The 120,772-nt window shown below is 41.6% G+C and overlaps 2 long non-coding RNA genes across 3 annotated transcripts; one reads left to right on the top strand and one right to left on the bottom strand.

Annotated features, from left to right (window-relative positions):
• Nucleotides 1–54,047: 54,047 nt before the first annotated feature.
• LOC116738236 lies at nucleotides 54,048–63,399 on the top strand. The gene is made up of 3 exons (XR_004343936.1): nucleotides 54,048–54,251; nucleotides 60,785–60,841; nucleotides 63,194–63,399. It is a non-coding gene; the product is annotated as an uncharacterized LOC116738236 (long non-coding RNA).
• A 13,878-nt stretch (nucleotides 63,400–77,277) lies between these two features.
• LOC115520011 lies at nucleotides 77,278–114,655 on the bottom strand. Of its 2 annotated transcripts, XR_004344033.1 has the most exons (5): nucleotides 114,501–114,655; nucleotides 93,620–93,728; nucleotides 81,866–82,296; nucleotides 78,534–78,759; nucleotides 77,747–77,761 (listed from the first exon to the last, which is right to left on the bottom strand). It is a non-coding gene; the product is annotated as an uncharacterized LOC115520011 (long non-coding RNA). The 2 variants fall into 2 exon arrangements; XR_003970664.1 differs by lacking the exons at nucleotides 78,534–78,759; nucleotides 114,501–114,655 and having other exon boundaries at nucleotides 77,278–77,761; nucleotides 93,620–93,808.
• Between the last annotated feature and the right edge of the window lie 6,117 nt (nucleotides 114,656–120,772).

Below are 120,772 nucleotides of genomic sequence, written 5' to 3'. Positions count from 1 at the left end.
CCAGTATGGCTGCCAAAGCTCAATTATCACAACCAATTCCACCCAACAGGAAGGGAGAGGGGGAGGAAAAATAGAACCCACTCTATTTAAGGATATTTTCTGGAAGTTACACATCCATCTTCCTCTTATATCCTATTTGCCTGCACTTAGTCACATAGCCATACTTATCAACACAGGAGATTGGGAAATGTACTGGTGGCCATGTGACTGGCCAAAAATCCGGAGTTCTATTACTACAAAATAAGGATAGGGTAGATACTGATGGGTGATCAGCAGTCTCTACCACATGCTTGACCTAAAGGCATGTAATGTGGCCTGGTATGAGATATATGCCCAACAGAGATGTATGATTTATTAACTCATTCCTTCTGCAAACATAGTATACATTGTGTCCTTTCTACAAGCCAAGCACTGTTCTAGCTACTAAAAATAGGGTAGTAAACAAAGCAAAGTCCCTGCCTTCCTTCAGTTAATAAACTCTAGTTGGGAAAGATAGGCAATAAACAGTATATTGTAAAATACTGATTTTGTGCTATGAATAATTGGTGTAGGCAAGGGGATATATAGTTAAGGCATGTGGGTAGGAAGGGATATTTATTTTAGGTAGGTGACATGTGAGCAAGGACACGAATGAGGTGAGGAACAGCCACAAAGTTCTAGGGGAAAAGGCACAGGCCAAGAGAACCGTGACTTCAAAGGCCTTAAAGCAGGAGCATGTTTGGAATGTTTGAAGTAAGGAATCTGGCGTAACTAGAAAAGGAGCTGGGGGAGTGATAGGAGATGGGGATGTGGAGATAGCCGGAGATTAGACTATAATAAGGACTGGGTAGTGGAGTGTAAGATATGCTTTCTTTAGGAGTCTGAAAGCAAAGTTGTGTCAGGGATTCACAAGGTCACCCCCAGGTTCAATAATTTGCTAGGAGGATTCACAGGGCTCAGCGTACAGTCAGACTTAATGGCCAAAAAAGTAACAGGATGCAGAGCAAAATGAGCAAAGGGAAAAAGTGCATAAGGCAAAGTGTGGAGGAAATCAAGTACAAGTTTCCAAGAATCTTCAGTGGAGTCACACAAGAGGAACTTATTTCCTCCAGTGACAAACTGTGACAACAGGTATGAAATGCTCTCTACCAGGGAAGCTTATTACAGACTCAGCACCCAAGGTTTTTTTGAGGATTGGTTACATGGGTGTCCTTTTCCTGGTCCATGCCAAATTCCTGACTGCCAGAAGGAAAGTATGTATTTAGTATAAGCCATTACTGTTTGCACAAACAGTTGAGGCAGCTTGAGCTACTCTTACCATTTAGCAAATGGTCAGAACCCTCCTGAAACCTAAGTTCTCAGATGCTAGTCAAGAGCCAGCCTTGCAAGCAGGTCTTTCTAAGAACAGCAGTCCCGGGGCCTTTTATTAACTGTTTTCTGCACAAAAGCACACAGAGAGATGCTCCAAGCAAAGTGAAATAGGAACCAGAAAACTAAGCAGAGACTAAGCCAACTCCATGAGCTAATAGAGGCAATGAGTAAATAAAATTCATGAGATAAATAAACTAGCCAGAGGGCAGTAATAACAACAGGAGGAAGAAACAGAGAAGAAGCTGAATCAAGTGAATGGAAGGGTATCTTGTGCAAGAGGAATTCCCATCTGTATGACAACAACCCCAGTATTGCTTTTGGGACATTAGAATTGCTCTGTGATCCTAGGGACTGATGAACAATGCTCTGCTTCTTCCTGAGGCCTGATTGTTCCATTAAAATGGCTCCATTTTCTTGCCTCCTAATTTCTTTTTGTACCTTTGTAATAAATTCCAATCATCCAGGATCAGAAACATGCCTTGTGCTGTGCTCCTTGAAACCTGAAAGCACCTCACTAATACACCTGGGTTTTCAGCCATTCAAAACATAGGCTTAAAGAGGAAAACTAATATGGTGGCCAAGGGGTCACTGGCCAACTGAGTGAAGGACCAAGATTCATAGCATAGAGTGAAACTCCCCACCTACCGCCGTGAAGCCATGTTACAGTCATATCAAACTACGCACAACTATATTCACATGCAAAGTGGACTTTTATTCCTTTTTGATTTTGGTCATGTTTTTCATTCTGTTTAGAATTTCAGGGGTTTTCATCCTTACGCAAAGCTAGCTCAAATGCTGTTTGCATTATCTATGAAGCCTCTATGACCACCTCTCTCCCCACACTCTTCTCTGGCCTCTCTGGAGTGATTCTTTCCCTCTGCACTGCTATCTCAGCTATTGGTACATATTTCTGTAGTAACAATTACAAAGCATATTGTAATCAACTATTAAGGCATTTTCTCTGAAACAAATTATGTTCCTAGCACAATGCTTCATAAATGGTAATTTTTAAAAAATTTTTTTAACATTTATTTATTTTTGAGAGAGAGAGAGAGAGAGAGAGACAGATCACAAGTGGGCAAGGGGCAGAGAGAGAGGGAGACAGAGTATATGAAGCAGGCTCCAGGCTCTGAGCTGTCAGCACAGTCTGATGAGGGGCTCAAACTCATGAACCACAAGATCATGACCTGAGCCGAAGTAAGATGCTTAACTGGCCAAGCCACCCAGGCATCCTGGTAATTTTTTAATAAGCGTATATTTGGTGAATGAATGAATGAACAAATGAACAAACGAACCAAGAAACAAATGCAACGAGTCACATATTGAACAGTTCTGACCCCAGGATTTAAGGCCAGATCTCCTTGACCATTACAGCCCATTCTTAATTCCCATGTTTAAAACAATAATCTCTCTCATCTATTGGGGAACCTTTTCTTTTCTAAAATTGCATTGCTGGGGCGCCTGGGTGGCTCAGTCGGTTGAGCGTCCGACTTCAGCTCAGGTCACGATTTCGCGGTCCGTGAGTTCGAGCCCCGCATCGGGCTCTGGGCTGATGGCTCGGAGCTTGGAGCCTGCTTCCGATTCTGTGTCTCCCTCTCTCTCTGCCCCTCCCCTGTTCATGCTCTGTCTCTCTCTGTCTCAAAAATAAATAAACGTAAAAAAAAAAAAAAATTTGCATTGCTTTTATGTTATTTTCTTGAAGATATTATTACTTTACAGATGTTCAATAGCCATATTAGCATTGGTTCTAATGATTTGCCTAGTGAAAGTAAACTTTTTTTATTTTCTAAATATGGGAGGACTTAAATATGCCCCATCCAAAAAAGTATATGCTAAGTACACTCAATTTTGTAGTCTCCAAGTATGTTTATACAAATAAGTAAACACAGAATTGCTCTCCTGCTATGAAAGTACTTCCTATCACTAGTGCCTCATGTATCTATGCATATTTTTAATTAATTTTCCAAAAGGGAATAATTTCAAGTAGTATTGTTTTCACAATCCACTACTTCTGATACTAAAAGTGAATTAATTGCCTAAGAGATTTTACATACAACCAATTCTAAAAAGCATAGTCATGATCGCAGCAAACATTAAATAGAGTCTAAGTTTGTTACTCTTTCTGCAAGATCTATTTGATTAGTGGCCTTTTAAAATCTGATAGATATTCCACAGCTTTCCTTTACTTCCTTGAGAGCTATTAGAATTAAGACTTTTTTTTTAATGCTTTGATGACATACTGTAGTTGGCTGTCATTAACACACAAGAGGTTTCAAGAACTAAATGAAATATATTCCCAGAAATCGAGGACAGGTTTTTTGTTTTTTGGTTTTTTTAAAACAGCATCATCTGAAATTGAAGCTAATTAGAACTAATTTCAAATCTGTAAGATTAGCCATAGAAAAGAGGGTTTACAAATACATGTGGATGAAGTTGGGGTGTTGCCCAATTCTTATATGTGTGGAGGGAAGGATATTGCTGTGGGCTTGGCGAAAAAAAAATTCTATTTTGGGGGCAATTTCTTTGGTTCAGGCACTTAACATATGCTGTCACTTAATCATTGCAACACTTCTCTAAAGTAGGACTCTTATCCACATCCCACAGATGGGAAAATGAAGATAGGAGGGAGGCTTCAGGCTCCACCCCTACTGCAGAGCAGAACTGAAATTTCAACCAAGTTTCTCTGAATCCAAAGTTTGGGTCTCCATCACCCTGTGATGGGTCTCCATCACACCACAGGATACAAACTGCTTTATATAAATAGGACCTATTCTGGATATCATCCCCAAAATGGAGTGATCTGCTTAGAGACTGAATTTTAAAAACAAAATTAGAATTGAAGAAGGGTCAGCAAATTATGGCCCCAAACTTACTGGAAAGGTGCCAACCGCGTGTGTTTGCCGTTGTTGCCGATGACTGCTTCTGGCCACGAGGACAGAGTTGAGTAGTTGTGACAGAAATCACATGGTCCTTAGAGCCCAAAATGTTTACAGTCTGACCTGTTACAGAAAAACTGTGCCAACCTCTGGAATAGAATCAATATCCAATGCTGTCCCGGGGAGACGGGATCACTGTCAGGCAGACACTGGAGAGCTGTACAGAGTTGCTGTGGGATCTGCCCACTCTGCCTTCTCCTAGAGGAAGTATTTTATAAAAGGAGTCCAATTCCTTTTGCCTTAACCTCTTGGCCACCAAGGAATCTCATTACAAATACCATTCTCTAAGTTCCGTGGTAACTGAAAACATGTATGAAGAAAACCACAAATAACATAATTGCTAGGAAAACACAAACTAACTATAAATTCGAACAGAAATAGAAAACCTATACATATGAAGACGTTTTTCGATTAGTACAGGTTGTTCATCCCTGAACCAATTAAACATTAGTAAGGGAGGGGCGCCTGGGTGGCTCAGTCAGTTGAGCGTCAGACTCTCGGTTTTGGCTCAGGTCCTGATCTCACCGTTTTGTGACTTCGAGCCCTGCGTTGGGCTCTGCACTGGCAGCATGGAGCCTGGTTGGGATTCTCTCTCTCCCTCTCTCTCTGCCCCTCTCCCACTTGCACTGTCTCTGTCTCTCTCAAAATAAATAAACTTTAAAAAACAAACAAACAAACATCAGTAAGGGAGATGGGATTCTGTTACTGGCCTAAATTAACCTTGGCCAGTCACTGGCAACTCAACAATATGATGAAAGATGGAGTTGAATGGATGTTGTCAGGTGAGTCACTATATTCACCAAAATGAATGTGATTTTCTGATAAAGGGTCTGCTAAGACACAGTATGAAGAAATACAGTCCTGGTTAAACAATACAACTTGTCATTATTTTCCCATTTGACACTTACAGATTCAACTGATCTTAAGTGGCCAGATATGTTCATCACACAGTAATTGTTTAAAATTTCTAAAAGGTAATTGTGGAAATTTTTGAAATTTCCAAAATTGTGAAAATTAAAAATTTTCTATTTCTTGGCTTTCTTCTCATGCCATTGATGGGTCTATCATTTCCTATGCATAAACTCAACACCCTGCAAATTATTTACCTTTATTTACCTTTTAAATAAATTAATTTTTTCTTTATTTCTTCATTTACCTTTTAAATAAAAAAAAATACAATTTATTTTTGAGAAGAATATGCATTCACATGATTAATAATTCTTTTTTTTTTTAATGTCCATCCATTTCCTTAGAGAGAGAGAGAGAGAGAGAGAGAGACAGAGCGCCAGCAGGGGAGGGACAGAGAGAGAGACACACACACAGAATCGGAAGGAGGTTCCATGCTCTGAGCGGTCAGCACAGAACCCCATGCAGGGCTCGAACCCATGAACCAGAAGATTGTAACCTGAGCTGAAATCAGACACTTAAATGACCGGGCCACCCAGGTGCCCCCAAATAATCCTAAAGGTACTTAAGTGTGTCTCGGGAGTTTTCCCTTTCCTATCTCTGTACTCTGTTCTCCTGTTCCCTCTACCACCAAAGTTACCATTTTCTTGTAGATCATCTCATAGTCAGTCTGTGCCTTTATAAGCAAATATGTAAACATATTCTTTCCCTCTGTCCCTATTTTACAATATCTGTGCCTTGGGTTTTTTTTTTTTTAATCTTTATTAATACATCTTAGTGATCTTTCCATAATGGTATACAACTTGCTCATTTTTTTATAGATCTTCATGATATTCCATTGATGGATATATTATAATTTATTTGATTAATCCAGTGGACATTTGAATGATTTCCAATCTTTTGATATTACAAACAATGCTGTAATATATAAGCTGAGACATAGTTCATTTTGACATATTTGGGGGTATATCTGTAGAATAAATTACTGCCTTTTCATTTTTCACCCAAAATATCATTTTCACTGGAACAACTTTTGCACTGGATGGTAATACTCACTAAAACACTTTAATATTTTGTTGGTTTGGTAAAAAGACTTATTCATGTCACAGACTGAAATTAACTCCAAATTATATAATACACACACTAACTTACACTAAGACTCGGTTGCCTCACTACGAACAATCATTTTCTTAGAGCTTCACCTGTATTATCAGAACTAACGATCAGGAGACATGTGAAAAATGAGACGACTGACCGCCTATGAAACAAGTTGAGAACAACACCAGGAAGACGAGACACACAGGCCAGGCAGCGTTCTGGCCTTGCTCATTCGCACAGCGACTTTCTTACTGGCCTCAGAAGCCCTTCCATCGGAACTGACATCTCAGCAAACTCTGTAAATTCGAAGCCCTTCTGGGGAAGCTTGTACGTGTCCAAAACTTTGTAAACATTTCCTGTTAAGGTTCTCAGAGTTGTAATCCCCTGGATATTTCACAGGCTCCCATTAGCAAAGGTCATGAAAACTAAATGCATTGTTTTCTAGTTACCAGTCCAGAGCAGAAGCCAATATACTCTGAGCAAGTTCCAAACAGTTAATTTAATGTGGATTATACCACCCCTTGGGCCTTATCAATGAATGCTCAGACATTGCCCTTGGGAGCTAAGTGACGGAATCCATACTACTTAGCTTCCATACTGCTCCCTCCTCCAAAGTAAACCCTGACTCCAGACTCTCATTTGTCCTAAGAACTACTAAAATGAATATAACCCTGCAAGAGGGAACACTATAAACTCAACCGGTCTTTACACACCATTTTGACTGATTTTATCATATTGGTTACAGGATGACATTTTAATGGGGAGAGGGAGAAAGCTCCGCACATGTGGTAGGTTGAGACAGAGTCCTGCTGAGAAGGGACACTAAAAGGCAAGACTGAGTAAAAGCTCAGAGTAGTCCCTGAAATATAATCACCACCGTCGCCCCTCTCCCAGTTTTAAATCTCCCTTAAGAATGTTTGGGAAAACAAATGTCAGGATGGATTTTTTTGAGTCTGCAGTGTCAAAACAATTAACTTTATTTAATGGCTCATTAAATATCTGCATGCTCAAGGGCCAGTAACTTCTAATCGATGCATTAGACAGTCTTCACATGTTGCTTATGGGTGCTTATGAAGGGTGTTTAGGATTTTCTTTAATACAATCAGCTCTCAGAACAGTTTCACAGTGATTTGTTTTTCAAAAGAGTATTCTCAAGAGTTGATCCTAGGCCTTTAAGCATAGACTAAAGGTTATCTCTCACAGAGGCATAATTTACCAAGGCCTACAATCACTCAGCCTGAAGAAGACCTCTGACTAATTGCTGTGAGGGGTCAGCAAGTAGAGTGGAATGACTGAAAAAGTGGATCACACAGTTAATTACACACAGTTTAGCCAAGAGCTGAGCAAAAGGCAATCCCACTCTGTTTCTTTGATTTGTATCCAGTTTGAAACTCTGTCACTGGCAACAACTTGGTTTTTGTGTCTTCTGAGCTCTGGCAGGGGAGTGGGCTAGGCTGTAGCATTTATGGTCTTTCCTGGAGGCTAAGTGCAGCTTGCTGAGCGTATGTCTGGGACAGAAGGAGAAGAAAATCCTGTGGGTGTCCCACTGGATATAAGCCTTAACTGGGAGCCTACAACTAGGCTGTAACTACCATGCCCTCTCCATTATTTCCAGAGAATTACCCAGGAACATTACTGGAAATGAGCTGTCTTGTCCAGTCAGCTCCCATTCTCTTGGGGAGATTAGAGCCCTGTGAATTTCACAACCTTTGCAGCTTCTTGGGAAATGCATTATGAGTTCCCAGATCTCTTGCTCAGCTTCCATGAGATTCCCAAGTGATTGCAAAAGTGAAAATAAAACCCAAAGCTATTTTGTGCCTTAGTATTTATGAGTAAGACAGGGAGTGAAAATTGCATGCAAGGAACTTGGACTTCATGATCCTACAGCCTTTGGGGTTTCATGAAAGCCATAGTCCCCTTGTGGAAGAAATAAATGTTGTTAATGTCACGGGCCTACTCTTGTCACATACCTAAGTAATTCATGCACTGTTAGGGTTGTAAGAATTCAAAGATCATCTACTCCACACCACCATATCATAAATTTGAGACCAGAGTGCTTAGGCCCTCAGTTCATATGGTAGAAAGAACATTAAGCTTAGAATGAAAAAATTTGAAATTAGGTCTTAACTTGCCCCTTTCTGGTTGTGGCTTTCAGACACACCAGTGAACCTCAATTTCTTTATTGGCAAATTGGTATAATTTATGTTCCAAACAGGCTGCGAATGTTGCTTTGCTGGGCAGAGGCAGTGAGGTGCCACCAGGAATGTGGAAATACATTGGCTCTTACAGAGTCATGCTAGGAATAAATGATTAAATTGTAAATTTATGCCAAAAGAGTTGTTTTTTAAAATAAGTATTTTTGCATTTCATAGAGTACTGTATATCTATTATAAAAAAAAAAAAAAAAAAAAAAAAAAAAAAGACCATAAAGAAGCAAGTGAGGATTACTCGTAATTCCTGGTCTATATATTTCCAAATAAATTCTGGAAGAATTCCTCATACACATGGGATGATATCATGCTATATATGCTTTTTTGAGACTTAATAAGATGTTATTGGTATTGTCTTTCAATGTATTAAAGAGCACTCAGAATTCTAAGCCTAATGAATTGGGCCTAATGTCTGAGAAACGGGTCTAATCTGAAATGTGATAGTAATTTGAGAATCCTGGGAAAGACTGAGTGAAGAGAATATGAACATTGGCAGAAACAAAGCAAAAGGAAGCCCCAAAATCCCAGAATGTAGACCAGGCATGGTGCTAAAGCTTTATCGGTTTTATTTACTTCATATACTCTACTCAACTATCTTACAGAATAGGTACCATTACTTTTCCCATTTTTCACGTGAAGAATCTGATGTGCAAAGCAATTAAATAACTTACGCAACCAGTAAATAACTTACCCAACATCACGCAATTAGTAAATGCTAGGAATTGGATCTGTACTCAAGCAGTATACTTCCAGAGCCTAATTTTTTTTTAATTTACATTTTTACTGAAGTTACACATAATTTTTTTTTTAATTTTTTTTTCAACGTTTATTTATTTTTGGGACAGAGAGAGACAGAGCATGAACAGGGGAGGGGCAGAGAGAGAGGGAGACACAGAATCAGAAGCAGGCTCCAGGCTCTGAGCATCAGCCCAGAGCCCGACGCGGGGCTCGAACTCACGGACCGCGAGATCGTGACCTGGCTGAAGTCGGACGCTTAACCGACTGCGCCACCCAGGCGCCCCGAAGTTACACATAATTTAAAGAATCAAATAATTCTTCAAGGTTTGCTTTGAAAACAACAGTCCCTAATTCCTCACTACCCTATTTCTTACAACCTAGAAGCAACTACTTTCATTTCCACTCCCTCCAACAGCTGATTCTTAAGGTATTTACTTCTATATTGCTCATGTGCTTGGATTGTTATTTTCATTTTAGGCATTGTCTATTGGCATCTCTACAAGGTGAGGATTTAGCTCTGTCTTCCGTATTTCCCACTCCCACATGAGCTCTTGCCCCCACTGCCCCTTCTCTCAATATAGTCTGCTGAATGATTGTGTCCCCCCCCCCCCAAATATCTTATATGAAACCTAATCCCCAATGTGATGACATTTGAAGGTGGGATCTTCAGGAGATGATTAGATCATAGGGTGGAGCCCTCATGAATGGGATTAACACAGTTATAAAAAGACCCAGAGAGGTCCCTCACCTCTTCTGCCATGTGAGGTTAGTGCCAGAAGGCACTGTCTCTGAATCAGGAAGCTGGCTTTCAACAAACACTGAATCTACCAGTGCCTTGATGTGGGACTTCCCAGCCTCTAGAACTGTGAAAAATATATTTTTATTGTTTATAAACCACCCAGTCTATGGTAGTTTGTTATAGCAGCCCAAATAGACTAAGGCAATCCTCCCGTGATTCTCATTACATCTAGTTTTCAATATTCACATTATTATGAACAGGCAAATATCTACGATATCTGTACACCACCATGACCACTTTTCTTTTACTACACAACCTCCTATATTCTCTGGACTTATTGTCATGAGTGTTTTATTATTGTTTGCTTTGTTTTCTTTATACTTAATACAAATCCAAACTCCCCCACAATTATCTAATTTGCCTTTTAATATATTCAAATGAACTAGAAACTCTAATCATTTTGTCTTCTGGAAGAAATCAGACTTGGTTGCTCCAATCTGGGTCAGATGCTCTATAACATTAGTTCCAGTTAGGAGACTGATGCCCATTTAGCCTCTTTCGGGAGATTCTCTTCACTTCTCTCTAGTCTTAGATCCTACTTCCTGCTCTCTATGTCTTTCACTTTCTTGGTTTGTTCCCTTGTTTAGTGAAGGACACAACTCAGGACCTTCCTGAGAAAAAGCACAAAGAAGTAAAATTTTTGAGATCTTGCATATCCGAAAATATCTTCATTCTACATTTAATACTTTTCCAGAGCTTAGAAATCTATTTTTCCTCTGAATTTTTAAAGCATTTTCTCCATTGTCTTCTAGATTTGGGTGTTGCTATTGAGAAGACAGATGACATTCTGATGCTTGATTTGTTATATTAAAACTCCTCCCCCCGCCCCACCCCGGAAACTGGAGGTTCCATTTCTTTGTCCCTCTTGTTTTGGACATTTTGTTTACTCTTCAGTACAAATTTATTGAGTGCCTACTAGGTGCCAGGCACTTATAGGTGCTGAGAATACATCACTGAAAGTTTTATTATGATATTCTCAGGTGGGCATCCATTTTTAACTCTTATTCTGTTCTGGGTAGTTGGTGGGCCCTTCAATCTGGAAACTGAGATTGTAGGATATATTCATTACTTTTTTTTTCTTTTGATTATTTCCTATCCTCTTATCCCTTCTTTTCATAGCCCTGTTATTAGAGATTAGGCATCCCGGACTGGTCCTCCAATATTCATATCTTTTCTCTCCTATATCTATATACTGTAGTCCTTTTTTTTTTTTTTTTTTTAAGTCTACTTCCTGGGAGATGGCCTCAATTTTATCTTTCAGCACTTATATTGAACTTCTCATTTTTAATGTCATATTTTTAATATCTAAATTCCTTTTGAACTTGCTGAATATTCTTTTTATAGATCACCCTGCTGTTTTGTATCTTCTCTTATCTCTCTGAGGAGAAGGTTGTTTATTTTCTAAGTTTTCTATTGGCAAAGTTTGTTTCCTGCAAGTTGTTTCCCTCTGTTTGTCTTCGTCCCTACCTTTCATTAGTAGGCATTCCTCAATTATCTGGTGATTACTGGCCGTCTATAGTTATTTTCAGAATGGAACATTGAAGAGAGGATAATCTTTATGCAAAAGGAGACTCTCCACTGAGTTTGCTACATAGGTTGACATACTGGGTCCAGGTCTGTCGATTTTCTCTTCAGCAATAGGGCTACCCAGAGAATTCTTCCAGCCCTCTGACAGGAAGGCCGACAGGAGCCACGTGAAGAAAGAAGATTGAGGAAATTTCAACACACAGTTTATAGATCTACATATAATACCCAGTCTTTAATAGCTCTCATCTTTCCCCAACACCCCAATCCAGAGCCCCTCTGTTCTTGTCAGGAGAACAAGACTTCAGTTTCATTCTGAATGAAGAAGAGGCCGTCTTTTACCTTCAGGGAGTAGGGGTGGGAACTGAAGCTTTGTCAGCTTCTTACAAAGACTTTCCACCAACTGTGCCTGGGTGGCTCAGTCCGTTGAGCATCAGAGTCTTGATTTCAGCTCAGGTCATGATCTCAGGGTAATGGGTTCAAGCCCCATGTGGGGGACTCTGCACTGAGTGCTGAGTTAAGCTGAGCATGGAGCCTGCTAAGAGTCTCTCTCTCTGCTCCTCTCCCTCTGTCCCTCTCCCCTCCTCTCCCCTTCCTTCCCCCGCCTTCCCCTCCCCCTCTGCCCTCTGCTTCCCAGCCCTCCCTGCTTGCAGGCAAGAGCTCCTCTCTCTCTTTAAAAAAACAAAAAGACTTTCCACCAAATCATCCCCGTAACCCCACCCTCACTCCCACTTCCTAAGGTACCTAAAAAAGCTTCAGTTTTTTAGGACTGCGTGTTGGGTCCAACCGACTTGGGTTGGTTATCAAGTTTAAGATTCAGCTTTCTTTTTTTGTTTTTGTTTGTTTTTTATTTTAACTCCAGTATAATTAACATACAGTGTCATACTAGTTTCAGGTGTACAATACAGTGATTCAACAATTCAATACATTGCTCAGTGCTCATCAAGATAAGTGTGCCCTTAATGCCCTTTACCTATTTCACCCATCCCCCCACTCACCTCCCTTCTGATAACCACAATTTGTTCTCTATAGTTAAGAGTCTGTTTCTTGGTTTGTCACTTTTTTTCTTTGAGGAACACACTTTATTTGAATCTCTTTTATGTTCCAGACACACAGAACTTTTTTTCATCTTAACAATGCCTCTCTAAAAGAGGATTTATTACTTTCTTGAGTATCCAAATTCAGTTACTACTTGTTTATTAGCTTCCTAGTTTTTAAAGTTTTATTGCTATTGTCTTCCATTTCATTGCTTTTGTCCTTGCACATTTATGCTTGGTTAATGATAATTTTGTTGTTCTCTTAGCTGGGTGAAGGAGGGAAGGTATTCAAATGCTTATGTTCAATCTGATGTCTTTAACTGGACTGCCTCAGATCCTAAGCTATTATCAGTATGTTATAGAAAAGTTTGCCAAGTTTGTTCTAACTGTTTTAGAAAGACAAATACTAAATGTAGCAAAGAAACAGTCACTAAAGAAACATGATAACCAAGTTGAACAAAATGTTCATCAGGACTCTCCATTTTTTTTTTTGTTTTGATTACATGCTCACCAGAAATACTATAATTATGTGAAACTCAACATGTCCAAGGAATTCATATTCTAACACCCACACCAATTTCTCTTATAAAGTTCTACATCTTAGTAAGTGGTACCTCATCCTTTCATTTACTCATGTCAGAAACTTAGGAGTCATTTTAACACCTTGTCATCCCTCAGCCCCCACATCTATCCATTACCAAATTCTGCCTACAAAATTTATGACAGGAGTCTATTTCTTTCCATCTCTTCTGTGAAGACTCCAGTTCAAGTTAGCAACGCATCTCACTATGCTTCTCTAGTTGTGTCCTAACTGACCTCTCTGCAACCATTCCTACCCCTCACCTGTCCACTTCTCACAGTGCTATCAGAGTCACCTTTGCAAAATGCAAGTCAGATCTCGCTCTATGCAATCTGTGTGAAATCTTCAATGATTTCCCACTACTCTTGAACTAAGGAGGCCAATCCTCAGCAGGCCTGGAAGGGTCTGCAGGACTGGCCTGGCTTCTCCTCTGGCCTTATCTAGTGGTGCTCCTCCCCTCACTCTTAGCTCCCAGCCTTGCTGCCTTTTTTCTGATCCTTCTTTTCTGATGCTTGTTCCCCCACAGTCCCTTGAAGCAGAGCAGCTCCCTCCCACAGCTGCTGTCAGCAGCCTAACTGCCCCTTCCCTGGGCCCAGATTATTGCCTACTCATTGCTTAAGTCTCCCCTTCTGGCGTCACTTCCTCAGGCAAACCTGGTGAGGTCAGGCTTTTTCATAATGTACTCACACAGAAGCGTGCTTCACTTCCTTACAGCACTTATCTCACTTGTTACCTAGGCCTCTGCTTTTTACGATATTTTTATTAATATCTGCCTTCCTCACCAGATTGTAAGCAGCACGAGAGCAAAGAGCATGTCTATTACTTTTCACCACTAGATTCTCAGGACCTAGCTAATTTCTGATTGTCTCTTTAATGATTGATTGAAAAAGAAAAAGTAATATGTGTCTTGGCTAACATTTTCCTCAAGTTCAGAAGAATTTCAGTGTATTGTATCATGCAATCTTTCCTTTAAAGATTCAAGGTCATTGTTATAAAAAAAATGGTATGATATAGTAAATTTCTAGTCTTTTGAGTGGATAGGGATATCAACCAGTATGTTAAATAGCCTCAGACTAATTGTTCAGAAAAAAAATGTGAGACAATTTTGAAGTTTTCAAAAATGAATTTGAATTTTTTTAATGCTCAGCAGAAGACTAAGAATTTGGTTCAGTTACCACCTTTCAATAGGAGAAGCATTAAAAATAACAGTTCTAGGGGCACTCAGTTAGTTAAGCATGTGACTCTTGATTTCAGCTCAGGTCATGATCTCATGGTTTGTGGAACTGAGCCCCCAGTCGGGCTCTGTGCTGACAGTGAGCCTGCTTGGGATTCTCTCTCTCTCTTTCTCTCTACCCCTCCCTCACTCACGTTATCTCTCTTTCTCTCTCTCTGTCTCTCTCTCTCTCAAAAATAAATAAACATTAAATATATATTATATATATAATAACAATTTTATTATTATCATTAACATTATTGAATACTTACTATGTACCAACAGTAAGCAAACTTTAAATACGTTATCCCATTTAGTCCTCACAGCTGTCCTCTGAGGTAGCTAACTGGTAGAATCTCCATGTTACCAATGAGGAAACTTAGGCAGGTTAAGAGGTTAAGTAGCTGTGGGTCCAAGTGGTTGAATTGGTGTTCATATCCCAGGCAATCTGGCTCTAGAGCCTGTGTGTTTTAATGCCTTTAATGAGAAAGATGATGAGAAATTCTTTCCAAGAAACTAGAAATTTGGCCAAGGGAAACTGATCTTAAATTTGGAAGAGTCTTGGAATTTGGAAGAATTTAGACACAAGGGAAACCCAGTTAGAAGCAACTAAACACTGGAATAAGCTGGATTTTTTTTTAAAGTTTTATTTAAATTACACTTAGTTTATATACAGTGTCATATTAGTTTCAGCTATACAATGTAGTGACTGGACACTTCCATATGGAATAAGCTGTTTTAAAAAAATAAGTTGCATGTCTTTTCTGATGAACTTTGAAAACCAGAATGGACAGGCTTATAGCCAGAAGGGTCAGTTAATCACGTGTTTAAGAGAAGGGCCTGGAACCAGTGATCTGTTGAGGTCCACTCCATTTCTTCAACTCTGAAAGGCTGTTTAGTGCGGGTTATCTTTGCCTTCAACCTTTCCCCTGGTTGAAAATTTGCCCAATGTAGTCAACTTTGTATTATCCCAGGGTAGCTCATCCAGGGCAAATCTTGCTTTATTGAGTTGAGTAGTCACTTCGGTTAATGACTTGCTGTGTTAACAACTTGGCATGGGCTCATCCGCAGTCAGCACCTCCTCAGTTTAATTACTTGCTTTGTTGACATTATACTGTCTTCAGGGAAACACTTTGAAATCCAAAACTTAACCAACTCCTGTAGTACTGACTACCCACCCCCACCAAAATGGTACTACAGAGGAAGAAAAAGGAGAAGAATTTGAAGGAACTGACATGATGCTCACGAGGATTTTGATGAATTCAAAGAGCATAAAAAATTTTTTAAAAAAGGTGAAAGGAGACTGTGATTCAATAAATCAGAACGGCAGGAGTCCATAAGAATAGTGTTAGGAACACTAAATCATTCTTTAGAATTATCTTGAGGCTTGCTAAAAATATGCTAAGGATGCTTTAAACAGATTGCATTTTCAAACACAAAGAGAGCCCAACTTTATGGGGCAAATGGCATATGTGTTGGCAGCTGCTGTATAGAGGAAAGCGTGCTGGAATTGGGGTCCCCGCATCTCTTTCCTGGACTCTCCATAGAGCTGCCCTGTCCCAGTGAGGCCATTACTCTCCAGTCCCCATGTGAAGGTGAGTCCTATGGCCCTCACCACACGCTGGGCTGTAGGACCCAGACAGATGGCTCACACTTGCTTTTGGAGAATATTTGTCTAAAGGCCTTGAAACTTAAAACCTGGGTGCTCATCTTCACCAAATACATATGTCTACCTATCTTATCTAAAACAGAAAACAAATACACAAACAACTTCTCCCAGTCCCCTACTGAATCAATAAAAGAATAGGGAAATAAAAGCTGAATTGTAGATCTGTTTGAACTCGAGGCAAATTCTCTGCAGGATTATCTTTTGCTTAGATAACTATAAAAAATCCCACAGTAGGAAGTTCAATCTGGCTTGTGGAATTTGAGATCAAAAGGTCAGGGGCATCTCTGTGCAGCAACCTACCCATTTACTTATGTAATGTTTTAATAAAAGGGAGCACTTAACATATATAACCAGTTAGCAGTTTTGATTGTCTTCAGGATAAGACGATGCCAGTAGCCCAAAATGACCAGAGATTCTCCTGAATATGAAGATGATTGACATTATCATTCCCTAAATACACTAAGGCTCCAGTTTTATAAGGTTTATCACACTTGGAATTATTAATTTACAAAACATTTTTTTTAATATTTATTTATTTTTGAGAGAGAGAGAAAGGGAGAGTGCCAGTGGGAGAGGGGCAGAGAGAGAGGGAGACACAGAATCTGAAGCAGGCTCCAGGCCGTGAGCTGTCAGCACAGAGCCCAGAAGCGGGGCTCGAATCCGCGAACCGCAAGATCATGATCTGAGCTGAAGTCGGACATTCAACCAGCTGAGCCACTGGAATCATTAATTTAATATCTGTCTCATCCCCAAGTTCATTGCAGGCTTTGTCTGCCCAACGCTGTTGAATGGTGCCCTAGAATTGTGTGATGCAATACCCTAACCCTTCCCCAGACCATAATCTTTTATGAGACCAGGAGGATTATTACTGTCTTTTCTGTGTTATATTCCCAGTATTTAGCAGAATCCTTAACGCAAAGTAAATGCTCAATAAATAAGTGGGCGGATGATTGAAAAAATTAATGGTTTGGGTATATTTTCTTTCTTTCCTCAGGACTCTGGGAAGATCACTTAATCTCGCTGTTTCCAAATCTGGCTATACTTCAGGATCACCTTCAGAGTTTTTTTGAAAAATAGGGTTTGGTCCTCACTTCCAGGCACTCCAAGTAATACTTTACAAAACTGCCACAAGTGGGTGTGATGCACTGTTAAGTTAGAGAAGCAGAGATTTAACCCATCTGGCCTCACTTTCCTTGTCTGGAAAACAACTGGCCCTGCGGCCTCATAGGATGCCGTTAAGACCAAATAAGATCAAGTGCAAAGTACTCTAGCAAAGAAAGGACTGTATATGACCGTGCAAGGTAGGATAAGACTTAAAGGCGACCAAATGGACCTGCCAGAGAGCACACACAATTTTACAGCCCAGGTGCTTCTCTTTAGCACATATAGCACTCATTCGATTCTAAGATTTGAATAAGATCTGAATATTTTCTGAACAAATTAATTCTTCATTTCTTTGTCTATAAATCTGCTACATCTCCCTTCTGCTAAACTTGGCCACAAAGCACCTATTTTATGTAATTTTATATAAAAGCATAAGAAGGTTATTGGAAAGACAGAGTCATTTGGGGAAAGACCATTCATTCATCCCTGGCTTTATTTCTTCACTTGTTCAACTGGTCATAATTGGTCATTTCAATCTCATGCAAAATGATACCTCTGCCTACTAACCCCCTAACCTGTCATCAACACAATTGTTGCAGATACCATCAGGAGGATTCCACCTAGATTCCCTGGATCCCCTTTATTGTTTCTATATGCCCATCCCCCAACTGCTGCACCCTTAGTCCTAACATAACTCACTTGGAACCTTCTTCAGAGAGTTTCTCTTGGGTTACGGGAGTCCCTCAGGCAGGACGTACTGAGAGTCAGAAATGGCGTGGTGTGGGAGGGTGATGTAGCCAACCCCTGACTGATAGAGGAGTATGAAAGCCCAGCTCACTTGTCTTGAAGCAGAATAAACCATCCAGTCATTTACACTCCAGAATTCCCATGGGACTAGGCTGAGCATGAGACCTTACCTGAAATTATACCTTTCCTGGGTTTCTTCCCCTCCTTCTTCTACTCGTCTCACTTCCTTACTGGCATCTCATATAACAACTTGCTTGGTCATCACTTGCCCACAAATCTTCATCTCAGAGCCTTCTTCCTAATGTCCTCATCTTGCTCAGCTATGTGTTTTAAATTTAAAAACAAATATTCATTTGTTCAATTAAACTTTTCATTTCTTCAGTTAAAAATAACATTTCATTACCAGATGGAATATGCATCTTTGTGTCCATAAAGAGTTAAGTCCATTGATCTCTTCCTTTGTGACCTCAAGTCTTCGGTCCATCTTATTAATTCATATTAGGTCTTTTGGTTTTTGAGGTTAATTTACATACAGGAAAGTAAACAAGTCTTAAATGCATAGCTCAACAGATTTTTACATATGTATGCCCCCTGTAGCCACCACCCAGTCAAGACACAGAACATTTCCAGGACCCAGAGTCTCCCAGTCAACACTCCCAAGCAGCCACTATTCTAACTTCTGGCATAGATAACTTCAACCTGTTTTGTACTTCCTGTGAATGGAAACATGCTGCCGGTACTCTTCTGTGTCAGGCTTCCTTCGTTTCTTCCAAACATTATGTTTGGGAGATTCATCCATGTTGCAAGTGTCGTCCATTCATTTTCATTGTTGTGTTGTTGTCCACTGTATGGAAATACCACAATTTATTTACTCATTCTCTTGTTGATGGAAATTTAGGTTGTTTACAATTTGGAGGTACTATGAATAAGGCTGCTGTGAACATTCTCTACATGCCTTTTGGCAGATATAAGCACTTATTTCTGTGTGGATACCCAGAACTGGAATTGCTGGGTCATAGGTTATATGATAAACTAGCCTTGGTTGGTGCTGTAGCAAACATATTGCCTCTTTGCCATATTTGGGTAAATTTCCCCCTAGTTTTTTGCTTCCCCCTCCTTTTTTTTTTTTTTTTTTTTGTTTTGAGAGAGAGAGCATGCAAACACGCATGTGCAAGCATGGGGGCAGAAGCAGAGGGAGAGAGAATCCCAAGCAGACTTTATACCCAGCATGGAGCCCATGGTGGGGTTCAACCCATGACCCTGGGATCATGATCTGAGCTAAAATCCAGAGTTGGACGCCTGGGACACCTGACTGGCTCAGTTGATTAGTCATCCGACTTCAGCTCATGTCATGATCTTACAGCTTGTGGGTTTGAGCCCCGCGTTGGGGTCTGTGCTGACAGCTTAGAGCCTGGAGCCTGCTTTGGATTCTGTGTCTCCTTCTCTCTCTGCCCCTCCTTGACTTGTGCTCTGTCTCTCTCTGTATCTCAAAAATAAATAAATGTAAATATATATATATATATATATATATATTGAAAAAACAGAGTTGGATGCCTAACCAACTGAGCCACCCAGGCACTCCAGATTGCTTGCCTTTTTAATTATAGTTATCTTTTTTTCCTCCAAGTTTTATTATAATATAATTTTCACACATAATATTCATTTTATGTATGTATGTATGTATGTATGTGTTTATTTATTTATTTTTAATCCATCCCTTTTAAATGTGAAGTTTGAAAAATTTTGGCTAGGATTATAGTCATGTTACCATCACCACAATCAAGATGGAGAACATTTCCATCACTCTTATTATCTTCTATTTTAACATAGAAATGTTTACATTTTTGATGCAATCATATATGACTTATTTCCCATTATTTCTCTATTTTTAAAATACTTCACCAGTTAATTCTTCCAGATGAACTCTAGAATTACTCTACAAAGTATCAGAACGAGTGCCATTGCCTTCTTACACAAACATATAATAAATTTAGAGTCTTAGCTGTTGAGTTGGACACAGTAACATACGAATCCCAGTCAAGGGGTGCCCGGGTGGCTCAGTCGGTTGAGCGTCCCACTTCAGCTCAGGTCATGATCTCATGGTCCATGGGTTCAAGCCCCACATCAGGCCCTGTGCTGACAGCTCAGAGCCTGGAGCTGCTTTGGATTCTGTGTCTCCCTCGTTCTCTGCGCCTTCCCTGCTCTCTCTCTGTCTTTCTCTCAAAAATAAATAAACATTAAAAAAATAGAATCCCAGTCACTTACCTGCTGGATGATGTTAGGCAAGCCTCTAGCCTCTGTGGTATCAATTCCTTCTTCTGGAACATGGTTATAATAATGGTGCCTATGGTGCTGTTTGCCGGGCACTGTTCTTAGCAGTTTATTGCGGTGCCTTATCAAATCCTACAACAGTTCTGTGGGGCACATATTGGTCCCCTCCTAATTTTGTAAACTGAAGCACAGAGAAGTTAAGTAAACTGAGTCCGGCTCGACAGCCACACTCGTGCTTGCTACTGCAGTGCTCTGCTTTGTAGGTAAGGAGGTGACTCAGGGAGAGATGAAGCACAGCGCCTGGCATGAGCGACACAGAAATGCTAACCTTTATTATCATTATTCATCTTCTTTATATACTCGATACAGTTACATAATTGTCTTCATCTAGGTCATGCACATTTCTTGTTAAGGCTACTCATAAATATTTTATGCCTGTTCATACTTTTGTGCAGGAGATGTCTCCTTCTCCCATGTGTTTTCTCACTGGCTATTCTGGATTGTAGTGAAAGCTGTTGAGTCCTTTCTACTGCGTAGCTAACAGAACCCTAGCAGCACATCAGCACCATTTAAAATACACCTCCCCAAAGTAATCTTCATTATGTTTAGTGCTCCTTTAATACCAAATGAAGTTAGTAGATAGGTAATGAAAAAAACTAGGGATTAGACATAAAATATTAGATGCTTTGTCCTTTGGTTAAAGAGAAGAAAGAGGGGAAAACAGAAATAATATACTCCGCTGAGAATAGTACACGAGAAACCATAGCACATTACCGCCCCCCGCTCCAAAAAAAAAAAAAAGCCCACTTCATTCTCAAGCTCATTTTTAATGTAATACTTAGAAACAGTATTTACAGTTTAAATTGACTAAGTGAATTTTTTTCAGTTTTATTGAGATATAATTGGCATACAGCCCTGTGTAAGTTTAAGGTGTACAGCATAATGATAGTAAATTGTTTGTTTGTTTATTTTACCACAGAAGAAGCAAAAAGTGTTTTAAAATAGCAAGACATGGTATCAGCAAAGAAACAACTGCGAACAGCAAAAAAAAAAAACACACAGCTTTCAGCAGATTCTCCCAAAGAACAAGTGTCCTAATTGAATACCACTAGACCAGAAAGAATAATTATTAGCAATGTCACCTGATGCCAGTGCTATTCTAACACCTCCACCTCGCACTTGTAACACCTCATAACCCAGTGTTGGCAACGGCTAACCCTTTTCCGGCTGCAGAAACCCTGCTGGACCCTCCCCCTCTAGAAAAGATCTCTCACATTCCACCTCCTCCACCACAGGAGCAACAGATTAAAACACAGCAGCCTGATAATAAATTGTTTAAGTTCTTCTCACCACTTGGAGGATTCTGAGAAGAGCAGACACTTCCTCCTATCCAGATATTGGTGTTTTAGTGTTCTTGATAACCCAATAAAAAAAGGAGGGGGCTATTTCTTCTGAAAAATTGCTTTCTCTTGAAGATAATAGCCAAGCACTGTACTTGTTGGGGGTGCGGGGGCGGTAAAAATTTCCTCTTGGGCAAAATATTCAAAGGTTTTGACCTTTGTATAGTAAATATATTTAAAAGTGACTATGTGACTATGTCAGCTCTCCTGAGAACATTCTAGTGCCAGCGAAGGTATGCCTGTGTCAATGTAACACGACTGATCTGCTATCGGTCAGGAGGCCAATGGGAAAGGATGCTACAAAGAAGAACAAAAAAAAAAAAAAAATTAACCAAAGGACTTTTTGCAAAAGGTGTGAGCAGGCAGAAGAACTTCACAAAGATGATTTATTTGATCATAATTGGGAAATTCAGGAGTGCCAGTGGCTTCATAGGTAGCTGGATCCAGGGGCGCAAACAATTGCAAATCTCTCAGGATGAGCAAACATAAGAACCCTGGCACCTTCAGTCTCCTCACTTATTTTTCCCAAAGGTAGAAGAAGAGACCTGGGTCTGTGGCTCCAAGGGGATGAGTGGGGATTAAAATCTAGCAGACATTCATGTCACCAAACCATGAGCCATGGCCTGCGGAATTGGGAAAAGGATCTGGCACGTGGGCATGTGGGCATGTGGGTTCGGCTCTTCCGGTGCCCTCCATGCTGTCTGGTCAGATCTTCTGTCTTCCCAGTTTGCTCTCTTACACTGTGCTAAGCAGTCTGCAGTGGAGAGCAAAGTCTAAAAGATTCCAGCCATGCCAGTGACTGGTTGTAAATCAAAGTAACAAAGGAGTAGAGTGTTAGAAAGTTCTTTTGGGCAGCAACCCAAAGACAAGGGCTCAGTCAGTTTCTCAGTAATGAAACTAGTTCATCTCCATTTACCTGACCTCTGCATCTGCATCTATTTCAAAACTTATTCTGAATTGACAAAGAGGGGTATTATATTTTAGACCGCTAAAAATTCCATCAGCCGTGTTATCAGGATGTTCTCTCTTTCCATCTCTCAACAGTGGTTTCCTCTCTCCGTTTCATTCTTAAGCAGATTTTCCTCATTCTGGAGGAAAGATGGCAAAGTTCAAGGTTTACACTGCTCTTTCATGTCACAATTTCTGTAAAAAGAAAGTAACTCTTTCACGATAATTCTAGCAAAGAACACAGGGAAATGTTTCATTGGTTCAGCTTGGGTTATGTGTCTAGACAGGACTGGAGCGCCCTGATTGGCCAGACCTGGGTAACTGGACTACTGCAGTTTCTGGGGCATGGGTAAGTCTCACCTAAACCATACGGGACAAGAATGGGGAAAGAGACTATACTCATGTGCAGACTGAGCAAACAGTAACTGATTTGTTCTCAGTAGATTGCTAAGGAATTTGAAATGCTTTAAAAATTATTTTTCTTATCATTACTGGTTACATTATTATTGGCTATACATTGGAACTACCTGGAGAGCACATAATCCCCGACCAATTAAATTTCTTGGAGTTTCTTGGGGTTAGGACCCTCACATCAGCATTTTTGTAGCACTCGAGGTCCTTGCTGATGTGCAGCCAAGGTTGACAAACATAGCATATGTAGAGCATTAGTTCTTAGTCTGGGGCCAGGCAAGGATGGCATTGATCTTGTTCTGGAGCTAGCTTTAACGTGTTATTCATACGAGGCCTGGGAGTGGAGGGAGATTCTGGGAAGATGGAACTGACAGTGACCTCGCTTTTGAATCTTTCTGTATTTCTACATAGAGACAAAACAACTAAAGAGAAAAACCAAAAGCCCATGAATAACGTATGCAGCCAAACAGGGCACAACATGTTCCCACAGACCACAAAGTAAAAACAGGTGATGGCAAACCACAGACACTGTGAGAAAAGGTACAGAGAAGAAGCACCTGGGGGTCTTAAAGACTGTGACGAAGAGATCCACAAAATAGGGAATTTGAGGACACAGCTCCCTTCCAGGACAGGGTCCCACCCAGGGGAAAAACTCCTGGAAGTAGAATCGAATTGAACCGAATGGGGTCAATAAAAAAGTGAAGGAAAGAGAAATTCCCACAAAAGTGGGGGAGAGGTAGAGTCAAGAACTCTTCCAAACAAAATAGTCAACTCCAAAACATGGAAGGCAAAACACTAAATTAAAAAAAAAAAAAAAAAGCCAATTATCTTTAGTGGTAGAACTTCTGAAATTTTGCACTTCAGCTTCATACTTTTCTTATTATTTAATACTTTTTTTCTGTGAACATGAGTTGCTAGAATAGTAAGCATGTATTTTCTATGCATATATGTTACCAAAGCCATATGTGTATATATGTATATATTATGTATTATGTGTTATGTATCATGTGTATATTATGTATACTAATAGGTATATTAATTTATATATGCGTATATATATACACATATATATATGTATATACACATATACAAATATATATAAAAATTAATATGGAAGAACAGCACTCTAAAATATGAGCACCTGAACTACTTTATACATCCCAAAGGCATGCAGGGGGATCCACCTGGAGATCACCAAAGTGAAACTCAGTGTCTGGTACACCTTGTGAGCCCAAAAAGTCATCAAGAAGGAAAGTAGGAAAGTCCACAATTGACTGCATGAAGACAAGTCTCCAGTGTCATTACTTTCCACTGCACGCATGGTGTTGTTTAGACATTATGGAGGTAATAAATGCTAACTGAATGAATGAGTCTAAAATATGAATGAATATCGAGTGTAAGAAAACTTTAATGAAACATAAAAAAATCAATAAGAATCCTAAACATTTAAGGAAAATGAAAACACTAGAATGAAAAGTATTTACAAATTTGAGTTGTAGAATACTCCACCATTGGGCTCAACTCAGTTTTAATTAGAGTTGCCTGAAAAAATAACTCTAATATCATGTGTTAGTCTTGCCCCTCCTGGGACAACATACGAGACTTCATGAGTGTGCATAATTTCTCACCATTGTCTATATATTAGCCATGATTCCAGCCTCCTCTCTCCTATAAAGCAACAAATTCAAATGCTGGTGAGAGATTCTCAAGTCCCTTTTATTTAAAAAACTAGGGAAAACCTTGGAAAAATTCAACACAACTGTCATCAATAACTATAGTAGTTAGGGCTCTGGCATTGGAACAGACTTATAAATGACTGATAATCCAACCATTGCCTCAATCTATGTCCCCTGGTAAATGACCTTATGTCTCTAAGCCTCATTTTCTCCATCTTTAAAACAGGTTTAATAATTGTGTGCTTGCTGTTGATAACAAAGTGAACGCACAAATATAAAGCATTTAGTGCAATCCCCAAATGTTGACTCATAATAATAATAATAATAATAATAATAATAATAATTTCCAGTGACAATCTCAATATGAACAGCAAAACAGTAGGAGGAAGGGAAAAATGCCTCTGGAAACCAATGACTCTAAATAATCTGTTTCATTCTTTTCTTATTTACTTTTTTAGTAGGCTCCACACCCAACATGGGGCTTGAACTCACAACCCCGAGATCAAGAGTCGTACACTCTACCAACTGAGGCCGCCAGACACCCCTAGTCTGTTTCTCTAGTGAAATTCTCTGATTCTTTATATATTTCCCTCATACAGGTTGTTAAATCACTTATCAATTATCAAAAATTATGAGTACCTACTGTGTATAAGGTACATGCACATTTGATGGTAATTACAAAATGTAGTATTAGGTTTCCTACCACCTAATTTAGCTTTTATTTGCATATTATTTAAATTTCAGGGTACCCCGCAAACGGAGGATAATTTAAAACCCAAGTAACACCCTGATGGGCAGAGGGTTGTGGAGACAGCACATCTTCTTCTGAGCCTTGGCAGGCCACGGGCGGGGAACCAGGCTGAGCTCACAGCTATGCAGCTTGGAGCTGCTCTCCCACTTCCAAGGGGTGGGAAGCCTGTGGGGCCACAGATTCACCAGCTGATTGCAGAAAAGGCCTGGGTTCATCTTAACACTTGTGTTCTGAATTGTCCAGGCCCCGGAAACTTGAGAAAACAAGCCACCCTCAATTTCAGTCCCTGGAGTCAGAGGAGTATGGCAACCAGCTGTCTTCCTGAACATAGTTGCAAATGACTTATTTTGAGTTCTTTCTCACCGAAGCAACTACATCGACTGGTGGGCTTAGCATTTGTGTAGACAAAGGCTTAGAACCTGTTTTGTGTGGTACAATTTTAGTGTCTGTGATCTTTCCAGTCATTTTTGTCTACACGCTGTTGGCCCTGAGAATTATTTACATTTTAATTACAAGTGCTCAACCCCCCGTAGTAGGAGAGTCAAGCAGCTTATTTACTTCCTACTGGCAGGCTTCTGAGGAAACCGCTTAGCCAGGCTTGCTGAGCCACTGAACCAAAATAAAGTAACTTGCAGAAGAGCCGCACCAGGTCCTTATTCACCAGCTTTGCTTCTCCTCTGCCGGGGCTTCTCACGGGGACCAAAACAGAAATGAGCTGCTGTGTGCAGCAATCAAAACACGGCCTCATTTTTCACCCTCCCTTTTCTCTGGATGAAGCAAACTTCTAACAGAGTCCATTTGCATGTATGTATGACACTCATTTACTGAGCAGAGCAAGTGAGTGAGTTGGTTCTCTGTGTGCCTTTTCAGATAAGCTTATCCCTTTAATCATTTAACCTTTTCTTTGTTTACAAAGAAATGTTTAAAAATATTAATCAGCCTCATCCCCCCTTCTAAAGCAGAATACACTAAGCAGAAAGCAAGCTTCCCTTGATGGCACGTGGTCGGCATTTTGGATTAGTCATTGAGATGTACTCTGATACCCACAAGAGCCGGGAGGTGGGTGGACTTGTTCGCCCCAACATTAATCCCACACTGCTACATCCTGGGTTCTGATTTCTACCTTTATGTTTCCTTCCCTGTCTGGCTGCCTGCTTCTAACAGCCCCTTTCTCCACTTCGAACATGCTATTTCTAATCTGCCACGAACTGGGAAATCAGATAAGCCTGTTTCCTAGAACTGGGAAATCAGATAAGCCTGTTTCCTAGAACCAAATGCCTGACATAATGTTCTATGAACAGAGTGCATAAACTTCAGTGCATACTTGGCTATCAGTTAGGATGCTTTGGGCTGCAAATAATTGAAAACCCCGACCCATCACGGCCTAACCAACAAGCCAATACATTGTGTCATAGAACAAAGAGGCTCCAAAAAGGATACAGTCCAGCACAGCACTTCGGGCCCCATTTTACTTCTGGATAATTCTACCAGACCCCTGTCTTCCACACTTGGCTTCATCCTCCAGGTGGCAATGTGGCTGCAGTGGTTCCAGAGGCACATCCCAGACACAGCAATGTTCCAAGGAAGAAGAGAGAAAGAACATTTCCTTCTGTGTCTCCTTTAGGGGAAGGAAACCTTTTCCAGATCTACTCCAGCTCCCTCAGCCAACTTCCCCCTCAGGGCCCAGAATTGCCCTTGCTCAAATCAACCACTGACTTCGGGGCTACAACTTCGGGGATTGACTTGGGCTAACTAGCATCCACCCTGGACCACATTGGAATTCTCTTAGGAACAAGAAGAGGAAAAACTAGACATTGGGAAGAGAACCAACAGTGTATGCTAAAAATTGAAGTTGTTTGTCGGCTTATGGTTTTCAAATAATTTTTGTAGATTTGTAAATGTTTCTATAATTAGTTCAGATTTGGAGCAGATTACTTTTAGAAAAGCGAGGCATTGTTTCAGTTAGAAATAAAATGATATTTAGTGAACAACTAACTTTCAGGCTACATGTACCCATAAATGGAGACAAAGCTTGGTGGTTGCTTCTCTGTGAATATTTTACACTTGAATGACTCCACCTAGAGTAAAAAGACTACACAGTTTATTACAAGGAAATGTTCAGAGGAAGGAGCCATAAAGGTGGCTGGCATGTGATGAAGGCCAGATACCCTTCAAATGACTGCTGGTAAATAAGTGACAGGAAGATCCTGGGAGCCACTGTTATCTTCATGGTGCACCTTAAGAAGGAGGTCTTGAGACCTATGCCACTCCTTAGGGTGTAAGCAGTCATGGATAAATTAGGCAAACTTATTAATATATTTTGTTTCTTTCTTGAAGCTCTGGAAAGCATCTCCCTATGCAAGGAGCTCAGTTGAGCATTTCTTCAATTAACATAATATGTAGAACTGTTCTTATAGATCGACTAAAGGACCCCTCTCATTTTATAGAGTTCAAGCTTCCAGAAGACATCAGCTTTTCCAAGTGGTCCCTGATTCTCCTCCCCACCACTTCCAAGTGGGATTTGATGTTTCTTCCCTTTGCTCCTTGGGCACTGTATGCACACTTCCAACACCATACTTACCACACTGCATTACAACCTTTGATTTTTGTCTTTTTCCAAAGTTCTAAGGATCTTGATAAAGGAACCAAGTTCTACTTATTCTTGTATCCATAGGGTCCTGGCGCTTAATGATTATCTGTCAGAAGAATGGACGAATAGATGGATCGAGAAACTAAGCAGCAAAGCAACCAATTTGTCCCATCCTACTCAGGAAGTTAGGTGCATAGTTAGGCTAGAATCCTAGACTCCAGGACTATTTTCCAATCCACAGACCCGCTAGGTCTACACAGATGGGTTTTTTGTTGCTGTTGTTGGGAATTCTGTTTTTAAATAGCTCTAAAACTATGTAGGGGCAGGTAGAATGTTGTGGCACTAGAAACAAAAGGACCCTGACAGCACAGCATCAGGATGTGCAGGGTTTTAAGGATAGCGACATGGCTCAAAAAGACTTATTATGGAAAACAAAAAGACTTTAAATTACCTTCTCCAAGTTACCTTTGATTACCAGCCATTTAAGAAACTAAACTCTAAGCCTATCCTTACCCCTATTCTCATCCCAATGTATACAAAAGGCAAGAAGCTGTGAACATGGGGATTACATCCACTAGAAGCCTCCATCATTTCAGCTTTGTGACAACTTCCCTGGAAACTGAACATCTTGAAGAATGAAGTCTTTTTACTGCAGAGTTTTAGTGTTACTTCGGATTTTAATGAGATCAAAGCACTCTCTTTTCTTGCACTAGAACCAGATAGAAAGTCTTAGTTACATCCAGAGTGGCCTCAAGGCTCATAATGGACTAAATGGTTACCTAAAGTAATGGAAAAGGGGAATAGCTTAGTCTCGTTTTGGTTTCTATTTGGCCAAACTTCCACCAGGGCCACATTCCTCACTGCAGAATGGAGCTCTTGCTTATCTCTGAAATATTAGAACAAGCCATTCTTTTGAATGGTGGGCATCTTCCGGAAGGTAGACTGCACTGGCTTCAGAACTGATAAAACCACCCTCTTTGCCTCACAGTCCAGCATATCAAGCATATCAAGCCCTGACTGGAAATGCAGTTCACAAACTGCAGCAGATAATTTGACTGAAAACAATCTGGCCAAATGAAATCTCGCCAAACACAATTTGACCAAATATAAAGTGTTTATAGGTATTTAGTTTAAAAGTAATTTGGTCAGTAGGAAAATTGGTAAAATAATATTTTTATGACAATGAGTAACCACAATGACTGCTTCTTTTAGCGCTGGTGATTTTGGAATGTATATTGTGAGCTGACCTTGTAGCTCACTGTGCATCGTAAGCATTTTTGTCTGATTGTTATAACTGGTTCCTTTTTTTTTAAAGGTTTATTTATTTTGAGAGAGAGAATGAGAGAGAGGGCATGAGCAGGGGAGGGGCATAGAGAGAGGGAGAGAGAGAATCCTAAGCAGGCCCCACACTGTCAGCACAGAGCCCGACATAGGGCTCGATCTCATGAGATCATGATCATGAGATTATTACCTGAGCTGAAATCAAGAGTCACTTAAACTAACTGTGCCAACCAAGTGCCCCTTCTTTCTTTCTTTCTTTCTTTCTTTCTTTCTTTCTTTCTTTCTTTCTTTCTTTCTTTCCTTTTTTTTTAAAGCAAATTACTTATGTTCTCTGCTTCTTACAATACCAAAAAGTTGGGAGAAAAGAATTGTTCAACAGCAACAGAATGATCTAAATGGCCAACAAAAGTAGATGAGTTAAAACAACTAAATATCCATTAATAAAGGAATTCATTAAGACAGAATTTTCACATATTTCCTTCCATGCTTTACTGTATTATTTAAGTTCTTTTGTTAATTTTCTCTTGGTATGAAAGCAATGTTACTCACCACACACACAAATTAGAAAATATGGACATGCAAAAAAGGACTCATAAATTAACCTGTTCAGTTGAAACTTTGAAACCTTGAATTATTTCCTTCCAGGACACACACACACACACACACACACACACACAGTGATGAAACCAATCTGAAAATTGGTCCAAGGAGACATGCCGTAGGATTTTTACACAATTACTATAGTTGAGCTGTGCCAAGGTGAAAAAGCAATGTGATTGTTAAAAGAATCACATTATCATCTATAAAAATGTACTAGTTATAAAAAAAAAAGAAGTAAAAAGCTTCCCATACTTAGGTCTAATGGAAATTTTGCTGTGGGCTTTTTCAAAGTGAGGATAAAGTGATGTAGGGGTTAACATTACCAACAACACCCTAACTCTAAATAAAACAATATCCCATAGAAACAGGACTAGGATCTGAGTTGGTAGAGAGGGTAAAGCAGTAAGATTTCCTTAATAGTCATCTGAGATATTGGATATCTAATTTAAAGATTTTTTTTCTTCAAAAGAAAAAAAACCCTAATTGTGGAGATGGGTAAAGAATGCTTCAGGAAATACTAGCATACCTGCCTTGTCAGGAAGCTTTACAAATAAATACAAGGAAAGACGAGCAGACGTGAGATGTACAGGTCAAGATTGCAGAGCTATTAGCCAAGGCAGATGAGTTTTAAGAATAGGGCAGCACAGTGTTCCCTTAACGAACGTGCCATACTCCATGCTGCCGAATGCCCCCTGCACTGCCTTTTTGTTGGCTTCTTAGTTTAGTCTGTTAAAATGTGGAGGAGAGGCCCAGCCCAACCTGAGCAAAATCAGAAAGTAGTGTAAGCTGTGTCTCCTGTTTGCACCCTCCTTGTAACTCTGCCCTCCCCCAACTTAAAAGAATGTTGCAGCTGGACTGAAAGAAAGGCATGGAAGCATTCAGTCCTGCATTCCTGAGGTCCAGCCTTGGTACAGGGAGTCAGGACACAATCCTGAAGACTGAAGGCACCGGAAAATGTGGAGTCCAGGAGCGGAGGTAAACCCTCAGGGTTTACCCAGTGGAGCAGAGGTGAGCTTACATGAGCTCCAACTGGGAAAGAGAAACCTTTCTCTGGTGAGCACACTGTAGAGAGGGGGCCTGTTGGCACTTTAGACTCACTTTAGACTTCTCGTGCCCTTTTGCCCCAGAAGATCTAATCATTGCTGGGTATTTACTTACCCTATAATATAAGGAAGTTTTAAACCAGAATTGGCCCTTAATGAGGCTGTTAGAAGTCTACCCTAGAGTGCATGGATTTGGAGAGGGAGGTTGTATTGTCTAAGGACCTAAGTCTCCTAGTGACGAATGACACTAAGACTTGAGGCCCAGCCAATTCGAGCACAGCTCTCCCAGCCCAGCTAGTTCCCTCCGTCTTCACCCCCTTGTCTTCTCTTTCCCTCTGCCCCAAGATGCTGAGCATGGGCAGGATCCATGCTCACTGTGACTTTTCCTTCCCACGCCCACATCTCCTCACCTCCCGGCCCCTCCCTGCTGCCCACCCCAAGCACGGTATCACAGCCTTCCTATCAGCTGGTCATCACTCAGCCTCCAGAAACTTGATCCTGATTCTTTTGAAAGTGGTTGGGTGCAGCTGCATGGAGGGGAAAAAAGAAGTGAACCAGAGAGCCTCAGCTGTGGGCCTTGCAAGTGAGGAGGGAACAGGAAATCCTACTGTTTGCTGATGACAAATCATGATATCCACTTCCCTTATAATTCAGATTCGCATAGGAGGTTGAGGTCTCAAGTGGCTGTTCCAGATTACCCATTTGTTCACTGCCAAAGCCACGATTAGACTCCAGCTCACACTAATATCACCCAATGGATGTGGCTGCCTCTGTCATGCCATGTAGAGACAGAAGGAAAACCATGATCTTTCCAGAAATGCTCATGCTGATAGGAGTTTGGGGAAAATACTGAGAAAGGTTTACACTGAAACTGTTTACAGACACTATGAAACTAACAAAAGTCCAGATTGATTTTTTAAGCTTGCCTTGTTCATATAAAATATTAATTAGGGGTATGTCCATACGGGGCAAAACATTTCATAAATATCATTCACTAGTGTCAAATATTGACCACATATTTTCATAGTAACAATCTAACAAAGACCTGGAACCTCACCCTAGCTCTGCCTGCCTTCCTTCCTGAAATTAGACTTTTTTTTTTTTGATAATATCCTTTCTGAAAATATTCCTTCTGTACCCGTCAAGGATTTTGGGGGAAAAATATTGCTTTTCTGTTTTAAAATTGAATCACGACACCTATGCATAGACAACAGTTTTTTGAAATGGAGCTATTTTTAAACAGTACATGCGGTCCATAAGCCATTTCATTAGTTGCCTTCCCTGCCTAAAAAAGGAATCTGATACTAATGAAATTATTTCAGTAATCAGTCCATTTAAACAGATGTTGAGTACCTAAGTGGCGGTTTCCGTATGGGACACAAGGGTGCTGCTGGCTCAAAGCTTGCCATGGAGGAGGCAGGATTAGGTAAGGGCAGAGGGCTGTCACAGGAGACCAAGGTAGAGTAGGGTGAGTGGCGAGGAGTGTATAGAGAGCTACGAGGATCCAAAGGAAGGAGGGAACACAAATATTTGTTGGAAAGAACTTGTGCTACAGTGAGTGAGAGATTTGGGAAAAGCAGCTGTGGAGATAGATGCTTGAGCCTTGAAGGATGGGAGACATTGAAAAGACAAAACAAAACAAAACAAAACACAAAAAAACAAGCATTCCTGGGCTTTGCTCCAGAGCACGAACATTCAGAAAATGCAAATATTTAAGAGAGTGATTTTTGCAAGATTGTGCAAAATACTCTAATTTAGCTTCTTCTCAAAACACTAATTTTTTCCCCTTTGTGGTGAACTTCTCTAAGTCCCCAGGTCCCAGCCATTTTTGGCAGCCTTCAAATATGAAACCCCAGGGAAACCCACCAACCCGGAGACCTTTGGCCTTTGTGTCATAGACACTACGCTCCCCCTTCCACCTTCATAGCTCACACTGAATCATCATTTGTGCGTGTACTGAAGAAAGGATTACTTACAACTTAATTCACTGACTCGACAAATATTTATTGAACATCTGCTTGTTCTAGGCATTGCCAGGCACTAGTAATAGAAAGGCAAATACAAGTCATTAGGGAAATGCAAATTAAAACCACACTGAGATATCACCTCACACCTGTTAGGATGGCTAGTATCAAGAAAACAAAAGACAACAACCCAACCGTTGGCAAGGATGTGGAGAAAAGAGAACCCTTGTGCACTGTTGGTGGGAATGCAAAATGATGCAGCCGCTATGGAAAACAGGCTGGAGGTTCCTTAAAAAAAAAAAAAAAAGCTAGAATTCCCATATAATCCAGCAATCCCACTTCTGAGTATTTATCCAAAATCATTGAAATCAGGGTCAGAAAGAGATATCCGCCCTCCCATGTTCATTGCAACATTATTCACAACAACCAAAGACATGGAAAGAACCTAAATGTCCGTGATGCATGAATGAAGAAAAAAAATGTCATATACATATAATGGACTATTGTTCAGTCTTTAAAAACAAGGAAATTCTGCTATATGTGACAGTATGGATAAACTTGGAGGACATAACGCTAAGTGAAATAAGCCAGACACAGATGGACAAATACTGCATGATTCTACTTATATGAGGTGTCTAAAATAGCCACATTTGTAGAAACAGAGAGTAGAATGGTCCTTGCCAGGGTCTGGCGGGAGGGAGGGAGCTACTGTTCAACGGATATAAAGTTTCAGTTATATAAGATGAAAGAATTCAAAAATCTGCTGTACAACAACATGCTTGTAGTTAACAATCCTGAATTGTAAACTTAAAAACTTACCAGAAGGGTGGATCTCATGTTAAGTGTTCCTATAGTAAAAAAAATAAAGTTTATTTTCTCTAAGGGCGAATACACCTTTAAAAAATCAGGTACACACAGAAGAATCAAAGGACATGAAAACCAAAAGGTAGCTGGGGCCACAGGGGCAGAGGAACTAGACCACCAGGGCAAAACTTTCCTTAGGGGTATTGCTTGAAGCAAATTAAGCCACCCAGGCTATACTCTCAGGCTCATTATTTTCTATACTCCAAATTAGAACAGTGTGTACTTTCTCATTTTCTAGTTTGCCACTTTGAGAGGCAAAAAATAGTTTATTTTCTCCACTGGGGGCTGGAACCATATCACAGACTTCTTGCTGAAGCTCCCGTTCTCCCAACGCCTGGCTGGTCCCCTTATGGGATTTGCTACCTTATATTTGGCTGTTCTGGAGAAGGCTCCGGGATATTTCTTCAAAGGCAACATCAAAAGCTCAAGTTAAAACCAGAAGATTCCCTATGGGATTCCTGCTCTGTTAGGGCCTGGAGAGAGGACATTTGATAAGAAAGAGATTAGCGGTCAGAGAAATGATCTCATTCTTTAAGACTAGCGTCAGTTTAACAAGGAGTGTCTTTGTCTCCTGGAATCAAGACAGCAGAAAACTCTACATCCAAAATAGTTCCCCCAGCATGCAGATGACCACAGAGGCACACACTCCTCCACAGAAACATCATTCCCTCCCAGGCCCCACTATGTGAAAGGAAAGGTGGAAACTCTACGAATAAGCTACGTCCTTCCCTGCAGACTATGTAACTAGCATGCCTGCTGCCAAAGAAAACCTGTCAATGCATCTATGGATCTGTCAGGCCTGAGCTAGCCCCTGCCTCCTCCGGCAACATATTTATCCATCCTCCTCATCGGCTAATAAAAAGAAAAGATGTAACTGGGTGACATGTAGCTGCACTGGGATTTGTCATCAGACAGGAAAAACCGAAAGTTACATAGAATTAGCAATGACCTTTACTTGTGTTGTTTACATGTCATAAAATGTGCCCATTTTAGGGGCACCTGGGTTGCTCAGTAGGTTAAGCATGTGACTTCAACTCAGGTCATGTTCTCACGGTTTGTGGGTTCGAGCCCCGCATTGGGCTCTGTGAGGACAGCTCGGAGCCTGGAGCCTGCTTCCGATTCTGTGTCTCCCTCTCTCTCTGCCCCTCCCCCGCTCATGCTCTCTGTCTCCCCAAAATAAATAAAAACATCACATTTTTTTTTACAAATTCACCCATCTTAAGGCACACAATTTAATGATTTTTAGTAAATTTACAGTTGCACAAAAATGTGCAATTTTCTATCACTCTAAAAAGAACCCTTGTGTTTATTTGTAGTCAATCCCTCTTTCTATCTCCTGCCCCCCAAACAACCACTGCTGTGCATTCTGTCTCTCACAGGTTGGCCTTTCCCAGAAATTTCACATAACTGTAGTTTGTCGTGTCTGGCTTCTCTCACTTAGCATAACGTAATCGGGGCTCCTCAACATTGTAGCATATGTGCCCGTTTGCCTTTACTTTTTATTCTGTAGAGTATTTCACTGTATGGGCATACCACAGTTTGTGTTTACTTACAGTCACAGGTTGGCAGGCATTTGGATTTTTTCCAGTTGGGAATGTTAGGAATAAACCTGCTGTGAACATTCTCATACCTACTTTATATGGAAATAACCTTTTCGTTGTTCTTGGGTTGATACCTACGAGCAGGATTGCTAGGCGATATGACAAGTTTAGGCTTAACGTTTTAGAAACTCCCAAACTATTTTCCAAAGGGTCTGTGCGATTACACATTCGCATCTACAGCTCATGAGGCACCCAGTTTCTCTTCATCCTCACTAGTGGTTGTTTTTGTCTGTCTTTTTCACTATCGTCTTCAATGGGTTTATTTGTTTTTAAGACTCAATTTTTTCTCACCCTCTAAGTCCCAGAAACCAGAGTAGCTGAGCACAAGATCTGGGTCATAGCTGGCTAAGGCTTCCGAGACTGTGGCAATTTAGGGAAGAATTTGACTGTGGGAGATGAACACCTACGTGTTGTGATTATAACAAAGAAGGGTAGAGCAAGGCCAGACACCTCCTTCATCCAACCTTTGTTGTCTAAGCAGGGAAACTAGTCCTTCTCAAGACAAGACGTTTCCTCCATATTAGAAATGATCTCGTGTATGCAAGAATTAATGAACGTTTATGAGCACCTGTAGTTGGAAAAAGTGTATTTCTCATATACCGCATAAAATGAGAGTTAAATATTTTTTGACTATCTATTGAGAACAGAACATCTTATTGGGAGATAGAAGAATAGACCAAAACTCCTGATTAAAGAAGTTCAAAATGTATTCCCTCTGGTAAATGGAAGTGGGGGAAAGGAAGTAGGATGGGGGGACACTGCCTCTCACTGAGGAAAACTGCCAAGTCATGGACACATTAGCACATGGCTAAAAAGTATGTGTGTGCAAAGGGGTAGGGAATTGAGCTAATGCTTGAAAAAAATGTTTTGGAGGGTTAATGACTATGACCCCGAAGTCAGCCTGTGCATACACATTACTAATTTTGAGAATTTTGAACTGCCTTCATCTTAGTGACCCTTAAAGCTTCTGAGTGGATCCATTTTATGACTCACTGCCCATGACTTGAAAGCTATTTCAGGGTTTGTCGAGATCTTGTGCAATTAGTTGGGGAGGGCTGAGAGGAGTGAAACCTGGAAAGTGAGATGGTCTGGTGAATAGGCTTGCCTCGTGCAGGTGGAGAAGGGATTCAGTGGGCTTCTCCATTCTTTACAGAAGAGCGTCTCTCACTACTCCTGAGCCGTGAGCCAGACATACACCGGAAACTTCTGAAGTCTGACTGACCGGCAAGAGCCAATTGTGTGCATGGCCCAGCTCCACATTCAGAGATGTGTAGAGCCAGGAAACACTAAGAGTCAGGCTCTCCCCCCTCCCCCCACCATCATCCGCCAGCCCCAGGAGTAGTTGCTCACCATTTGCCAGCACACCACTGCAGTGAGGTGTTCAAGCTCTCTAGGAAAGTATTCTGGGTGATCTTCCTTTGAGCATAATAAATTCTGAGCGTTCGTTACCTTGGAAGGTGTGTGCAGCAAACACTACAGAGAACTCAAATGGTTTAACAGGTAGAAGATAAAGAGTAGGGGCACCCGGGTGGCTCAGTCGGTTAGGCGTCCCACTCTTGATTTCGGCTCAGGTCATGATCTCACCGTTTGTGAGTTCAAGCCCCGCGTCAGGCTCTGTGCTGACAGTGCGGAGCCTGCTTGGGATTCTCTCTCTGTCTCTCCCTCAAAAATAAATAAGTAAACATTAAAAAAAGAAAGAAAGAAAACAAAGACTAGGTACATTTACTGCGGGAGGGATAGTTGCTGGTAATTAAGCTCACAATCCTGCAAGACAGATGAAACACCTTCATCAATAACTATGACAGGAAGCAGAACGTGGCCAGAGACATGAGGTGCGGACTGGAGGAGATGATTCAAAGGGGAGGCGGGGGTGAGCACGGAGCACATTCTGGCACAAGGCCTTCCAGAGCCCACAGGTGCCAGGTGGCACCCACTTTGGGGCCTCCTGGTAGACTACAACATGAAGAAATGCCAAAACAAGGTTATAGAAATTGTAGTACGTCTTTAATGCTTCCACTAAACGTATCACTATGTCTAACACACGTACACGCAAAATCCAGTGCCGTGCAATTGCACTATTCATGAAAGCATTAGAGAAGTCATTAAAATATTAATCCACTGTACATTTCAGGGGGGATGGCTTAAATTAAAGTTGTCTGATGAACATCTTCTTTGAAACCTGCTAGTGAATCTCAGGGACTGTGAAGCCTCGACAGGAGGCTAAGACCCCACCTGAGGACCATTGGGACACGAAAACGCCCAAGCTTTTTTTTTCTCACGTGCTCATATTGAGAATTATAGCCAAATCGTCACGAATTCCAAGCAGGAGCTTGTCTGCCATCTATAGAAAGAAGCACTTATCCGGTAGAACTGAGACGTTTTAATTTTGCCGAGGTGAATCACTCTAACAACTGAAGTCCGCCTCCTTCAGACGCCCAACTTTTACTATATTGAATGGGAACATTTCCACAGGCTTCTACTGTAGGGCTTTGAAAGTCACATTACCTACTCCTGATGAGCAGAAGTTTTGTCTCTTTCTGTTCTCATCGTACCACACGGCAACTGACGATACGGTTTCACCCTTTTTTGGCTCTGCTGCTGCCTTCCCGGTGCGGGAGCCACTTCCTGCTGTGGTTGGCACACCTGCCCCTCTCTGCTACGCTTCCCTCTGGGTGGTGGTTACCCTGCACCCTGGCGCGCCAGAGCTGGGGGGATCAGATAAGCAGCTTGTTTACACCTGTTATGATGAGTCTGTAACGTGAAAGAGGGGCCTGCAACATCTGGCCCTCATGGGGCTCGGTAGGCCGACTTTTGGATGGACGTTGAGGGTTTGGGGTTATGTTTTGTAGTTAAGTGTTGCTGGAAATGTGGCATCTACATGAGGGGTTGATAATATACTGATACGGTGATACGCTGATAATAGGCTGAACTGTATCCCTGCCCCCGAAGGTATATACTGAAATCCTCATTTCCAGTACCTCAGAATTTGACTGTATTTGGAGAAAGGGTCTTTTAAATTAAAATGAGTTATTAGAGGGGCACCTGGGTGGCTCAGTCGGTGAAGCGCCTGACTCTTGGTTTCAGCTCAGGTCATGATCTCACAGTTCGTGTGTCTGAGCCCCACACAGGGCTTTGCACTGACAGCACAGAGCCTGCTTGGGATTCTCTTTCTCTCCCTCTCTCTCTGCCCCTCCCCTGCTCTCTCACTCTCTCTCTCTCTCAAGTAAATAAATAAGCTGTTTTTTTAAAAAATAAGTTATTAGGGGTGCCTGGGTGGCTCAGTCGGTTAAGTGTCCGACTTCGGCTTAGGTCACGATCTTGTGGTTCACGAGTTTGAGCCCCGCATCAGGCTCTGTGCTGACAGCTTGGAGCCTGGAGCCTGCTTCCGATTCTGTGTCTCCCTCTCTCTGACCCTCCCCCCATTCATGCTCTGTCTCTCTCTGTCTCAAAAATAAATAAACGTTAAAAAAAATTTAAAAAAAATGAGTTATTAGAGTAGACCCTAATGCAATGATTGGTGTCTTTATAAAACGTGGCCAGGGCACAGATGCACATGGAGAAGACAATGTGAAGACATAGGGAGAGGAGAGCTATCTATAAGCTAAGGAAAGAGGCCTCAAAAGAAGCCCATCCTGGTGACAGTTTGATCTTGGACTTCCAGCTCCCAGAACTGTTAGCAAATAAGTTTCTTTTGTTTAAGCCACACAGTCAATGGTACCTTGTATGTCCGCCCTAGCCAACTGAGACACCAACCGGGCAGATGTTGCCCCTATGGCGTAGGGCCCTGGTGTTCACACCTGGAGTCGATAGCATTAAAAGCTACCCTGAAGGCCCCCCTTGCCAAGCACGTGTCTCAGGACAACTCTTCCATTTAAGCCTTTGGTAAATTATTAATAATACTGGTTTTCCAAGCAGTGTAGTGTCAATGCATGGAACAGAAAGGAAAAGACAACTGGAAACTGAAAGAAGAAAGAGGAATGAGCTTCCAAGTATGCAGGAATAATTCAGAACTTGAGGGGGAAAAAATGTTTCACCTGCAGGAGATAAATTCTGAGTTATCAGTTAAAATCTAAGAAGAGCACCAGGAGGCATTGTCAGCTCTTTCCATAATAAATGTATCAGACAAAAAAAAAAAGCCAGAACTGGAAAATTTTTTTAAGTTTATTTATTTTGAGAGAGAGAGAGAAAAAAGAATGGGAGAGGAGCAAAGAGAGAGTGGGGGAGAGAGGGAGAGAGAGAATCCCAAGCAGGCTCCTGTCAGTGCAGAGCCCAGTGCGGGGCTTGATCTCATGAACCATGAGATCATGACCTGAGCCGAGATCAAGAGTCAGATGCTTAACCGACTGAGCCACCCAGGCACCCCCAGAACTGGGAATTTTTACACACAAAACATTTTTTTTTAAGTATAAAGGTAAATTGTTAGGGTATCCTCAGATAAAAACCACCATGCATGAAAGAAGAATGTGTGTGTGAAGTTCTAGTTTCAACAATTTAAGAAAGAATGAAAGAAAGGGGACTCAGAAATGAGGACAGATGAGACCAGGCAAAGGAGAGTGAGAAGGAGCAGAATCGTAGTTTTTGAAATTATACACATGAAATCTGGGTGGAAAGGAGCTGCTTCTCCAAACCCCAGAGTTCCAGACCTAACAAAGGCCACTGGAGTTCAGAAAGTGTTTTAGGAGAAACAGAAGGCAATCACTCTTTGCCTAATAAGTAAAAGACACTATTGTCCCTTCTCCTGATTGTTGGTACCAAAAACTTCACATAGATTTGAGGCAGATCGGTGTCACCATACGTGTGGATGGATAATATTAAAGGACTGTGGGTATTTGGGAAATTACTAATCGGCCAAGACTGAATTTAGGTGAGCAAACCCACTCACCCATCCTTGATCCTGGAGTCCCTACCTAAGGCAGAAGTGCTCTGTCCTCAGGGGGCACAGTGGCCCTCTAGAAGTCTGAGTGGGGTAGGAGACATGCAGGACAGGGGAGTTCCAAATCTTCACAGATCTTCAAGGACACTCTATTTTCTATTCCCTTACTAGCCCTAAAATTTCCTGTCTCCTTAGAAGTGGCGGCAGTTCCTAAGAATACATAAATGGTTGGGGTGCCTGGGTGGCTCAGTCAGTTGGGCAGTCGACTACGGCTCAGGTCATGATCTCACGGTCTGTGGGTTCAAGCCCTGCGTCGGACTCTGTGCTGGCAGCTCAAAGCCTAGAGCCTGCTTCCGATTCTGTGTCTCCATCTCTCTCTGCCCCTTCCCTGCTTGCTGTCTCTCTCTCTCAAAAATAATAAACATTAAAATAAATAAATATTAAAAATTTTAAAAAAAGAATACATAAATAGCAAAAATGTGCTTTTAAACTGTTTCTAGATATTAAGGCAGAAAAAAATGTAAACCAGGTCGGAGCCATTTGCAGTCCATTATCTCCTATTGAGAAGTACTATCCTTGTTTGCACGCTGTACCTGGCAGGTGCTAGTTAGAGCCTACCTGGCTCCTGGACTGTTATCCCTGGTTTCAGAGGTGTCCCTTCTAGACTCATTCCAAAAAGAGCAAACGTGTCCAGACTTGGTGCAGTTGAGCCCTGGGGCAATGAGCTGAGGTTATTAACACATTAGCTCCAAACCAGAGCCCCTGCAAGCTGGGAGCAGGGCCTGGCAGAGCTAACAAGTCAGATCCCAAAAAACCTGACAGACTGGAAAAGCAATCACGGATGAGCGTGACCAGGTGTCCATAAATCAACCATTTAACCTCACCTGATTTTACTTCTCTGGTGACCAGAATGGCAGGAACTTGAGACACGTAACTCACCCACCTCTGAGCTCTAATTAAAGTTTGCTAAGAGCTTTATGATCTGCCCAGACAACTAGCCTGGGAATGCAAAAGTGCTCACGGTGCGGCTGTTATTATTTTGTTGTTGTTAGTATTATCCCGATTTTATAGTACTGATTCAGAGCATAATGGATTCTGAGGGTTCTGGTTTTGTTTTGTTCGTTCGAGGGGGGTAGTGCTGAGTCTCTACGTGTAATGTGCTCTCCTTCCCTTCTGACAATGACGCAGGCAATGTATGCAGCTGGAGAGACGGCCATGCGCTAAACCATCCATTTCCTCTCCTCAACCTCCCTCTGCCCGGCAGACCTGGGTATGAGGTGACTAGTTGGGGTGGAGGATGGAGGCGCTATCTCTGAGCCACTCCTACATGTTCACCACATACACACACTGGTTAGTACGGGAATCCAACCCAGGCATTGGTTCAGAAACCTTTTTAGTTTAGATTCAATGACTTGAGATTTGGGTGCTAGCACGAAACAACTGGCCACCGGGGTTGAAGCTGGACATTTAACTGGATTCGTTTAACTCAGAACTTAAAGGAAACATACCCACACCCACACCCAGCCACTCAGTCCAAACATGGCACCATTGTTTGGGTTATCAGACAATTCAATCTATAAACAGCTAGGGGTTGAAGATTACAAAAAGTCAAACTTTGACCTCTTCGGTCCTGGAACTTAAGTAAACACAAAATCTTTGCATTTGGGAGACTCTTAGAGGAATATCAAGTCCAGATTTCAACACAACATCTGAACTTCCTTGATAACACTACCAATTAGTGGTTAGGCACCCTTGAATACCTCAAGGCAGGAGATAGATTTATTTACCCTAAAATTAATGAAGCGTCAATGTCAGGGCCTCTCAATTGCAAGAGCCTCTTCCAAGCCCTGTACTTAACTTTGTATCCCACATTTACATATTTTGTCTTCAAGAGGGCCCCCCAAATGTATTAACTTCAAGCTCCACAAAACCTAAGGTGGGGGTAATTATACTCCAAAGGGCAATCCAAAGTGCCTTTATGGGAAAATAAAATCTGCCTCCCTACAAGTATGCCCGAAATATCAGAAATGTGTTTTGGGTAACATAGTGATATTTCTAAGACTGAGGGTGTTCATTGAGTGAGTAGAGCATTTAAGAGGGTCATCTGAAATTCCTGCAGTTAAATGTAACACCAAGTGCTCTTTTTTTTCCCCATTACCTTTCACAAGGCTGTTCCCTCTTTCTGGAAGCTTTCACCCCTTTTGTCAGATTATCTCCTACTTTGCTTTTGGATCTCAACTCATACCTCCTCAAGACTGTCCTCCCTAACTGCCCTGATCAGTGCTCATCTATAAAGTATTATCGCATCACGTTTCTTCATGGGACATAGCACACTGTAATCTCGGTCGTATTTACACACTTGTTTGATTACACTCCCTTTTCCCCCATCACACTGAAAGATGCATGAGGCTGGGACATCACCTTCCTTTTCTTACCCCTGCAAGCCCAAGCTAAGCAGAGAGCCTAGCACAGTACAGATCTGTAGACTGAATCAGGAGTGCACAATGAAGGCTAGAAGGAATTGGTAAGAAAAGGTCAAACACAAATTCAATAAAAACGAAAAAGTCAATGTTATAAAGAATTACATTTTACCTCGTTATAAAATATGTTGTCTGACAACTATTTGCTGTCCAGCGATGAAATAGGCTGTCTTAAAAAGTGGAAGGTGGGGGCACCTGGGTGGCTCAGTTGGTTGAGCATCCGACTTCGGCTCAGGTCATGATCTCACAGTGTGGGTTCGAGCCCCACATCAGGCTCTGTGCTGACCGCTTGCTCAGAGCCTGGAGCCTGCTTCAGATTCCGTGTCTCCTTCTCTCTCTGCCCCTCCCCCACTCACACTTTGTCTCACTGTTTCTCAAAAATAAATAAATGTAAAAAAATTTTTTTTTTTAAAGTGGAAGGTGTCCTTCAGAAGTACATGTGTAGTACTAAGGATGTTGAAGAGGGAAATTCCATACAGGTCTAGAGCTGGGCTCAGAACAACTAGATCATTTAAGATTTGTCCCACAAGAAATCCTGTTAATCCTGTTAAGCTTCTATTGATGGCATTGATGATGGTCTGCATATGTGTGGATACGGTTTCATGTTTAACAAGAAAGACATTAAACAGAACTAAATGGTTAGAAGTTTATGTTCAATATAGGTAGAAACCAACACATAGGAGTAAGTATAGGTGCCCAAATAAAAACACAAGCACTGATACCAACTTAATTCAAGAATGAATAAAGATTCCTCCCAAGATAGAATAACAGGGGCTGGATTTAACCTCCTACCTGAATCAACTGGAAAGGAAAACTTACGAAACAATGGTTTTCAAAAACTCGAAAAATAAGCACAGACTGTGATCCCTGAGTGGAGGGGGATAAAGGAGATGACTTCTGTGATTGAGCCAGCTTATTTCAAGATGCCCAGGCTGCAGCCAAGGAAGGGCAAACCACACAGAGCCTGCAGTCTTGCTGAGTGGGAAAAAGATGAGAGGTCAGAAAGGCCATGGTGCCAGGGCTGAAGAAAGAACCATGAGAATGAGTAGGGAGGAAAGTTTTTGGAACTCATACAGGGCTGGGAATAATTCATGTTCTTTTCAGCCAGAGTAGAATGCAAAGGCCATTAGATAGGTCAGGGGTTGGCAAACTATACAGCCCACAGGCCAAATCTTGCACACAGGTTGTCTTTGAAAGCTTGCAAACCAAGAATTATTTTTATATATTTAAAAGATTATAAAAACACACAAATAAAAATATGCAACAGGGAATGATCTCTATATTTGGCCTATAAACCCTAGAATATTACCATGTGGCCCCTTACCAAAAGGGTTTACCAATCTCTGAACTAGTGTTGAGAGAGTTACTGGTTTAGTAGTATAAATAAATTAGCCCTAAGCTAAAGGCTGCTCTGGACTTTTAAAAGCAAATTCAAAAGGATTCTACCAACTTATAGTAACTTAGCTAACAATGAACTAAATCTAACACTATTTAATGAAATACAACAAAATCCAGTGTCTTAAGACATAAAATTGACATCGAGCGTCCAGTAAAAATTTGCAAGATTGCCAAAGAAACAAGAGAATATTACCCTGTATCATTTACCTATTGCTGTATAACCCACTACCTCCGAAACGTGGTGGCTTCAGACAATAATCATTTATTATTTCTTATGTTTTTTGTGAATCAGAAATTCTTACAGAGCACAGTGGGGAATGCTTGCTTCTGCTTCACAATTCTGGGGGCCCAACCTGGAAGATTTGAAGCCTAGGGGCTAGAATTTTCTGAAGGCTTATTCAGCTACATATCTGGCAGTTTTACTGAGGAAAGAGTTAACAGAACAGATCTGGTTGCTTATTCGTTGCATATCTCCAAGAGAATCTGGAACCATGAATGACCCTTGGCCAACCACTGGCAATATGGCCCTTAGATGTCAGGTGATGATTTTGTTTGTGTGTACCTGGAGCAACGGGCTGTGCTATACTAGCCTGACAAGTTGTTTTGCTTGAGTAGCAAAATCAACGATGTGCACCTAGTTTCACTGTTGAGACCCTGAGTTTCAGTTGCCATGACTGGTCACGTGGTAAGATCTGCTTATGTGACCATGACCAGCACCTCAAAAAAGCCTGGGACCCTAAGACTCCCACAGGATTCCCTGGGTAGACACATTCCATACATGTTCTTATCAGTTCCTGCTGGGGAGAAAGCAGATTGTGTGTGGCCTCTGATGAAAGGCTCTGAAGCCAGTGCTGAACCAGTACTGAACGCATCTGGGCTCTGCCCAGCGACCATACCTTCCCTGACGCTTTACTCAGTTACCCTTTATGATAAACTTTAACTGTGAATATAACCTTCCCTTGAGTTTTGTGAGTCCTTGTGGCCAATCATCAAACTTGGGGTGGTCTTGGGACCCTCAAAAACACCAAGCAAATACAAATCAAAAGAAAGCCAAGTGTACCAAGTGTATAAGTTATCCATTGCTGCGTAACAAGTTACCCCAGATGTAGCCATCTCAAACAGCAAACTTTTATTATCTCATAGTTTCTGTGTATCAGGAATCCAGAGTGGCTTAGCTGGGTGTTCTTGTTCAGGGTCTGTCCCAGTCTAGGTGTCAGGCTTGGCTGGGTCCGAAGGATCTGCATCCAAGCCCACTTGCCTGGTGGCTGGCCTCACTGCTCAGATTCTCCATAGGGCTGCTCATGACAAGACTTCCCCCAGAGGAGTATTCTGAGAGAGAGAGAGAAAGAAACATGGTCTGTGACAGAAGTCACAGTGTTTTATAATTAATCTTAGAAGGGAAGTAACTTTGCTTTTACCATATTTTATTAGTCACACGGAGCAATTTTGGTACAATGTGAGAGAGGACTACAGAAGGGTGTGTGTACCCCAAGTATACCAGGGCTTGGGGATCATTGGAGACCATCTTGGGAGCTACTAAAATAGCTGTATTAACATCAGACAGGTAGATTCCAGAAGAAGGAATATATCAGGGATAAAGAGGGGCATTTCATTACAGTAAACAGGTCAATTCCCCAAGAAAATGAAAAATCCTATACCGAGCTTCATGCCTAATTCTAAGACCCAAATGGAGGTTTTCTCCATTTGTGTTTGTTATAAACATTTTCTGTAGGGGATATTTGGCACATTTCTAATCCCATCTGTGCTCTAGCATCATCTTCATTGTAAGTTGCCTTTGTTGACATCAAGGGAATCCACAATCCGATATTTTTTCCTTTAGTAAAATAACTATGGTGATGCCATAAAAAAATAAAAGCTCATTTGTAAGCATTTCTGCTTTAAATAAAAAAAGCACAGTGAGAAAAAGTCACCTAGGTGTTAAGAAAGGGTGTGGGGATTTCAAGAAGTCAGAGTTCAGCAGAGCAAGCAGGAAATCATAGCCACAGACCAGAAACAAGGCCAAGGCGTCAGAGGCAGTGGTCATTTTTAATGATTGATAGGCCAGCCAAATTTGACATGGATGTCTTGGGAGTGGGGAGATGGCACTGGGAATCCATTAACCAAGCCTTGAGTATGTGAGGCTGAAGCTGTCTTGTTTGTTACTGACATCTTGGTACCTAGCACATAGTAAATGACTATAAAATGTTTACCTCGTTATGGAAAAAATTCTGTAATGGGAAGGCCTGCCAAAATGGACCAACATGTTTAAAGACATCGTTTGATATGTATTCTAGAATGTAGACATATATTTCAAGACTAGTGCATGTGGTCTCTTCCCAAATTCTAATAGCTTGTGATAAGAAGAAAAGAAGAATCTGGAAGCAAATTTTATACAAGAATCAAAATAGGCAAATTTCAGATTTCCCCTGGCATTCAAGACTCGCCTGATCTGGCTTTTACTTATTTTTCCAGACTTCTCTATCAGTTGTACCTTCTGGAAACCTGCTATTCCAGTCAAATTGAACAAATACTGTATTATCTTGATTTAATTTGTACCTATATCCCCACTTCTTAATATCTCTGAAATCAAGAAGTGTTTCACAATCCATGCATCTGGATTATGGCCCTCTTTTAAATTTGTCCTGTATTTTCTTCTCTCAGAGATTTGGGGAAAGGTATTTTTTCTGCCTTTTCTACATCCGTTGAAATCCAACCAATCTTTTCAGATGCAACTTGAATCCAAAATCTCCCAAAAACCTTTCCTAACCAGCCCTTCCAAAAATTAATTTGCTTTCTTCTCACCTACATGGTACCAACATCTAAGTTTACATATTCTGTACCACTTAATATGTAGTTATATGTGTCCCTGTCTTTCTTCTCCTTCCAGATTATAAACATCCAGAGGACAAAAAATATGGCTCTTACAGCCTTGCATTTCTCATAGCAGGCAGGCAGCACCTATCTTCCTCATTTTGATGACCAGTAAATACTACTTCAGTGAGTGAAGGAATATGTTCATAATTATACACAATTATATTTAAAAGAATACAACTTGTTACAAATAATGGGAACAATTACAATAGGAAAACATGCCCCTGGTTAAACGGGGAAAAAAAGCAAGCTGCGGAACAGAATGTATAGAATGATATTTTTGCTAAAGCAACAGCAAGTCCCTCCCTAGCATGTAGGATATGAATGTTTGTATATACACAGAAAGTTATCTGGAAGAACACAGTCCTAATGGTTAACATCAGTTATCTCTGGAACGTAGGATGACGTTGTTAAAATTATGAAAGTTCACAAGAGATTTTCCCTTTTCAGTTGTTTCCTTCACACACACACACACGCACACACATGTACACGCACACACATCTGCACGCAACAAAGTGTGTGAATTTGTTTTGCAGTGATGATTAAGGGGAAAAAAGACTAAAGGGCTGGCGATCCTTCAGGTACATAGCTTTATGGTGAAGGGGAACGAGAAAGCCCAAAATTCAATACATAGAAAGTTATGAGATATGACAACCAAGAAATAAGATTAATTCAGAAAACCGTAGAAGAAAAATAAATAGTTTTCTGAAGTCAGTTGTAACAGAATTCTGGGGCCTAATACACTGGTTGATTTAAAACTACGATCACACAAAAAAAAGGTCAGGGCAGTGGGTCAGCGTAGGGAAGTCCATTACTTTAACAACAAAAACCCCTGTAGCTTATGTTAAAGTTTAAATGAAGCAAGATTCCTATTCAAGAGACATCCCTCAAATGTGCTTTTCCTCCTAAGAGTAGCCCCCTCAGAGGCAGGAGAAAAGTGTGTATTTATATGGAATCCTGTGACACCACTGATTCGAAACACACTGAATGAGATATTTGTGTCTCTACCATTAGTAACAAGCAGTTAACTTTATTTTTTACTGCTAACCATGCACCCCGCACTGTGCTAAGTGTTTTCCAGGTTTTATTTTACTGGTGACTCCTCACAACCCTATGACATTACTGTTCCCATCTCACAGATGGGGACACTGAGACGTAGGCTAAACAAGTAATAGCATCAAGCTTGAACTCAGGACGTCTGTGAACTGATGCAGAATTCCTCACTCTTTGCCTCTTCACAAACGTGCCTGTCCCACCATCATACCTGTTATTGCTAGATGTCCTGTTCTTCCTTATTTCACTTTCTTACACCACTGCTGTGTGAAGGCGTGTCCTGATTGCCCTTATTTGTGCCAACGTTACACAAGACTCACCATCATGCAGCTCAGGTAAGTTCTTCCAGACAGAGAGGTACGTTCATCGCTGCATAAAGCATATAGGCTACCAATCCCTTATACACCAAGTTTGAAGTCCAAAGAGGTTTGATAAATGAAAGGCTTTTTATAACTCATTTGATATCAAAGCCCGGCCAGACATAAACTCATTTAGCAACAAAACCTGCCCTGAACTGACTTGAAGCTATTTTTAATCTTCATTGATCACAATCAGTGTGAATTTTCATACACTTCACTGCTGAAATATTAATTTGCTTTAGTACAGGGTGCTGCCCAGATGTCACTCAGGGTTTTATGTATGGTACAATATATTTACCTTTTTACCCACCCAAGAGCCACAAGTCCTAAATTACAAAATACTTCTGGACCCCAAGGGTTTCAGATATGTAATTTCAGATGTGTATTTCCTTTCTCCTAACACTCCCCACCCCCTTGTTTTAAATTAAGTGTTTTCCCAAGTCTAACACTTAGATTTGGTGAATACGTAGATTTGTCTATGGCCAACTTATACGCACACTTTGTAATCTCACAAAATTCAGCGACCACAGCGGCACCCTTCTTGAACTGTGTTCTTACACAAAAGGCATTACACAGCCCTACCCCCTTGCTGATTGTTTCATCATTCATTGACTGAGAGCCACTAAAACATTTTCCCCCCAAAGGATTAACTTTGTTTTCCCTTTCAGACCATTTCTAAGTGTGGGAGACTGCTTTGTTAGGCCACTGGTTGGCTGTTTTCCTGACTCTTTTGGAATATGTAAATCAGTTTATAATTCCATGTGGGATCGGATTAACCATAATGGGATTAAAATTAAGGCAATCCAGATGAGCCTTACACTTCTAACTGATCTGGGTTTTTTAAACCTGAATTTTCTGGATACATTTACCCAGACTCGCAGAGTTGGCTTTCTCATTCCTCTGCCATGATTTTCTGGTATTCTGTTGGTGTGCTTTCCCAACCTTTAGCGCCCAACCATAGCATCTGAAGATTCATTAAATCTGGCACTTCAGAAATTTACAAACTGCCAAGAATTATCATTCACTAACTGAAATTTTCCGTGATAGATATCTGGGTCACAAAACTGAATCCTGAAAGTCAAAGAAAGATCCCCAAACCAAGGAGAAGGAAAAGCACTTCTGACTTCAGGCACTTTTCTTGCTTTCCTGTGGTAAATCAGCTGCTATGACAGTAGACTCACTCAAAGAACATGCAACTCACTGCTTAAAATAGCCAAAGAGCGTTTTTCCCTAAGGAAATCAGATTCTGCAAGAAATTACTAAGTCTTACAGTATTTCTATGAGCACTGCTTCAGCCATTAAGAATTAGAGGGTTGAAAACATTCGGCTGTTTCGGGTCCTTAAATTTTAGCGGAGAACAAAGGGGAATTCCGTGGTGTTTAGCATAGATGGATAGATATGCCTGTTGTTTTAAAAGCCTCCCATTTGGTTCAAGTTGAAATCACGTTGATTTGAAGTCCAGACTTTAAAAGCATTAATGAAGCCTTATAACATCAGCGTGGCATACATAAAGGCCAGTACGCCCATTTTACAGGGGACTGATTAGAATGAAGATGTTGTCAGGTATATAAGATCTATTTCTACCTTAAAGTAAGTTTTTGAGTTCAGAAATAAGGTCTTGGGACTCAGCTCCGTGAGCAATTGCTATGCGATATGACTGCTCTTCTCTGCGTGCCCCGTTATTCTTGCTGACGCTGAAGGTCTGCCCTGTCACTTCCCAGAATATTGGTGGCACAAGCAGGGTTGAGGACCTGACAGACCCCTAAGGAAAGCAGTGGCTGCCCCCAGGAAATGGGGGAGGGGCATGCCTGCAGGGCTCCTGTGGGTTAGCAAGAGCTCTCTCTCCAGTCGTCATACTCCGTTCTCCTTAGCAAGCGTCCAGGGCCCCTGCTCCCTTACCTGCCCTTTCCCACTGAGGCCAGGCTGCTCTTGCCTCCGAATCCTTCTGTGGAGTTTCCCTCTCTCATCCGCCACTCTTGTGCACGGGGCCGAGCAACCAAAGGCCTGCGGGACTTGATGTGCGTGGGCCTGTTACCAAATGGAAACTGAAAGGCAGCGAATTTCATCTCCATGAGGCACCAGGGCTATTTCAGAGAGCAGGGGTGCCAGATTCATCTGTAGTGATGGTACTCAAAGGGTAATTGCAGAGAGCAGAGCAAAACCCTCACGAAAATCGGAAGTAATACACTGTAGTTTCGGGAAATTCTGAAAAGAGAAAACATGCTACGGACTTTTCTACTTCTCTCTCTTTTTAAAGGGTTACCTACCTTGTTTCTGTGCTAAGCACACATTTCCCTAAATGGCAACTTCACTCAAGTTCTTTCATCCTGTAGTATTTGTTTATTTATTCTACATCCACTTAGAATTTTTCTCTCCCCCCCCACCACGCCTTTTTTTTTTTTTCAGTAAATATAAGGATATAGGAAATGCATTAGCTTTTATTATCTGTTGAGGCAGCAAGGTGCTTACCAAGCATGAGAAGCCAGTGAACGCCCCAGGCTTGGGTGCCCTCAGGGAGCTTATGTTCTGGGGACCTGAAAGAGCCTGAGGAGCAAAGCTGTCATGAACAAGTCACTTGTGTGGGGTTGCTCTGAAGGTTTCGCATTTGTCCGAAAAGAGTAGGATATGTTGATCTACATTGGATATTCTGGATCAAGTATCAATGAAATCCTATCCTAGGCTTTGGCACAAGACCAAATTTGAATTATAGGAGATAGTCGTGGCATTATACTGGAGTTTTTTTTGTTTTGTTTTGTTTTGTTTTGTTTTTTAACACAAACACTACAAAGGAAACTCTAAAGCATTGTCTAAAATAATGCTTGCAACCACGGGTTGAAAATTAAAACATTTAAAAATTTATAATAAAGAGATACATTGGCAGCTCTCTGTGTTCTTTGAATGGAATTTAACCAAAGATGTACATTAACTAGTCATTACAGTCAAAGTGATTTCACCGGCTGCTCATTTTTGCAGTGACGGTGTGACGGCTGCAAGATGGGACTGCATCTGTCTGTCTTCCGGGGTCTACGTTTTATTGGTGGTCCCTCATCTTTCCCCTGTACTTCCTGGGAGCTACAGATCTCACTCCTAGGTCCATCCACATTCACATCATGTCTGAGGAGATACCCTAGCCTCCCCCTGTGAGCCTCTGCTAGACCAGCTTCACCCTGAGGAGATACTTTCTAAGTTTGTTTCTAATGTCTGGGCTCCTTTTTCATTCTCTCCTCAGAAGTTACTAATATCCGCCCTTATGGCTCCACTATATAAAACCTCTTTGTCTAGAGCCAGCCCACACTCTGCCAAAGAAGGATTCCTTAATTCAGGAAATCAGATCCACTAAACTAACTATCTGGCTCTGCTTCAAATGCTCTTGCGAGTCAGGCTAAATGCTTTTGCTAATATAGTTGTCAAGAAATTGTGTTTGGGACCTGGGCTGAGAAACAGATGTCAGGGGCTACAGCTGTAGCCCTGTATCCGCAGACCGAGGGTAGCAGGGCCAAAGAATCGGACGTCCAGTGAAGAGTCTGTCAGTCTTCCAGTTACTCAATGAGGCTGAGAAAGAGAAAGAGCTGGAGAAGTGCCTGGATACTACTCTTGAATAACCACATCAGCCCCCTTTTAATTATTTATAGCAAATAGACGTAGATCTAAATGAATCTCAAGCTAGAAAGGGATATATTACCTAAGTTCACTGGAAAATGCTCAGGCTGCAGAGTTACTGGGGGACAGTCTCTGGCCGGACCAGAGACAGAGAGCCATCGGAGGCCAGTGAGCGGGCCAGGCCCGGCAGAACCATCTGGCCCCAGCAGGGCAGTAAATAGACTCCTAGGGGACAGTGAAGAGCTGCCCCCTTTCAGCATAACCTCTGAGGACAGTGGCCAAACACATTTGCATGAGCAGTTCATGCCAATGGAGAATCTCAATACAAAAAATCATTTTTGCCTATAATCTGTATTGATATATCTCAGTAGCATTTCCTTCTGACTTGGTATGACTAATATGTGTGCAAGCCTCCCTGCTAGCTTCCATCTAGAAGTTATCTTCTGAGTTTTACCAGTTATTCCAAACATTATCTCAAATCGTAGTTCTTTATTCTAGCAAAAATTTGAAGATGTTTATGCCATTTTTTAAACCTAGCACAATAAATAATGCCAGATTTGCCTCTGTAATAATGACATAGAGTAGGCAGAACCCAGCTCCTACTTAATTCTGTGAGTTTCATCACATTATGGTCCAGGAGGCACAGAGGCCTAATCAAAAGCATCCATTGGTATAATGTTTTGCATATGTCCTTCTCATGTTTCTCCATGTACATATATTATATATACGTGGCACTGTTATCTATAAAAAAGTAAAAAACTAGAAGCAACCTACATGTCCATAACTGGGGACATTTTTTTTTAATTTACATTTTTTAATTAATTTAAGAATTTATTTATTTATTTTGAGAGAGCGCGCACACACACACACACACACACACACACACACACACGTAGGGGGAGGGGCAGGGAGCGAGGGAGAAAAAGAATCCCAAGCAGGTTCGATGCTGTCAGTACAGAGCCTGACATATGGCTCGAACTCACGAACCATGAGATCATGACCTGAGCCAAAATCAAGAGTCAGATGCTTAATCAACTGAGCCACCCAGGCACCCCACAACTGGGGAAATTTTCATCTATGTTATAGTATACCTAGAACCTTTTGCAGCTCTTTCAATGACGTTTAGAATATTTTGTAGCAATGTGGGGAAAGAATTGACTTGCATAGTTAAGTGAGAAGGCCAGGATACAAAATTATTTGGATGATTTGACATAACCTATATAAAAATTAATGCACATGACAGGGTGGGGAGTACAGGAAGAATACGTGCACACCTGATTAATAGTTGGCATTTTGGGCGTATGATCATAGGCCATTTCCTTCTTATTTTTCAAAATTTTCATAATGTTACTACATTGTTTTCACACAAAATCGAGCATATTATACATACACACATGCATGCCTCATCCAAGAGAGTTTGGACTTTTCTAGGCTGTGCATTTTAATATTATCAGTTATAAATAGAAGTAATTATTCAAACTAGTTTGACCTAGGGGACTTATTGGACTATATCATTAAAAAGTTCAGAAGATGGACCACCCTCAGGATGAGCTGTTCCAGAAACGCATTGCGCCCCCAGTGCTGGGGACCCATTCCTCTTGACTCCACCTGGCGGCATGTACCAGCCTTTTTGTCACACTTCTCCCTTGTGGCAGAAAAATGGCTACAGCAGCTCCATTTTAGAGAAAGAGCAAGGTCAACTTTGCTCCCGGTTGTCAAACAACAATCTTTGCTTCAGTCTGATGAGACCAGCATGGACCAGTTGCTGAGACCAGGGAACTGCTACACCGGCTTCAGGTTAAATTATGTCACCCGCGCACGCCGGTCTGCAGGAGGCTGATTACTGTTCACAAATAGTTACTGCCTCTCCCTGCTGGAGGATTATACTTCCCCACCTCACTCACATCAGGTTTAACCCTAACTTGCACTGGCTATTGAAATGCAAAACACCAACGTTCAATACCAAAATGTGACATAGTTGTTTAAGGCTACACTTGGCTTCCCTGAAGCCATTTTGTTCCTTCTGTCAGGTAGAAGCATTCAGAGTCAGTGTGTGGTTTGCCATACTCTTTCTTCTCTGTTACAGTCTCTGGCGATATCCCAAACAGAAGCTTCAGTGTCAGCCTGGGTTCAAAAATAAAGATGAAATGGGGTTGAGCCACAGCCAACCCAGACTGCACATGTAGCATGAGCTGCACCTTTGTTATCTGCTGCTGATTTGGGGGCTGCTTGCTGCGGAACATAACCTTCCTTCCCTGACTGGACTTGAGTCCTAGCTTAGCCATTTCTTTGCTACATGAACTTGGGTAAGTTATTTCACTTCTCTATACTTTCTTTATTTGCAAAATAGAGATGATACATAAAACTCCTAGTACCTACGGTAGTCCCCCCTTATCTGTGGGGGATATATTCACCCCCAGTGGGTGCCTGAAATGACCAATAGTACCGAACCCTAGATATACTATGTTTTTTCCTACATTCATACTTATGATAAATTTCAATTTCTAAATTTCATGCAGTAAGATATTAATGATAACTAATAACTAATAATAAGATAAAACAATCATATCAACAGATTGTAACAAAAATTATATTAATATGGCCTCTCTCAAAATATCTTATGTACAAGACTCCCCCTTCTTGCGATGATGTCAGGCGATAAAATGCCTATGCAATGAGATGCAGTGAGGTGACACAGCGTTAGGCCACTACTGACCTGATGATACATTAGAAGGAGGACCACCCACTTCTGGACTGCAGCTCCCCCTGGGTAACCAAAACCCCAGAAAACACAATCATAGTTGAGGAGAGACTACTGGACTCAGAAATGACAACTGTGATTATTTGTTGATAATAAGAATTATAATTCTTACTTCCATGGGGGATTTTCTCCTAATTTATCTTTGTGATTTTTAGGAAGGAAAAAAGTCCATCTGAAAAAGAAGGTATATTACATTCTTCTTCACCAAGACAAAGTTACCCAGAGTTTCAGTATATATACTAATTATCTGTAGCTAGAAGAAGAAATTCCTCCTCAAGATATAAATGTTAGTTCCTTGAAACATTCTTCCCTTCTTAAGAAATAAAAAAATATTAACCCAAAATTTCATATGGGAAAAATGTTTTATCACGCTCAATACCAGAATGTGATAAAGCTATTCAACAGTATTGTTGGCTTCACTGAAGTAATTTTGTTTCTTCTCAGAGTTATCTATTATTGAAGATAGCCAAGCAATGGATATTGAAATAGATGATTTTTCTATTCCATTGTGAAAAGTCTTGTGTTCCCTGACCCCTTCCCATAAAGTGATGCATTCTTGTGTGTGTGTGTGTGCATGTGCGCGTGTGTGCGTGCGTGTGTGTGTGTCTGTGTGTGTGTGTGTGTGTGTGTGTGAGGGACCGAGGGAAGAAGAGAGAGATTACAGTCAGAGAAATGCAATTTAAAAGTAAAATTTCTACTTTCTTCCTTGAGAATGTAATTAAATCTAGACTTGAATCTAAGTTGACTTGATTTTGTAATCAATAATTATTTTACATTATGGAATACATTTTCCATCTTAGACATTTATCACTGACATCTGATATCTAGCATGTTTTTTCAGATTATAGGTTTTATCTTGGTTGGTTTTTCTGGTATCCAGTAATTAAGGTATGAGGCAAGTGTTTATTCCCTTAGATAAACAAATGTGCTTTGAAGAATGCAGTATAAATCATGGTTTAAAGGCATTAGGGTAGTAGCTCCTACAAACTGCTCTGCCACAGAATTACCTGAAATCTTACACACACACACACACACACACACACACACACACACACACATATACACATGCACACACCTTTCTGGGCCCTACCCCAGGACTTGTGAATTACAATCTCTGGAAGAGGGGCTCAAAAATTGTATTTAAAAAGCCCAGGGCATGACATCACCAAGATGGTGACATAGGATGTTCCTGACTTCTCTCCCCCTCACAAGAACAACTAACATCTGTTCAAGTATTAAGACACCACTGAGAGAATCCTAGAATATGAGGGTAAAGCTGAAGCTCTCCCCTGCACCTCAGAGACCAGGACAGACTACATTAGAAAGTTTTTCAAACTTTATCATTTTAATTCCCACTAGGATTGGTCCCAGTGGATCTACATCCTCCTTAACAGTTGTTATTGTCAGATTTATTTTTTATTAAAATGTTTATTTTTTGCCAATAAAAATGGATATACAATTTGGAGAAAAATTTCTCAAAGACCCAGATTTTGGTTTCTAACCAAGGATCCTTATGAAATGACTGATTGCAGGGCCGGGGTGGGGAAAATGTAAGATGAGCTTGGAACATTTTCTTGTGCCAGAAAGTAGAAAATTGCTCAAAGAATGATGGGAGTCATGTCAAAGCACACACAACTCTGCTTGACAGGAGTCTTGCTGGCCACATCTGGAAAATTTGAATATAAAAGTAAAGTAATAGCAATAATATATTAGAATCCACTGAATAAAATATATATATTGATATATTCAAAGGAAGGAAGGAAGGAAGGATGGAAGAAAGGAAGGAAAAAGGGAGGGAGAGAGGAAGGAAGGAAGATGGAAGGGAGAAAGGGAGGGAGGAAGGAAAAGTTCTTATGAAAGAATGTCAACTTATATATGTGGAAGGAATAATACAATTAGAAAATCACCAGTTGGGCGAGAATAATCAATAGATGCTAAAACCAATAGTTAAGAGTTTGATGAGGAATAGAAAGAATATTTACATCATCTCAAAGCATCTCCCCACAAATGACATCCTAATGACAGAGGGAAAACAGTAAATTTACAGTGAAAAAGTCTGCAGGCACCATCTGTATTGGCTTGAATGGTGTCCCCTAAAAGATATGTTTACATCCTAACCCCCAGGATCTGTGAATGTGACCTTTCACATGCACACAGGGTCTTTGCAGACATAATTAAAGATTTAATGAAATCATTCTGAATTACCCGAGCCCTAAACACAATGACAAGTGTCCTTATAAGAGACAGAAGGGGAGAAGGCATGGACAGAGAGAAGGAGGAGAAGGCCATGTGAATATAGAGGCAGAGAAGCTACGAGAAACGCCGACTGCTATGAGAAGCCAGAAGACACAAGGAAGGATTATACCCTAGACTTTCCAGGGGGAATACAGTCCTGACAACTTGTTTGAAGCCGCGTGATTTGTGGTAATTTGTTATGGTGGCCCTAGGAAACGAATACGCCACCTTAACCCAATGATCAGTGTTAGTATCACCAATAGAGGGATTAACCTACATCCTGTGGCTCTTGATGAGATGTGCTAGAAAGCTCGCAGCCTCACTCACATAATGTTCCTGCCCAAACTGCACAACCTGAATCTAATCATGAGGAAAGAGTGGACACATCCAAATTGAGACTCATTCTCCAAAAAAAGTTGTGTGTACTCTTGAAAAATATTGAGGTTATAAAAAAACCAACAAAAGGCTGAGGAACTGTTCCAGATTAAAGAAGACTAAAAAAAAATATATGACAACAAAATATAACGAGTGTCCTGGTCTGTGAAAAAAACAGTCATTTGGGGGATATTTGGCAAAGCTTGAGTATTGGATAATAGTATTTTATCAATCTTCAAGTTCTTATTTTTGTTACTCATATTATGATCATGTGACAGAATATCCTTGTTTCCAGGAAATAAACACTGAATATCAAGGGGCAGGGGGTCATACTGTCTGCAGCTTATTCCCAAATGATCCAGAAAAAAAGGATCTATGCATACATATAGAAAAAGAATGAAGAAGTACATCTGGCAAAGGTTAATAAGTGGTACGCAAGAGTTCTTTGTGCCATTATTGCCTTTTTCAGCAATTTTGAAATTACTTCAAAATAAGATATTTTTTAAAAGCTTGCTAGATTATTATAACGTGCAGCTGGGGATGACAACCACTGCATTAAAATTCACTTATTAAGGCAGTGGTTCTCATCTGGGTGACTCTGCCATCCAGAAAACATAGAGAAAAGTCTGAAGACATTTTTGATGGTCAATTACTGCACACGGTGGGGAGAGGAGAGCAGGGATCTGGAGGGTGCCACAGGCATCTAGTGTGTATAGAGGCCAGGGATGCTGCTAAAATAGTAAAATGCACAGGACAGCCACCCGTAAGTAATTATCTGACCCTAAATGTCAATGGTGCCACCGCTAAAAACCTTGCTTTAAGGAAATGATACACCTTCACCAATAGAACCGGAGTCTAAACACTTATGGAAAATGGCACCAAGTTAATATGGGTTTAAAACGCTCCCCACAGCAACATTATATATCAACCAAAGATTCCCATTTTGTGTGAAAATACATTTGCATTTCAAGACTTGGAAGCCACAGACAGAAATGCATACAGTGACATGTGACACCAAACATCAGACAAGAGTATAAAGGAAAGGAGACGCGTAGAAGTTTGGCTCATTCATTTTAACATCAACCAAGTAGCTTGCATAATTTTAGACAAGTCCACCGCAAACGCCATTGCAGGGCATGTGAACAGCTCGGTGAGAACGACAAATAGACTCCTCTCAAACTTACGACTATATTCGTAAAGCAGTATAAATATATTACATTACTGGTTACCTAGGGTAATCCATATCACTTCTTTCTACATCTAATGAGATCTCCCATTTCTGTATTTTTACATAGGGAGCTACACAAACATCACCGTAACTGAGTGATGAATCAGACAGTATTAGTCAGATTTTCACATAACAATCCACAAAACCTCAATGACTCTCAACAGCAAACATTCATTTCTCATTCATTGGTATGTGCCCTGGTTGAGTTGACCCTGCTTCAAGTTCAGGTCTGCTCTGCACGTCCCTCACTCCGGGACCAGTGATCCCCTAGACAGATGGCCGTTGCCTCATGGTAGATTACAGGCGCTCTAGAAGCCAGGCCAAACTCTGCGAGTACATTTAAAGCGTTGCTCACATCACATCTGCTAATATCCTGAATCTCCATGTCGGTATAAGTATTTTTACCTCGGTTTAATTGTTACATAGTATTCTGTAGCATAGGAATGCCATCATTTATTAAGCCTCTTATAACTGTACATTGAGATTATTTCCAATTCTCCCCCTATAATATGCGATGCTGTGATAAACATTTTGTAACTCAATTTTTATCTGAATTAACCATTCACTGTTAAGGAAGAAAACATCCAAAAGTGGGATTTCTGGATGAAGGCCTAGAAACAATTATTTTCAAAAGGTTTTTCTTCTCAGTGTTGTCTGGCGTTCAAATCAAAGCAGTCAATGTTAGGCAGTCAGTTGGGAATACGAGGATTTAAGGTATTGACACATGTATGTGGGTGGGTAGGCATGGGAGAGGAGCAGAAGAGAGGGGGAAAGAGAAGAAGGGAGGAGAAATTGATTGTGAGAATCATCCGAATCCAATGTAGAATGATACCAGACACTGTATAAGAATTACTGGTTGTAGCAGGAAACCCCTCAAAGAGCCAGTTGTACTGTAGTTGATTTGTAAATTTGATCTCCTTTTTGTCAATAAATCATCAAGAGCAGTGGTTCTCAACAGGGGTAGGTGGGTGTTATAGTTGTCTATTGCTATGTAACAAATCACCCCAAAATTTAGTGGCTTAAGACAACAAATCATTATTATCACTGATGGTTCTGTGGGTCAACTGGGCTCAGGTGAGCAGCTCTCTCATGGTGTCTGTCATGTAGCTGCAGGCAGATATTGGCTGGGGCTGAATCATCTGAGAGTTCAACCGGGTTGGGTGTCCAAGATGGCTCCCTCACAGGACCGGCATTGATGCTCATTGCTGGCTGTGAGCTCAGCTGAATGTGTCAACCCAAGTGGCCAAATGTGGCCTCTCCTTCTAGTTTGTGACCCTCACAGCATGGTGGCTACACTCAGAGATGAAGTGTCCTGAGAGGGTGGATCCCAAGAGTGAGTGTTTCAAAGTCCCAGGTGGTAGCTCCTTATGATCTGATCTTGGAAGTTCCAGAATATTGCTTCTTCTGTATTCTTTTGTCTCAGTGAATCACTCAGGTCTTCCCAAAAGCAAAGGGAGAAGAATTTGATTTTGGCCTCTTGATCAGAGAGCAGCAAGTCACGTTGCAGAAGAGTGTGTGGGATGGAAACTATTTTTGTGGCCATCTTTGGAAGATAGAATCTCTACCGGGGCGGTGGGGAGGGGGGGTGGTGGTGGTGAAAAGTTGTCTGAAGTTCTCTGAAATTGTTGACTAGTTTTCACCCGTTTATGTCTTTCTCTGAAGAGAATCCCAAATATTAGTAAGATTCTGAAAGGAATCTGCAACCAAAATAAATAAATAAAAAGTAGAAACAATCACAAATCTAGGTAGATTATGGTATGTTACATAATTAAGTTTATTTTATACCCTGATATTCCTTTTAAAGATACTTGATCTCTGCTATTAACTTGGAATTGTTCAGCATCTAGCTATGATTCACTAACAAATTCATCCAATTAAACATTTTAAAAAATGTCAGATAATTCTGTCAGTGTGACAAGTTAAATAAAACCAGATACACATACACACACATACACTCATGTACACGTATATAAACATGGTCTGAATTTTAAACAGAGAAGCCTGATTAAATGGGGTTTGTATTTTGGACCACTGTTGCCACCAAGCTACCTGTATTTGATACTTAGGAGAGTTCTAATAGACTTAATATTCTACACACAGTTCGGGGAAATTTTCTTTTTAGATGCCTGCAGCACAGGGCACAATAATTTCCAACATACAGCATGAGATTTGACTACTTTATCTCAGCATATGTAACTATAACTGTTATTGTTCACAAAATTATCTGGTTTTTATTACAGCATTGGACTCTGTGACACCCCAGAATCCATGACTGCCTCAGACAGGCTCCATTTATAGTAAGAACTATTTCTGTTTATGCCGCTCTACTTGCTATTAGTTTCACGAACTTATGCCCTCTGGATTTCAATGGTGGGGGAACAGGAGGGCAGAGAATTCAGGAAGGGATGGATGCAGGAATCACCAGCCAGCTACGTGTTCCACAAGAGGGGCATTTTTTTGCTGCTGCTGTTGAGATTGAGGTGTCTCTTAAGTTTCTTTTTATCTCGCATGTTCATCTCCATTATCATCCTCTTGTCAAATGATACCTTCTTTTTTTTTAAGTTTATTTTTGAGAGAGAGAGAGAGAGAGGGAGAGGGAGAGAATCCCAAGCAGGCTCCTTGCCTAACACAGGGCTCAGTCTCACGACGTTGAGATCACGACCTGAGCTGAAAGCAAGAGTCAGACGCTTGACTGATTGAACCACCCAGGTGCCCCTCAAGCAATGCCCTCTTAAAGAGACTGGGTCAGTTGTTCCGTAACATTCTGGGCTTTGCTGATTTTTTCAACACGTTTCCTATAGATTTAAAGGCTTGATTAGATTCAGGGTGAATTTTTTCCATGGATGCTTCACAGATGCTCCTATGTATTTCATATGACATCACACAAGGACGTGCATAGTATCTATTTGCCTTGCCTTTAATGACACTGATTGATCTGCAGATCCAGATGGGGACTGCCTGATTCCTGGCTGTAAAGTTGTTGGCTGACCTTCTGACTCCCTTGGAATAATATCTAGTTCCTCATTTATATTTTGCTTCTTAGTTTTAGCATCCATAAATGTTTATTGCCTGAATCAGTTATTTCATTAGATGTAAAAGGGTGAATTTTTCTAATTTTATCATTTCTTCTACATTTACTAGCTAGAATACTTGTATAAGAAAACTCTCCCTCATTAACTAGGGCTATATTATAAAATTTTGAAAATAGAGTTTTCACATGGAAGGCAGATCAAGGCTTACTTTTCCAGTTAATTACTAATTTTCAGAGAACAAGTTAATAGACTATGGCCAATAGTGATAAGTGAATTATGTTTGTTACTTTGGCTTTCTCTTTTGAGTATCATTATGAATTCAGGAATATTTATTTCATTATTGTGTTTTGATCAGTTGCCATTATTTTTCTTGTTGATGGTAAAATTGTCCACTTTTAGGCAGTGGGCAGATTCCCTGCTTTCCAGCATAACAAGATGATCTAGTCTCAGTTTGTCATTTGCCACTCCACACCTGGAACCAGATCTCTCCAAGAATCCCCGGTTCCTTTTTCCGAGACTGTAGTCTGAATGCTAACATTCTCATCATTACTGGACTGTCATTGCTACTGGGTCTTTTCTGTGGACAGAACTTTAACATTTTGAATTTTAAAAGACTCATTCACAATTCAAATGTATTTGAATATTCGATATATCACATTCAAATTTCAAATGTTCAAACAGTTTAAATTTAAACGTAATCAAAAGTAACCTACACGTGATTATTGAATCATTATATCATAGACCTGAAACTAATATAACACTGTATGTTGATTGTACTTGAATTTAAAAAATAAATAAATAAAATGTTTTAAAGTAGTCTACTGGGTTTTTTAAAGTTTTATATCGTTATCTTCCTTCTCTCAGACATTACATTAATGTAATTACTTATTTATAAGAATAATAAACTTTAAAATGTCAATATAGCATAATGAGATATAGTAATATTATTACTAACAATCAGATACTGAATGCAGGTGAAGATTTCTTTGTATTTTTGTTAGACTATATTCCAGTAACGATGTGTGACATACCCTATGTTTCAAAATACCCAATGGACCCAAGTATAGGCAAAAGCTTTTCTCTTGAGGAAGAAGAAAGGTCTATCTATAGGTTAATGGTCAGAATGGCTTCGGTTACCTCGTCTGGGCCCTCCCCCAGCCCTGAGAAGGCAGGAGAAAAGGCCCGAGATGAGTAGACAGTGGGCTGCATTGGCCTGTGGACACAGCCCAGCCAGAGACACTCTGAGCCCCGCCCTCCAGGACTGCTGGGTGCCCGTGGCCGCCGAGGACAGGTGCCCCCAGCTGCAATGAACAAAGACAGATGAAATACGAGATTCGTGTCTATCTGTGCGCAGCGTCTGCACAGTTGACTGCAAGCATGAGATAGCCAGACACTTCACCACAGTGTTGGGAATGTTTCATAGCAGTTCGGCACTTGAAAAGAATAAATTGTATAAATGAAAAGTATATGCTTCCTCCCAGCCCCTAGATCATTCAGAACATTTCATTGGACAGTACGTGGCACCAGCCTGCCATTTTTGAGTGCATCACAGGGCTTGTTGCTATTATTTATCTTGTTCTTATCACGTTGGTATTTAAGCATCTTATCGCTGTACAGGAGAGAAAAGGTCCTGTTTCTACGGGCTGTGTTTTTCAACCAGTGATTCAGGAGTACTGATACGCTTGCTCTGTTTTGAGCTGCACTCACATTTCTGCTGGGAGGCAACAACAAGGAAAACACAGGTGAGCTTGGCAGCCTTTGGGGAGGCAGCAGGTGGGAGAATAATCAAGAAAAGCAAAGAAAGGCTTTGGTTCTTTAGGTAAACGGAAACCTGTGTTCTCTCCCTTTGAGACGCTGCAAAGTAACAGTCTTGCTTTCTTCCCTTCTCCCCTTTTCTTCTTCTGTTTTGCCCAAATCTGTTGTTTCAAGCTCAGAAGAGAGTGGTAACCTGTTCAGATCCAGTTCTCTGTCTCCCGTCTAATTAATTAGGCCTGGCCTCCAGGACCCCCCGCCTTCCCAACACCTCACAAATCTTGGAAACCTGCTTAGTTCAATCCATCAGCCTGAATTACTGGGAACAATTTGGCCACTCTGTTTCGTATTCTTCTAGCCCTTTCCTTAACCCCTCATATTCACAAAATATTTGCTTAAGGCAATGTCAATCACTAATGTAATCAGCATTCCATAGAGAGCTTGCTAGAAATACCAGCTCCTCCAGCCTGCATTTCAATTCTGATCTAATAAGATCAAGTAATAATAGGGCTGTAGTGATACTGATGAAGGAAGTCCAGGACTTGCACTTCAAGGAAAAATGGCTTCAACACACGAGGAGAGGTTGAAATAAAGGAGAGTCCTTAGATGCTGCCTGCGAAGCCCAGGCCTCCTAGGAGGACGGAGTACTACTCAGCAATACAAAGGAACTAACTGCTGATACACACCCATCAGGGGTGAATCTCAAAAGCCGTGGAAGAAGCCAGACACAGAGTGAATAGACAGAAATCAGATCAGTGACTGTTTGTGGGAGGGAGGGGAATTGATTGGGAAGGGATCTGGGGGGATCTTCTTGGTGACGGAAATGTTCGTATCTTGATCGCCAAGGGTGTCTATTACAGGCACGTATGCCTGTGTCAAAATCTATCTAATTGTACATTTATGATCTGTGCTTTTCATTGCATGCAAATTATATCGTAAAATATTTTTACTTGAATATACCTACTTTGGGTGATGATAGAAAATATTTTTACCAATTTTTTTGGCAACGTGTATCTTTTAAAGGTATGCACGAGGCAAAAAAAAAAAAAAAAAAAACCTCTCAAGATAGAAGATGATTTAACATAGTGCTGAAAATACGGCATGCACTCAATAAAAGTGTATTGACAACTAATAGCCATTGCATAAGTTTGTTTGTAAGATGCCTCCTTTCAGCCCAACATTATAGTCAAATTCAGCACTATCTACAAGATTAAAATTTCCCAGCCCTAAAAAATATTTTTAGTAACCCTCCATTCCATCAGTCCAGTTATGCAGCCCTTTCATGGGAGTATAATAAATAAAATCAATACTTTTTATTACTTCACTGCCAGAAACTTACTACACCCAGATTCAAAAGCATAAGGCTGTCTGCAAGGCTGATGTACCCTTCAAGGAGTATTTTATGAGGAAAGCATACTGTTATAATTTTGCAAGAATAAGGAAAGCTACCTTTAAATCATAAGAAGTATTTCTTAGGTTGAAGAAGTATATATAAAGGCTATCAATCCCCTATATATGATCTCTAGCTAGATAAATGCAGGGGGGAAATCAGCTTTCTTCTAAAGACATAAAATTTCCTGAAAAATATATACTGGATGAATTTTATATTTCTATAATAAAAAGTATGCACTGCCAAGTCTCAGGAAAATTGGACAAATGGCTCAGTAAGACTTATCTTTCTTAATTGTGATGTGTTTCTAGAGGTAACTGGTCTCATAATACGTGACTTTTTTCCTTTATGTTTTCACCCTCTTTGAGGACTATAACCCACCTCCCCCCAAAAAAATCAAAGAACAAACCATGCAAAAATGCAAATCAAACTAAAGTTTCAGGCTAAAAGATAATTTACAGTTAGATTATTATGTAGACACAATGCTGAAGATACAAGTTTGAAAACATTCTTTAGCAACAGGAACTCCCCAAATATTTTCAATTGTTTTGTCACTGGAGAATTCACATACAGAGAAGAAATAAACAATAAAACATTATAAGGTAGCTATTACTGGAGAAATATGATTTTCTTTTTCAATTTCTAGAGGATATAATTTTTAAAGGAGAAAAATAGAAATAATGAAAAAAAGTGAGGACAATTCAAAAACTGGGAAGAGTTTTAAATCCCTCAACCACATATAAAATTTTTCATTTTATTATAAAAGAATTAGGACTTTAACAATCAAACTATATCTATTCCAGTGATCCCAAAGTGTGATCTCCTAACCAGCAGCCCCAGGATCATCTGGGAACTTGTTTTTAAATGCACATTCTTAGGACTGCCTGGGTGGCTCAGTTGGTTAAGCCTCAGGCTTTGATTTCAGCTCGGGTCATGATCTCGAGATTGGTTGAGTTGGAGCCCTGAGTTGGGCTCTGCACTGGTAGCACAGAGCCTGCTTGGGATTCTCTCTCTCTCTCTCTCTCCCTCTCTCTCTGACTCCCCCCTGCTTGCTCCCTCTCTCTCTCTCTCTCTCTCTCTCTCAAATTAAATAAATAAATAACTTTAAAAAATTAAATGCATATTTGGGCCCAACCCAAGCCTACTAAGTCAGAAGCTCTGGGGGCAAAGCCCAGCCATCTGTGTTTTAACAAGCCTTCTGGGTAATTGTGACACAGGGTAAAGTCTGAGAACCATTGATTCATTCCAGAAACATTTATGGGGTGCCCTTTGTAGGCCAGGCTCTGAGAAAGGCTTTGGGGACAGAAAATAAGGAATTAACATGATCCATAGTTTAATCAGTCACAAAGAAAAAGAATATTAGCTAGTAACGTCATTTTTTTAAATACAGGAAAATAGGAGACATCCTTGGTAGAGCTCCAACAAGTAAAACTACCAAGAACACTGAGGAATTTTACTGAGGTTGGGGCAATCGTGCTCAGTAACAATTACCTGGAAGGATTTGTTTTTTTCTTTTTTTCCTTTCCTTTTCTTTCTTTCTTTCTTTCTTTCTTTCTTTCTTTCTTTCTTTCTTTCGTTTCTTTCTTTTCTTTCCTTCTTTCCTTCTTTCTTTTTTTCCAGAAACACATGTGCTGGCCCTCTCCAGACCTCTGGGATCACAATCGCCTAGAGTGGGGCTCAGGAAAACTCTGTTTTTCACAGTTCCCTCTAGTAAGTAATTCTGATGTTTACCAGAGTTAATAGTAATGCTCTGTAGAGATGTCTCAGGATCTGTGTTTGCCCGGCTGCCGGGCTGGCAGCCTCTCCAGGTATGGTCTGTGGATTACCTGTACTGAATCACCTCCGGGAGGGGAGAACATGAGTGTACTAGCACGTAAAATGTAGATCCCCAAAACTAAACCAGAGTCAGAATCTCTGGGGACAGGGCTCAGGACTATGCACTTTTTACAAATTCTCAAGTGATTTTTAAGCACATAGCAATTTGAAGTTTACTACCTTGTGGATCTCCCCAAGGACTACTTCTCAATGGTGCGCCTGGGTGCCTCAGATTGTGTAAGCGTCTGCTTCTTGAGTTTGGCTCAAGTCATGATCTCACAGTTGGTGGGTTCAAGCCCCACATGGGGCTTTGCGCTGACAGTGCAGAGCCAGCTTGGGACTCTTTCCTTCTCCCTTCTGTCTCTGCCCCTCTCCTGTGCGAACTCTCTGTCTCTCAGAATAAGTAAATAAACTTTAAAAAAAAAGTCCCCTAATTTCTTCTGTCTCTCGATATGTATGGTGGATAAATAATGCCCCCTCAAAACGTCCACATCCTAATCCCCAGAATCTGTGAAATTTACATGGCAAAAGGACTTTCTAGATACAATGAAGTTAACTAAGATTCTTGAGATGGGTGATTCTCCTGGATTATCTGGACGAGTTGAGGATGATCCCAGAGCTCCTTACAAGAGGGAGGCTCACGGATCAGAAAAGAGATGTGACAACAGAAAAAGAGGATAAGAGTCAGAGAGAGCTTTAACGATGCTACCCCGCTGGTTTTGAAGATGGAGGAGGGGCCCACAAGCCAAGAGATACAGACAGTCTTTAGAAGCTGAAAAAGGCAAGGACACAGATTCTCCCCCAGAGCCTCCTGAAAGAATGAAGCCCTGCCCTCACCTTGATTTGGGCCCAGCGTAAACCCATCTCAGGATTCTGACCCAACTTGTGATTATTTGTTATAACAGTGATAGGACACTAATATGATATGTAAAAGACACAGAAAGGAACATAATACAGGGACAAACTACACTATTACTGAAGAAGCTTATCTTATTTGGAGAGTCTACCGCCAAGAGAGAAGGCATATTTAGTGTTCCCTTGAAATTTATTCTTATCAAACAATTTCTTTGGGTAGAGGTCTTAATTAGATGCAGGGTTCCAGTGAACATAGTAAACAATTCCAGAACCTTAAAAAAGAAAAGAAAAGAAAAGAAAAGAAAAGAAAAGAAAAGAAAAGAAAAGAAAAGAAAAAACCTTAGTTGCTCAGTAGCTGTAAGATTTCCTTTTCAGATTCAATCTTCAGGACATTATCAAAAGATATGGAAGGCCACCAGCTCATGACATCTTTTCCCTAGTGTCTACTCCCACGTAGCAGACAAGGCCCCAAATCCTCAATTCAGAGGAAGAATCAGGGAAAGCATTCATAATGGACATACTTCATGTGCTGTCATCAGTTACACAGTCAAACCTGTAAAGGAACACACCCCTGGGAGGGGGGGGGGAGAAAGACTTCAAAATCCTCTTACATTATCAGCCGCTTCTTTAAGCAGTGATTCTCAAGCGAGAGCCTGCATCAGGTCACCTGAAGGGCCCCCTCCCAAGGTTACCGATGCAGGAAATCTGGGCTGAAGGCCCCTGCTCTGCTGCCTGTCCAGGATCACATCCTGAAAACTGCTGACCCGAGCAATGGGTCCACCATTGCCTCCACATTAGCATCGCACGGGGACATCGAGTCCTGATGGCCCATCTCAGGCCAATTAAATCTGACTTGCTGATGGTGAGACCAGCTAACATGATTTTCAGTCTTGGCAGGTGATGCCAATGTGCAATCAAAGCTTGGGACCTCTGTCCTAAAGGCCAAAGTAACAATGAAGGAAGGGCGTGAGTCAATATTGGGGAGAAGGGACAGTCACGGTGACCTTGAGATGCCCAACCCTTTGGCTGCCCCTGGCCCTAGGATCTCCTCTTAAGAAAATGTCTCCTGCTTCAAAGTCAAAGTTTAAAAACAACATCTGATCTAAGGAAATAAGAATAAGATGCCACAACATACGGTCCAGCCCAAAGAGAGGACATTTCTATGAGATATTGAAGCTAGGGGAAAATGGTAACCTGTTGGAAATGATGATACAACCCTAAATACTCCCTGTCTGTTTAAAAATGTAGGATAGTTTCATAGTAAATTGCAAAACAAGCCCTTAATCTTCCTTTTTACAGAAAGACCCAAAGGAAGAGTAGTTTCTTATATTAAATAAAACAAAAGGTTCAGTACTTCAAGTAGCCTCAGTATTTTCTGTTTTCAGGCATTTAATGTCCTGTGCTTCATATCCATATATTTCTCTCTTCCTCACATCTACATACCCTATTTTTATTATCATGAATATTCATTGTTTCCAAACAATGTCTAATTACTCATCTGTCAGACACTACTCAATTTAGGTTTTATTATTTTAAACTGATAGTTTTCTGTTGAGACCTACATGACCTGGAACTTAGATTGCCTACCAATATAGTATGTTTGTGCCTTTTTTGAAATAAACTGCAAAGCAGTTTCTAACTTTCTAACACACAGCCTAAGCCCTTCTGCTTAATGTCAGACCAGCTCCGAAAATCATTGCCTTTTAAGGGAATCATTGTTTTCTGTTGTAAGTCCCCAATAATGGCTTTAATCTGTTCGGAAAACTGATCACACGACCTGATAGATTTACTCATTTTCATCCCAGATTTTATTGATATGTGTACAGAAAGTTACTTTACTTTTGGATCGTAGCACCTATCAACGAATATTGTAAATCCCTGAAGCAAATGTTTTTGTAACAGACTGTGAAAAAGAGCTATTAGAGTCACATTTACTTTTTCCAGGCGATTTGATATAAAAATTTGTCAATTCTTTCTGCCTTTACTTGCTGGTGAGAATCTAGCCTCTGAACACCTTCTTTTCAGTTTTTTTCAGGTGCTTTTGAAGGGTAAGATCTGGAAGAGTAACCCTTAATCCAAGCCACATCTGACTATCTTAGCTTATTTCATTAAACACCCGAGACTAAACATTGTATGACAGAGTAGCATCTCCTCCAGAGCACAGGCCAGATTTTATTTATGGTGCTACTTACTAATTAAAATCAGTCCAAAGAAAAAATTCAATGAAAGTGAATGGTAGGATTTACTTCATCAGTGTCACAGAAATTAAAATATAAAAATGTACATCAGATGGGTTATTTCACATCAAATGAATGACACACGTGAATGTAAATTTAACTACTTTCAAACCAGACAAATTAATGCACACATACAAACATATCCAGGGCATGAAGTTTTAATCTGATTTTTATTTTACTTTCCCGTGAGCTTATTTACAACACGTATGTTTTTGTTGCTATTTTCCTGATAACATACAGCGGCTGAAAAAAATTCACACGTTTCAGGAAGGGTAAAATGTGGTATATTTACACGTCCATGGTTTTGTAAACATAAATGGGCCCATATTTTGCCTGTAAACACCATACTTGAAAACTGCATGTTTGTTGTTGCTGTTGGATAGTTTTTCCATGTAAATACATTAAGATCTCCACAGTAAAAACCAGCGTGGTAGGCCATTTCAATGTTTGGATATATTCTAAGGTATTTAGACCCCTGTTGATAGAACATTTAAATCATTTCAGCTATTCGATATTGTAAGCAACTTTGCAAGAAACAAACTGGTAGCATGTATTCAATTATTTCCTTAGAGTGAATTCCGAGGAGTAGAATTGCCAGGTAAGAGAACAGAACCCTTGAAACTTCAGCATCTATGTTCCTACAAGTCTCCAAAAAGGTTACGCAGAATTTCACCCTTCTGGTGTATTAAAGTACTTGTTTTCCTCCATGCTCGCCAGTAGGTTTAAAAACAAAACAAAACAAAAAAAGGTTTATTGAGATAAATTTCCATATCGTAACATTTACTTCTTTTAAGTATACAATCCATTGATTTTTACTAAATTAACAGAGTTGTATAGCCATCTGTCACAACCCAGCTTTCGAATATTTCCAGCACTCCCCAAGGCCTGAGGGGGCCCATTTATAATTATTCCTCACTCCCAACCAAGGTCCAGGCGACCACTAATCTACTTTCTGCCTTTTTTCCATTTGTCATATAAATGGAATCATACAATACGTGGTCTTTTGTGTCTGGCTTCTTTCACTTAGCATAATGTTTTTGAAGTACATCTATCTTGTCACATGTATCCATATGTCATCCCTTTTTATTGCCAAACAGCATTTTTGATACCCCACCTCCCAACACACACACACACACACACACACACACACACACACACACGAAACACACAAATCCTTCCATTCAAAAAAGAGAAGATTCTGGGCACAGGAGTCACTGGTCTACAACAGTTGTTCTGGGCAAGAATTCTGAAGACTCGTACCTTTAGGGTAGAGAAATGCTTTGCCTTGAGCTTGATTCTGCTTTCTGTAAGAAGCCTCTGGGAGCGCCTGGGTGGCTCAGTCAGTTAAGCGTCGGACTTTGGCTCAGGTCACGATCTTGTGGTCCGTGAGTTCGAGCCCCACGTCAGGCTCTGTGCTGACAGCTCGGAGCCTGAAGCCTGCTTCAGATTCTGTGTCTCCCTCTCTTCTACTCACGCTTTATCTCTCTTTCTCTCTCTCTCTCTCTCTCTCTAAAAAAAAAAAAAAAAAAAAAAAAACATAGACAATAAAAAGGAGAAGGAAAAGCCTGTGTCCACCTTTCTCCATGGTTGCTGGTTTTGCCCTCTCGGAGGTTTTTCCCAGTCCATCTCCATCTGGTCATTTTTACTGTGAGAACGGAGACTTTCTCCAGGGGGGACCAAACAGCTCATTCCTCGTTCATGTAGGCTTGGGGGTCCAAAGATGGTTTTAAGGCTTAAGCATTCAAAGACGTTTTTAGTCCAGGCTTATGATTTCTTTGGCAATATGTTTTTATTTAGTAGGCTTCTAATCCGTTTACTTTCACTCAGTTCCACAGGCCAGGAACCCCACCCCAAATTCTTTCCTAAATGTAACTATTAATCCTGATTTCTTTCCTTGCTTCCTCACCTTAAGGGCTCTCTCACATACTTACACAGCTTAATGCCAGCATCCTTGAGATCATACAGGCATCTGGGGAAAGAAGAATATGCCCTCAATCTGGTCTTTGTGGCTGGGCCATCACTTAAAAGCATTTTCAGTCTTGTTTCCTATTGTGTGGGGTGTGGAAGCAGTTAGCTTTCCAGCTTTTTGATGCCCCACATTTCTTCTCTCCGCATTTATTTTTATTTCTGCTTGAAAATCATCCAGCTATTTACAGACTGATTTTTCCTTCTAACATCCTCCTAATAGGAACCAGTAACAACCAACCTACCGCAAAATTCTGTTTTCCAGTCTCTTCCCCTGGAGCTACAGGTTCAGTAAGTGCTTAATCTACCTTTGAGCTATTGCCAGTGACAGTTTTAACACATATTTTACCACTGTATTACTGTTACATGGGTCTGCATCACCCCTTCCTCTGATAGAGTTACCTCACCACCCAATGCCAATTCTACAAATTTTAGGGTTTCTTAGAGCATTGTGCCTCGTTTCCAAAGCCAATATTCCCATTAGTTAAGATGATGCTAACACCAAAGAATATACCCCCAAATATCGGTAACTGAACATAATAGAATTTTATTTCTCACACATAGTATCAATTAGAGGCGGTGGAAAACAGGGGTACCCAGTCCCACAGTCCTTCAGAGGGAGCCTGCCAGATACTCTGGTACCCTTGTGTTGACATACAGCCAGCAGCCGAGGGAAGAGAGGCTCGAGCACTGTGTGAGAGGTGATTACGGACCACACCCGGAAGCACTGTACCTCATTTCATCACTTCTGCCCACGTTCCTTTGGAAAGAATTCCTTCTTGAGTCCGCACCTAATTGCAAGGAAGGCTGAGAAATATATTCTATCTTTGTGCCCAGAAAGAAAATCAAACAAGTCTAGCAAACAGCTAGCCAACGTCTGCCTTAGCATCACAGAAAGCATTTAGCCTCAAGACTCAAGAATTCCACCGCTGAAGACCTTTGCTAAGAAAATATTCGGATATACAAGATGTTTATTCTGTATCTCAGAATAAATACATATAAATATATAAATAAACAGAACATTGAAGGTAGGACCCATTTATGCAACAGAATATTTACACAGCGACTAAAAATGTTTTTATTAAAAGTTTTAATCATGTAGGAAAATCTCTCTGATATAATCTTAAGAAATTATAGAACATAAATTTGTACACATGATATGTATGTATCTTTGAAAGACAGCAGTAATTGTGCTGGAAGTAAATGTGCAAAAACCATAACACCCATAATCTGTGTGATAGGATTATAGATTTATCAATTTTTCCTTTTTATGATTCTTCTTATCCAAATTGCCCACTATAATCAGAAATAAAATACATATTTTTCTATAACATAATAAATTCATAGCCATATCTAGGTCTTCTAGTACTCCAACCACCTCAAATATCACTATTTGTAGTAATGAATCCAGGAAAGTAACATATTAATAACATATCCTTTTTAAAATAATAAGAAATTAACATCATCATTATTTAATTACATATTCCCTGAAAACACCTTGAAACGAATAAGGTGAATAAGGTTATGTACTTTCTTCAGAGGTGACCTACAGTAGGAATGTGATTTTTAACTCCTATTTCCCTACCTACAGCGCCTTCTGTTTTTTGTTTTTTTAATTTCTTTTGCAATATGCCCACATCCATTTCTGAAAAGAATATCCTTTCTCTCTCTCTTTCACACACACACACTCTCGCTCGCTCTTTCTCCATTCCTGCAAAATATACCCATCACAGCACATTTGACTGAACATTGGCAGATGGTATCTACCTCACTCATCAAGGTTTTCAGTAGAAGCTTGTTCTGTGTATGTCCACCTGCTTCTGTGTTGGAGGTAGACAGACAAAAAAGGCACCAAAATCACTAGATTTATTGTCACGCTGTTGGTTTCTTAGAGTACAGGATGGATTGTGTACAGGATGGATTGTGGCCACACTTCATGAATCGTTTCTATCAACACCTGGCCAATTTCAGACTTCGTAATCAGATATTCCAAATCTTGGATATTTGCCTGAAAGGAGGCTACTATTCTCACCTGTATGTGCTACTGCATCTATCAATTATCATCGAGTTAAGGGCTGTTGATTTTTCTGTCCACATTGAGGGTTATGTTTATGTTTAAATGACTAATGCCCATCTCTCCCAGCCATTGTAGAGCTACGACTGCTCCTCTGAATTTTTGGTTAATTAACCTGCATGACTCACTATCTATCTTCCCATCCAAGTGTGCTCCCGTGGGAACTCGTCAACATACGCACAAGATATTGTGAAATAAATCAAGGGATAGTATAAAACATGGTGTGTTCGTGCTTTCTTAATAGAAAAAGTAGTTTGCTCCTAATTTTCTTTTCACTTAGAAATGAATTCATAGCATTCTGTCTCCTAACTCCCACTCTGGTGTTTGTGTGGATTATTTTCTATTTTAAACTGTATTTATTATTTTTTCTATTTCAGAACTTTAAAATCCAGGTTATCTTATTAATACCTTTATGACTATTTCCATCTATGAATATATTTTATCTGTTTTCTGACAATGCCTAATGTACAGTGGGTAACTATGATTGGTAAAAGTCGTACGGAGCCACTAACACAATTCTGGAATCTAATCTTTAATATTTTTGCCAGGGATTATGCAGAAACTTATAATTATATTTTACTTTGGATTTACCCCATCTTTACTTTATCTCATATTAAAGTGTAATCAAAATCAGCCTGTTTCCATTCGGTCGCAAATCCCCTTCTTAAAGCACCTATTCAAAAGTCTCCCCAATTTTCATTTTCTCTGTCTATTCTCATTATATTAAATCCTGATATCTGAAAATTGAACCATATAGTAGTATTACCGTGTTCTTTTAAAAATACAGATCATATCTACTCTTCCTGTATTTTTACATTATAACTGTGTGTTTTTAAATCCTTGGCAGGTTGCAATTAGATTTCTAGCACACCATTGTATTAGAGTAAATACCATTATTATGGCAGAAATAATTTACCTCGTGTAGTGTGCTGTTCAGACAGTCTGCTGAGATGCCTCTGATACCAAATATCATTCCCATTCTTTAATTATAATTTTTAATCTTTCCCGGTTTACCATTCTTTCAGTAGATGAATTATTTTTATTCTAAAATTCAGAAATGGTCTGGCTTTAATAATGTTTATTAACAAGAATTACAATATTCCATTGCTTTTCTCCCCCCTCCCTGCAGAACAGTAGGAGTAACTTTATTTTTCTCAAACTCTCTGACCCATAACATGCAAGACATGTCTGGCAACAGCTCAGGTTCATCATTAGTAGTTGAATGCATTTGTGAGATTAGTTGTTACGTGGATTCCACCTAGTTCGTGGTCACCACATTAAAAGCCACACAGTGGATGGGGCGCCTGGGTGCCTCAGTCGGTTGGGTGTCCGACTTTGGCGCAGGTCATGATCTCACCGTTGGTGAGTTCAAGCCCCGCGTCAGGCTCTGTGCCGACAGCTCGGAGCCTGGAGCCTGCTTCGGATTCTGTATCTCCCTCTGCCCCTCCCCTGCTAATGCTCTGTTTCTCTCTGTCTCTCAAAAATGAAGAAATGTTAACAAAGAAAATTTTAAGTCACACAGTCTAATGCAGGGCACTTCCTTTGTCTTGTCTGGAGCGTTGAAGAATGAGGCCATAATCCTTACACCACAGACAAAACTTGAGGCATGTGTTTAACAAACAAATCTGTGATAAGACAAGAGTGTGAACCCTGTGAGGGCAGGGGCAGTGTCTTGCTTCTCAGTAAATCCCCAGGGCATACCGCAATGCACTGATGCATAGCAGGTGCTCATTAAACATGTATTGAATGAGTGAATGTGCACATGAATGACCCTCACTGGTTCATGAGTTCACTTTTTGTCCCTCTTGCTGTTCATGGAAACAGCTTTAGTTAAGGTTGAATTCAACCTGAACAAGTCGTTAAGAGTGAGCCGTGATAGTTGGGAGGAGAGAATGGACTGTACCATCTGCCTTAGAGTGAACTCATTCTGTTCCTCCTCTGTGATTCGGGCCAAGTTGTTCTCTCTCTCTTAGCTGTGATCGTTTTATCTGTTCAATGAGAAAAATATGGCCTAACTCCCAGATTTGTTATGAAAATTAAATGAAGCAATATTTGTAAAGTGCCTACTTACCTAATCTGATTTGGACATTCATGATTATTAGGTTTGGGGGGAGGGGGTCAATATTGGTAGCCTCATATACCAGTCAGTAATTGCCACATAATAACGACAGAATCTCAGGGGCATTCAATAAAAACACTCTGTCTTTCTGTGGGTCCACTGCCACGGCTCTGCTGTTGGCTGGCCAACTCTGTGCTGTGGTTTCGATCCAGGTCTGCTCCCTGTTTCTCAGATTCCTTATCCCAGAGCACCGCCATGTTCTTTTCATGGTCTTGACAGAGATGAGAGAGGGCGAGCCTTCTGCCCAAGCATGTTTTAAGCCCCTGCTTCTGCCATGAATATTAACATCACATTAGCCAAAGCATGTCCTGTGACCATCCTAAAGCCAAAGCATGGGGAAGTATACTTCTTACACGAGGCGGAGGAGGCTGGGGATGGGGAGGAGAGAGAAGAATGAAGCCATAACCCCACAAACAAAACTTGAACTACGTGGGGGCGCCTGGGTGGCTCAGTCGGTTAAGCGTCTGACTTCATTCAGCTCAAGTCATGATTTCACAGTCCATGAGTTCAAGCCCCAGGTCAAGCTCTCTGGCGACGGCTCAGAGCCTGGAGCCTGCTTCAGATTCTGTGTCTTCCTCTCTCTCTGCCCCTCCCCCACTCGCACTCCGTCTCTCTCAAAAATAAAAACATTAAAAAAAATTTTTTTTAACTGGAAGCATGTGTTTAACAAACAAATCGATAATAAGATAATAAGATTGTTTTGAACAATAATCCAGTCTAACACATCTTCAGTAACTAAAGCTGGATGAGGTCCATGGGTCTTTTCTCCCATACCCTTGCTACCAGGTAGGATGATGCAATGTCAGCCGGTGTCAGATGGAATTCTGCCATAACCACAGGCAAATGGGACACAAAAGGCATGAAAGAAACTGTTCTATAAGCTTGACAAAGTTCCAGATCTCTATTCTTTCAGGTACTCTGATGGCTTCTTGAATGAAAGATTCATTTATAGTGGCAGGATTTATCTATCTTTTTAATAGGAGTCAAATCTCCAAAATCTTCCAAATCTGAGACTACTGGGTCAGTTAGAAGTCAGGAGTGCCCTTCTAAAGGCTACAGTTATGAGGCTTGTAAGATTCTTCTGCCCTGGGCATGCAACACCAGGAATGCCTGCACGGTGTTTTCAGCAAATCCACATTTCTTTATGATCACTAATTTCATCAATAAATAAATCACTTCTTTTTAAACATTTTTTAATATTTTTTAATTTATTTTTGAAAGAGAGAGAGAGTGCTAGTGGGGGAGGAGGGGCAGAAAGAGAGGGAGACACAGAATCCGAAGCAGGCTGCGGGTTGTGAGCTGTCAACACAGAGCCCGACGTGGGGCTCGAACTCATGAACCACGAGATCATGACCTGAGCCAAATTCAGACACGACCAACTGAGCCACCCAGGTGCCCTAATAAATCATCTCTAATAAGCATAAACATATATCTAGTAGTATCACTATTTAAAAATCTTTGGTGTTGATCAAAAATTAAGAAGGAAAGTAGCTGAAGTTTGGAAATAGCTCCTCTGAGAGTATAGGTCTCTGACTCACATCTCTCCGACATTGGATAACTATTCCCGTAGTGTGTTCCTAATCAGAGTACTTTGAATCGTAACGAAGCATCTTTCGGATGTCCTCTGAAACCGCTGTTGTACACTGAAACTAAATCATTGTCTATGCGAAATTGTTTTAAAGTAAAGTACAGACAGCACAGCACTAGTAGACATCCCTTTTTTATTAAAACTGCAAATTCCTGGTAGACCAGGTCTCTGGGGTTCTTGTTTTTTGTTATTTTTTTTTAATGTTTATTTATTTTTCAGAGAGCACAAGCTGGGGAGGGGCAGAGAGAGTGGGACAGAGGATCCAATGCAGTCTCTGTACCAACAGCAGTGAGCGTAGTGTGGGGCTCAAGTTCAGGAATGGCAAGATCACGACCTGAGCTGAAGTCGGATGCTCAATCAACTAAGCCACCCACGTGCCCCTCTGGGATTCTTAAAAAAAAAAAAAAAATAGAAGAGTACATATAAAATAATCATTTGTTGTTTGGTTTAATCTTTACCACAATATCATGTTCACTTTACGCTGAACTAGTTCTTTCTGCATCATAAAACCAAGGACAATAAAATTGGGCTAATAATGAATGAAAATAGCAATTTAAAACTCGCATCTCATTTCATGACTCCCAGACTTCAGTCAGCTTTCACTTAAGAACAAAACATTCAAAAGAGCATAGGAATTCTTTTTCTTAAGTCCTTTGACCAAACTGGCGATGAGGAAAAATCAATCTATTGTAGAGCCTCTTAGGTCGATTGTCAGATTGCATCCCCTACAACATCTGCATAGGGCTTGTGTGACACTCCCCAGAATGTCCCTACCATCCCAAACTTCACACGTGGACAACTGTCCTTGATTATCTAATGATTTCAAGACAAGGCAGGGCGATGGCAGCTATCCTTGAGTATTTGAAGGGTTGTCAGGCCAAAAAGGGGGGAGACTCATTTCATGTATTCCAGAGGACGGAACCAGAACCCATCATATCTAAAAGGAGGTAGTTGGACTCAGCATGAGAGAAAGCAGTGTAACAATTAGAGCACTGGGAACTGTAAATACCTCGTCACGTGGAGGCGGGCCAGGATGACCACCGTGTGCACTATGGCTGAGGGGACAGAATCAGGTGGCCTCTAAGGGAGCTCTGCCGCTAAGTCCTATGAGTCCATGATTCCACGAGAAGAATGGAGATTTCTCCCTAGGTCAGTACCCTACCTTGCCCTCCTCTCTTCATCAGAGTAAGATCTCTGGCCAACAGCCTCTTGCATTGTTCAGTTTCAGACCTACGACTTGGGGAGGAACGTGACACTCGATGGATCTTACATCAAGAGGCATCTCAATTCCAAATGATTACTCTTCAGTTTTTGCATACATTCCTTTAGAAAGATGATTCCAAGAAAAAGTCTCAGCAGATTTCCTGTTTCTCCCTAGTCATTCATTCCTTCACCAAAAATAGGGAGAAAATAAAATATAGCTAAAAGTTATAAGTAAGTAGTCAGTATTTCACATCCTTCACTTGCATTCTTCCCCAAACTGACACATTTCTCTCATTTATGCAAGCCACTTCCTTTTTCCTATGCAAAATTTACTCTCAGAAACATAAAAGTGTTTTAGAGATTTTTACTCTTAAGTACATTTATAATACTTCCATGCTCTCCTTTCAATAAATTCCTTCTGCTGCTTGTAATTATGGACCCCTTCAGGATTATGAACCCAGTGGTGACTTTATGATACAAAGCCAACAGCATTGTTCAATCACTAGAACTGTTCCTTTGTGTTGTTTCTAAGTTGTTAACTCCTTCAAATCATATATGTTTAATAAATAAATTCGGAAAGGTCTTATTTTTCTAGTAATAACTATCACTTGAATCATCAAGAATACTATTCATTTATAGAAGCAAATATCTAATAGCAATCATTCATTTGTCCTCCAATTTTGACACATTAGTTATAAACCACTAGAAAGACCATCTCCTCTCATTCAGGTGTGTGTGTGTGTGTGTGTAGTGTATATATATATATATATATATATACACATATATATATACACATATATACACACTATATATATATAGTGTGTATATATGTGTATATATATACACACTATATATATAGTGTGTATATATATACACATATATATATACACATATATATACACACTATATATATATGTGTGTATATATATGTATATATATATATAAATATATATACTATATATATATATGTGTGTATATATATGTATATGTATATATATACACATACAGAAGATCGTGCTAAGGCCAAAGAATCCCTGAAATGGGTGCACCACTCACTTTATTTGTGAATGCAAGGAGATTAATGCATATGTGTGTGTGTGTGTATTCACATATTCACAAAAATAGAACATATATGTTTATATGTATTACATATATGTATATATACACATGCCTCCAACACTGACACTGCTGTATGCATAGCCCTCCACTCCATTATGAATACATTTTTAAGTCTGTGACTTTCTCTCAGAGGATCCAACCTCTCCAATCAGAGAAGTCGCTGAGTTCTAAGATTCATGGAGTGACTATACACTTGTTTTCAGACAGACCATTGTCATCAGATTATGAATGAAGAAATCACCCAGCCCACCTTTTAACCCAAGTCTGTAGGTGCCCTCTCTCTCCCTCTCTCGCTCTCTCTCTCTTTTTTTTTTTTTTTTTTTTTGGATGCCTGGTGAGTGTATTGTCAACAGTCCTTGCAGGGATTTAGGCTCAAAGGCCAAGGGTTCTGTTGTAAAGTTACCCGAGCTAATGTGTTCATTCAACAAATGCTGGAGACTTTTGTTAAATAGAATTTTTAATCTATAGCCTCTGGGGATTAGAACTGGATGACTCTACCTCAGCTTTCTCATATACTCCTTAAAAAGTGGTAGGCTAAGATGAAAGTTAGTCTTAAAACTAAATTCTGCCAAACACTCAAACATTTGTTGGCAAATAGGCACAAGAACAGTCAACCTCAACTGGTAAGTTTGAGGAAGTTCCACTCTTTGTCTTCAGACACACCAACAGACATTTTGCATGAAAGGTTTACTCCAAGGTGAATGCCATAATATTCTAATGGTGAGAATAGCACCATTCTGATTAGCCAACAGCGCTCTGTTGGGGGGACCCAGGACTAAATGAGCTCAACACCTGAGGGCTTCTCCAAAGGATTTGGGTAGCTGTGCTCGCCAGATTCCCACAAATTTTCATGCAAGAGTGGCTGGACTCAACGGTCAAATATAAGTTAAACATTACCCATTTCGGCAGTGAAAAATTATTTCTTATATTTCTTATGCTAATTAGCAAATCCTCATGTGCAGATTTCCACAGCAATATTTGAAGAGCTTGGTATTCAGGGCTGGAGCATGGATTGCTGATCAGGATACTGCAAATGCTAACTAACTACCGCTAGGACACAAATGAAAAATTAATTTCATTCACATATCATACTACTTATCCTGAAGTATTTTTAAAGTAAAGTTTCACAAAGATGATATAATAATCTAATGCCCAATTTGGGAATGCTTTAGTCTTTTATCTACTTTCATGACTGCTAAATGAATAGCACTGATGACATTATTGGAAATCTCAAGACTACGTCAATACGAGGCAAAATGATGAAGTCAAGCATCCACTTTCTCTATTCCCTACTTTAAACTCAGTATCCAAAACTAAATGACAAAAGCAGCATCTCTTCGGATGTTCTCTCCCTAGGTGTTTGCCACCACAATCTTCCTATCTGTCCAGACCAGGTACTGGGATTCATCCTCACCAGCACCTTCTCAGTCAAAAAAAATAACATATTTAGGTGGTCACTGTGGTGTGTTGAATGGTGGCCTCCAAAAAGATACGCCCATGGCTTAATCTCCAAACATGTGAATGTGGCCTTATCTGGAAAAAGGGTCTCTGTAGATATAATTAAGCTAAGGAACTTGACATGAGTTTATCCTGGATTATCTGTATGGTCCCTAAATCCAATGACAAGTATCCTTATAAGAGAGAGGCAGACAGAGATGTGACACAGAAGACAGGGAAAGAGGAGGAGGCCGTGCGAAGACAGGACAGAGATTGGAGTGATGCAGCCACAAGCCAAGGAATGTCAGGAGTCCCTAGAAGCTGAGAGGCTGGGAAAGATTTTTGCCTACAGCCATTGCAGGGAATGATGTCTTGCCAACAACATGATTTCAGACTTCTGGTCTCCAGATCCGTGAGAATAAATTTCTGTAGTTTTAAGCCACCAGACTTATGGCGACAGCCCAGAGAACTAACATAGTCACCAAATCCTCTTGAGACCTACCTTTTTAATATCCTTGAACCCATCCTTTTGCCTCTATCACATGTCACTGGCATAATTCAGGCCACCATTAATTTCCATACAAATTCTGATTGACAGGAAAAGAGACTGAGAGGTAGTAGCAAAGACAGCCTCTGATCTGAGTTTTATTGGGGCCTTGTCTTACAAACCCTGCATGTCATACCCATTATCCGCCCAAACTGAGCACTTCTGGAAATGGGAAAATGCCAACGTACCTGATTGTCATCATCAACTAACTTCCTTAACATATCTGGCAGTCAGGTGAGCCATGCAGCAGACACAGGCCTAGTTTACCTTCACCTGAGTTTGAGAAACTGTACAGATTTCTCACATCTGTCCAAAAGAAAGAAAACAATCTGCTTCCTTTTTTTCACATATATCTGATATTGCTTCAGTATGCTGGAAAACACAGACCTCTTGTGAATCTAAACGTTTCTCCTTTCGTCTTGGACTGAAGAAAAGCTACGGCAGGAAAGGGACTCCAGTGCTCAGTGGTATTAACTGGATTAAAGCGTGAGCTGACTGATTGGAAGGAGACTTCGGCAAAAGCTCCAGGGCAGGGAGAGCAATGAGTCCAACCGTAATATTGATAAATGGTTGCTCAGCGCTTAGAGAGCTGCTTTCTGAATCTTCAGAGCTTTAAAGCCTGCAAAAAAAAAAAAAAAATGATCTCTCCACTAAGGTGGATGTCCATGGGCAGATGTTCTAGCAAATGTACCACTCTACTAAGTCTAGAGAACCCAGGCTCCTGGGGCTAATTAGGTTATTGGTTTCCAAGAACCGTTTGGCTCCAGCCGAGCTACCTACTCCCAGAGACAGAAATCTATTCTAGGTTCTATATTGCAGAATGTTTTCCCACTGGTTTAATGCAATCTCAATGGTCTTTATCCATAATGTAGGTGTTTCACGAATACCCTTCCAATAGGTTACTAATTACCGATTACAGGCCATGGTGCCCAGAACGAATTCTTTAAGCCTTCTCCACGCTTTAGGACACTTCAGAATTTCTCTTGACAGTTGTTTACTCATTTTTAGGTTCCAGCACTTCATCTCTTCTTTCTCAACATCTCCACCCAGACATTATAAGAATAAGACTAAAAACATCGCAGCATATAAAATTTGGAGGGAGGCGGTGAGAAAATCTGGGGGAAATTTCCACTCGAAGCCTCTTCTGTTAATGTCTATCACAGCTTCTCATTACCCAAGAACAGAAATCACAGTGAATGCTTCTGTCATAACACATGCAAGAAATAACTAACCGGATTGTAAAGAGACAGTTTTTATTGTATTTATTTTGGGTTGGATATAGAAATAGGCCATCGAGGAGCATGTATATGTGCATAAATACAGATATACATTTCAGCAAAATAAAATTGTACTATCACAAAAGTGTGACCGTAAAGTAATGAGATGTATTTCTTTGTCAGATTGTGGAAATCACTTGTCATTCTGTATATGCAAGTATACTATAATTGTATTTCAAATGCAGCAACACTGAAATAGCTAAGCTCACAAATATGCTGGAGTCCCTTCTCGGTTCAACACTCACGCAGTTGGCTTTACGACTCTCACAAATGTTCCAAAACCCCAGCTCCATGATCATAATGAACATGTAGACAAATTAGGTGGACATACAGCAGTAGTAGCCCATGGAGCCACCTTAACTGAGTAAGTGACTATCACCCTTCATTCTGATGATCCAGTTGTGGCGGTTCTGAAAAGGTCCCCTTGTTGAAAGGAAAAGAAAGTCCAAAGTTTTCATGCCCCGCATGGCTGACACTTGTATATCTGATATTCCTTTAATTACCATTTATGGACTAGGTACCATATATATATATATATATATATATATATATATAATCTCTAATCCCTACAGCCACTCACAAATGTGCAGATTATCATCATTACCATTTTACAGATAAGGAAACAGGCTTATAAAGGTTAGAAGACTTGCCTAGAGGCTCACAAGTGATAAATAGACGAGCACATATTAGAACTTCTGTGTAATTACCAATCTTCTGTCTCATTACCAAGCCTTGTGACTCAAAGACAAAGCCCTTCATGCCCACAATTCATATTAAAATGTAAATGTAGATGGCACAGATACTGAAGACTTGGTGTAACTCACACTATCAGTAAGGAAAACCATGAATTCCCATATCTGGTAAAGACGGGGCAGGAAAAGGTTCTAGAAGAGCAGGAAGGGCATCTGAGGGGCCTGGGAACACTGTGCGCCTTCTCACAATTCTGCCCGAGGAAGTTTGGAGTTCTCAAAGCCCCTTTCTTATTTCATCTCATTGCGGATAAAGCCCGTTCTCATTCTGGGGCTTCAAAAGTAGCAAGCACATTTGAATTACCCAATTCATCATGAGAGTATTGTTAGGAAAATGCCAACGCTATCAGAAATGAATTAAATTTTTCTGACAGATTGAGTTCGACTCATGCTCTCCTTTTCTTTCAACTGATATGTCATTGCTGGTTTTTTCACGATCTTGATATCTTTGCTTAGCTAGCTTTGTGCTACAGATGCAACATTTCCAGCCACTAGAGACCAAGTCAGGGTTCAGGCTTTTCTGTCTGAGTTCAAATTTTCAGAGTTCAGAGGAAGGCAGCGCCAAGGTCACCGAAATTAGAATAACCAAAGTGAAAAATGTACCAAGTGAGGCCTTATGGCTTACTCCCTACCATGACCAAGAGAAAGAGGTAGGGAATAAGATTGCTTGCATGACATTGTTTTGGTGTGGCTGTTGTTTCCAAGATCAAAGTCTCTTCAGTTCTGGTTAAATTCTCAGCATCTTTGACTCTGCATGTGGTACTCAGACCCATGTTATTGCTACAGTTTGGGGACTGTCACTAAGAAAAAGTGCTGAGTCACAAAATTGGACACCAGAAGCAAATAAGTAAAAACACCTACGGGCAAGGTTGTATTAAAATGTAATGAAGTCAAGAAATTTCTCTAGGGGGCCTTGTCTTTTTATTGAAGTAAAATAATTTTCCATGCCATGGTTGTCTCATTTTATATTTGCAGCTTTGATGACAAGGCGGAAAAAAAAGGAAGAAAGAAAGGGAAGAGAGAGAGGAAGGAAGGTAGGAAAGAAGGGAGGGAGAGAAAGGGAGGGAGGGAAGGAAGGAAGGAAGAGAAAGAAAGAAAAGAAAAGCCTTGTTATCCACACTCTCTTCTGGAAATAGATGAGAATAGCTCAGAATCCCAGGGCTGTGGTGTGCTCTTTCATTAGAAAACAAAATGATTCATGCCAGCAGAGTCATGCTTTCAAGTGTCAGATGTTATTTGGTGTTGGCATGGTATAATGGAAGGGGCTGGAACTTAAAAAACTAAACACTGTGAATTTAAAATCCAGCCCCTGCTCCTAACCTTCTATGACCTTGAGCAAATCATTTAAATCCATTGGTTCAGTGTCTTAAGCATAGTAGACCACATATTTGGATTAGAATCACCAGAGGATACTGTTAAAAGTGCAGAATCTTGGGTCCAAACCACCACTGGAATTGAATAGCAGGTAAAGGCATGGATCTGAATTTTAAATAATCTCCAAGGAAATCCTTAAGTAGTGCTCTGGGTTCAATGATCTAATCTCTACAATGATTTCCTTAGATTAAGTGATCTGTAAAGCCCCTCACTGCTCTAACACCTTATAATTTTATAAACTAAAGGGATGATTGCCCAATAGATTAACAAATTGTGTTATTCCCATATAATGGATTACTACTAAGCAATAAAAATAAATGAATTAGTGACACATGCAACATGAGTGAATCTTAAAATAGTTATGCTAAAGAAATAAATTACACAAAAGAAAAAGATGATTCCACATACCTGAAATCCAAAATTACAAAGTGATCTATAGTCACAGTGATTGTCTAGAAATGGGGACAAAAAAGGGATTACCAAGGAGCACCATAAAACTTTTAGGGTGAAGGCCATGTTCATTATCCTGATTAAGGTGACAGTTTCCCAGGTAAAAGCATATGTAAAAATTTATGAAATGGTACACTTGGAATTTGAAATCTGTGCTTCAATAGGTGGTTTTAAAAAAAAGGAAGAAAGAAGGAAAGAAAAAGAGTAGGAGCTTAGGGAAGCCTTAACATCCCAAAAGATTCCTGTCCAAGTGTAGAAGACGACCATCAGAGGGCAGGACGAGGGAGTGCTCCTGGACAGAGAGCAGGGGGCATCATCAAACACAGAGGGAGTCACAGGCATCCTAAACTGTTCCACCTCAAAGGCCAGAGAAGTCATCTGGAAGCTATGAAAGCCTACTCTGTCGCCTGCACAACCTGGGTACCAGAAGACTGCCAGCTGCCCAACCCACCGACCCCAGCTGCTGATGCCACTGGGATACTCCCCACGTGCCTCCTGCTGCAGCGTGGTTGGTGAGTGCCTGGACCTGCCCACACGGTTACGGCACCGCATCGCCCATCACATTCAGCCCAGACCAGCATCAGGGCTTTTGAGATTCCAACACGGGGGAAGGTGGTGGCCATTTAAGATGACCTTGCTGGCACAAAGGAGTCTCAAACTAGAGTCGTGTTGAGCCCTTGCTCCAGGCTCTTCCAAAAGAAAGTTTCCAGCTCCCACTGTCACTAGGCTGATACCAGTATCACAGTCTATGTCTACACATTCTCTTCTCTTACCTTCCCGACCGGCTGCCCCCACCTCTCCCACGTGGGGGATTCATAAAAACAAATGACCTCATTCTGATGAAGCACGTACATCGGCACAGAGAGTGCAAGGGAACTGCCTACACCCTGAGCTCTGAGCTCTGCTTTCTGTAGCCTTGAAAGAACTTTACTGGAAGCTCTGGCAGAAACTTAAATTGAATAAAGATCAAAGTTGATAAAATTCCTGGTAAACCCACAAATGGTCCACTTTAAAGGCAACAGTCCTATTCACTTCTGATTAAAATGGAAATTGTCTGTGAAGAACCTCCTTGGAACAAAGTTGAATGATGGGACTAGATTAAGAGAGAAGTTCATTACCCTTAAGTGAAAAATGCACAAAGCCATCATTCAGAGGCAGTAATGGAGTAGCGATGGTAAAGAGATAATTAAAAGGACAACTTAAACTTAGCTGAACAATTTTGGAGATCCTCAGGGCACTGAAAATGGAACCAACTCCCCCCAAATACATACTATCCTGACTGCCAAGATGATCAGATTACTGTCTCGTCGTATATGTTGGTCCAGTTACCTCTGAGTATCACAGCACAGATATTAGAAACAAGTTCTGCCCATGGCCTCTAGTCTGTTTTTTTCTGGTTTCGGAGAAGGCATCTACTTCTGTTCATTTCCTCAGCTCCTATATTTATCCCAAGCAGCAGGTGCCTGTTTTACCTGACCAGTCATGGGGAGGCATGTATTGGCATAATCACTCTTCTCCCCCCACCCCCATTACCACCACCCAGCTCCAGAAGCAATCAACGTGGTAGACTCTTACCGCCTTTACTAAAGAATAGAAATTTGCTGCTAATTACAGAAATCAGGGGCAACATTAATTAGACTCTAAACCAGCACTGTCCCCCTCCTTCCCCCTGCCCATTTTTCATTTCAGTAATGCATGCAGCCTCACTGACAGCAGACTCTCTTAGGAAAAGTAGAATTGATAACATTCTGAATTCCACATGTTAGCCATAGATTGTTCTGCAAATCTTGGTGGGTCCTGTTGTTTAGTAAAGAGCGTGAAAATCTCAAAGAATGATTGGAAGTTTGTGGACCAAGTATGGGTCTTTCCCTCCTGCACTGTCTGCATTTTGGAGATAAGAACTACTAACTACAGGCTGGAGAATTTCCTGTATTTGTACAGGAACACACTGCATGTACACAGAGCATTTCCCACTCACAGAGGCCAGGACCAGGTGAGGCTATATGATGACAGGTTTAGGTTTAGATGCTATGGCCAAAGTTCATCTTAACAAAGCAACCTGGCCACTCAGATCTCCAGACTCTTCTCCCAATTGCTGGTGACTCAGAATGACCTCAAGGAGTTCAATTACCACCATTCTAACTCTATTTTCTTCCAACACGCACAATCAAATTCCTCTAGGGATATTGAAAATTACTAAGAAGAGACACTTTGGTTTCCTCAGATGAAAATGAATCCAGATGAAAACACAGTATTAGAATTCTTAATCATTGAGATTTCTGAAGGCTGGCAGGTGTAAGTAGATAGTCATCAGCAATGAGACCGTAGGGTAAGAATCGAGTGCAAGGCATCAAACTGGACACAGTTAACCAGAAGGTTCACCTGAGGAATGAAACTGGTAGACCCTTAAGCTTTAAAGGTGCTCCAGGAGAACCAGGCGGTAATTATAAAATAGGATTCATGGAGAGCACTTTTAAATCACAGTGAAGAGCTCATTTCTGAAGCCATTGGTTAAGTTATTGCTTCTGACCATCGCCATGGCTGCCAATCCCTTTTACAGAGCCAAAAAAGAAACCAATTTTAGCTCCAACTTCTTTAACCTCTTACCTTTCCTAGGAAGGAATGTTCTTCAGAGAATCTGAAAGTTGAATCTTCTAGAAATAAACACTTTAGAAGACAGACAGAAAGAAAAATCTCAGTTGAGAAACTTTTCACAAACTAACTCAAGAGGAGTTATTAAAAACAAGTGAAAAGAAATGGCATACTGGCCGCAGCTGTGACTGCCTGCTCTTGAAAGTAGGAATGTGGCAGAAAGAAATTTTTTGTGGAAAGAGTTAGTATTATTGTTGACGCCAGACAGGCTGGGCTGTGTATGGGTCTGAGGGTAATTGCCCACTTGTTTTTAAGCACCCTAAAGCCCTGGGGAGCATCGATGTGGCTCTCCTGAGGGCTCATCACGTACACACATCTGGGCACCCACAGAAAAAGGCATTGCCCATCTGGATTCACGACGTTGCTGTTTCTGCGGGGAAGCTTCTTTATTACTTAGGAATACAGTGAGTGATTTAAACTTACTTTTGTGCTTGGGAGCAAGCAATTTACAATTAACCCCACACAGATTATTTGTTTCTTTAATACTATGCAAAGCAATCTACAGATTCAATGCAACCTCTATCAAAATTTCAGTGGCATTTTTCACAGAACTAGAAAAATTAATTCTAAAATTTGTACAGAACCACAAGAGATCCCCAAAAGCTGAAACAATCTTGAGAAAGAAGAACAAAGCTGTAGGTACCCTACTCTCTGATTTCAAACCGTACTACAAGGCTATCGTGTTCAAAACAGTATGGTATTGGCATAAAGTAGACACACAGATCAATGGACCAGAATTGAGGCCCAGAAATAAGCCCATGCAGATATAGACAATTAGCTCATGACGGAGGAGTCAAGAACGTACAATGGAGAAAGTCTCTTCAATAAGCGGTGCTGAAAAACCTGGAAAGCCACAGGCAAAGGAATGAAACTAGACTCCTATTTTACACCATACACAGAAATTAACTCAAAATGGATCAGAGACCCAAATCTGCGACTGAAACTGTAAAATTCCTAAAAGAAAACATAGGCAATAAGCGCCATGACATTGGTCTTAGCATTGTGTTTATGGACCTGATTCCAAAGGCAAGGGAAACAAAAGCAAAAAAAAACCAAGTGGGACTACTTTTTAAGTCAAACTTAAAAGCTTCTGCATGGCAAAGGACACCATCATCAAAAAAAAAAAAAAAAAGAACAACCTACTGAATGGGAGAACATACTTGCAAAGCATATATCCAATAAGGGGTTAATATCCAAAATATATAAAGAATTCATACAACTCAATAATAAAAAAAAGTCACAATTTTAAAAATGAGCAGAGAACCTGAATAGATTGGTGGGAATGGAAGTTGGCACAGCCACTATGGACAACATAGAGATTCTTCAAAAAATTCAGAATAAATCTACCAAAAAAATAAAAAAATAAATGATTTGCCTCAAAAATAAAAAATAGAATAAATCTACCATGGGATCCAGCTATTCCACTTCTGGGTATTTATCCAAAGTATACAAAAACATAATTTGAAAAGATATAGGCACCCCTCTGTTCATCGCAGCATTATTTACAATAGGCAAGATATGGAAACAACCCAAGTGTTAACCGAACATATAAAGAGGATGTGGTATGTGTGTCTGTGCATTATACATATAAGATAATTATATCATATATAGACACTCATACACATGCATGACAGAATACTACTCAGCCATCAAGAAGAATGAAACTGAAATTTTGTCCTTTGCAACAACATAGACCATTGTGCTAGATGAAATGAGTCAGAAAAGAAAAATATCGTGTGATTTCACTTGTACGTGGAATCCAAATAAATAAATAAATAAAACAATGAACAAGCAAAACAACACAAAAACAAACTCATAGATACAGAGAACAGATTGGTAGCTCCCAGATGGAAAGTGGGTCGGGAGATGGGCAAAATGGGTGAAGGGGGTCAATTGTATGGTGATGGAGGGTAACTAGACTTTCAGTGGTGATCATTTTGTAGTGTATACAGATGTCTAATTACAATGTTGTACACCTGTACATATATATACAGTGAATGCCATTAAAAATGCTATATACAAATTTTACCCCAATAAAAATATTAGGTATGTATTACTATTATAATTTTTTAAAGCTAATAAAGTTTCTATTTAAAAGAAACAATTAAGATCCTCTACTATTGCTCTGGGGGATCCAAAAACAGTGATGAAGGAGAACTAGCCTCTTGAGTTTGAGCCTCAGGAACTCAACTTGGGAAGAGAAGGGCTCAGTAGTTCTGGCTAGGTATAAATCCTCAGAGTGAGAAATCTGGCTAGGCTCAGATACCATCCATAGGTTGCAGAGGTGACCGTGCTGGTCCCATGTGGACAAAATGGTTCTCTTTGTGGCTCTGCTCCTTAGACTCTGATGGTCCCAGAGTTCAGAATTAGTTGCAGTGGTGAATCATCTGGGATCTGTTGGAACCAGGAATAAATATTGCCTTAATTAATGCTCACATGAACACAAGACCGGCTTTGCCATACAACCCTGGACCTGGGGCATTCTGCAGGCTTCTTCCTCTCTTCATGGAACGTAAGTTTGTTGAGTGCTTGCCCCAGGACCCTGATAAGCTACTGGGGTGGTGAACTATCTGAGAGGAAGTCCTAACTCCACAAGCAGATAAGGTAACTCTTAAATATCTATGAATGCACCCTTCTAATGCTACAAAAAGAAGGAGGAACCAGGTTCTGTGAGCATGTGAGAAAACAGGAAGTGCTTTATTCTTCCTGAGAAGGGTGAAAGAGAACCTCAGGAAGAGGGAGACTTTGAGCCAGGTCTTGAAATCCAGGAGGATGTTGCGATGCAGAGGAATCAGAGACAAGCACCTTCAGGAGAAGGAACAGCGTAAACGAAGACACAGAGACCTCACCCCTCTCAGAGAACATCCCGTAGTACATGTGGCTAAAATGAGAGTGACAGGGTGTGGAAGGAGACTAGATAAGACAGTAGAAGGAGGCTGGGGACAAAATAGAAAAGGCCTTACAAATGCTCTAGACTTCACCCTTTGGACATTAGGGCACCATGGAAGTCTTTTAGAGCAGATAAGATGTAATCAAATGTGCATTTTTAAATAGTCACTCTGGCATCATTGTGGGGGGTGAATTTGGGGGTTGATGTAGAACTTGGAAGAAAGAAAAACTCTTGCAGTATTTGGCAGGTGGGAAATGAGGAGGCCGAAGCCAAACAGTGAAGTAGTGGGTATCAAAGTAATATTTCTGATGGACAAGTAACAGACTTGGGAGATTCATTGGAAGGGGAGCTTGAAGGAAAGGGAGACAGAGAAGGATTCCCAAATTTCTAGCTTTTGTCTAAGCTAGAGGAATGTTCTTTCCATGAAGCATGGAAGGGGCTATTGAGGGAGGAAAAGGTGGGGTGAGGGAAAGGGGGCTGAATCATTTGCTTTTGGTCATGTTGAGCTGGCAGCTTAGAATGTATAGTAGAGAGTTGGGAATGCAGATCACGACCTCAGATATTTACGATGCTTGTTTTTGCATGACCAAACGGAGACTAGGAAATGTTAGATAGTATGTCCAAGGATTCCTAGTAAGTGGTGACTTTGTGTCATCTTGTGTCCCTGGGTTTTATCACGGTATCTGCAGTGAATAAATGTCACTTCAGTAGCCCAAAACCAGAGACGAGAAAGGGTAGAATCTGGAAAACACCAGATTCTAAGGGCAGGCAGAGTGAGAATGAGCCAATAAGGGCTGAGAGAGAACAGCGGGATTGGTATTGTAAAAGCCAAGGAAGAAGAATCTCAAGAAAGATGAAATGTCACATGGCTTGAAGCTTGGGGAAGAGGAGAATTTGGCCATCTGGGGTCATTTTCACCTTTGATAGAGATGAATGTGAGAGCTAGTTTGGAAATGATTGAAGAGAGAATAAGAAGTAAAGCAATGGAAGAGAAACATCCGACTACACCTCTAGAGAATTCAGGCTTACAGAAAGGAGTGAAAAAGTGGGGAGCTTGAGGGAGGGTTTTCGGGGTTGGCTGGATGGTTGGTCCTAAAGGATGAAGTAGACTAGAGTGCATTTATGGGCAGAGAAAAAGGCTCTAGTGGACAGAAAGAGGCCAGAGATAGAAATCAGTGGCTTAGTTAAGGGTGAGCTAAGGAGAAGAGGCAGTGGAGTGACTTTGTGACATAACACATCTAATCCTCTGAAACAGAAGGGAAGTAAAAAGTATGAACAAGGAAGCCCTCCTTGAAAACTAGCCTCTAGGGGGCCCCTGGGTGGCTCTGTCGGTTAAGCAACTGACTCGATTTCAGCTCCCTTTCGGGAGATAAGGCCCCGAGTCCCGCTCTGCACTGCTTGGGATCCCTGCTTGGGATCTCTCTTTCCCTCTGTTTCTCTGCCCCTTTCCTGCTCTTTCTCTTGTTCAAAATAAATAAATAAACTTAAAAAAAAAAAATCAGCCTCCAGGTTTAGGATTACTTCTTGATTTCGTGTCATGAATTTCTCCAAAAGTGGCTAATTAGAAAAATCATAGCACTCGCTCTAATTGACATTGAAAAGCCCAAAGCCTGGGTTTTCAATTCTATTTGGCATTGGCCAAACAGAGGTTTAACTTGAGGCTCTTATTTTCTGGTTTTTATTTTGGTCTATTTCAACCTTGATTTAACAACTGGAAATATCAGACGAAAAGGGACATAAAAAAGAGAAGGCATTTCATTTCACCATGGACTCAGCCTTCCAGGAAATACCACCATTCCACAGCGGCAATAAGTGATACTATAGCCCCTACCCAAAACTCTTCACCTCCTGGTTATGCTGGACCAATTAGGGGGCCATTGACATTCCCCACAACAATGGAGCTCACACCATACAATTGACAGCACAGACACTAAAAAATAAATTGCGATCTATTCCTCATTCACACTACAGCCCTCTTCCTGAATGCAATTCCTTCTACAAAAGCAAGAACTCTGGTCTTTGGTCTCTCACGGCTTCAGTTTTATGATACGGTCCAATCGATGAGGATTTACTTCAGCCATAATTTTCAGTGGCAAAGCTTAGGATTTTAACTGTCTTTAAATGTATTTCTCTAATTTTATAATAATTGTCCTACTTCTTTCTTCTCCATGTACTATCCTTATCCTGAAAACATACCAGATCTGAGGTTCTGTGTAACTGAAGCTTGGGTTTGGATATTATGTAGATGAGCGAGAAATGAAAAGGATTTATTTTTCCGAAACCACCTATCCTCCTGATACGATGAGGGTCTGAGGAAAGTTTTACGTAACCCTCCCACTCCCCACAAACGTACCTTATAAAGTTTTGCAAGGGGCAAGTGACGAATGGCACAAACACATGTACCTTTGGCTGAAAGAGCTAAGTCCGATTCGTAAGCAAAACATGTACTTTAGTCTCAGATGTTCTCAACGGATATGTTCAAGGGCTTAATGGTCATAGCACACTAAGCCATGCCACGTCCTGCATGACTCTGTGAGTCATCAACCCTACCGCATCCAGCTCTGTACTCTGTTCACGTCCTGCAACCACATCTTCCTGGATTCATTGTCATTTCTTGTTACACTTCGAGTCTGAATGCTTTATCTTCCCCCTTCTTTTTCTGGAATAAACCAGAGCATTTTAGATGGAAAATGTTGCCTCTATGAAACAAAAGAAATCGCCAAAGTGGGTCTCTCTCTAATCTTTCTGGGTCGTCTAGTATGACTGGAAGGTTGTTGGCTAACAGTGCAGGAGATGTCGCCCTCTAATGGAGAAAGTGTTTTCAGGCGCTCACCGGTTCAGTGCCACCCGTAAAAGGTCATTTGGCTTTTTGCTCTGCTCCCATTTTGCCAATCGTCCTCCCCCAAAAATTCACTTCAAACTCAACTCTAACTCTCTATATTTCCTTACAAACCAGTTCTTCATTTTACTTCTAACACATTTTTCTTTATAAAATTAATATATGCTAATTGCTTTAATATTCAGAAAACACAAACAGATCAAAGACAATAAAAATCCCAAGAGTCAGAAATAATCACTATTAACATTTTGAACTTTATAATCCTTCCAGTCTTTTCCTCTGCACCCTCAGAAACAAATACACAGATACATGTATCTATATGTAACTTTAGAGCATTTCCTAAAATGGATTTATATACTTCTTCTTTCCATGTGACAATAGATCATGTCTTTTGTACCAGTTAATATTTGTTTCTTTGATAAAAAATGATAGTTTCTAAATATAAATGCTAACTGCGACCAACAAAATAATCCAAAGACTCATAAAGGTACACACACACACACACGCACACACACACACACACACGCCCCTTATGCTGTCCATCTGAGGTAGCCAAAGTTAATATCCTGTTTTGTAACCACCTAGATCTTCCTCTACCTCACAGAAACTTTCACACACATATACAGAGATTCTAGCTTTTCTTTACAAAATGGGCTCTTGCCCTATATATTATTATGAAAAAAACTTTTTCATGCAATACATCACAGATATTCCTCCAGGTCAATAAATCAAGGCCTAATTCCTTATATTAGAACCACATTAGTAGAACACAGCATGGATATACCGTAATTGCCATCCCTCGTCCTATTGACAGACATTCAATTATTCCCAAATTTTTGCCTTACCTACGTGCTTTACTGCCTATAAGACAGATTCTCATAAATAAAACTGCTGGTCAAGGGTTGCACACTTCTAATTTGGAACATTTTAGAAGTTTCCGTCAAATTCCTTTGCAAAGAGTTTGTAAAAATCCCAACTCTTCCCGGCCATGTAGGAATGTGCCTGTCCCTGCAGCCTTACCAGCACTAAATGTTATGTTCCTCTTTCACCTTTCCACTCTGAGGGTTGAGAAATTGTACCTTGTTTTTACTTTCACTTGCATTTCCTCAAATACTAGTTCACTTTTGTGTTTTTTATGTGTGAATATTCCTCTAAAATACATGTTTAAAGTCTTGGGATTTTAACATATTAGCATACCGTTGATTATTTAATCAATCTCCTGCTATCACATACAAGAGTTTTATCCAACGTCTTCAAGTTATTAGCGATACTGCAATTAAGATCCAGCTCTATTTTTGTGTGTGTCTACCTATTTGCTCAGACTAAATTCCTGGAACTGGAATTGTTGTGTTCATGAGCACTGGTAAGCAGAGCAATTAAGAGTGTGGGTCCTGGGGGCTCAGTTCAGTGTCTGACTCCGGATTTCAGCTCAGTCATGATCCCAGCGTCGTGGGATAGAGCCCTGCATTGGGCTCTGTGCTGGGTGTGGAGCCTGCTTAAGATTCTCTCTCCCCCACTCCTGCCCTTCCACCCCTCTCTAAAATAGGAGAGGAGAGGAGAGGAGAGGAGAGGAGAAAATAAATAAAATAAAATAGTGTGGGTTCTGGAGTCAGACTCTTTGGACTGAATTCTAGATTTATCACTCTCTAGTAGTGTGACTTGAGGCAAGTTGTTGAGCCTTTCTTGTTTCAGTTTCCTTATCTGCAAAGTGGAGATAATAACATAAAACTCAGGATTGTTGAGAAATGAAACTTGTTAGTACAGACAAAGCTCTTGGAACAGTCTCTGGGATACAGTAGGTGCTAAATAAGCACCTGCTAGTGTTACAAACACCTTTAAGGCTTTCAACGGATGTTAAAAGTGAGTTTTGACCCAAGCACTTGGAACCCAGACTCCAGAACCAGGTTCTCACCCAATCTGCTTACTGGCACTCAGGAACACAACACTTCCAGGTCTGGCATTGAGTCCGAGGAGATAGAGAGACATCCACGAACTAACGTACATGGACCTTAATGGCAACAGATGTTCCACCTTAAAGTTAGGTGCCTGAACAAAATATTCAAAGGGCGAAAATGAGGGCCTTCTTCCTCCCTTGGATCGTTTAGGCAGAAAGGGCTGCAAGTTTGGAAGGGGAAGTAGGTGTGACCAGCATGTCTCTGGCTGAGCTGTGCTGGGGGCCCTCATCAATGGGGGGAGGAGGGGTGCATGGTGATCCTCACCTCAAGCCTCCTACCCTCTTCCCCCACCATGGTCCGTCCTCTGACAGGCCAGAAGATGCAATTAGCAAGTAGACAGACGGGAAGAGAAGAATGAGAGAAGGTGACTGAAACCACTGTCCGCAAGATGGGTGGCCCATCAACCACAGACGTCAGCTGGGGGAAGGCGGGGAAAAGCGTCACCTCGGAATGAAGGGTGAAGTGTGATTTGTATCTTGGACTGTATACTCTTCATCTCTGAGGCAAGCCGGTGTTTGGGACTTTGACCACAGGCCAATATTCCACATGAGTAATCAGAAAAGTCAGGGCGCCAGCCAAGTTTTCAGCCAGGGACAGGGGCAGATTCCACCGCTGAATAAATTTTCAAGGGGTGATAGGAGATACAAACAAAAAACTCATCATGCCTGTTCAACGTAAAGATCCCACATAATAAAACACTGACTTCCAGAAAACTTGTCTCCATTTACTCTCCAATGAGCCGCGTAAGGAGTCTGTTCTCTCCTCGCCCCAAACCCTCATGATCTACAATTTGGTTTCCCAAACAGACTTTAATCGTGTGAAGAGAGCAAATGGAGAGGCTGACACAGATACGTTGTTTGGCAAGTATGTTTCTAACGGGCCAGCCGGTCTCTTAGGAGATTAGTTAATGCAAACAGGGCCTGTAGAATGAAGTCACTTTGGGAGTTGACGAGTCTGGTTCCCACACACCCACCTGAGGACCAGCCCTGGGTCTCCCGCAGCCCGGGGGCTCCAGAGGGGGTCCGAGGCCCTCCGGGAAGCCAGCTGGCTTCCAGCTCTGCGTCTCTTTAGCACCATTTAAGCCGCAACAAGCAGAACAGCCGGCTTTGAGGAGGGAGCGCATGAAATGGCCTCCGGGGACCAAGAAGCTACACGTTCACAGACTAAGAGATCCAGTGTCTAATTGCCAAGCGGCGAGCCGTCGAGCATCTCATTGAGAGGGAGCATTTGAACGAGGAGCCGAAATAACCCCGACTCCATTCGGCACAGAATGAGAGCTGAGCCCCACGATGAGCAAAAATAGCAGGTCTGCGGGGCCGTGGAGAGGTGCTGGCAGTGGGGCGTGTGCGCATTGCCGTGACAGGCAAACACAACACCAGGAAAACACTTAATCTTCCTGCTTATCCCCAGAAGGACTAATAACCAGGGTGAGAGGGAGCGCCGCATCCTTCTTCATTTAGAAACGAGCTGCCCCTAATGCCGTGCTCTCCCAGTTTATAGACCAAATACCTGCTCGCACTAAAACTGCCGCCACATATTATAAACCTCACCGAGGAAGTGAATCCATCACGTTCCCGCTCCCTTAAGGATAGTTTTTCCCTGGAGTACATAACCCATTACTGCATATCTTGTAGAAATCAAATGCAGACTCCATACTCCACCACAGAACAAATAGGTTTTGTAGGGGGAAGAAAAAAATGCACAAATCATGACATTTTGTTTTTCTTTTAGCTTCAAGGCTTTCATTTCGTTACGGTTACTGTTCTGTTCTTTGTCTTTAAGTAGCCATTCCTCCGGCATCCCTCCCCTGGATTTGAGCCAGAGCTGAGGAAAAAAACGTCACGGTCACCTTGGTCTCTGGGCGCAGACTCAAGGGTGGCATCCAGGCCAGTCTGGACCACAGCGAGAAGTGGGTTGAGGGGTGCGAAGATGTCTTTCAGTTAACTTGGACCCTTTTCTGACTCTCTCCCCCTCATTCATACAGGTTCCTGACTTCATTCAACCGAGGAGGGCGACCATTTCTGCGATGCCACTGACACGAGGCTCCACAGGTTCAGGGGTTTGTCGTTCACCCCCGTGTCCCCGTGCCCAACACAGGGCTTGGCACACGGTAAGCCGTGAATGAGGATTTGGCGAAAGAATCTCTATGTGAATGAAAGAGTGAGTTGAGTACATTTAAAGACAACTATAGGGCCACCTGGGTGCCTCAGCCTGTTAAGTGTCTGACTTTTGACTTCGGTTCAGGTCATGATCTTGTGGTTCGAGAGTTCGAGCCCCACGTCAGGTTCTGCATTGACAGAGCCTGCTTGGGATCCTCTCCCTCTCCTTCCCTCTCGGCCCCTCCCCTGCTTGTGCTCTCTCCCTCGCTCTCCCAAAATAAATAAATAAGCTCAAAAAAATTCAAAGACAACTCTAAAAGGAATCCAGAGGTTGATTCTAATGCTAGACGTTGAGGACATTAATGCTTGTGGCATACCTTCTGTGTATCAATGATAGGCAGGGCACTTGAAGGCTCATTTAATCCCCACACACCTCATACTCAGCAGTTGTTGCATTCATCTGGGCTTGCCTCTTCCAGCCCAAGCTGCAGCTGGAAACTGAGTTGTTTCCATAACTTTAGAAACACAAAGCAGTGATGACTTTAAGGAATAAAGATCTCAGTGGTTTCTTGAGTCAGCCTCCTTCTTGTGCTATGTCTCATCGATATGCCCAGCCAGATCGATGGATCAATCCATCTTTTTTCTTAAATTGCATAGGGAAGGTGGGAGGAGTCAAAAGTCACGTTTTAAAATCAGAGAGCACTTTTACACACTTAAAATCATGTTAAACGCCTGGGGCTTGGCTCACTGAATTTATCCTTGGCTTTAAACTCGTCCAGAGTGGTTAGAGATGGTTAGAGCCGGGAAAGCAACGCGACCCAACTAGGCAAATGACAGTGCTCAGTTTAAGCTCTAAGAATGTGCAGGTACGCCGAGCTTCTGCAGCGCTTTAGGGACACCCCAAAATGTCACAATAACTAACAGAATCTTAAAAGGGGGCTTAAGCCAAGGAGATCCTGTTGTGTTTTGATGTATCCCCAACACCACACAACCTTAGTTATCTCTCTTAAACCTAAAGTTTGGAGAGAAGGGATTATTTTAGTTCTCTGAGTGGTTAAATTGTAGATAAACAAGAGCATGTGGGGGCGCCTAGGTGGCTCAGTCTGTTGAGCAACAGACTTCGGCTCAGGTCATGATCTCACGGTCTGTGAGTTCGAGTCCCACGTCGGGCTCTGTGCTGACAGCTCAGAGCCTGGAGCCTGCTCTGGATTCTGTGTCTCCCTCTCTCTCTGCCCCTCCCCCACTCACACTCTGTCTCTCTCTCCCTCAAGAATGAATAAACGTTAAAAAAAATTTAAACAAGAGCACGTGGCACTTTGCTTCAAGGAACAAACAACGTCTGATGCATGCTGAAGCCTCTGTGGGCATGGTAGAGCCCTTTCTTAGGCTAAGTTTTGTCAAATGGACATCATGACATCATTTCCAATTTTCCTACCCCTGAAAAGACGTATTTACGTTCAAGAAACATATTTTTCCCCCTAACTTTCCTTCCATTGTTGTATCCAGGATGCAACAATATTAAGCGAGGCTGACCATCATGATCCAAACGGAGAACTTCCTGTGTACATGGCTGTGTGGTCAAGGCCTGCCTTTGTCGCTCATGAACGTCATTCAAGATAAACCATTATCTCTGTTGTGTATGATTCTAGGCTGAAGCACAGCTGAGCCTTGCTCATTTCAGCTCAAGAAAGAGAATTCAATAGGATTCTCAAGGAAATTTCTCAAGGAAATTGCTCAAAACTTGCCTACTATATGCAGTTTATGAGTAATAAGTTAGCCATTTTCATGATGTCAAAACTCACGGTCATGTGAATTTAAGATAATCCCCAAAGTAATTGTTTAAACACAAAGTAATATCTGGTTTTAAGTGGAGGTTTCCAGGAGAGCTTAGGGGCCCCTAAACTAGGAACTTTAATCTGTTAGTTCAGATGGAAAAGGAGCAAGAAGGAGCTTTCTTCCTTGATTCTGATATTCTCCTTCTTGGCGTTATTGCACAGACCCAGAGATTCATTGGACACTATCTCAAACTCCATTTCGGTAGCCCATGGCAGAAAAGTTGACCATCTCTATAACTTTCGTGTCCTTTTCTCTCTTTCTCTTTCTTTCTTTCTTTCTTTCTTTCTTTCTTTCTTTCTTTCTTTCTTTTAATGCTAGATTTGATCTCCACTTGAACTTTTTGTCCCCTCGTCCTTCTGGTCTTTAAAACACAGGATCAGAGAAACAAAGCTTTGTATGGACTAATATTCCTGGGCTTTCCCCACTGAAGGTCCATCTTTGTATATTTTCACAAATGAAATAGCAGAGGAGATGGCCCCACTGTGGAGAAACTCGTGGACCCCACTGAGCACAGCCCTCTGATTTCAGTCTAGGGAACCAAGGCCCAAAATACAGGACCAACATGAATGAGGAGAGAGGGCCACCTTCGTTCATGTGGCTTCATGGACGCTCCCTCACTGCCAACAGCCTACCTTCCCAATTCCACTCTTTTCTCGATCCTGACTCAACATTCAAAAACTTAGAAATCTTCCTCGTGCCTCATTTTGCATTGTGCAGTTATAAAGACTTCATTTCAATTATCTCCTAGATTAGGACATTCAAAGTACTGGTGGACTGTGTAATGTGCCAATGAAAAGTCAGGTTTCCTTTTCTAGAAGGTCCGTTGATTCTTAACTTTTCTTCATATTCTCTGCCACCCTCTCTTGACCCACCGCACACACGAGTGGCTGAACTTTTCCATATTTCCATCGGCCATATCTTTCTGCCCAAGTGGTCAAGCACACTTGTTCAGATCCATTCTCTCTGTTTCCACGAAGCTTTGATAAAGGATCCCATCTCTCTGGCTCCTCCTCCATCAACCGTGAGTGACCACCTCTGTCTTTGGACACACGCCTTAAGGCTACCTTGAGGGTGAGGCATGTCAGCCTAATTCATAACTGCATGATAGTGATGCTAACAAACATTCACAGGAAGCTCGTCAGGGACCTAGAAGTATTCTTAGCCCTCTCAGAGGCTAACTCACTTAACCTCTACAATTAACCCTACCCTAAGTTCTGTTATTGTCATTGCACAGAGGGGACGTCTGAGGCACAGGGGACACCTGAGCTGCAGGAATTGAAAACAACGTGGTCCAGCGTTACTCGGCTGAGAAGTAACCGAGACAGGTTTTAAACACAGGCAGTCGGGTTCTGGAAGCCCCGTTCTAACCACTGTGATATACTGCCTCTCTCTATGAGGAGGACAGACAAAGAAGGCGGGCCGCTTCAGCCATCAGTCCCAAGACAGAATTATATATCCACTCAGGTATTACAGAGATCATTATAGAGTAAAATACAGCAAATATTTTGGTCTGAGTATTTTTGGACTGTAACCATTTAAAAGCAACTTTCATTTTATTGGCAGGAGAATTACAGATTTCTATGCTATAAACAGCAATGGACTGAGGCATAAATAAAAAAAAAAAACTTTAACCATTTTCTATCTTTTGTAGAGAGGAAAGGGAGTTTTCTGTAGCCCATAGGCGTTTTGTTGGTGGGTTGAGAGGTCTTTCTTTATGCAGATGGGCTTTCTGGCTTTAAGTCTACTGGAAGCTTTTATTTTCTAGATCTTGCCTGACAACCAGTGTTTCACTCACTGTGGGCCCCACACAGCCTCTCATAAAATATTTTGCTTCTAAGTGAGTTGTGAAAATGGGACTCACAAAATGATGACAGAAATATTGCTTTTAAAACCTTCCATAAGGCTTCATGGTAACAAAATAGAATGTATGAGGGGGGAAAAACGTTTAGTTGGTGTTACAAAGGTGTACAGGAAATAGGACAGGGTTTCTTTTTATTTGAAGCTACTGAAAAAAAAAATCATTTAAGGCCATAATATACTCATACAACCTCTTTTGTTAAAAATAATATTGAGATTGTACCAAAATAATTTCCCTAGAAATTACATAAGACACAGATAACATTAATTTCAGTGACTTATTACTAGAATAAAATGAGGAAGTACCTTCTATACACTGTTAAGAGGAAAATTAGAAGAACATTCTCCTTGTGAAATTTCAATGAAGGGCAAGTGACAAGAAGACATCCCGGATATTCAGAGCCTTGGAAACTATACTCCCTGTGTACTATTTCTGACTTCATTATTAAGGATGTGTTTTAGCAAAACACAAAAGCAAACCCAGTTGAGGAGGAAATCTGAGCTGTAACAAACAGGGAAGCTAGCCAAGCAGTGCAGTATAAAGAAAGTCCCCAGTGCAAACGTGGAGCAAACCCAGAAGGTCCACACAACACCGGTAGACAGTCTGGTCTGGAGCCATGTCCTAGTGCTATGGCGAATAGGCATACTTTCTTCCAACAGTCAGAATCAGAAATGGCACATAGAACCTTCGAAAAAATATTACAGATTTTGCAAAGAAACCAAACATGGTGTGATCTGGGGCACGGTGGAGGAGAAAAGCCGTGTGACCTTGATGAGTGAAGAATTCCCCTGACAAGTACATGAGGTTAGGCGTAGGGCATGGCGTGTCTTTCCCTGCTGGCCAGTTACCCTGCTCAGCTCTGCAGTAAATACTCTTTATGTGGTTATAGCGCGACTGCCCTTCTTTACAGGTGTAGGGCCGAATGGAAATTACTAACCTTGACAACATAAAAGTAAGGGTATAACCAGCCCAAATTGGGAAACTTCTGGGGAGGAGAGGTATAGGAACGTATGGGAAGATAATTTCTCCATTTGACCTAATGAGAGTGAAGAGATACTATCGCGAAGTAGAGATTTAAGGGTACTATTTAGTTACGAAAGCACAAGTATAAAGGAACCACCTGCTAATAAGTACTCCCACCGACACTTACCGTGACATAAGATTTACTTCAGGTTACTATTGTCCTGAGGGGGCAAAAAAAAAAAAAAAAAAAAAAAAAAAAAAAAAACCATTCTATCCTCTCTTCAGATTTCTCTAATTCAAGACACCTCTGATTCCGAGAAGCTCCTCCTGATTACCCAGACACCCCAACTTTAGAAAACACTGTTGATCTCTTCTTGTGGCAAGCACAGCTGCTGAGCACATAAAACAGAGTACACAAATGATAATCATAGTCCTTCACGATCAAAATCCTGCTCTTGGCTGGTAAATCTCCAGCCCTGTCCCATCTGCAGGCATACTGTGGTCCAACTCGAAGCCATCCTTCAAAAAGCCCTTTCTGGCCAGTGCCTGATAGTCCCATTTGGAAAGGATGGTCTGACATTAATAGAAAGATCACGGATTTATGTGGTCAGACCGGGCTCATGTCCTGCTTCCGTTGCTTATTTCTCTGAAACTTCACATTATTTAATCTGTCCAAACTTTAGATTCCCTGTGTGTAAAAGGGAGGCAGTGGCATCCACCTCACAGGTGGTATTGATGATTAACCGAAATAACATTCGAGACATTTAGTGAAGCGCTTGCCACATGGTGGGCTGCAATTTCCCTCCCTTCCCTTCATAGATTAAATCTATTGTGTTGAATATGAAGTGTTCTTAATATATCTGATCTTCATTTCTTTCTATTTAAACACCTGTGAGCATCAGTAGAACTTTTATGAAGTGTTCTTTCATGTCTAAATTTCCACAATTCTGTGCCCGGGACCCTAACTGAACACAGAGCCATCCTAGTCAAGCAGGTCCTGGGCTGGACCAGAAACTGGATTACTGCTGCCACCTGGTGGTTACAAGGGGGAAATCTGAGGCCGCGTTTCTTAGAAGCCTATGTGCTAAGGTCCAAATGGCCATGGGCCGCCTGCCCTGCCCCCACTCCTACATTTTATGTTAGAACCTGGTGAAGGCAAGACGCCTCGATTTGTTTCCGACAGCAGTTTGTGGAAAGGGAGATGCACACTGCTTTGTTTTCACCTTTTGGATTAGATCAAGGTCAAGAATGACATGGGCAAAAATGTAAAGTTGAATCTGAGGGTCTGACATTCTTTCCTATTTCTCTTCCTCATAGCATCTTTGATTTCCCTTGTCTTCATCATATATATGCAATTTGTTCCTCGGATCAAAAGCTGTTCAGAAAAAACACTCTGACGAAATAATTCCCTCTAGGGTATAAGTGCTAATGAGGATTAATATTAACATGTAATGTTTGCATTTTTACTCTTTTTTAATAGAGGAATTATATGTACATGATACAAATTCTAAGTTCTCCTCCGAAACCGCTGAATTCCGTTCCAAGGGCACCTTTTTATCCATATCGTACCAGAGATTTTCTGCCCATGTACAAATATAACTTTTTATTATGTTTAAAAGGCAAATGCTATACAAGTTATTCTGCATCTAGCTCTTTTCACCTAATGTATCTTAAAGATTATGTCATGGTATTTGCACTTTTAACAGGAATTAAAACTCAACCCTCCTCGGGGCAAAAAGAACACACCTCTGTGGAAGTGGAGTGATCATCAAGTTGGGATAGAGGAGGTTTGTGGCAGTGAGTCTCGAACTTTAGTGAGGATATGAGTCACCCGGGAAACTTACAAAATAGGTGGGGTCCATTTCTGATTCAATAGGCCTGGGGTGGGGCTGGGAATGACCTGTTTAATGAGGAGTGTGGTTGATCCTAATGCAGGCTCTATAACAACACTTTGAGACTCACTATTTAAAGGTAGAAGGTCTCAGCCCTGATTGCATATTAGAATCACCCGGGGAACCTCTAAAAATCATTACAGATTCTGATTAGCTTAGTCTGGGCTGGTTCCCAGGTAAATCTTACACATGGCCCGCATTAACGCAGTGACTCTCAAATGCTTACTGGAATCATTAGGAAAGCATGAAGAAACACTGATGCCTGGGTCACAATCCTAAGAGGTGAGGTCGTTGGTCTAGGGTGTGGCTGGCCTACTGTATGCTTTTAGAGTTCCCCAGGTGATTCAGATGTACAGCCAGGGTTGAGAAAACCTGTTTTAAGAACGTGCGTACTGTAATTCCAGAGTCACGACAGGTGACGCTGACAGATCAAGGAATGTGCTTGTGTCCCGCACCACTATTTTGTATAGACATGGGAGAGCAGAAGTAAAGCTAGCATGTTACCCTTCTCTGTTTTCTTCTTTCTAATAAACAGTTTGCAATATTCACTAAATATTTGTTCAGTGGGAACACTTTCTGTCATTAGTATGGTAGGACAGTATGACAGTTAACTGTCCATTTTTGACCTATAAGACCAATGAAACGAGTTAAACATGAAGAGAGGGCTAAACCCCATTTCTAGCAAAACCAGATTTGGGCTGGTCATACTCCTGAAAGAGAGTTCCCCATGGTCTGGTCACAGGTATTTTCTTCATTCCTCTGGGCCATGACAATTGGATTGGCAGAACCATTGCTGAAACTTCTGTGATGAGACCCCATCACGCAGTTTCCATATTAAGCTCCATCAACTGCTTTCGACAAAGACCAGCATAGAGCTGAGGATACAGCCAGTATTCTATTTCCAACTGCCAAAATAGGTTGACGGCTTTTTTAAATTAAAGTATAATTGGCAAATACCATTATATTAGTTTCAGGTATATAACATAATATTTGTATACACTGTGCAATGACAGGCTTACTTTTTTTAAACCACTCTTTCCAGTGACCTCTCTGGATGGCAAACAAATTACTTTTTTGTTTTTTAACTTGATTGGGCACAAGAACAAGGAGAGAACTGTTAATATTTCTCCGGCTGTGCACTCTGGCAAGACACCAGCTTAAGCTGTTTAATTTACAGCAATATGGCTGCGGGCAAGTCAGCCTAATGATGGAAACTAAAGATTTAGAGTTAAATATTAAATTTATCTTAGTCTTTATTTCTTGCCGTTTCAACCAATAAAAAAAAAAACGCCTCTGGGATATTCTAGTGTGAGCGTATCTAGCTTGTGGTGCCTTACGTACAGCCAGAAAGACATTGAACTCTAAATTACACATGGAGCAGCCACAGCATTTGTTTCTTCTTTATGTTGGTGGTATAACCTCTACTAGTTGCGAACGTGATACGCTTCACAGGTTCATGTCGAAAGTAGCTTGGCCCAGGTTTTCTGTTATGGGATAACACACCCACGTCTACGCAGAAGACCTACGTCTTTCTCTTTGGGAAATTTTCTATCAACTGGGGCACTGGATAAGCCAACCAGTGAGGATGCAGAGGAAGGTGCTATGGTGAAGGCTTTTTCTAATTTGTGGCTCCTGCTATTTAAATCCAAGTTCATGGTTGATGAGTACGTGCCAGGGCTATAATCAAGGAAGGTGGATGGCCATTCACTTTTTTCTTACCCATTTACTGAAACAGCACAAACTAAATCCTGCCCTTGATGTTCTGGTGAAACAGCTCTCCAGAATGGTTCTCGATGCATTGGAAGGCAGTGTTTTCTTCTCCACTCTTACCTTGGATTAAGTCCTCTCCTGCTCTGGGTCCTGGTGATCCCTCCTTTCCTCTGGAAGTCTCCTCATGGCTTTTGGACCTCCTCAGTTCCAGCTCCTCTTTCTCATCTGGTTGATGTCCTCTCTTTTCTTCGCCGGTTCCCATCTCTTCTGTGACCCTTAATGTGGACACTCACAAGCTTCTGTCCTGTGCCTCTTCTGTTCTCAGTCCATCTTCTCCCACGCCATTCCTCCACTCCCGTAGTGTCCACTCCTGTCCATGTGTCGATGACTCTTGGCCCCACATCTCAGCTCCAGCCTTTCCTGAGGCCCACATCCTGTGGGTCTAACTCAGTCCACACGCCACAGCATTGCAAACTCAACCAAACCGATTGTACTACTTCGCTCCATATAACCAATTCCTTCTCTCTTTTTTTATTGAGTAAATTTGACACGTGACATTGTGTAAGTTTAAATATACAGCACATTGCTTCGATGCATTTGTGTGTTTTAATACGATTGCCAATGTCCAATTTCTTCCCGTGTCATCAGCTTCTCAATCTGGAAACTTCTCCCTGGCTCGTCACCCTCAATCCTGTAATGGCAGAAAGAGCTGTCGAGTCTTCTGCCTCCACTTCTGCTTTGTTTACATATCATTCCTCTCTTGGGCTATTCCTATAACTTCCTACCTGGTTCTCCTTAATTCCAGGATTTCCCCCTTCTGCTTTACATTATGCTTTTTAAATCTTTTGCTAAAATAAAATGTATTGCTAAAATCAGATCAAACCAAATCAAATCCTTTGACTTACCATTGCATTCAGAATGAGGTATTGGATCGGGGCACCTGGGTAGCTCAGTTAAGTGTCCAACTCTTGACTTGGGCTCAGGTCATGCTCTCACGGCTGTGAGATCAAGCCCCACATCAGGCTCCGCGCTGGATGCGGAAACTGCCTGAGACTCCCTCCGCCTCCCCCTCAGCCCCTCCCCCCACTAGGGCAAGCACGTGCACGCTCTCTCTCTCCGTCTCTAAAAAACATAATAAGGTATTGGAGAACCTTCACAACGAGGCACAAAGTTACCAGCAATGGAGCTCAAACCCGATATTCTAGTATCCTTTTCTGCCCTTCTCCCATGCTCTTGTTGCGCCAAACTCTTTCCATTACCCGAAACACCATTTTATGTTTCCATTAAAAAACACTTACCGAGCATCTGTTACATCACAAGCCCTGAGCTACTGCCAAGAACACAACAAGGTGCAATACCTTTGTCAACTGCCCTTAATCCTGGTTCTACTGTATGGTTTTAATCTAGCCGCAACCTGCTTTAAAAAAAAAGTTTTTATAATATAGTAGTAAAATGTGGATAACTGGATCTGTTCAATCTACTGAACTGGTTGGGCACCGTGTGATTCGATGCCTCAGCGCTCTTGCACATGCTGTCCTGGTTTCCTGAAGTCCCCTTTACCTAGACTTACCCTCCACTTCTGGTCTTTCACTTCCACCCCCTTCCCATCTACCCGGTAGACTCCTGCATGGAGGAGAACTCGGGCAACGGGTTGCAACCGAGAAGGGGGGCTGTACATGCTGACCATTTACTGAGCACTTATTACCTATGAGGTCCCTGTTAAGTGTCGTCCATGCTTTTTCTCACTGAACCCTCCCAACAACCCTCTCAGGTTTTCACTGTGCCCTCATTTTACAAATGAGGACATTGGGGCCTAGAGAAGTGAAACGACTTTCCCAGCAGCTCAATGCCAACACTGACACTTCATGCCAACCCTACACTGCTCCCCACTCACAGCAGGTGACAGAGAAGTAGAACACAAAATCCTATTTGTGCTATAAATGCAACCATACAAAACATGCCTAAGAAAGAAGACCGGTAAGGGGCACCCGGGCGGCTCAGTCCGTTAAGCATCCGACATCGGCTCAGTTCACGATCTTGTGGTCCGTGAGTTCGAGCCCCATGTCGGGCTCTATGCTGACAGCTCAGAGCCCGGAGCCTGCTTCAGATCCTGGGTCTCCCTCTGTCTCTGCCCCTCCCCCGCTCATGCTCTGTCTCTCTGTCAAAAATAAATAAACATTAAACAATTAAAAAAAAAAAAAGAAGACTGGTAAGAAATACCACAATGTTTGGGGTGGTGGTTGTGTTCAGGTGGTAGGGATATTGGGCACCTCACCCCCACCCCAACAGCTGAAATGTCAGCTGCTTGCCTTTCGAGACTGTCCCATTTCCCTGACCCCCAAGAAAGGCCGCCCACTCTGTTCCTGGGGCATATTTTCAGACAGCTCTATGGCACTACCTGCTATGTGATTTTCCTGTTTGCCTTGTTTCACCTGATAGATTGAGCTCCCCAAGGAAAACAGACTATGTGTTTTCATATCTTTCAACCTCCAATGCCTTGCAGAGTCCCTGGAATATAAAAATTAAAAAAAAATGCCTAGTGGGTGTTTGATAAATGCATGAATGAACGGTCTCGGGTCTAGGCTTTATGAGCCCTAGGATATCTTTTGCAACTACTCAACTCCGGCTTGGTGATGCAAAGGCAGCCATAGAGCATACACAAATAAATAACCATGGGAGTGTTTCAATAACGCTTTCTTTATGGACAATAAAACTTGAACTTCATGTAATTTTCACATGTCAAGAGACATTATTATTCTTCGAGTTTTCCCCCCACCATGTATTGAAAACTGTAAAAACCCTTCTCGGGGTAGACTGGACAAAAACAGGAGGCGGCCAGATTCGCTCTGTGGACCGTGATTTGCCAACCTCTGCTCGGACTCCTCCAGGTTACCCGTCATCGTTCTCAGCATGGGGACTGTCCCACTGTCCCACGTGTAGAGACGGTGGAGGAGAGGAGCTGTGGGGTGTGTGGGGCGCAGCTCACCACCCAGGCTGCGTAGCACGCCGGCAACGCAGCCGCGCGGCTCCACGGACACCGGAACTCAGGTCACTGCTGGAAACTCCCCACTCGACGGCGTATAGTGACCTGGTAAATCTCCCAGAAAGTCATGTTTTTCTACTCATCAACAGAGTTACTAGTTAGCCTCCTAGGGAGAAAAACTGAAAGGTTTGCGAATAGCGTCGCTATTTAAAATCGGGAGCAGTGGGCAGACCGTGAGCAGTTACCCGGGAAATATGCGGACGTGTGCGTTCAGGAAGGCTGCAAGGCCCATCCGAGAGTCCGCATCCAAATGCGGCTTGTGCGCCAGATAGCTTTTGATCTGTTACAAATAAAGGAATTTGAAATTCCCAAACAAAGTAGAACTCCAGAGGATTGTGCCAAGGTAATGGGATTATAGCACTGAAAACAGGTCAATGGAAAGACACCTGCATTTTGAAGTGACACAAATAGCTCAGAAGTGTGGGGCTGCTGCTTCTCTTAACCTAGAAGTGTTTCTGGAGCTTGGTAGAAGGCCACTCCTTACGTAAAACTTATCTCTCCTGTTAAAACAGGCTTTCCTTGCTGCTTGAGTGTCTCTCAGGGAGGTCACTAGGGGGATTTGCCAGACTTCAAAGCAGGGAAAAGAAAAAGCTTTGCAATAACACAGTCTGGCATCTATATAAATACGTCAACTACCCTGTATCTCCAGTATTAATCTCACACTCAGTGGGGTTCTGAAAAGTTGAAGAAAGTGAATGCTAACATTTTAGGAGAGTTTAATAAATGGTCGACCAGCAACAGCTTGCGACGACCAGCTGTGTGGCGGGACGGGCCTTCTGACTTCTTCGTTCTTCCGTGTATTCATTTGTAACATGAGCTGTATCAGACTGCGAGGCTCTTTTCTGCTCTATGATTTCAGGATTATAATATATATTCCTATACTTGTGGAACCTGAGTTTCACTAGAACTTACCAACATTTGGGTAGAAAAGGCACACAACCCTCTCTATGTGGTATTCTGGCCAACAACCCTTAGCCTGGCATTGAGCGAGAGGACAATCACACAAATCCCAATGGTGAGATAGTCTACAAAACCACTGGTCTTCCACTGCTTGGAAGACAAAATTTTACATTTTAAAAAATAAGTCACAAGGACTATTCCAGATTAAAAGAGACCAAAGAGACATGGTAAGATACAACTATTGGGACATGTGAAGTAATGTGACTAGAGACCATACATTAGTTAAAATATATACAGTACATAATACAATTGTGTGTGTGTGTGTGTGTATATATATATATATATATATATATATATTACATAGTACATAATAATGATATTGTGGTTGTATAAGAGAATGTCCTTGTTAGAAAATACAAGCTGAAATATTCAGGGGTAAACTGTCATGGGGTCTATAACCTACTTTCAAATGGTTCAGGAAAAAAGTGTGTGAGTGTGTGTGTGTGTGTGTGTGTGTAGAGAGAGACAGACAGACAGAGAGACAGAGACAGAGAAGATACAGCAAATGTGGCAAGAGGCCAGCAACTTGTGTGTCTGGAGGAAGGGTATAAAAGCTTTTGTTGTACTATTCTGCCCACTTTTCTAGGGGGCTGAAATTTTCCAAAACTGAAAGTTGGGGGGAAAAACATGAATGAGTCAGACTTCCTGTCACTGCAGGTGCCCTGGAGAAAGAGAAGAACCAAGGAAAGAGGAGCCCGGGGCTGAGGAAAAGTAGGGTTTTCTTTGTTGGACGTTGAGGACTTGGACATATATAAACCACATAAAGGGGAAAATGAGATACTGGAGGCCGGGCTAGACAGATAAGAAAGTCAGACAAAGATGCTCCTAGGTCCCACTATTCTTAGAGAAAGGACTAGAAAGAGGGCTCCCTCTTAACAGTGGAAGACAAGTCACATTTCCAGAGCTGACCAGAACAATTACCCACGGGGCAAAGGACTTGTCCCAAATGTATAGGGAAAATCTGGACAAATCTGATCAGGAAAGCCCAGAAGGGTCATTGTGGCGCATTTGATGCACCATTAGATTTGTCTTGAGATGACCGAATTACTGAGAGAGGGGATTTCGGGGAACACAGGTGGGCAGGATGCTGAGAGAAAACAAAAGGAGAGGATAGAAATAAGTGGAGTCCAGGCCTGCTTAATTGGTAGCCCAATGGGGATCCCAACCAGATGGCATTTCCAGCTCAGCCCAGTGAGACAGCATTGAGTGGAGCAATGGATACTTCCAGCAGACACAATGGGCCTTGGTTTTATGTCTGTCACCATCAGAGCTTCCCAAGATGAACCACAGAGGAGTATGTTAGATGCAAAGTCTGAATGTAAAAACATGGGAGCCGTGATTCTCACATGTTAGTGAACTTCAGGATCACCAGGAGGGCTTGTTCAAACCCGGATGGCGGTGTCCCACCCAAGAGTTTCTGATTCACTAGGTGTGGGGGGGGGAGGGAGGGGAGATTTGCATACTCACCAAATGCCCAAGTGATGCTGACGCATCTGGTCCTGGGCCCACACTGTGAGAACTACTGACACAGCAGAAAGGAAACGAAAGAAAAGTCTTATCCAGAAAGCTGTGGAGCCCTGAACGACATGGTGAAAGGACAAAGTTAGCAGCCTTTTCTTAAGCTGCCTTAAAAACAGATTAAAATATTAGAAGCTTGGCTGAGTCTCCAAAAAAGTCACAGGGAAACAATGGAGGATATTGCCTTGCTGCAGAAGGAGAAAGAACCGTGACTGGAGGGGTGGAACTGAAGGGTGAGGAGGGTGGGGAGGGGAGCAGCTAGCTGACGTGCTCCTTCTTTCTCAGCAAGCCCCTAGAGCCACGGGCTCCGGTTCAGGAATCTGCTGAGGGCAGCTCTCCAACACAGACCTGCAGGGAAAGAGGATTCACGGCCTGAGCTATGCTTGCCTCCCTCAGCCAAGGAGGCCAACCCCCTGAGGCCACACGGCCTGTTTCCTAAGGCCTTTCCTGACTCCTGTGCCAGGCAAAAACCAGCTCAGCGGCAGGTGAGCAAACTCAAACCTCCCTGGCTTCTCACACCATTTTTATTATAATAAGAACAAGCATTTATTACACGTTTGCTAAGTGCAGAACCCTCATCGTGGCCCCATGAACTACGTGATTACACATCTATTACAGATGAGATATCTGACCCTTGGACGGGTTGACCATCTCGCCCAAGGTCCCACAGCGAGTAAGAATTGAGGTAATCAGTGCTTCCTTGCTTCTCCTCCTGGGGAGAGGAAGTTCCACCGAAGAGACAGAAGGTGTGGGGGCATGAGCCAGAAGAAAGGAGAAGAAATGAGGAATGGGGGAAAAAAAAAACAACAGATGCCCACCGCAAAAGGAAAGCTTCGACATTCATGAACACCTAGCTGCTCCTTCTGGAATCATTGTGTGAGAAAATCTTACATCCATGAACTGACCTATTTTCTCCTTGGTCTTCTGCGTTAGAAATCCCTCACAATGTAAAGCAAATAATGCAGAATGCCAGAATCTCATACTCTTAAACCAGCGAGAGTGTGTCTTCAGTTCAGGCCTGTTTTCTGTACTCAGTGCCGACAGCTGGACTGTCACCAGCTGGTGACACCGTGAAGGGAAGACCAGGGAGCATCTGGAAGATACTGAGGGGCTGAGAGGTGTGGCTTAGTTGGGGAGGGAGGGAGGCATCACAAACATGAAAACAAGCCTGCAGCACTGACTTAGAGAGCTTTGATCTGTTTGTGAAGCTGGTAAAAACGGCTCCACAGGAACCAAAGCCAAATCCAATATTGTAAAGAGACATTTACTGGAGAGCAACTTCCCTCCTAGTTACATATTTGCATGTGGTGTAAAACTGCTAAACATCTGAAGAAGGGAAACGCTGGGAATCTTACGACTTAACTAGAAGCCACACTAATGCCTTCAGCCAAGATGAAACAATGCCTGCAGCCTCTACACCGTCACCCAGGGTTGCCATGGGGAGAACTTGCTTATTTTTTCTTCTCTAGACCCTTGATCATCATGAGCAAAACCAGAAACATATGTCTACGGCAATTCTGGAAGGAAAATTCACTTCTCTCGTGCTGTTTCTGATAATAAAAAAATCAAGCAGAAATGAATTCCAGCTTTTTTACAATTCAATGATAACACTTAATCTTGAATTCTTACCTTCTAAATTATTGGTTGCATCTCAGGGCGCTTAGTTTTTGGGCAAATAATGGCAAAGGGGTGAATGACTGAAAAGAGCTAAGTATCGATTGAGCTAACAAACTACTAAGGGCTTCTAAGCATTTAGGAGGGGATCTTTTAATTCTCATGGTACTTGTCAAAAAATAAATAAATCGCATGAAAAGACGTTTCATCTGTCATGCTGAGTTTCAGGGATATCATGCGATCTCCAGAGAACCAGGAAGAAACTCCTGGCCGCTGGAGTTCAATGAAAAGCGATAGGTAATCAGATCCAAATGGGGAAATGGAAATTTGATATTTTCTGTTCTATTTCAGTACCGTCTGCTATATTTAGTTTCATGGTTGGAATCCGTGTGATGAATCTATATAGTTTTGTTCTCAGTAATTTCTCTTTAGTCTATCAGTGGATCACACGCCATGACAGTTGGAAGCAAGTGGGAAGCTCCAAATTACAGAAATGGCATCCAGCCTACCAGGGAAGCAGGCAGAAGGAGAGGGTCATACAGAGGAGGCCCTAGGCACGCCTGGGTGGCTCAGCTGGTTAAACACCCTACTCTTGATTTCCACTCAGGTCATGATCTCATGGATCATGAGTTCCAGCCCCACTTAGGCTCTGCACGGTCAGCACAGAGCCTGCTTGGGATTCTCTCTCTCTCCCTCTCCCTCTCCCCCTCCCCCTCTTGTGCTCACTCTTTCTCCCAAAGTAAGTAAAGAAACATTTAAAAAGAAAGCAGAGGACCTGAAATCATATTAAGAAGGAGCACAATCCATTAGAGACTGGTGCTTTTTTTAAATACTCTGTTTAATGTTGCAGGACAAAGGCAGGCAGACTGAGCTGCACATGGTTCTTTTTGTTGTTGTTGTTTTCAACATTTATTTATTTTTGAGAGACCAAGCTTGAGCGGGGAAGAGGCAGAGAGAGAGAGGGAGACACAGAATCCCAAGCAGACTCCAAGTTCTGAGCCATCAGCACAGAATCCGACGCGGGGCTCAAACTCAAACTCACAAACCGCGAGATCATGACCTGAGCCGAAGTCTACGCTCAACCGCCTGAGTCACCCAGGTGCCCCCAGCCGCTTATGGTTCTTAAAGCCATTAGTTAACTCACCACGTTCAAACCTTCTCATTCGGTGAGATATGTAGAGATTGCTGCTGGAATTCGCATAGGAATTCCAGAGGGGAGGGATCTCCTATTCCCCAGGAAAGCCAGGCCCCTACGGATCCCAAGAAGCGGCAGATATGGTACAGGATGCATGAGCTGGGGAAGAGGAAATGAGCACTCCAGCACGGCGTTGCAGGCTTTCGTGAGCAGCCCGTCCTCTAATGTCTACATGGCCATGTGAGCCGGCGGCCTGTCAGTGAGAAGGGAGGATAACTTAAGTGAGGTGATATTAGGAAACCTATTGGACAGCAGAGTCACACTTGTTTACTGGTCAGCATTATGGGTAAAAAAGGCAGATAGTTTTCATCACAGTCTCCCTCCTGAATTAAACAAGGTTGTCCTCTACCCCAGCATCTAGGCAATGCAAACACATCCTTTTGCTTTATAGGCAAAATGATGCAGTTTGGTGTAACTACTCTTGCCCCTGATGGGCGAGGAGGAGAACCTCTCTTTACACAGAAAGGACATCCCAGTGCTGAAGGCCGCCCTTGAGTTCAGAGCCTCTATCTGGGCTCATGTCTCACGAGGTCAACTTAAAACACGGCTTATGCCCGGGCTCCTTGCTGCCACGTCTTTTTCGTTTGTTATTCAGCCCCGAGGTGGATATCATGTGTTCTGCTTTTCAGGCCCACGTAGATCTGTGCTGAGCAGCCCTTCACACACGGGAGGGTTCATTGTGTATCAGGAACATAGCACTGGTGAACCTGTTGGTTCAAGCCCAACTTGCAAATCTCAAGAGACTAGCGCTGACATCGTCAACAGGTCTGAGTTTTGTATTTGTCTACTTCACGGGATGCTTTAGTCTCTATTAACTCTACCTTTGGTCTTTATGCCACATTACCTTTGGGGGTTTCAAAGTACTGGCATAATTAATATTCAGTACCTGAGAAACTAATGTGTGTTTAATCATGTTTATGGAGCATCTATAATGTACCAGGTAGAAACATGGACTTTACATACAAGGAATCCATAGCAGGGAAATCATGACAAAAAATGCCATAGCGTTTAAGTGTCATAGTAGAGAACGGGAGACATGGACTGTGTGGCATTGTTCCAGGTCTTTGCGATAAGGCGGATATAAGAATACCTCATCTCTTAGGTTTATTGAGAGCATAAACACAGGTTGCATACGTAGAACCTGGCATCGAACTAGCATGTGTTTAATAGGATATTGTGTTTGTCTCATTACTTCCACCACCTCTCCCACCCCCATTCCCCTGGCAGAATTATGAGTGCTTGTCGCACACCCAGATGGGATTAAATCCTCCAGATCCCCGAAAGAATTGTCTGGTCTTCCCACCCTGGGTGCCGAATGGGTAGTACCATGGTCAACAGGAGTCCACTTGGATGTAAGCATTTGATTCGAGGAGGTACCATGAAATACAAATTATTGAACCCACAGTGTGTTCAGATAGCTAATGTACAACCAAATGCACCTATTACAAACAGCACAGCATAGAGTACTATTAGTGCATCCAATTTCATTTTCCTTTCACCAAAAATAGCATGACTAAGGAAACTGTCCCTACTCTGATCTGGCCCAGGCTTCCTTGTTCTTTCATCACCAGGGTCCATAGATCCTCTTCTGTGTACCTGCCTCTGCTGCTTTAAACCCTGGCCAGAGGGCCCTGCCTTGGAGTTGGCACTTGAGAAAAGTCCACCTTGCCTTCCCCATGGGACACATCTGGAGCCCACACCCCCTTCTAGGTCACTCTGTGAGTACCCAGCTCCCTGGAATTCTCTGTTCAGTTAGCCCTGAGCCCACTCCAAGATGCACATGCATCTTCCCTGGGCTGTCCTCTCAAAGGTGGGAAATTGCTCATGGTACGTGCAGCCCTAATGCCAGCGGGGTGGTCAAGGTCAAGGGGTGACTATCGGCAGGAGGTCTGGCTGGAGCTTAGATGCACAAGCCGGCCATGTGTGTACAGGAGGGCCCTTGCCGTGTGAGATAGACCCTGGCCGATCAGAAAAGAGGGTAGGTGATAGGCCTGAAGAACATGAAGAGTCTAGATTTGCTCCTGACCTTCCACGTCTTTAGGAAATTGCATTTGTCAAGGTAGGGAGAAGTAGGGAGCTACAACATATTTTCCTTATGAATTCATAAACCTGATTAATAACTTTTAAATATGCAGACATATAGCATATGGGTCTCTTGTACTCTTGCCCTGGACCTACAAATGTTAAAAGCAAGTCCGCTGTTCCGGCCCCTTACCAGTGTGTACCTCGTGATCCTTTCCTTATCTCAGAACTCTCTTTACTAACTGCAGACTATTCTCTGTGTCTGCAGCTGCTCACAGTTCAGAGTTTATATATAGTCTTTACCAACTGCTTTCGCTTTCCTCTAATAAACATCTGCTGTTATCACTTAGTATGGCTTTTTATATCTTCAGGGGTGTAGAGCTTAGATTTTAGTCTCTTTCTCGGTCCTTCTCATTTCCTACTCAGTCTTTTTAGTGGGAAATGCAGCTTCCAAATTGAGTCTGAGTCTCCAGAGTCATGGAAGCATGTTCTGGGTATGACTATCAAATGTCCCTGTTGGCTGAGACAGGCTAGGCTTTAAAGTTAAATCGCTTCACATCTATCTCAGGCCTTCAACACCCCCCCTCCCCCCACCACACACACACAGTGCTGTGAGATGGCAGAGGGGGCCCTGTCCACCTGTGCTTAGGGTGGAGAATATAAGCTGAGAATTACAGGAATTTCTGTCTATGGTAGGGAATGTTAAGACTATACCCCAAATTTATGACGTACTATGTAAATTACCAGCACAAAAGCAAAACAAAAGTCCAGGCACATATTTGCAGTAGGGAACCCCCACCTCTAGCCAGAGATTGCAATCCATGGTACAGAGTTGAAAGCCCTGAGTGCTGATTCCTACACGGCAGACAGAGTGGGGGTACACTAATCAATAAAGCACTGAAAAATGAGAGAAGATTTGGTCCTGGAAGCATTCCTAGGCCTATGCCATACTTGCGGTGATAAAAATGATTCGCTAAGACATGAAGTTAGAAGACAATTGCGGAGCGAGGGCTATTGTGGCATTCGCAAGTGCTGCAGCCCCCAGTTCCTGCATAACCCAGAAAGATGATAGTGGTTTCCAAATTTGTATGCAAATTTTTTCTTCTGTGCAAGTGTCTAAAAGCAAAATTGGTCCATTGAGTTAATCACTAAACAGGGCACTTCAGTGTGCTCCAGTTCTGACATCTAATCAGCAACACAGCTGCATTTAAATACTGAAGACTTAAAGGATTTTGGTTTCTGAAGCAAGGGATTTTCTAGATAATCTTGCCTATAAGGTCCTTGACTTGTGCAGTCAAATGCTGCCGACTGTGATCTGCAGGAAGTATATCTGTTTTTCTCCTGTGTATATGGTTGGGAATCTTTCATTGTAATTAGCATTTGCTACTGAAAAGCTCGTTTCTCAATTTTGCTGTGCACTTGGTAGAAACCAAATCTGCAAGGACTCAGCACGCAGTACCCGCGCCCACCCACCACCCCCCTCCACCCTCCGCAGCTGACCCCGGCACTAAGCAAAGCACTGTGTGGCACGAGGCATGGTGGCCCTCAAACCAAGTCAGGAGGTTCTGCTCAAACACTCCCAAGGCTAGAGCTCAGACCAAGATTTTGCTTTTTCTGTGATCTCTCTCTTCTCTGAATAGCAAGAATCTAACAGAGCAGAAACCAAAACTTAAAATGATGCTAAAATAAAAATGCTTCTAGGCTACTGCAGTGGAGATTATGCAAAAAAAAAAAAAAAATCATTAGGATATGCCATCAGCTTCCATTAAATAAGCCTAAAATAAAGAGCCGGGAGATAAAAAATTAAAAAACCATTTTTTAAAAGAAGAAAAGGGTGAAAAAAAAGGAAATGGCACACTGAGACCTTGCTTTTGGTGCCCCCTGCCAAAGCACTGGTAATTATGCTTGTTGGAATATTTAGCATAATTAGTCTTCAGCTGCCCATTTCAGTTTTGCTCAAGATATAAATGTCAAGTCAAAGCTATTAAAAACCACGTTCTTGAGAAACATAGTCGGAAGGAGAATTGCCCAGGTAGCAAACGCACTGCCGGAAATCACAAATGTCACTGAGTATTTGCATTGTTCTGCTGGCTAGATGCACTAATTACTATAATTCTTTTATAGCATATAAACTCTGAACTGCCTGATAGCCACATAAAATTAATTTTTATGTTAATTAGCCTCTCGTTCAAGTGAAAGCTAACCAAAGCCACACACTCTGCCCTGCCAGTCCGCTGTACGCGTTCTCCCCTCTCAGAAAATTGGCCTGTGTGCCTTCGGTCAGTGTTTCCTATTAAGTGGTGGGGCTCCTCTTGGCCCCGAGCTACCGTAAACCAGGCATATGATTTACTGTCCATCATCTCAGACAAAAATAGATCTTTTTTTCCACAGGCAGCATAGTATCACTGGCTAGAGTCAACAGAAAACACAGTCTGGTGTCACCAGCTGAGCAGAAGGCCCTCGTGCTGTTTTGCATTTATCACGGGCACTTCCTTCAGGGAAGATGAGACATTCCCACGGGTGACAGAGAAGCGCATTTCTGCCCCTTCGGAGAGGAGGCTGTGGTCGCCTCAGCAGCTTCCCGATGGACTTGTATCTGAGCCCGGAGCTGGGGATGGAGACCAGAGCTCCATGAAGTGAGCAGCCTGGGGAAAGGACCCCCATCCCAGGCAGTGACAGGAAGACGCTCTCCAGGAGCAGGATGTGCACCAGGGGCAGAGCCCTGGAATTTATAGACTCACCGAGACTTGAAGGACCTTTCCCCTCCTTGTTTTACAGGTGAGGAAAGGAGATAAAGGAGGGCATGAGACTTCCAAGATCACCCACTGAGCTGATGGCAAAGTTGATGTGCTGCAAGGCATAGGACTTTTTTTTTTTTTTTTTAATCACATCCCAGTGCACCAAAGAAGAGGGGATAAAGTCTGCTCTGGCCAGGCTGACAATCAAGTAAACATGCCTATTGTTTTTTGGTTTTTTTTTAAGAGTAATGTTTTGAGGGGCCCCTGGGTGGCTCAGTCGGTTAAGCATCTGACTTGGGCTCAGGTCATGATCTCAGGTTCGTGAGTTTGAGCCCCACATCGGGTGAGCCCTGCTTCTCTCTCTCTCTCAAAAAAAAAAAAAAAAATGAGTAATATTTTTAAAAATATTTGGGGAATAGGGTGCAAATGTGAGCATGAAGACACATGGCTCTGTAAGTGGGGGAGAGGACATGAGGCTAGGCAGGCCACATGAGAAATCTGGCACATTTTTCAAACAGCGCTCAACTCTTTGGTTGTCTAATAATTTCTCCCAGTTCTTTGCAAGATTAAGTTCTACAAGCCTTGCTTAACACGCGGAAATCTGCCCATCTTCAGGCTCAGAACACAGAAGACATGTGTTTTCTAGAATTGCCAAGGCGCGCTGCCCAAGCTCTGTAAGTGGGGCCCAGGGTCCTTGTCTGGTCACAAACCAATTAAGTTAAGTGCTACTGAAATTGCTTTTTATCATGTAGATAAGAAGCAGTTCACACGTGAGATGCAAGCCTTGACACATAAAAGCTTATTCATAAGCCTGGGCCTAGTGACTTAATAGTCACGCTAAGACCCATATAACATATTTGTGAGATGGAAATGAGCTGTCAAAGAACGAGAGGGCTCTGGGGATCACAGATATTAGAAGTGTGTAACAGCTCCTCTGTCTCCGTAAAATTGCCGACAATCACCAGTGGCAGCTCTCTGATAATCCCGCTGACGGCCATGTCTGCTGACATCAGAGGAACTGAGGCCAGTCTGAATGGCTGGGCTGGTGGAAGAGTGCTGGGTGGCATCCCATGGCGAGGTCCAGCCTTACCAGATTGCCTCCAGGCAGGAGCGCCCAGCTGACAGTTGCTTATTTCCATCTAAACATCTCCATTTCCTTTGAGGAACCGCTCTCCACAACCCGCGCCCACACAGGGAGCAATTCTGGTGGGTTCCTTCCGTGTAGCAGGGGGCCATGATTCCCCTGACCATACAGATGGGTCATCATTCCTTCCTCCAACAAGTATGCACTGAATGCATCTTGGCACTGGGGCTTCTGCGGTGAGCGAGGCACCAAGTTCTCTGCCTACGTGGAGCTCATACTCTGCTGGAACGGGCAGGCACTGAGCCCCCAGACCAACGAGTAAACCATATCATTTCTCTTTTTAAAAATAATGTTCATTTATTTTTGAGCAAGAGAGA

This window comes from Lynx canadensis, chromosome C1 (assembly GCF_007474595.2).
Source record: "Lynx canadensis isolate LIC74 chromosome C1, mLynCan4.pri.v2, whole genome shotgun sequence".
NCBI lineage: Eukaryota > Metazoa > Chordata > Mammalia > Carnivora > Felidae > Lynx > Lynx canadensis.
Note: the sequence above shows the minus strand (reverse complement) of the source record. Positions and strands in the feature narration are given on the sequence as shown.